Source organism: Microcaecilia unicolor, chromosome 1 (assembly GCF_901765095.1).
Source record: "Microcaecilia unicolor chromosome 1, aMicUni1.1, whole genome shotgun sequence".
Taxonomy (NCBI): domain Eukaryota; kingdom Metazoa; phylum Chordata; class Amphibia; order Gymnophiona; family Siphonopidae; genus Microcaecilia; species Microcaecilia unicolor.
The window spans coordinates 721,903,840-722,024,645 of NC_044031.1; the positions used below are offsets into that span (position 1 = coordinate 721,903,840).

Here is a 120,806-nt window from a genome sequence, read left to right on the forward strand (position 1 = left end):
GGGCATTCCAAGCATCCACCACTCTCTTTGTGAAAAAATACTTCCTGACATTTTTCTTGAGTCTGCCCCCCCTTCAATCTCATTTCATGTCCTCTCGTTCTACCGCCTTCCCATCTACGGAAAAGGTTCGTTTGCGGATTTATACCTTTCTAATATTTGAACGTCTGTATCATAACAACATCTGTATCATATCACCCCTGTTTCTTCTCTCCTCCAGGGTATACATGTTCATGCGCGCAAGTCTCTCCTCATACGTCTTGTAACGCAAATCCCATACCATTTTCGTAGCTTTTCTTTGCACTGCTTCAATTCTTTTTACATCCTTAGCAAGATACGGCCTCCAAAACTGAACACAATACTCCAGGTGTGGCCTCACCAACGACTTGTACAGGGGCATCAACACCTCTTTTCTTCTGCTGGTCACACCTCTCTCTATACATCCTAGCAACCTTCTAGCTACGGCCACCGCCTTGTCACACTGTTTTGTCGCCTTCAGATCCTCAGCTACTATCACCCCAAGATCCCTCTCCCCGTCCGTACATATCAGATTCTCCCCGCTTAACACATACGTCTCCCATGGATTTCTACACCCTAAATGCATCACTTTGCATTTCTTCGCATTGAATTTTAATTAAATTTAATTGAATTTTAATTAAATCTGCGGATGACTCAAAACTATTCAAAGTTGTCAAAATGCATGCAGATTGTGAAGAACTGTAGGAAGACCTTAGGAAACTGGAAGACTAGGCATCCAAATGGCAGATGAAATTTTTAACATAGGCAAATGCAAAGTGATGCACATTGCTAAGGTCCACTTTAGAAGTCAGCACTCAAGAAAAAGACCTAGATTGTAATTTGAGCAGGGACTGTCTTTTCTTCATGTTCAATTGTGAAGCGCTGCGTACGACTGGTAGCGCTGTAGAAATGATTTGTAGTAGTAGGTGTCATTGTAGAGAATACGCTGAAATATTCTGTCCAGTGTGCGGTGCTGGAGGCCAAAAAAGCAAACAGGATGCTAGGAATTATTAGGAGAGGGATGCAAAATAAGACCAAAAATATTATAATGCCTCTGTATCGCTTCCTGGTGCAACTTCACCTTGAGTATTGTGTTAAATTCTAATCACCGTATCTCAAAAAAGGTATAGCAGAATTAGAAAAAGTTCAAAGAAGAGCGACCAAAATGATAGAAGGGATGGAACCAGGGGCGTATCTGAACTGCGGTGGTAGGGAGGCCAGGGCCAGAGTGAGGGGGCACATTATAGCCCCCCCCCCCGCCGCCGCCATTGCCGATCCTCCTCCCCCCAGCCGACAACGTGCAGCGACGTCAGACTCAGAAGAAACTTTCGGCGCCAGCTTTAGTGGAAGAAATGAAAGAACCTTGGCTTGGCTGGCGGGGGTTGGGGGTCCCCCGCCAGCTGATGGAATTCTTTTAAAGGCAGCCGGCAGCGGCAGGAGGTCGCGGACCTCGGCTGGCGGGGGTTGGGGTCCCCCGCCAGCTAAGGTAGGCGACAGCAACGGAGGGGGAGGGTTGGCAGCGGTAGGGGGGGTCCAGGGCGAAATCTGCGGGGGCCCAGGCACCTGAGGCCCCACGCAGATACGCCCCTGGATGGAACTGCTCCCATATGAGGAAAGGCTAAAGAGGTTAGGGCTCTTCAGCTTGGAAAAGAGATGGCTAAGGGGGGATAGGATTCAGGTCTACAAAATCCTGAGTAGAGTGGAACAGGTGGGTGGAGTGGAACAGGTGGAGGTGAACTGTTTTTTCTCTCATTCAAAATGTACAAAGACCAGGGGACACTCAGTGAAATTGCACAGAGATACTTTTAAAACAAATAGGAGGAAATATTCTTTCACTCAAAAATAGTTAAACTCTGGAACTCATTGACACAGGATGTGGTAATGGAGGTTAGTTAAAAGGTTTGGACGAGTTCTTGGAGGAAAAGTCCATAGCCTGCTATTGACATGGACATGGGGGAAGCCACTGCTTGCCCTGGGATTGGTAGCATAGAATGGAGCTACTAATCGTGTTTCTGCCAAGTACTTTTGACCTGGATTGGCCACTGCTGGAAGCAGGATACTGGGCTGGATGGACCACTGGTCTGACCCAGTATGGCTGTTCTTATGTTCTTATCAAGGGAATGGCCTAAACATTGCTGTGAACGGCTGAGAGTGCAGTTCCAGAATCCTTGGACCTTCTTGCACCTGGAAAAGGACTGTCCATTAAAGGCAACAGAGCCACAGCCCAGCCTCCTACCCAAAGGAAATTTCTCCCAAACTGAAGGTCATGACTTGCCAGGCCCAGGATGAGCTTACACTTTCAGCTGGTCCTCTGGTAGCTACTGAGGCATCACATTGCCCAGACCCTTCACCAGCATCTACAAGTCTTCCGCGAAGAAAAGGCATCCCCGAAAGGTAAATTTACTGAGATGCACCTGAGAGGCTGCACCCCCTCCCCAAAGTTACAAAGGCACAGCCATCACCAATGCAACTGACCTAATGAACCCCTATTCCACACTGGCCAAGCCTCCGCAGGGACCTTCGACAGCTAGTCAAGCAAGCTGGGCCTGTGGACTGAAGTAAGGGGTGGGAGACTGAGAAGTCCTGGCTCTGCTGGGATAAAGACTTTGGTCCGAACCTCAAGGAGCAAAAGGCCCACATACCATCCCCAGAGATGCAGGCCGTGAACTGCCTCCCAGGGGGTCAGGCCTACCTCACCATCTGCTGGAGGTAAAGAAATACTAAAGGATTCCAGCAAGCACCAGCTCTCATACTGGTGATGTCACTTGAAAAGTTCAGATTCTCTACCTCCATCTGCTAGTCAGGAAGGGACAAGACCCATTTGTGCGGATCAGTCTAACCAGATGATAAGACATACTTGTTTACAAAACATTTTGCCTAGATTTATTAAATAAATGCATAACTATTCCATTTTTTTTAAATTGTTTTTCTTTATTGAGTTTATATTACATTCAGTCATACAACTTAAATGTCAGGAAGAAGGAAACGAAAACAACCATTAGGTTGTTTAACAAAGGAAATAATTCAAAATATTTTTAGACCACAATAAAAGTTGTGGCAAGACACAAGGAATAAGTTTTAAAGAACATGGAAATACATTTTTAGTCTAAGAGCAGCAACATGCGCACTACTCACAGCCGAATATCAGCGATTAACTATTGAACTTTCAGGTTTGATCTCCTCTATTTTCTCTAGCGCTAATAAAGACTTTCATTTTTTGAGGTTCAAGAAACATATAAGTCACTGATTCCAAAGATACAATGCATCGACATGGAAATTTTAACATAACTATTCCATTTTTAAAGACTTTGCCCAGGGCCGTGCCTAGGGTCTCCGGCGCCCCCCTGCAGTTGGCCCCGCCGGCACGCCCACCCCCCCCCGAAAATGATAGCTACACTACCCGCCCTCTTCTCCCCAGATCCTTTTCCTTTTTGTTTAAATTTACCTCTCCGGCGCGCGGCAGCGTAGCGTTAGTGAGAAGGAGGCGGCGCTCCCCCGCCCCGACGTGTCTTCTTCCCTTCGCTCAGTGTCCCGCCTTCTTCTGACATCATTTCTGACGTCAGAAAAAGGCGGAACCGAGCGAAGGGAAGAGACTGACATGTCGGGGCGGGGGAGCGCCGCTTCCTCACTAACGCTACGCTGCCACGCGCCGGAGAGGTAAATTTAAACAAAAAAAAAAGGACAAGGATCTAGGGAGAAGAGGGCGAGGTAAGCATGGTGCGGCGGGGCACCCCCAGAGGATGGCACCCTCCTGCCATGCTTACCTCGCTTACCGTGTCGGCACTGCCCTGACTTTGCCCAGTTTACCATGACACTTCACCCGGGCACCTTTTAATACAGTCATGGAGTACCTCTCTCATCAAGAAGGGAGGAATATCCTGTATAGATACAGATAACTTTTACTGGCCTAATGTGTGTTGCCAATACATGTGGGAAGTAATTTTACAACAAAGGGTTAATTAGAAAAAGAAAAATCGACCCACACTTGTATTTTATAAAGACAAGTGAAGCATTTAACTGCTTTTAACCAAAAGGCTCCTACAATAATCCCCAATAGTAGACAAATGCTCTGAAAGTTCAAGGAAAGTGCAATTATGTGCATGAACTCTAAATGTGGGTACACACCTATTTTTTTTTTTTTAATACAATAGCTCCACCTCAGAACACAGGCAAACCTCTTAAAAGTATACAGTGGTGGAAATAAGTATTTGATCCCTTGCTGATTTTGTAAGTTTGCCCACTGACAAAGACATGAGCAGCCCATAATTGAAGGGTAGGTTATTGGTAACAGTGAGAGATAGCACATCACAAATTAAATCCGGAAAATCACATTGTGGAAAGTATATGAATTTATTTGCATTCTGCAGAGGGAAATAAGTATTTAATCCCTCTGGCAAACAAGACCTAATACTTGGTGGCAAAACCCTTGTTGGCAAGCACAGCGGTCAGACGTCTTCTGTAGTTGATGATGAGGTTTGCACACATGTCAGGAGGAATTTTGGTCCACTCCTCTTTGCAGATCATCTCTAAATCATTAAGAGTTCTGGGCTGTCGCTTGGCAACTCGCAGCTTCAGCTCCCTCCATAAGTTTTCAATGGGATTAAGGTCTGGTGACTGGCTAGGCCACTCCATGACCCTAATGTGCTTCTTCCTGAGCCACTCCTTTGTTGCCTTGGCTGTATGTTTGGGTCATTGTCGTGCTGGAAGACCCAGCCACGACCCATTTTTAAGGCCCTGGCGGAGGGAAGGAGGTTGTCACTCAGAATTGTACGGTACATGGCCCCATCCATTCTCCCATTGATGCGGTGAAGTAGTCCTGTGCCCTTAGCAGAGAAACACCCCCAAAACATAACATTTCCACCTCCATGCTTGACAGTGGGGACGGTGTTCTTTGGGTCATAGGCAGCATTTCTCTTCCTCCAAACACGGCGAGTTGAGTTCATGCCAAAGAGCTCAATTTTTGTCTCATCTGACCACAGCACCTTCTCCCAATCACTCTCGGCATCATCCAGGTGTTCACTGGCAAACTTCAGACGGGCCGTCACATGTGCCTTCCGGAGCAGGGGGACCTTGCGGGCACTGCAGGATTGCAATCCGTTATGTCGTAATGTGTTACCAATGGTTTTCGTGGTGACAGTGGTCCCAGCTGCCTTGAGATCATTGACAAGTTCCCCCCTTGTAGTTGTAGGCTGATTTCTAACCTTCCTCATGATCAAGGATACCCCACGAGGTGAGATTTTGCGTGGAGCCCCAGATCTTTGTCAATTGACAGTCATTTTGTACTTCTTCCATTTTCTTACTATGGCACCAACAGTTGTCTCCTTCTCGCCCAGCGTCTTACTGATGGTTTTGTAGCCCATTCCAGCCTTGTGCAGGTGTATGATCTTGTCCCTGACATCCTTAGACAGCTCCTTGCTCTTGGCCATTTTGTAGAGGTTAGAGTCTGACTGATTCACTGAGTCTGTGGACAGGTGTCTTTCATACAGGTGACCATTGCCGACAGCTGTCTGTCATGCAGGTAACGAGTTGATTTGGAGCATCTACCTGGTCTGTAGGGGCCAGATCTCTTACTGGTTGGTGGGGGATCAAATACTTATTTCCCTCTGCAGAATGCAAATAAATTCATATACTTTCCACAATGTGATTTTCCGGATTTAATTTGTGATGTGCTATCTCTCACTGTTACCAATAACCTACCCTTCAATTATGGGCTGCTCATGTCTTTGTCAGTGGGCAAACTTACAAAATCAGCAAGGGATCAAATACTTATTTCCACCACTGTACATGTACCAATATTCCCTCTAAGGACTGAGATGACATTAGCAAAAAGTTTTCTCTGCAAGCAAAGGACTGAGTTGAGGTGAGTAAAACTTTTCCATTACATTCCCTTGTGAGCACTTCTTACGTATACACACACACACACACACATACATACATAAACACTCACAGGGAAGTTGGAAAGAATTTTGTGAGCCATGCTCTCTGTAAGCTTTCTCTACTTGTTTGTCTATAGTTTAACTGTGTTTGTAGCTAATCTGTATTTTACTTAGCTACTGGATGTTTAGCACAGCTTAAAAGGAGCATCACAAAAAAAAAAAAAAAAAACCCTCCCAAAAAAAGGCCAGTAGGGGCACTTTGAACACAGCAGGGAAGGACCCCTCCACTGGCTACCAGTTGCCTCCCCCAGCACCTTTATTACTGATGGCATTATGCACAATATAGTCACTCCAGGGAACTATGTACCAAAAAAAGAAAAAAAAAATCTAAACTATGCACAGCAAAATACAACATATTAAACAGAACAGTATTTGCAGTATTCTGGAAATATACGCAGGTACTTTAACACGTGGCTCTCAGTCAGCACTAAATCCCCAGTCCAGCATCTTCCTGTTGGCCATGAGAACAGTGGTTTTCAGCAGCACTGTAACAAAAATCCTGAGATCACTTGCATCCATAAAAAAAGAATATATTGGGACAGATGAGGTCCATGTTACCTATCAATGTTTTTGGTAGGCTGCCAAAGGGACACCAGTTTTCACCTTCACTAGCCTTTAGTTTGCTGTTGAGTTACCAAACATTAGATACAGCTAATATGTACCGAGTGGTTAGAGCAGCAGGCTGAGATTCAGGGAAGCCAGAATTTCTTACCCCTCTGCTGCTTTGAGATCTTTGATAAGTCACCGAATCCTCCGTTGCCTCAGGTATAAAACAAACTGTAAACCCTCCAGGGGATAGGAAAATATCTACTGTACCTAAATGTAACTTGCTTTGAGCCATTACTGAGAAAGGTGGGATCTTAATCCAAATCCAAAATCTAATACTAGGCATGATGTGAAGTACCAAGAAAACAAGTAGACAAATGGTCTTCAAAATCCAAACTGGACAACAAAACAGCAGATTGATGAAAATCAATGTCCAACTTTATTCCCCACATAAAATCATAAATAAATATTTAAAAGCCTGAAGTTGCTCCCCCTTCCTTCCAGCATCTGTCCCTTCTCTCTGACCTTTCCTTCCAGCATCTGAGCTTACCCCCACCACTGCTACTGCTCCAGACCATTTTGTATGCATTTGCAGGAGCGATATGATTCAGAAATTAGGACCTCTTCCCTGAGGAAGACATCAAAACTTGGCCATGTTGGCAGAAGTTCTCCTGTGATTTAAAATGTGTGCCATTTCTAAACGATAAGTGCTGCTTTTATGGCTCTATAAGCAGTTATAGTAGTTAAAGTTATGAAAGGTTTTTTACAAAATGAGTATGAAAAAGCTAAAAATGGGGTAAAAAAAATTTACAATCTTATATAATAATTCTCACCTCCAACGTTCTAATCTTGCTGCCTGTGTCCGTGGCTCCTTCGGAGTTGCTGAGCTAGGATCCAAAGTCAGGCTGACGTCACCGTTGCCATTATGCTGTGAACTTCAGAACCCCCGAAAAAAAGAAAAAAAAACCCCAAAACATTCCATGCCTCACAGCTGATCCATGTCCAGTGACCCTCCTCTCTCCCCTGCCCCCCTGCAGCCACCCATGTCCAGCGACCCTCCTCTCCCCCTGCCCCCCATGCAGCCACCCATGTTCAGCGACCCTCCTGTCCCCCTGCCCCCCCCTTCAGTCACCCATGTCCAACAACCCTGCTCTCTCACCTGCCTTCCCCTCCAGCCATCCAGGTTGTGTAGCGAATTCTTCGGGGCAGGCAGGAAAGATCCCCGGTCCTGCCTGCCTGCTGCTGGTGCTGACCCTCCCCCGCTGCCGGATCGCTGTTCAAAATGGCCGCCGAGACTTTCAAGGGCAGCCTCCAAGATTACAACAGAAGTCTCGCGAGTCTGTCATTGGAACTCGGCGGCCATTTTGAACAGCGATCCGGCAGCGGGGGAGGGTCAGCAACAGCGCCAGGCAGGCAAGATCTGGGGATCTTTCCTGCCTGCCCCAAAGAATTCGCTACACAACCTGGGTGGCTGGAGGGGAGGCAGGTGAGAGAGCAGGGTCATTGGACATGGGTGGCTGGAGGTGGGCAGGGGAGAGGGTCGCTGGACATGGGTGGCTGCAGGGGAGAGGAGGGTCGCTGGAGGGGGAGCGAGGGAGGGGGTGAGGGGGGTCCTGAGACCAGAGAGGTGGGGGTGGAAGCACACACTGTCTCTCACATACACTCTCTGTCTATCACACTCTCTCTGTCACACACACACAGTCTCACACATACAGACACTCTGTCTCTCACACAAACACACACACTGTCTCTCTCTCTCATTCTCTCTCTAACACACACACTCCATCTCTCATACATACACTCCAAGGAAAACCTTGCTAGCGCTCGTTTCATTTCTGACAGAAACTGGCCTTTTTTACTAGTCTTAAATAATATAATTGGGTTGATCAATGAGGATTTGCGCCTCAACCATAATGTTGAATGAACATTGAAAAATATGTTTGTGTGGTGAGAGCAGCATGGATATCTGATGATCCCCATTATATGAAAGCTACGCATCAAGGTGATTTTTTAATAAAGTGAGCTTATCCACAAGTTTGTGAAAGATTGATTGAGACTTCATGGAACTTTAACAGATTGATTAGAAAAAATATATATAGTTGTTTGGGACAATATATATTCGGACCAAACTCCAGACCAGCAGCAGCAAAACAAAGGACAGAGGCTGCAGGCTGCACTGTGCAGATCTGCAGCTGCCAGCTCTGCTCCGGAGCAGGAAGCAATGTCAGAGGGGCAGAGACCAGCAGCCGTGAATATGCACAGTATGGCCCTATCATGACTGCCTTTGTTTTACTGCTGGCCTGTAGCAGCGGCAGCAGCAGCATCCAGAGTGGCAGCAGGAGAGAGATGGGGCAGGTTCCAGTGCAAATGCTGTGCAGCAAGCCAGGGCTGGTACACAGCTTCTACAGAGAAGGTGTAAGATTGCGCAGCTTAGAAAAAGCACTAATGTGTACTTATGCATACATCAACATAGTAACATACATAGTAGATGACGGCAGAAAAAGACCTGCACGGTCCATCCAGTCTGCCCAGCAAGATGAACTCATGTGTATACCGTACCTTGATTTGTACCTGTCTTTTTCAGGGCACAGACCATATAAGTCTGCCCAGCACTATCTTCGCCTCCCAACCACCAACCCCTCTTCCCCCCACCGGCTCCGCCACCCAATTTCGGCTAAGCTTCTGAGGATCCATTCCTTCTGCACAGGATTCCTTTATGTATATCCCACGCATGTTTGAATTCCGTTACCGTTTTCATCTCCACCACCTCCCGCGGGAGGGCATTCCAAGCATCCACCACTCTCTCTGTGAAAAAATACTTCCTGACATCTTTTTTGAGTCTGCCCCCCTTCAATCTCATTTCATGTCCTCTCGTTCTACCGCCTTCCCATCTCCGGAAAAGGTTCGTTTGCGGATTAATACCTTTCAAATATTTGAACCATAGGCGTAGTTTGACTGTTTCATTTGGGGGGGCAAAGGATGGGGCGGAGCATATTAGCATATTCATTTGCATATATACATATGCAAATGAATATGCTAATATGGAGGAAGGAAGGAAGGGAAAAAAAGCTGCCTTTTTTTGGGAATAACCATAATGAATATGTATGAGATATCAAGCCAGCTCTTTCTCCCTTCCTTCCTTCCTTCTTCCACTCCAGTAGTATTTCCCCACCCCTTTTCCCATACCATGCCAGTGTTGACCTTAGAAATGCATAAGCTCTATATGTAGATCCTTCAAGAGGTAGTGTGTCATGATTTAGGCTCTACACCCTTTCTGATGTTTTGGTGCCACCTCAGTAAAGCCAACACACAATCTCTCCACTGCAACACACTATACACAAACTTGTGCAAAAACACACTCATAACCTTACTAAACCATAACAGCACTAATTCCAAGGACAGGACGAGCTGCAACCTTATGCGTGAAAAGGCAGAACTGTAATTACACCAGGCTCTAAAACACCAATACACTACCTCGTGAAAAACACATGACACAACAGACATGACACAAGGAACTAGAAAGCAAAAAATATGAAGGCAAAATACTGAACTGGAAAGTTAACTCGATGTCAGACTCAGCATGCAGCAATACCAGAAAAATTGAAACTTACATGCAAAATTTCACAGAAAGCTGACATATTCCAATTAATAAATTCTGAATAAAATACTTTTTTCTACCTTTGTTGTCTGATCATTTAGTTTTTCTATTCGCTTTGGTCCCAGTGTCTTCTGTTTTATGCAGTGTCTTCTTTCCATTTGATATTCCATTTAATAGATTCAAAATAAAATAATTTTTTGTACCTTTGTTGTCTGGACATTTTACTGTTCAATCATGCTGGTTCCAGTTTCCTCTTTTCCTGTCTTTCTGCTAATTCTCCTTCAACTGCTTGCTGTCCATTTGTCTTTTCTCTTCTCTCCTGTCTTATTCCATTCCTTCACTACACCTACCTTTGACACATTATTTCTTTTTTAGCTGTTTCCTCTGTTTTTGTTTTCTTTGCTGCCTCTCTGTTCACTTAAATTTCACCCTCATCCTCATCCTTCTCCTTTTTAGTTTTCAGCTATCAAATTCCATTTCCTTCTCTCACCCACTAGCTGCCCCATTCCTCTTCTCAGTCCTTCCTCCAACCTTCCATTTCCTTTCATCTTTAATCAACTCTCCATTACCACATTTCTGCCCCCCCCCCCCCATCACTATCATCCTCTCATTTGTTTCCTTCCCACCTCCCCTTTGGCCTCTCCCAAATAGTTCCACCATTTGCAGCATCTTCCTCCCTCCAACCTTCTAGCCCAGCACGCCTGCTCCCTTTCTCCCCTTGTAGCCTAATATCTCCCTGTCCCTTCCACACACACATCCACACCCCAGTATCTTCCAGCCCCCCCTCCCTGTGGTCCAGCATTTCTTCCTCTCTCTCTCCCCTCCCTCCAATTGTCCAGCATTTCTCCCTCACTCCCTTCTGTCCCTGGATCCACAATCTCCCTCTTTTTCTCTTTCCCCTCTAATGTATATCTATCCCTCCCTCTCATCCATCCCCATGTACAACCTCTCTTCCCTCCTTCTTCTCTCCCACTGCCCACATCACTCTCAGTATCTCCCTTCCTTGCACCCTGGGCCCAACATCTATCTCTTTCGTTCTCTTCCTTCCCCTTTTAGCATCTCTCCCATCCCCATACAGCATCTCTCTCTGTCTCCCTCCCTCCCACTTCCATGTTCCAACATTTCCCCTTTTCTCTTGCTGTCCCTCCCTCCTCCTCCACATCCAGTATTATTTCTCCCTCTCTCTCCCCCATGCATCTCCCCCCACCAACATTCCCCACCTCTCTCGCTCACCTCTACCTAGCATTACCCCATCACCTCAACAGTGCTCCTGTGACTGTCTCTCCCTGCCACCAGCCAGCATGCTGCCTCGCTCTTCCTCGCCGGCGCTGCCTCAGTCCCTGACTCCCTGCAGCATTTTTGTCCATCGCCGTCAGCGCTGCCATTCATTCTCACAGGCAGCCTCGTTCCCGCTCCCCTTTGCCGCTTCCACTCCTCCGACCGGCTCTCTCTGATGCACTTCCTGTTAAACAGGAAGTGCATCAGAGAGAGCCGGAGGACGCGGCAAAGGGGAGCAGGAACGAGGCTGCCTGTGAGAATGAATGGCAGCGCTGACGGCGACGGACAAAAGCTGCAGGGAGTCAGAGACCGAGGCAGCGCCGGCGGGGAAGACACAATTAAGCCCCGCCAGTTCGCCGGTGCAACTCGTTTGGGGGGGCAATGCCCCCCCTCGCCCCCCCCCCCCAATCTACGCCCATGATTTGAACGTCTGTATCATATCACCCCTGTTTCTCCTTTCCTCCAGGGTATACATGTTCAGGTCAGCAAGTCTTTGTTCATACGTCTTGGAACGCAAATCCCATACCATTCTCGTAGCTTTTCCTTGCACCACTTCAATTTTTTTTACATCCTTAGCAAGGTACGGCCTCCAAAACTGAACGCAATACTACAGGTGGGGCCTCACCAACGACTTATACAGGGGCATCAACACTTCCTTTCTTCGGCTGGCCACACCTCTCTCTACATATTTTTTATAAAAGTAATTTCCACAAGTAGAATATGACACACAGAAAATGCTTTAAGAAATTACATTCGAAGTGGTTAAATAGGAAAATCCCATTTTCAAAATTGCGGTGACAATAAAATAAAGCTACAGGCCATAGAAAGGTCATGCATTTACATATTCCAACAGACATTCAATTCTGTCCCAAACAACCCGACTTTTATAAAGGTTCACAGTCCAAAAATCACTTATTATTCAGAACTTCATCTTAATTATATTACTTTCTTGCCGGGGATCTTCAGAGTAACTGACAGCATAGACCATTTGGGATCAGCATCTGACATCTATTTAATGAGCACGGGTAGATCGATGACGATGTGTACAGCGCCATAAATGTATGGGACGCTGATCCCAAATGGTCTATGCTGTCAGTTACTCTGAAGATCCCCGGCAAGAAAGTAATATAATTAAGATAAAGTTCTGAATAATAAGTGATTTTTGGACTATGTACCTTTATAAAAGTCGGGTTGTTTGGGACAGAACTGAATGTCTGTTGGGAGCAAGTCCCCACACCAGTACTGTAGGGTCTTTTAAAGTGGATTTACACATTCCAAGGCAGTAAGTGTGAAAATGTACAGTGCATGTGCAAGTCCGTGCATACATGCTTTAACAAGTGCAATACAGGAGTCTAGGAGATGCCCTTTACTGGACACACACAAACCCTGCAGCTCGGGAAGAGACAGGAGTTCTCTCCTTAGAGATATTCAAGGATGGGTCCTATGCTTTTCCTCCAGGCGGCTCCCAGACAACCCCAACACAGGGATTCAAGGAGGTTAAAGCCAGTCCCAGGTATCCATGTCTCCTAGGCCCCCCCCCCCCCCCCATGCTCAAAACTAATGACAGCATTAAAGAGCTGTTAGCACCTGATTTTCACACACATTATTGTGTGCAAAATGATCAAAGAGCTCAAGCACCTGTGTTAACATGTACACTAAACATCACTGCAAATACATTTAAATGGATGCAAATGAGGTCAGTCAATATTTCTTCCCAATGCACCAAAGGAAATAATGACCAATAATGCTGAAAATTTACTGCCAGGTCAGGGGCAGTGTGAAGATTTTCAGAAGAAGATTTCTTGTTGAGTTTTCATCTTCTTGCCAATGCAAGTTCGAGCACTGCTAATGAGAATCAAGTGTGTGCACAAGCCCAAATCAAAACCAAAAGTGAAAACACACAACGGTGCCTGTTTTTCTGCGCTTAAATATGAGCCCTTCAAAAATTTTAAGTACAATTTTTGAAAGGCTTGCTTAAAAGCGCAGACTAACAGCACCTGCTATGTGTGCTTGCATTTCCAGGTTTGTCTAGGCATGCACATAAGAGCCACACACAGCAAGCCCTTTGCTCACATGAGTTAGGCACAATCCTCTCCTTGCTTTTGGTTTATTACTGCCAATTAACTGCACATATCATTTATATAAGATTTCTCTTCTGCATCACTTAGCTATTTTTCTGCAGTGCTGTACTATGTGCTTTTACACTGCAGGATTTAATACTCGGCTTTGAGCATCGGCCTGCTAGTGCAGCAAGAAGCAAACCAGAAGCAGCAGACACTCAACAACTCACATGCCACACCCTCCCACTCTGTCCTTATTTGGTATCTCTCCCTCTCTTATCTCAAACTCAACCCCCAGCCCAAATACAGCATTTCTCCCTCTCCCCTCCCTCCAAATAGCGAGCTGTGAAGGGATAGAAGTTTCACCCATCCCCACAAGTAATCTCCTCCATCCCCACCTGTACCCATAACCTTCAGAAATAGTTATGTCATTTAATTATGTTACTGAAGTATGTATTCTACCCAATTTGATAAAAGCAGATCACATAAAAACCACTGGGTCGGAGCATGGTGAGAAGTGGAAAAAGTGGTTTGATTTTTTACTATTAGGGGTAGACCCTGTTACCCACCCCTTTTAGTTTTTTTTTACCCCTGACGCAGCCAGAGGGCGAAACGTGGCCACATCGGGTAAATGTTTTAATAAACCACTTCTCATTTTTTATTCTACCCAATTAGTATTTCCCAATAAGCAAAGGCACTTTACTAATTTGGAAATATTAATTGGGAAGAATACATACTTCGTAAAGGAGTCTCTGGCAGAGCCTCTAATGTATTCTAATTCTCCCTGAAGAATAATGTTTGCATTACTTTGAGCCACATATTAAATTTGGGCTCGCTCTAATTGACTGCATTTTTCACTACAGCAAAATATAGAAGTCTATAGACAAGCAAGGCAGATTATATATAAAAAGAAAAAAAAAACATAAAAGAGAAAAGTGAAAAGTGAAAGAAAATGTAAATCATTACCTAGTACAATGCTTAAGGAGAATATACCAGAATGAACCAACAGAAAACTAAGGGGGAATTCATCAAGAAGTGTTATAGCCTTAACGTGCATTAAGGGAACAGCTCCTACCACCAGGATAAAACTATAACCTGAGCAGGAACATTAACTACCGTCAACAGAACCTCTCTCTTTATAAATTAATTTTACTATTACTATTATCCTATATAATAAAATGCACCTCCAACATTCTGAAGCTGACTGCATGGCTGAGGCATTCCTGCTCTCTGTATCCATCTCCTGAATTGACATCACGTACTTCCGGGTTCGTCACAAGCAGAAGTGACCAACCACATGAGGTTTCTCGGCTTCAGAATGTTGGAGGTGCATTCTATTAAATAGGATTGGTCAGTTCCTTGAAGCACAGCCAGAGCTCAGCGTCCTGCACAGTAACGCTCAGACACCAGAGAGAGAGGGGGGGGGCTGGCACCAGAGGGAGAGAGGGAGGGGGGCCTGACAACAGAGATGGGGGGTGGTATCTGGGTCACACACACACAGACACACACACTCTCTCTCTCTCACAGTCAATGTCTTTCTCTCTCTCACTCTCACACACTCTATATCTCACACTGTATTTATGTGTCACACAGGCACTCACACACTCTCTTGGTCTCATACACTCAGTCTCACAGAGAGTCTACTACTACTACTACTACTATTTAGCATTTCTATAGCGCTACAAGGCATACGCAGCGCTGCAGTCTGTGTCTCACACACACTCTCTCTCTCGCACACACTGTATCTGTGTGAAACACACTCTCTCTCTCTCACACACACTGAGGCATATTTTCAAAGCACTTAGACTTCCAAAGTTCCATAGAAACCTATGGAACTTTGGAAGGCTAAGTGCTTTGAAAATATGCCTCACTGTGTCTCACATACGCACTTGCACACACTCTCATTCTCACACCAGGGGCGTAACACCCAGGCCCACCCAGTTTTGTTTCAGGCCCACCCAGCAGTGGAGGCAGCGGAGCGGAGGGAGCAGGCTGAGCTCCGATCCCGCATCTGCCTCCCCAGCCCGCCACTGCCCCGCCGCCGCACCTTTAAATATTACAGTTTTGCTGGAGTCGCGGGCAGCCGGCATTGAAGACATCGGCAGGCTTACGCCGGTTCCAGCAGCCTTCCCTTCCCTCGTTGCAAGTCGGATGATGGCTCCGCCCTCTTCTGACGTATTTCCTGTTTCTACGAGGGCGGAGCCATCATCCGACTTGCAACGAGGGAAGGGAAGGCTGCTGGAACCGGCGTAAGCCTGCCGATGTCTTCAATGGCTGCTGCCCGCGATTCCAGCAAAACTATAATATTTAAAGGTACGGTGGGGGGGGGGGGCAGGAAGGAAACAGGGCAGACGGGAGAGGAGAGGAGGGTTGCTGCACATGGTGGAAGAAGGGGAGAGGAGGGTTGCTGGATGGAGGGAAGGGGAGAGGAGGGTTGCTGGACATGGTGGAAGAAGGGGAGAGGAGGGTTGCTGGATGGAGGGAAGGGGAGAGGAGGGTTGCTGGACATGGTGGAAGAAGGGGAGAGGAGGGTTGCTGCACATGGTGGAAGAAGGGGAGAAGAGGGTTGCTGGATGGAGGGAAGGGGAGAGGAGAGTTGCTGGACATGGTGGAAGAAGGGGAGAGGAGGGTTGCTGGATGGAGGGAAGGGGAGAGGAGGGTTGCTGGACATGGTGGAAGAAGGGGAGAGGAGGGTTGCTGGATGGAGGGAAGGGGAGAGGATGGTTGCTGGACATGGTGGAAGAAGGGGAGAGGAGGGTTGCTGCACATGGTGGAAGGGGAGAGGAGGGTTGCTGGATGGAGGGAAGGGGAGAGGAGGGTTGCTGGACATGGTGGAAGAAGGGGAGAGGAGGGTTGCTGGATGGAGGGAAGGGGAGAGGAGGGTTGCTGGACATGGATGGATGAGAGGGAAGGGAGAGAGAAGAAATGCTGGACATGGATGGAGGGGATGGAAGAATGAGGAAGGAGATGAGATGAGGGAAAAGGAAGAGAGGAGAAAAACTGCACATGGATGAAGAAAATAGGCAGAAGCTGGATCCACTAGACAGTCAAGTCTGCAGAGGACCCAGCTTTTACTTATGGATATAGAGCAAGAAATGAAGAAGAAAGGAGGAAAGTAAAGAAATAAATGGAAAGGAAGCCCTGGAAACGGAGTTAAGAGGACAGATAGCAGCAGAATCGGATACTGGGCCAGCATGATCAGAAAAACAGTCACCAGACAACAAAGGTAGAAAAAAATCATTTTATTTTCATTATAGTGTTTGGAATATGTCCACTTTGAGAATCAGGTGCTCAACATTAAAAGTTTATATTTATTTACTTATTTATGGCATTTTATCCCACATTAAACATGAATTAAATTGGAACCTGGGATCATTTAATTTTTTTTCCCTGGAGACAGTAATGCATTGCCCCCCCCCCCCCCCCCAGGCTCTCTCCACGGCTATAGCCAGCTCTGCAATTTTGAGGGGAGGTGGATGGGGGGGGGGGGAGGTGGACCGGCGCAGAGGTGGACCGGGGAGAGAGCCTGTTGTTAAACATTTACCAGCACACCACTGTCTAGTGCCCACCCATCCAACCTGTTGGCCCACCCAAAAATTGACTTCTGGCTACGCCACTGTCTCACACACACACTCTCTCTCACACAGACACACTCGCACCCAGACTCACTCTCTGTCACACACACACACTCGCACATTCACTCTATCTCTCACACACAGTCACTCTCACATACACTCTCTCAAACATACACACTCCGAGGAAAACCTTGCTAGCGCCCGTTTCATTTGTGTCAGAAACGGGCCTTTTTTTACTAGTCATTTTATAAGTTATTTCTTTCTGCACCACTTTATACTCATATTCAGTGGTTCCATTCATTTAAAGCGCTACACTCATTTTATACATGGATAAAGTGGTGGAATTGCCTTTTAGTCTATTTAAAGCATGGAAACAGATGTTTAAAAACAAAAATAATAAAGCGATACTTTGTTTTTAAATCAAACAATCCATATAAGTAACTTTGTCACCATTCATGCACATAAATTAGTTGGCTTAAATTATATTCAAAGCAGCTTAATTTCATGATGTATAACCTATGCTGGTCCCTAGTCTGCCCTTAACTACCATCAGCGCAAATTAAATAAGTAATTAATTAATTCCCGGTGCACTAACACTTACGACTTTGGTGGCACACTGCACCACGCAACAAGTTTTCCCAACCCTCGCTTCAGCCGCACTTGCGTTCTCTGCCTAAGATCATGCAAGAACTAACGACCGCGGCGCCCGTACATATTGGGCACGTGGACATCGCTACACGCATGCGTCAGCAGATCAGATGCTCTCTGGCACGTGGATCATGTGTCAGTGTGCCCTTGGTCATAAATCTCCTTAGCAGTGTTGCCAGGTGGGCGGTTTTCCGCGACCCGCCGCGGGAAATTTTTGCCTGTGGCGGGTTGCGGTTTTTTGGGCTGCTTTTTGGTCTTTTGGGCGGTTTTTTGGGCGGTTTTCGGCCGTGGGGGGCGGGGTTAGTGATGTTGTGGGCGGGGCCGATGACAGGGGCGGGGCTGATGACAGGGGAGGCGGGGCCGATGACGGCGGGGTTGATGACGGCGGGGGCGGGGTTGATGACAGCGGGGGTGTCAGGGGCGGGGTTTGAGTTTGGGCGGGTTTTGGGCTGGTTTGGGTGGGAAAAAAAATTTCCACCTGGCAACCCTGCTTAGTATAAGCAGTGTTGCCAGGTGGGCGGTTTTACCGCCCAATTGGGCGGTTTTCCGCGACCCGCCGCGGGAAATTTTTGCCCGCGGCGGGTTGCGGTTTTTTGGGCGGTTTTTTAGGCTTCCGGGCGGCTTTTTGGGCGGCTTTTTGATTTTTTTCGGCCGCGGGGGGCGGGGTTAGTGACGTTTTTGGCCGGGGTTAGTGACGTTTTGGGCGGGGCCGATGACGTGGGAGGCGGGGCCGATGACGTGGGAGGCGGGGCCGATGACGGGGAGGCGGGGCTGATGACGGGGAGGCGGGCCCGATGACGTGGGAGGCGGGGCTGATGACGGGGAGGCGGGCCCGATGACGTGGGAGGCGGGGCCGGTGACGGCGGGGGCGGGGCCGGTGACGCGGGGGGTGGGGGTTTGTCAGGGGCGGGGTTTGTGTTTGGGCGGGTTTTGGGCTGGTTTCTGGCCCGGATTGGGCTGGAAAAAAAAATTCTACCTGGCAACCCTGAGTATAAGCTTTCCTGTATCAGCCCTGGCATAAAGCAAGTGTGGTTGTGCAAAATATATCACAAGGAACAAGCTCTTAATTGTACAGCGCTGCGTAACCCTAGTAGCGCTCTAGAAATGTTAAATAGTAGTAGTAGTAGTTTTTGATTACAATCACATCAGCACCCTGTATTAATGAGTTTCAAGCGCAGGTACGCTATGAGAATACACTCAAATTTTGCATAAGATAGTCTGACCACACCCACAATTTCTTCTTAAGGTGGTTTTCTCCATTTTATTTAAATGAGTCCATAATTCTTCCAATAGTCTGTCCACCTGTCCATACTGATGCTAACCAGCCTCGACTGCATACTCCAGATTGTGCGCGAGGCGAGCACTTACCATTTAACTCACATAACATGCCCCGGCCGCCCATCCCTGTTATTTCTTGTACGGGAGCGGCATCTGCCTCAACCGGTCACAAAACGTACTTTGTCGCAACTCGCAATGGATAGCGGTTTCTAAACTTTCTATCTTTTTTTCTATTATGAAAATGCAGATTTCGGACATGCTACTACGCTCTCTTTTCAGATAACTTCCTGTTTCCGGCGAGGCGGGATGTAGAGGGAGGGAGTTAAAAAAACTTAGTTGTGCGATGTGTATAGTAGTGTATCATAGGGGACGGGGAACCGGAGAAGGAAAAGGCTGTGTGATTGTTAGTGGGCGACCTCAGGTATGAGCTTGATGATGGGGAAGGGGAGGGAGAGGTGCTGTATCGTGGATAAGGAGGAGAGTGGGAGAGATGGCAGATCATGGGGAGGGGAGACTGGATCCCCGATCCCGTGTGGGGAGGGGTGCTCGGAGTGTGAGTACAATCGAATGCGTGTGACTTGGTATCTTTGGGGTAGTGTTAACAAATGATTTAATGTAGTGCATAAAGTGACAGGAAGGAGCCTCACCCTGTTCCACGATACACTGGAGATTATTTCAGGCTCTCGAATGCACTGCTAAATGTTCCAGTCCTTGGGGCTGATTCCTGCAAGACAGCTCTGCTTCATCTGTTTATAGGGGAATGGGGTACCTGTGTGGGACGGTGTAAAAGCCAGATCTGCGGGATCCTCGGGATCCCCCAGTGTTCCCCGAGCTTCTTAATTGTTGAAATACTGTTGCAATATGCAACATAACATTGCTCGGGCCAGGGCCCTCATGGCTGGCACACCCTATTCTATTATATATGCGGGTTTGTTTGTTTAGTTTTGTTTTTTTTCTTTCTTCTTCATCTTTTCTTTCAAGTGTACAGCGCTGCGTACGTTGTCTAGTAGCGCTATAGAAATGATAACTAGTAGTAGTTCTTTGCCAGTGTCTCACTGCCTGTAGGACTTAAATGTGGCTATCGTGTATTAACGGGGTCTCCTGTGGGATTGCTCCGTGTTGTCCAGCAGCAACTCCCCGCTCAGGTTAATACCTTATACCCATTTTCCAACCCATTCCACTGCGTAATTACACCAGAAAAACCACAGGGCTAGCCTAACAGTTATGCGAATTAGGCAGTCATCCAAGGCAGCAATGAGCAGCTGCAGTCAAAGCAAGAAATATTCTGACAATTGCACAAACTCAGTGAATCCTCGGTAAAGTATGAACCCTTTAGCCATATCCTTCTTGTAAGGGTATAATGCTGAAGTGATCATAAATTGTTGAGGGGGTTTGAATGGGAACTTTAGACTTGGGGAGGAGCTAGCAGAGACGTGGACCGGAGGGAACAGACCTTGGGTGGAGACTTAGGAGGGCAGGGATTAGAACCCCACAACCAGTTGGATTTTCAGGATACCCACAATGACTACGCATGAGAAAAAATGCACATGATAGAAGCTGTGCATGATAGTTATTGTAGGTAATGTATTCTGAAACCCTGACTGGCTGTGGGGTCCCCCAGACAGGTATATGACACTCTGGATTAGGGACCTGGGTGAAGGCCAGTGAGGAAACTGGTAAAAAAGAGAAATAGGCCAATATAAATGATCAGGCAACAAAGGTAGAAAAAAAAAAGCATTTTATCTTCATTTTAGTGTTAAAAGTATGTAAACTTTGGACAATTGTTTTTATGTTGCAAAACACAAAAGGAAATGTTATCCCTGAGATATATTTTCTTTAAAAATGTTAGTCTGTGCACATATTCTAAAATTATGCACACGTGGAAGACAGTTATTTTAACAGTGCCCCTATATTTAGCCTCCTGTTCTATAAATGAATAGAATACTAACCTAACAGGTGTACTTTGAAGAGACCCAGAATAGCACTTTTCAATAGTTGGTCCCAAAGAATGGACTCAGCTCCCATCACATATCTGCACTGACTGACACAGCCTACCTTTAAAATGTACCTGACAGCTTATTTATTTTTGTCAGCATATGGACTTCCATAACACTGTTTTTAGGTACATGCAAGGCTGATCAGGAATTTTGGAGATAGGCGCAGGATATATTCAGTTAAGTCCTGCAGGTGATTTTTCTTGTAGCAGGATACTGAATTCTGATTTGGCAGTGCTGTTTGTTACTGGAAATGGGATCAATAATTATTTGCTCACCCATGTCTTATTTTGATGGTATTATACAGTGTTGATTCTGTTTGGTAACTTTGTAATTCTAGGTGCTTTGCAAATACACCTCCACATATGTTATATTTTGTAATCCACCTTGACCATAAAGCAAAACAACACTGCATCACTCACTTGTCCAACATTGTCCTCAGCATAATGTTTCTACTTATCCACTGTTATAAACTATACCAAAAAGGACTTACAAAATCAGATTGGCGAAGCAAGTCTTAATTAATTTATTGTCAAAAATAAGAAATACACTCTTGCAAGAATGGGTGTCTCTGAAAGCAAGTAGGCACACCCAGTCCTTAATGTTTACAGGTTATATACCCTTTATTTCTCTGGTTACATTAGATGTCTGCCCCTGATATTGATCACATTTACCCCGTCACTGCATCATTGCTAATTATCATATAACAATTAACAATCCCTTTTAAAAATTTTCCATTGACCAAGCCTGAGCCTCTATCCATTGTTAGCTCTTCTGCTCAGTTTGCATTTTCTTATCTTCAGACCTTGAGAGCTCTGCCTTAGCAATTTCGCACATGGCATGGTCTTCCCCCAACTCCCCCTTACTTCTTTTTCCTTTGTCTATAGTTCTTGCAGATGGTCAATGAGGAGGAGGTGTTTTTAAGACCCAGCATTAAAACTGCTTAGTTATTTAATTTCAAGACAAAAATTCTTGATTTAGGGCTCCTTTTACAAAATGTTGCTACTGATTAGTTGCACTGCGTGTGAAGAAGCTCATGGGAATTGAATGGGTTTCTTCATATTTAATGTAGGCTAATCTGTGAAAGGAGCCCTTAGGTTGTTGAGCAACTGAGGTCTTTTCCTCCTACCTCTTAGCATATATCATTTCAGACTCATTATTAAAGTCTAGCACTTTCACAGTGAGTAAGTGATTAGTTCTACACGTAAGTGGGTAGCCAGATTTTGGAATTAGTTTTGAACCTAGGAACAGGCCACATACTGACGCCTCCCCCTCAGACACCCCTTCTGCTATTTATGTTGCCCCCCCCCTCCGAAGCCTCCTACCCACCAACTTTCCCATCCGAAATAGAACAACAGCTTCTCCTCTCCCAAACTGCCTTCAATCGCAGTATTAAACATTATAACATCCCGCGGCCTATGTACCGGAGTGTATCAGGACATGTTGAACCGTTGACAATGCCGCATGACTTTGTAAACGGGGGGGGAGATATCACATGATCACACTAAGAGTGAATTCTGTACTTCGTATTTTTAAAAAGCACTATTCCGTGAGCCACACTTAATGTTAGATGCAGTTATAGAATAGCGCTTACGCCCAGGATTCGCGCCTAACTTTAGGCACAGCCATTTGCACCAACTGAAACGTGGTGCAAACGTATGTGTCTACATTAGGCACATTTCCCCATTATTCTATAAGAACACGTGTAAATGTAGAGGAATGCCCTATCCCACCCACGATCCTCCTATTTCTGTGCCCCTTTTTTCTACTCACATGTAAAATTTAGGCACAGACCCCCATGACTAAATTTGCCAATGCAAGTTCCAATTAAATCTAATTAGTGCCAATAGCTTGTTTAAAAAGCCAATTATTGGCACATGCAATTTTTGGCAACTTTTACATGCTAATATGTATGTATTGGAACAGATTCAGCACAAAGTCCCTGAAGAGGCCTTAAAGGTGAGTAGCAGCAAGCTACGTGTTCTGGGAAGACATTGTTTTCAAAAAGGGGATAGTGCTGGGCATACTTATAGGGTCTGTGCCAGAGCCGGAGGTGGGAGGCGGGGATAGTGCTGGGCAGACTTATACGGTCTGTGCCCTGAAAAAGACAGGAACAAATCAAGGTAAGGTATACACAAAAAGTAGCACATATGAGTTTATTTTGTTGGGCAGACTGGATGGACCGTGCAGGTCTTTTTCTGCCATCATCTACTATGTTACTATGTTCTTAACAAACAAAAGTGTCCTTAGCCAGAGGCTTCTTGAAGTGGCAGCCTTGGTTTCATTCAGTCCTGCAACAGAGAATAAGCCGGCACTGGTGCTTTATTGTGCTTAGTGAGCCTAACTAGACTACGGTTAACTAGCACATAGTATGCGCAGGCCAAAAGCCCATGAGTTCAAAACAAGAAGAAAAAAAAAATCCAGCCACAGTCTGGCTCACATTATGCAAGTAAGGCATGTGATGTTGTCCAGTCTTACATAAGTATTGCCATACTAGAAAAGACCAAAGGTCCATCAAGCCCAGCATCCTGTTTCCAACAGTGGCCAATCCAGGTCACAGATACCCGGCAAGATCGCAAACTCTGTTCCATGGCACACCGGGGCACTGCAGCAAAATCTCAGGGGTGTTGTGGTATATTTTCTCCACCTCCCTCCCACTGCCACCCAAGCTGCTCCTACTACTTCTCTAGATGAGCAGCAGCAATGGCAAAACAAGCAGCAGCCACCACGGGGCTTTTGCAGCAGACTTTGATCCTGGGGAACTGGGTTCGATTCCCATTGTAGCTCCTTGTGACTGTGGGCAAGTCACTTAACCCTCCATTGCCCCAGGTACAAAATAAGTACCTTTATATATGTAAACTGCTTTGAATGTAGTTGCAAAATACCACAGAAAGGTGGTATATCAAGTCCCAATTCCCTTTCCCTTTCCCCCTTTCGTGTGGCTGATGGTCCTGCTCCCTCGGATGCCACTTCTGTTCCAGGGCACAGCTGGCAGCCGCATGAATGAAGAATCCTGCCTCACGGTGGCTGTAGCTTGCTTTGCTGCTGTTGGTCTAGAGAAGCAGCAGCAGGGATGGGGTTGTGTGGGGGGGGGGAGGAGGAGGCAGACACTGAATTGGGGAGAAACAGAGCAGGGGCTTAGGCTGAATGGAAGGGGGAGAGAGGGCAGAAGTTGGGTAGAGGGGGCAGAGGGGATGGAAGTGGGGAGAGAGGAAGGGGAGATGGTTGATGGAAAGAGGAGAAGAGAAGAAGGGCAGATGCTTGAAGGAAAGGGAGGAGAGAAGAAGGGCAGATGCTTGAAGGAAAGGGAGGAGAGAAGAAGGGCAGATGCTTGAAGGAAAGGGAGGAGAGAAGAAGGGCAGATGCTTGATGGAAAGGGGGGCGAGAAGGAGGGCAAACTCTTGATGGAAAGGGGCAGAGAAGGAGGGCAGACGCCGGATGGAAAGGGGGCAGACGCTTGATGGAAAGGGACAGAGAAGGAGTGCAGACGCTTGATGGAAAGGGGAGAGAAGGAGGGCAGATGCGGGATGGAAAGGGAGGAGAGAAGGAGGGCAGACGCGGGATGGAAAGGGGGGAGAGAATGAGGGCAGACGCCGGATGGAAAGGGGGGCAGAGAAGGATGGCAGACGTGTGATGGAAAGGGACAGAGAAGGAGGGCAAACTCTTGATGGAAAGGGGGCAGAGAAGGATGGCAGACGTGTGATGGAAAGGGGCAGAGAAGGAGGGCAGATGCTTGATGGAAAGGGGGCAGAGAAGGATGGCAGACGTGTGATGGAAAGGGACAGAGAAGGAGGGCAGACGCTTGATGGAAAGGGGGCAGAGAAGGATGGCAGACGTGTGATGGAAAGGGGCAGAGAAGGAGGGCAAACTCTTGATGGAAAGGGGGCAGAGAAGGAGGGCAGATGCTTGATGGAAAGGGGGGGAGAGAAGGAGGGCAGATGCTTGATGGAAAGGGGGGGAGAGAAGGAGGGCAGGCGCGTGATGGAAAGAAGGAGGGCAGACGCTTGATGGAAGGGGGCAGAGAAGGAGGGCAGATGCTTGATGGAAAGGGGGGGAGAGAAGGAGGGCAGATGCTTGATGGAAAGGGGGGGAGAGAAGGAGGGCAGGCGCGTGATGGAAAGAAGGAGGGCAGACGCTTGATGGAAGGGGGCAGAGAAGGAGGGCAGATGCTTGATGGAAAGGGGGCAGAGAAGGAGGGCAGATGCTTGATGGAAAGGGGGGGGAGAGAAGGAGGGCAGGCGCGTGATGGAAAGAAGGAGGGCAGACGCTTGATGGAAAGGGGCAGAGAAGGAGGGCAGACGCCGGATGGAAAGGGGGCAGACGCTTGATGGAAGGGGGCAGAGAAGAAGGGCAGACGCTTGATGGAAAGGGGGCAGAGAAGGAGGGCAGATGCTGGATGGAAACGGGGGCAGAGAAGGGCAGACGCTGGATGGAAATGGGGGCAGAGAAGGAGGGCAGATGCTTGATGGAAAGGGGGGGAGAGAAGGAGGGCAGATGCTTGATGGAAAGGGGGGGGAGAGAAGGAGGGCAGATGCTTGATGGAAAGGGGGGGAGAGAAGGAGGGCAGGCGCGTGATGGAAAGAAGGAGGGCAGACGCTTGATGGAAAGGGGCAGAGAAGGAGGGCAGACGCCGGATGGAAAGGGGGCAGACGCTTGATGGAAAGGGGGGCAGAGAAGAAGGGCAGACGCTTGATGGAAAGAAGGATGGCAGACGTGTGATGGAAAGGGGCAGAGAAGGAGGGCAAACTCTTGATGGAAAGGGGGCAGAGAAGGAGGGCAGATGCTTGATGGAAAGGGGGGGAGAGAAGGAGGGCAGGCGCGTGATGGAAAGAAGGAGGGCAGACGCTTGATGGAAAGGGGCAGAGAAGGAGGGCAGACGCCGGATGGAAAGGGGGCAGACGCTTGATGGAAAGGGGGCAGAGAAGAAGGGCAGACGCTTGATGGAAAGAAGGATGGCAGACGCTTGATGGAAGGGGGCAGAGAAGGAGGGCAGATGCTTGATGGAAAGGGGGCAGAGAAGGAGGGCAGATGCTTGATGGAAAGGGGGGGAGAGAAGGAGGGCAGGCGCGTGATGGAAAGAAGGAGGGCAGACGCTTGATGGAAAGGGGCAGAGAAGGAGGGCAGACGCCGGATGGAAAGGGGGCAGACGCTTGATGGAAAGGGGGCAGAGAAGAAGGGCAGACGCTTGATGGAAAGGGGGCAGAGAAGGAGGGCAGATGCTGGATGGAAACGGGGGCAGAGAAGGGCAGACGCTGGATGGAAATGGGGGCAGAGAAGGAGGGCAGACGCTGGATGGAAAGGGGAGAGAAGGAGGGCAGATGCTTGATGGAAAGGGGGAGAGAAGGAGGGCAAACTTGATGGAAAGGGGAGAGAAGGAGGGCAGATGCGGGATGGAAAGGGAGGAGAGAAGGAGGGCAGACGCGGGATGGAAAGGGGGGAGAGAATGAGGGCAGACGCCGGATGGAAAGGGGGCAGAGAAGGATGGCAGACGTGTGATGGAAAGGGGGCAGAGAAGAAGGGCAGATGCTTGATGGAAAGGGGGGGAGAGAAGGAGGGCAGGCGCGTGATGGAAAGAAGGAGGGCAGATGCTTGATGGAAAGGGGCAGAGAAGGAGGGCAGACGCCGGATGGAAAGGGGGCAGACGCTTGATGGAAAGGGGGCAGAGAAGAAGGGCAGACGCTTGATGGAAAGGGGGCAGAGAAGGAGGGCAGATGCTGGATGGAAACGGGGGCAGAGAAGGGCAGACGCTGGATGGAAACGGGGGCAGAGAAGGGCAGACGCTGGATGGAAATGGGGGCAGAGAAGGAGGGCAGACGCTGGATGGAAAGGGGAGAGAAGGAGGGCAGATGCTTGATGGAAAGGGGGAGAGAAGGAGGGCAAACTTGATGGAAAGGGGAGAGAAGGAGGGCAGATGCGGGATGGAAAGGGAGGAGAGAAGGAGGGCAGATGCGGGATGGAAAGGGGGGAGAGAATGAGGGCAGACGCCGGATGGAAAGGGGGCAGAGAAGGATGGCAGACGTGTGATGGAAAGGGACAGAGAAGGAGTGCAGACGCTTGATGGAAAGGGGGCAGAGAAGGATGGCAGACGTGTGATGGAAAGGGACAGAGAAGGAGGGCAAACTCTTGATGGAAAGGGGGCAGAGAAGGATGGCAGACGTGTGATGGAAAGGGGCAGAGAAGGAGGGCAAACTCTTGATGGAAAGGGGGCAGAGAAGGAGGGCAGGCGCGTGATGGAAAGAAGGAGGGCAGACGCTTGATGGAAAGGGGCAGAGAAGGAGGGCAGACGCCGGATGGAAAGGGGGCAGACGCTTGATGGAAAGGGGGCAGAGAAGAAGGGCAGACGCTTGATGGAAAGGGGGCAGAGAAGGAGGGCAGATGCTGGATGGAAACGGGGGCAGAGAAGGGCAGACGCTGGATGGAAATGGGGGCAGAGAAGGAGGGCAGACGCTGGATGGAAAGGGGAGAGAAGGAGGGCAGATGCTTGATGGAAAGGGGGAGAGAAGGAGGGCAAACTTGATGGAAAGGGGAGAGAAGGAGGGCAGATGCGGGATGGAAAGGGAGGAGAGAAGGAGGGCAGACGCGGGATGGAAAGGGGGGAGAGAATGAGGGCAGACGCGGGATGGAAAGGGGGCAGAGAAGGATGGCAGACGTGTGATGGAAAGGGGGCAGAGAAGAAGGGCAGATGCTTGATGGAAAGGGGGGGAGAGAAGGAGGGCAGGCGCGTGATGGAAAGAAGGAGGGCAGACGCTTGATGGAAAGGGGCAGAGAAGGAGGGCAAACTCTTGATGGAAAGGGGGCAGAGAAGGAGGGCAGATGCTTGATGGAAAGGGGGGGAGAGAAGGAGGGCAGATGCTTGATGGAAAGGGGGGGAGAGAAGGAGGGCAGGCGCGTGATGGAAAGAAGGAGGGCAGACGCTTGATGGAAGGGGGCAGAGAAGGAGGGCAGATGCTTGATGGAAAGGGGGGGAGAGAAGGAGGGCAGGCGCGTGATGGAAAGAAGGAGGGCAGACGCTTGATGGAAAGGGGCAGAGAAGGAGGGCAGACGCCGGATGGAAAGGGGGCAGACGCTTGATGGAAAGGGGGCAGAGAAGGAGGGCAGACGCCGGATGGAAAGGGGGCAGACGCTTGATGGAAAGGGGGCAGAGAAGAAGGGCAGACGCTTGATGGAAAGGGGGCAGAGAAGGAGGGCAGATGCTGGATGGAAACGGGGGCAGAGAAGGGCAGACGCTGGATGGAAATGGGGGCAGAGAAGGAGGGCAGACGCTGGATGGAAAGGGGAGAGAAGGAGGGCAGATGCTTGATGGAAAGGGGGAGAGAAGGAGGGCAAACTTGATGGAAAGGGGAGAGAAGGAGGGCAGATGCGGGATGGAAAGGGAGGAGAGAAGGAGGGCAGACGCGGGATGGAAAGGGGGGAGAGAATGAGGGCAGACGCCGGATGGAAAGGGGGCAGAGAAGGATGGCAGACGTGTGATGGAAAGGGGGCAGAGAAGAAGGGCAGATGCTTGATGGAAAGGGGGGGAGAGAAGGAGGGCAGGCGCGTGATGGAAAGAAGGAGGGCAGACGCTTGATGGAAAGGGGCAGAGAAGGAGGGCAAACTCTTGATGGAAAGGGGGCAGAGAAGGAGGGCAGATGCTTGATGGAAAGGGGGGGGAGAGAAGGAGGGCAGATGCTTGATGGAAAGGGGGGGAGAGAAGGAGGGCAGGTGCTTGATGGAAAGGGGGCAGAGAAGGAGGGCAGATGCTTGATGGAAAGGGGGGGAGAGAAGGAGGGCAGATGCTTGATGGAAAGGGGGGGAGAGAAGGAGGGCAGGCGCGTGATGGAAAGAAGGAGGGCAGACGCTTGATGGAAGGGGGCAGAGAAGGAGGGCAGATGCTTGATGGAAAGGGGGCAGAGAAGGAGGGCAGATGCTTGATGGAAAGGGGGGGAGAGAAGGAGGGCAGGCGCGTGATGGAAAGAAGGAGGGCAGACGCTTGATGGAAAGGGGCAGAGAAGGAGGGCAGACGCCGGATGGAAAGGGGGCAGACGCTTGATGGAAAGGGGGCAGAGAAGAAGGGCAGACGCTTGATGGAAAGGGGGCAGAGAAGGAGGGCAGATGCTGGATGGAAACGGGGGCAGAGAAGGGCAGACGCTGGATGGAAATGGGGGCAGAGAAGGAGGGCAGACGCTGGATGGAAAGGGGAGAGAAGGAGGGCAGATGCTTGATGGAAAGGGGGAGAGAAGGAGGGCAAACTTGATGGAAAGGGGAGAGAAGGAGGGCAGATGCGGGATGGAAAGGGAGGAGAGAAGGAGGGCAGACGCGGGATGGAAAGGGGGGAGAGAAGGAGGGCAGACGCCGGATGGAAAGGGGGCAGAGAAGGATGGCAGACGTGTGATGGAAAGGGGGCAGAGAAGAAGGGCAGATGCTTGATGGAAAGGGGGGGAGAGAAGGAGGGCAGGCGCGTGATGGAAAGAAGGAGGGCAGACGCTTGATGGAAAGGGGCAGAGAAGGAGGGCAGACGCCGGATGGAAAGGGGGCAGACGCTTGATGGAAAGGGGGCAGAGAAGGAGGGCAGACGCTTGATGGAAAGGGGGCAGAGAAGGAGGGCAGATGCTGGATGGAAACGGGGGCAGAGAAGGGCAGACGCTGGATGGAAACGGGGGCAGAGAAGGGCAGACGCTGGATGGAAATGGGGGCAGAGAAGGAGGGCAGACGCTGGATGGAAAGGGGAGAGAAGGAGGGCAGATGCTTGATGGAAAGGGGGAGAGAAGGAGGGCAAACTTGATGGAAAGGGGAGAGAAGGAGGGCAGATGCGGGATGGAAAGGGAGGAGAGAAGGAGGGCAGACGCGGGATGGAAAGGGGGGAGAGAATGAGGGCAGACGCCGGATGGAAAGGGGGCAGAGAAGGATGGCAGACGTGTGATGGAAAGGGACAGAGAAGGAGGGCAAACTCTTGATGGAAAGGGGCAGAGAAGGAGGGCAGACGCTTGATGGAAAGGGGGCAGAGAAGGATGGCAGACGTGTGATGGAAAGGGACAGAGAAGGAGGGCAAACTCTTGATGGAAAGGGGGCAGAGAAGGATGGCAGACGTGTGATGGAAAGGGACAGAGAAGGAGGGCAAACTCTTGATGGAAAGGGGCAGAGAAGGAGGGCAGACGCCGGATGGAAAGGGGGCAGACGCTTGATGGAAAGGGGGCAGAGAAGGATGGCAGACGTGTGATGGAAAGGGACAGAGAAGGAGGGCAAACTCTTGATGGAAAGGGGGCAGAGAAGGATGGCAGACGTGTGATGGAAAGGGGCAGAGAAGGAGGGCAGATGCTTGATGGAAAGGGGGGAGAGAAGGAGGGCAGGCGCGTGATGGAAAGAAGGAGGGCAGACGCTTGATGGAAAGGGGCAGAGAAGGAGGGCAGACGCCGGATGGAAAGGGGGCAGACGCTTGATGGAAAGGGGGCAGAGAAGAAGGGCAGACGCTTGATGGAAAGGGGGCAGAGAAGGAGGGCAGATGCTTGATGGAAAGGGGGGAGAGAAGGAGGGCAGGCGCGTGATGGAAAGAAGGAGGGCAGACGCTTGATGGAAAGGGGCAGAGAAGGAGGGCAGACGCCGGATGGAAAGGGGGCAGACGCTTGATGGAAAGGGGGCAGAGAAGAAGGGCAGACGCTTGATGGAAAGGGGGCAGAGAAGAAGGGCAGATGCTTGATGGAAAGGGGGGAGAGAAGGAGGGCAGGCGCGTGATGGAAAGAAGGAGGGCAGATGCTTGATGGAAAGGGGCAGAGAAGGAGGGCAGACGCCGGATGGAAAGGGGGCAGACGCTTGATGGAAAGGGGGCAGAGAAGGAGGGCAGACGCTTGATGGAAAGGGGGCAGAGAAGGAGGGCAGATGCTGGATGGAAACGGGGGCAGAGAAGGGCAGACGCTGGATGGAAATGGGGGCAGAGAAGGAGGGCAGACGCTGGATGGAAAGGGGAGAGAAGGAGGGCAGATGCTTGATGGAAAGGGGGAGAGAAGGAGGGCAAACTTGATGGAAAGGGGAGAGAAGGAGGGCAGATGCGGGATGGAAAGGGAGGAGAGAAGGAGGGCAGGCGCGTGATGGAAAGAAGGAGGGCAGACGCTTGATGGAAAGGGGCAGAGAAGGAGGGCAGATGCTGGATGGAAACGGGGGCAGAGAAGAAGGGCAGACGCTTGATGGAAAGGGGGCAGAGAAGGAGGGCAGATGCGGGATGGAAAGGGAGGAGAGAAGGAGGGCAGACGCGGGATGGAAAGGGGGGAGAGAATGAGGGCAGACGCCGGATGGAAAGGGGGCAGAGAAGGATGGCAGACGTGTGATGGAAAGGGACAGAGAAGGAGGGCAAACTCTTGATGGAAAGGGGGCAGAGAAGGAGGGCAGATGCTTGATGGAAAGGGGGGGAGAGAAGGAGGGCAGGCGCGTGATGGAAAGAAGGAGGGCAGACGCTTGATGGAAAGGGGCAGAGAAGGAGGGCAGACGCCGGATGGAAACGGGGGCAGAGAAGGGCAGACGCTGGATGGAAATGGGGGCAGAGAAGGAGGGCAGACGCTGGATGGAAAGGGGAGAGAAGGAGGGCAGATGCTTGATGGAAAGGGGGAGAGAAGGAGGGCAAACTTGATGGAAAGGGGAGAGAAGGAGGGCAGATGCTTGATGGAAAGGGGGGGAGAGAAGGAGGGCAGGCGCGTGATGGAAAGAAAGGGGGCAGACGCTTGATGGAAAGGGGGCAGAGAAGGATGGCAGACGTGTGATGGAAAGGGACAGAGAAGGAGGGCAGATGCTTGATGGAAAGGGGGGAGAGAAGGAGGGCAGGCGCGTGATGGAAAGGGGGCAGAGAAGGAGGGCAGATGCTGGATGGAAACGGGGGCAGAGAAGGGCAGACGCTGGATGGAAATGGGGGCAGAGAAGGAGGGCAGACGCTGGATGGAAAGGGGAGAGAAGGAGGGCAGATGCTTGATGGAAAGGGGGAGAGAAGGAGGGCAAACTTGATGGAAAGGGGAGAGAAGGAGGGCAGATGCGGGATGGAAAGGGAGGAGAGAAGGAGGGCAGACGCGGGATGGAAAGGGGGGAGAGAATGAGGGCAGACGCCGGATGGAAAGGGGGCAGAGAAGGATGGCAGACGTGTGATGGAAAGGGACAGAGAAGGAGGGCAGACGCTTGATGGAAAGGGGGCAGAGAAGGAGGGCAGATGCTGGATGGAAACGGGGGCAGAGAAGGGCAGACGCTGGATGGAAATGGGGGCAGAGAAGGAGGGCAGACGCTGGATGGAAAGGGGAGAGAAGGAGGGCAGATGCTTGATGGAAAGGGGGAGAGAAGGAGGGCAAACTTGATGGAAAGGGGAGAGAAGGAGGGCAGATGCGGGATGGAAAGGGAGGAGAGAAGGAGGGCAGATGCTGGATGGAAACGGGGGCAGAGAAGGGCAGACGCTGGATGGAAATGGGGGCAGAGAAGGAGGGCAGACGCTGGATGGAAAGGGGAGAGAAGGAGGGCAGATGCTTGATGGAAAGGGGGAGAGAAGGAGGGCAAACTTGATGGAAAGGGGAGAGAAGGAGGGCAGATGCGGGATGGAAAGGGAGGAGAGAAGGAGGGCAGACGCGGGATGGAAAGGGGGGAGAGAAGGAGGGCAGACGCCGGATGGAAAGGGGGCAGAGAAGGATGGCAGACGTGTGATGGAAAGGGACAGAGAAGGAGTGCAGACGTGTGATGGAAAGGGGGAGAGAAGGAGGGCAAACTTGATGGAAAGGGGAGAGAAGGAGGGCAGATGCGGGATGGAAAGGGAGGAGAGAAGGAGGGCAGATGCGGGATGGAAAGGGGGGAGAGAATGAGGGCAGACGCCGGATGGAAAGGGGGCAGAGAAGGATGGCAGACGTGTGATGGAAAGGGGGCAGAGAAGGATGGCAGACGTGTGATGGAAAGGGACAGAGAAGGAGGGCAGATGCTGGATGGAAACGGGGGCAGAGAAGAAGGGCAGACGCTTGATGGAAAGGGGGCAGAGAAGGAGGGCAGATGCTGGATGGAAACGGGGGCAGAGAAGGGCAGACGCTGGATGGAAATGGGGGCAGAGAAGGAGGGCAGACGCTGGATGGAAAGGGGAGAGAAGGAGGGCAGATGCTTGATGGAAAGGGGGAGAGAAGGAGGGCAAACTTGATGGAAAGGGGAGAGAAGGAGGGCAGATGCGGGATGGAAAGGGAGGAGAGAAGGAGGGCAGACGCGGGATGGAAAGGGGGGAGAGAATGAGGGCAGACGCCGGATGGAAAGGGGGCAGAGAAGGATGGCAGACGTGTGATGGAAAGGGGCAGAGAAGGAGGGCAAACTCTTGATGGAAAGGGGGCAGAGAAGGAGGGCAGATGCTTGATGGAAAGGGGGGGAGAGAAGGAGGGTAGATGCTTGATGGAAAGGGGGGGAGAGAAGGAGGGCAGGCGCGTGATGGAAAGAAGGAGGGCAGACGCTTGATGGAAAGGGGCAGAGAAGGAGGGCAGACGCCGGATGGAAAGGGGGCAGACGCTTGATGGAAAGGGGGCAGAGAAGAAGGGCAGACGCTTGATGGAAAGAAGGATGGCAGACGCCGGATGGAAAGGGGGGGGAGAGAAGGAGGGCAGGCGCGTGATGGAAAGAAGGAGGGCAGACGCTTGATGGAAAGGGGCAGAGAAGGAGGGCAGACGCCGGATGGAAAGGGGGCAGACGCTTGATGGAAAGGGGGCAGAGAAGAAGGGCAGACGCTTGATGGAAAGAAGGATGGCAGACGTGTGATGGAAAGGGGCAGAGAAGGAGGGCAAACTCTTGATGGAAAGGGGGCAGAGAAGGAGGGCAGATGCTTGATGGAAAGGGGGGGAGAGAAGGAGGGCAGGCGCGTGATGGAAAGAAGGAGGGCAGACGCTTGATGGAAGGGGGCAGAGAAGGAGGGCAGATGCTTGATGGAAAGGGGGCAGAGAAGGAGGGCAGATGCTTGATGGAAAGGGGGGGAGAGAAGGAGGGCAGGCGCGTGATGGAAAGAAGGAGGGCAGACGCTTGATGGAAAGGGGCAGAGAAGGAGGGCAGACGCCGGATGGAAAGGGGGCAGACGCTTGATGGAAAGGGGGCAGAGAAGGAGGGCAGACGCCGGATGGAAAGGGGGCAGACGCTTGATGGAAAGGGGGCAGAGAAGAAGGGCAGATGCTGGATGGAAACGGGGGCAGAGAAGGGCAGACGCTGGATGGAAATGGGGGCAGAGAAGGAGGGCAGACGCTGGATGGAAAGGGGAGAGAAGGAGGGCAGATGCTTGATGGAAAGGGGGAGAGAAGGAGGGCAAACTTGATGGAAAGGGGAGAGAAGGAGGGCAGATGCGGGATGGAAAGGGAGGAGAGAAGGAGGGCAGACGCGGGATGGAAAGGGGGGAGAGAATGAGGGCAGACGCCGGATGGAAAGGGGGCAGAGAAGGATGGCAGACGTGTGATGGAAAGGGGGCAGAGAAGAAGGGCAGATGCTTGATGGAAAGGGGGGGAGAGAAGGAGGGCAGGCGCGTGATGGAAAGAAGGAGGGCAGACGCTTGATGGAAAGGGGCAGAGAAGGAGGGCAGACGCCGGATGGAAAGGGGGCAGACGCTTGATGGAAAGGGGGCAGAGAAGAAGGGCAGACGCTTGATGGAAAGGGGGCAGAGAAGGAGGGCAGATGCTGGATGGAAACGGGGGCAGAGAAGGGCAGACGCTGGATGGAAACGGGGGCAGAGAAGGGCAGACGCTGGATGGAAATGGGGGCAGAGAAGGAGGGCAGACGCTGGATGGAAAGGGGAGAGAAGGAGGGCAGATGCTTGATGGAAAGGGGGAGAGAAGGAGGGCAAACTTGATGGAAAGGGGAGAGAAGGAGGGCAGATGCGGGATGGAAAGGGAGGAGAGAAGGAGGGCAGACGCGGGATGGAAAGGGGGGAGAGAATGAGGGCAGACGCCGGATGGAAAGGGGGCAGAGAAGGATGGCAGACGTGTGATGGAAAGGGACAGAGAAGGAGGGCAAACTCTTGATGGAAAGGGGCAGAGAAGGAGGGCAGACGCTTGATGGAAAGGGGGCAGAGAAGGATGGCAGACGTGTGATGGAAAGGGACAGAGAAGGAGGGCAAACTCTTGATGGAAAGGGGGCAGAGAAGGATGGCAGACGTGTGATGGAAAGGGACAGAGAAGGAGGGCAAACTCTTGATGGAAAGGGGCAGAGAAGGAGGGCAGACGCCGGATGGAAAGGGGGCAGACGCTTGATGGAAAGGGGGCAGAGAAGGATGGCAGACGTGTGATGGAAAGGGACAGAGAAGGAGGGCAAACTCTTGATGGAAAGGGGGCAGAGAAGGATGGCAGACGTGTGATGGAAAGGGGCAGAGAAGGAGGGCAGATGCTTGATGGAAAGGGGGGAGAGAAGGAGGGCAGGCGCGTGATGGAAAGAAGGAGGGCAGACGCTTGATGGAAAGGGGCAGAGAAGGAGGGCAGACGCCGGATGGAAAGGGGGCAGACGCTTGATGGAAAGGGGGCAGAGAAGAAGGGCAGACGCTTGATGGAAAGGGGGCAGAGAAGGAGGGCAGATGCTTGATGGAAAGGGGGGAGAGAAGGAGGGCAGGCGCGTGATGGAAAGAAGGAGGGCAGACGCTTGATGGAAAGGGGCAGAGAAGGAGGGCAGACGCCGGATGGAAAGGGGGCAGACGCTTGATGGAAAGGGGGCAGAGAAGAAGGGCAGACGCTTGATGGAAAGGGGGCAGAGAAGAAGGGCAGATGCTTGATGGAAAGGGGGGAGAGAAGGAGGGCAGGCGCGTGATGGAAAGAAGGAGGGCAGATGCTTGATGGAAAGGGGCAGAGAAGGAGGGCAGACGCCGGATGGAAAGGGGGCAGACGCTTGATGGAAAGGGGGCAGAGAAGAAGGGCAGACGCTTGATGGAAAGGGGGCAGAGAAGGAGGGCAGATGCTGGATGGAAACGGGGGCAGAGAAGGGCAGACGCTGGATGGAAATGGGGGCAGAGAAGGAGGGCAGACGCTGGATGGAAAGGGGAGAGAAGGAGGGCAGATGCTTGATGGAAAGGGGGAGAGAAGGAGGGCAAACTTGATGGAAAGGGGAGAGAAGGAGGGCAGATGCGGGATGGAAAGGGAGGAGAGAAGGAGGGCAGGCGCGTGATGGAAAGAAGGAGGGCAGACGCTTGATGGAAAGGGGCAGAGAAGGAGGGCAGATGCTGGATGGAAACGGGGGCAGAGAAGAAGGGCAGACGCTTGATGGAAAGGGGGCAGAGAAGGAGGGCAGATGCGGGATGGAAAGGGAGGAGAGAAGGAGGGCAGACGCGGGATGGAAAGGGGGGAGAGAATGAGGGCAGACGCCGGATGGAAAGGGGGCAGAGAAGGATGGCAGACGTGTGATGGAAAGGGACAGAGAAGGAGGGCAAACTCTTGATGGAAAGGGGGCAGAGAAGGAGGGCAGATGCTTGATGGAAAGGGGGGGAGAGAAGGAGGGCAGGCGCGTGATGGAAAGAAGGAGGGCAGACGCTTGATGGAAAGGGGCAGAGAAGGAGGGCAGACGCCGGATGGAAACGGGGGGCAGAGAAGGGCAGACGCTGGATGGAAATGGGGGCAGAGAAGGAGGGCAGACGCTGGATGGAAAGGGGAGAGAAGGAGGGCAGATGCTTGATGGAAAGGGGGAGAGAAGGAGGGCAAACTTGATGGAAAGGGGAGAGAAGGAGGGCAGATGCTTGATGGAAAGGGGGGGAGAGAAGGAGGGCAGGCGCGTGATGGAAAGAAAGGGGGCAGACGCTTGATGGAAAGGGGGCAGAGAAGGATGGCAGACGTGTGATGGAAAGGGACAGAGAAGGAGGGCAGATGCTTGATGGAAAGGGGGGAGAGAAGGAGGGCAGACGCGTGATGGAAAGGGGGCAGAGAAGGAGGGCAGATGCTGGATGGAAACGGGGGCAGAGAAGGGCAGACGCTGGATGGAAATGGGGGCAGAGAAGGAGGGCAGACGCTGGATGGAAAGGGGAGAGAAGGAGGGCAGATGCTTGATGGAAAGGGGGAGAGAAGGAGGGCAAACTTGATGGAAAGGGGAGAGAAGGAGGGCAGATGCGGGATGGAAAGGGAGGAGAGAAGGAGGGCAGACGCGGGATGGAAAGGGGGGAGAGAATGAGGGCAGACGCCGGATGGAAAGGGGGCAGAGAAGGATGGCAGACGTGTGATGGAAAGGGACAGAGAAGGAGTGCAGACGCTTGATGGAAAGGGGGCAGAGAAGGAGGGCAGATGCTGGATGGAAACGGGGGCAGAGAAGGGCAGACGCTGGATGGAAATGGGGGCAGAGAAGGAGGGCAGACGCTGGATGGAAAGGGGAGAGAAGGAGGGCAGATGCTTGATGGAAAGGGGGAGAGAAGGAGGGCAAACTTGATGGAAAGGGGAGAGAAGGAGGGCAGATGCGGGATGGAAAGGAGGAGAGAAGGAGGGCAGATGCTGGATGGAAACGGGGGCAGAGAAGGGCAGACGCTGGATGGAAATGGGGGCAGAGAAGGAGGGCAGACGCTGGATGGAAAGGGGAGAGAAGGAGGGCAGATGCTTGATGGAAAGGGGGAGAGAAGGAGGGCAAACTTGATGGAAAGGGGAGAGAAGGAGGGCAGATGCGGGATGGAAAGGGAGGAGAGAAGGAGGGCAGACGCGGGATGGAAAGGGGGGAGAGAAGGAGGGCAGACGCCGGATGGAAAGGGGGCAGAGAAGGATGGCAGACGTGTGATGGAAAGGGACAGAGAAGGAGTGCAGACGTGTGATGGAAAGGGGGAGAGAAGGAGGGCAAACTTGATGGAAAGGGGAGAGAAGGAGGGCAGATGCGGGATGGAAAGGGAGGAGAGAAGGAGGGCAGATGCGGGATGGAAAGGGGGGAGAGAATGAGGGCAGACGCCGGATGGAAAGGGGGCAGAGAAGGATGGCAGACGTGTGATGGAAAGGGGGCAGAGAAGGATGGCAGACGTGTGATGGAAAGGGACAGAGAAGGAGGGCAGATGCTGGATGGAAACGGGGGCAGAGAAGAAGGGCAGACGCTTGATGGAAAGGGGGCAGAGAAGGAGGGCAGATGCTGGATGGAAACGGGGGCAGAGAAGGGCAGACGCTGGATGGAAATGGGGGCAGAGAAGGAGGGCAGACGCTGGATGGAAAGGGGAGAGAAGGAGGGCAGATGCTTGATGGAAAGGGGGAGAGAAGGAGGGCAAACTTGATGGAAAGGGGAGAGAAGGAGGGCAGATGCGGGATGGAAAGGGAGGAGAGAAGGAGGGCAGACGCGGGATGGAAAGGGGGGAGAGAATGAGGGCAGACGCCGGATGGAAAGGGGGCAGAGAAGGATGGCAGACGTGTGATGGAAAGGGACAGAGAAGGAGGGCAAACTCTTGATGGAAAGGGGGCAGAGAAGGATGGCAGACGTGTGATGGAAAGGGGCAGAGAAGGAGGGCAGATGCTTGATGGAAAGGGGGGAGAGAAGGAGGGCAGGCGCGTGATGGAAAGAAGGAGGGCAGACGCTTGATGGAAAGGGGCAGAGAAGGAGGGCAGACGCCGGATGGAAACGGGGGCAGAGAAGGGCAGACGCTGGATGGAAATGGGGGCAGAGAAGGAGGGCAGACGCTGGATGGAAAGGGGAGAGAAGGAGGGCAGATGCTTGATGGAAAGGGGGAGAGAAGGAGGGCAAACTTGATGGAAAGGGGAGAGAAGGAGGGCAGATGCTTGATGGAAAGGGGGGGAGAGAAGGAGGGCAGGCGCGTGATGGAAAGAAGGAGGGCAGACGCTTGATGGAAAGGGGGCAGACGCTTGATGGAAAGGGGGCAGAGAAGGATGGCAGACGTGTGATGGAAAGGGACAGAGAAGGAGGGCAGATGCTTGATGGAAAGGGGGGAGAGAAGGAGGGCAGGCGCGTGATGGAAAGGGGGCAGAGAAGGAGGGCAGATGCTGGATGGAAACGGGGGCAGAGAAGGGCAGACGCTGGATGGAAATGGGGGCAGAGAAGGAGGGCAGACGCTGGATGGAAAGGGGAGAGAAGGAGGGCAGATGCTTGATGGAAAGGGGGAGAGAAGGAGGGCAAACTTGATGGAAAGGGGAGAGAAGGAGGGCAGATGCGGGATGGAAAGGGAGGAGAGAAGGAGGGCAGACGCGGGATGGAAAGGGGGCAGAGAAGGATGGCAGACGTGTGATGGAAAGGGGGCAGAGAAGGATGGCAGACGTGTGATGGAAAGGGACAGAGAAGGAGGGCAGATGCTTGATGGAAAGGGGGGAGAGAAGGAGGGCAGGCGCGTGATGGAAAGGGGGCAGAGAAGGAGGGCAGATGCTGGATGGAAACGGGGGCAGAGAAGGGCAGACGCTGGATGGAAATGGGGGCAGAGAAGGAGGGCAGACGCTGGATGGAAAGGGGAGAGAAGGAGGGCAGATGCTTGATGGAAAGGGGGAGAGAAGGAGGGCAAACTTGATGGAAAGGGGAGAGAAGGAGGGCAGATGCGGGATGGAAAGGGAGGAGAGAAGGAGGGCAGACGCGGGATGGAAAGGGGGGAGAGAATGAGGGCAGACGCCGGATGGAAAGGGGGCAGAGAAGGATGGCAGACGTGTGATGGAAAGGGACAGAGAAGGAGGGCAGACGCTTGATGGAAAGGGGGCAGAGAAGGAGGGCAGATGCTGGATGGAAACGGGGGCAGAGAAGGGCAGACGCTGGATGGAAATGGGGGCAGAGAAGGAGGGCAGACGCTGGATGGAAAGGGGAGAGAAGGAGGGCAGATGCTTGATGGAAAGGGGGAGAGAAGGAGGGCAAACTTGATGGAAAGGGGAGAGAAGGAGGGCAGATGCGGGATGGAAAGGGAGGAGAGAAGGAGGGCAGATGCTGGATGGAAACGGGGGCAGAGAAGGGCAGACGCTGGATGGAAATGGGGGCAGAGAAGGAGGGCAGACGCTGGATGGAAAGGGGGAGAGAAGGAGGGCAGATGCTTGATGGAAAGGGGGAGAGAAGGAGGGCAAACTTGATGGAAAGGGGAGAGAAGGAGGGCAGATGCGGGATGGAAAGGGAGGAGAGAAGGAGGGCAGACGCGGGATGGAAAGGGGGGAGAGAATGAGGGCAGACGCCGGATGGAAAGGGGGCAGAGAAGGATGGCAGACGTGTGATGGAAAGGGACAGAGAAGGAGTGCAGACGTGTGATGGAAAGGGGGAGAGAAGGAGGGCAAACTTGATGGAAAGGGGAGAGAAGGAGGGCAGATGCGGGATGGAAAGGGAGGAGAGAAGGAGGGCAGATGCGGGATGGAAAGGGGGGAGAGAATGAGGGCAGACGCCGGATGGAAAGGGGGCAGAGAAGGATGGCAGACGTGTGATGGAAAGGGGGCAGAGAAGGATGGCAGACGTGTGATGGAAAGGGACAGAGAAGGAGGGCAGATGCTTGATGGAAAGGGGGGAGAGAAGGAGGGCAGGCGCGTGATGGAAAGGGGGCAGAGAAGGATGGCAGACGTGTGATGGAAAGGGACAGAGAAGGAGGGCAGATGCTTGATGGAAAGGGGGGAGAGAAGGAGGGCAGGCGCGTGATGGAAAGGGGGCAGAGAAGGAGGGCAGATGCTGGATGGAAACGGGGGCAGAGAAGGGCAGACGCTGGATGGAAATGGGGGCAGAGAAGGAGGGCAGACGCTGGATGGAAAGGGGAGAGAAGGAGGGCAGATGCTTGATGGAAAGGGGGAGAGAAGGAGGGCAAACTTGATGGAAAGGGGAGAGAAGGAGGGCAGATGCGGGATGGAAAGGGAGGAGAGAAGGAGGGCAGACGCGGGATGGAAAGGGGGGAGAGAAGGAGGGCAGACGCCGGATGGAAAGGGAGGCGAGAAGGAGGGCAGACGCCAGATGGAAAGAGGGGAGAGAAGGAGGGCAGATGCTTGATGAAAGGGGGGAGAGAAGGAGGGCAGACGCCGGATGGAAAGGGGGGAGAGAAGGAGGGCAGACCCCAGATTGAAACGGGGGAGAGAAAGGGGGCAGATGCTGGATTGAAACGGGGAAGAGAAAGAGGGCAGATGCTGGATGGAATGGGGGGAAAGAAGGAGGGCAGACGCCAGGTAGAAAGGGGGAAAGAGAAGGAGGGCAGATGCCCAATGGAAAGGGGGAAGAGAAGGAGGGCATGCAAGGGAATGTAAGCGTCAGTGGCTGAAGCATGCCACGAATTTGCTGACTCTGCAAACAGCATGGAGCTCAGGAAATGGACCTCTTCAGCTGGCATGGCTTGGGCATTCCCGCCAGCAAAGGTGGAACACAATGTTGTTGGGCGGGGGAGACCTGAGAGGAAATGTGTAGCCTAGGGGTGCCGTGACCCGAGAAAGTTTGGGAACCACTGTAGTAAATGCTTAGCCGTAAACTGTATCCCAGCGCATACATTGATATTGAAGATTGTAATCCTCTGAGAGCAATAGGCTCCACACTTGGTGAGGTCCTCATCGCCTTCTGATCTGGAGCCATTAAGAATCAGAAATCTACAACAATTATGAAGTGTCTTCCATTTGTCACTGAAAATAGGATGTATCTCCTCTACCAGGGAACTCCTAATAACTATGTCCAGTAGCCTTACACTACTAAACATCTGCCAGGCAGTGAAACCTCATTCTGGCACCAAAGTGCTCACTTTGTAATCCACTGGGTTGAAGAAGTGTGACTTGCCATAAAGTTCCAGAATTCCACAGAACTAAGATTCAATGTCCTTTTCAAGGTACAAGAGTATCCGACATCAGTGCTGCCCTTCACTGTGCCACCTTGGCGGAAATCTCATCATTAATGTATCCAAAATTATGAGATCCAAAGTGCTAGAATGGCCTTTAAGAGCTGATTGTCAATGTCCACAGCTTTTTCCCTGCGACTCCCTAGGAGTGAACTGTTGTAAAAATATTTGTGCCGTCACCACAGTCTCATAAGTCTGTGTTGTACCCATATACATGATTCACAAATATGCAGGGTGCAATAGGGTGATGAATCTTCTGCTCAGAGTTTAGTGCCGATTGGTGCAAAACCCCTTCTTTGTGCTGCCACCTTTGCAGAAAATTCTTGGGAAGCAAAGAGCCTTTCCTATTCTCCTATGTTAGTGCCTTCCTGCCCCACAGGTCCTTCATTATGGCAGTCTTATGAGCAAAGTTTAAATATGACCATATGAGGCCGTGTGGCTTGTTGTTTTGTGCACACCTGGTGGGCTTTTTCCACTTTCAAGGGGCCTAAACATTTTGGGAGCTGGAGGGATTGAGCCAACCAGGTCTTGAAGAAGGCCCACAGCTCCCCATCTCCCAGCAATTCCAAAAGGCCGACTAACCTCAAATTGTTTCTTCTGGACCTGTTTTCTAGGTCCTCAAGCTTGTCTTCAATATTCTGCCAGCTTCTTTTGGAACCGAGCCTGTAAGTTCTCCATTAAGGTCATACGGACTTCCAACTCACTTGTGTACTATTGAAATTGCTGCAAAGTCTTGGCTGAGTTCATCTAATTTCCCCTGGATTCACTCAAATTTAGTATCTGGCAGGTACAGCCTCTTTCCAGGATGGCTTCCTTCGCTGTTATTACCTCCATAGTGACGTCTGCCACCCAAGCCGAGCTGATCGTCGAGCCTGCAGTGCTTGAAGGCGCTGCCATCTTGCCTGCCTTTTTCCCTCTCCTTTTTCTGAATTTTCGCTGCCATCACTCCTGTTATCTTTTTTATTTCTCATTCATATTATTACTATTTTTAAATTATTTTTCTATTATTAATATTTTTACTTGTCTTTTATATTTTCCATATTTCTCATACATATGACGTTTGTTATATACCATTGACAGATCCTTGAGGAAGGCTAGCTGCCGAATCATGGCCCGTGTTGGGTCAAGATTGTCCACGCATTTGGTTTGTTGTTGGAGAATAAAATGTTTTTTGAAGCATTGGACTTCTGGACTTTTTTATGGTTGCCATCTTGGAACACCGTTGGTTGGCTCCTCCACCTCTTTTCTATTTACCTTTGCGGACATCACAATTTTGCATGTGTTGCCAAAGTAATTCCTTTAGAGGTGCCTTGCTGGATCCCAGGGAGGGGAAGGGATGAATATGGGAGGTAGGCTGAGAGAAGGCAGGGAAAGGTCAGAAGATGTATGAGCGAATTTAACAGGCTAGGGTGAGGAGAAAAGGTGGCAGTACCATATACAGAGATGCATAATGTCTTGTGTGCAAGGACGGTGAGCCCTTAGGTCCTGTAAGGCCCCGAGGGACCTTAAAGAACAGCCGTGCAATCCCAAGTCTTCACCCGCGGCGACCGCCGTTCACCAAGGGTTGAGCCCCCAGCTGCAGGCGGTCAACGGGACTTCAGGAACCGCGGGGTGCCGAGCTGACCCGGACAGGGACCAGGAGAGCAGAGGGCAGATGGAGAACAAGAACATCCAATAACAGTCAAAGTTCAGGGCAGGCAGCAGACAACGAAGTCAAGATCCGGCAAGAGGTCGAGGCAGGCAGCGAGCAGGGAAAAAACCAGGAACAGTCCAGAGGTCAAAACCAGAAGAACACGGAACACACAGGAACAAAATGGAAACGGGCCTCGGGAACAGAACCTGAAGCAAAGTTCTAACTCAGTTCTCTTCCTTAAGTACTGTTCAGCATCAGCCGCCCCGCCCCCGCAGGTATAGCCGACCAACCCGAACCTGGCTATTGACAGAGCCCTTCTGATTGGCTCTGTCTGCCCAATCCAGCACCTCAGAGGCGGAGCTCCGGACCCCCGCGCCCGGGAGAGACGAGGATGCCGGCCATCACGCCTCGGCACCGCCTCCTCCTGCAGCGCAAACACCACCCCCACAGCCGGCGACCGCGAGACTGGCGGCCGCAATCGCCGGCCTCTGGCCTCGGCACCGGATTGGGCGGCCATCACCGCGGCGGGCCCCGGCTCCCCGCTGCGGCTTCTGGATCGTCGACCCTCGCTGAAGTGGACGCCGGCTCCCGCCCCCCGCGGCGGAGGAGCCGGAGGGAGCTGCGGACGCGACACATAAATTGAGGAAAGAACCAAAAAGAAAAAATAAACCCTGATGAAATGAGTATAAAAAGGGAAAACAATTTTTTTAAAGAATGCAGAGGGAGAGAGAGACATTAAGAGAAGATATGGAAAACGACTTCATTTTGTTGAGGATTCCCTGTCTTTTTCCTCCTATGCTAGAGAGATCCTCTAAGGCCGGCAGTAAGGGAAATGGTGGGGATCTGTCAGCTTTGTTCTTATTGTAAATAAAGTATCTCCTGTAGCCAGGAGGGGGGCATATGCTGTAAGATCTCCCACCATCAAAAATTGCTCATCCTGGACAACCCTGCAACTGACAGTACTTTTTCTGAAAGAAGTTGCAGTTATAGAAAAAAAATCACTTACCATTTACATTTTTGCCCTCCAAAAGATTACTGCAGTGTAAGTAAGGGTTTCTATAGGGCAGTAGTCTATGTTACAGAATTTGTGGTATGCAGTGGTTCCCAGCTGGTGCCACACCTGTTTGGCTGGGTGTTCAGAGATATGAAAGAATTGCATGCACTACCTCCACTGTATATAAAGCTATGCGTTACATATAGGACAGATTGAGCCAGTCTGGGTTTTACTTCCATTGCTTTCAGTGGAAGCATGACCTGGCCTGGATCAATGTGTCGTCCTTTTATGGAGCCATATGGTAATCCTACATATTCATTATGAATATCCTGAAAACTAGCCTGGTTTGCAGCCTATGATGATCAGAAATGCCCAGTGACCATTGTAAGATTGTGTCTTAGAAATCTTTTATTGACCCCGGGCAGTTCTAACAAGGTCTAATGATCTTGAGGTACAGTCTGCATACTGAAGTTTCAGTTGTCCTGGCTGATTCTGAGTAGCTCTTTAGAGTGCAATAACCAGGGCATGCAGGAAAGGATGTCAACACACTTCCTCCAAGATGGGCCTCAAACACTTGCAGTACATATTCTGTGACAGTGTTATATCGCCTTCAGATCGTCTTGAGCAATCCCAGCTGGCTATTACGTTACATTTATGTAGGAAGCCATCAAATTCTAAGTACAGATTATTGTATCCATTTAGCTCCACAGAAATAACTTTGTGTCAGCTGCTGTATGTACATCTTGTTAGTTTTAGAGCCTACAATGTTTCCAGAAGTCTGGAAATAAAACGGTCCCTCAGGGCCTCATTCAGTTCTTTCACACTTTTAATCACATTTAGAAGGTACACCACCATCCTTGGAACTCTTAAAAGGCACACTGTGCCCCGGTGCTAATTTTCACCCTCTAAATGATTATAAAGCTTCAGCTACTATTTTTTTGAAACTATGCTTTGCATTTTTAATACATCATTTAAGACAAAATTGGTCCAAATTAAACTCTAGTGCTGAGCAGTCTGCTGTAATTTGGTTGCTGCAGTGCATTGTCAGATGAGAATCAAAAATGCACTTCTTTTGCAAGACAGGAAAATGAGCTAAAGAGCCCCTCGCTGGCTGCACCTTCTGTGAACGTCTCGACATGTACAATTCTCTCCATCGGTGTGGTTTACCTGTTTACTTCAGAGGGGCAAAGAGTAAGGAAGCCTTATTAACAGTGTGGGGAGGGGGAGGGGAATAGACCAATTCAGCATTAGTATCTAAAACATTTGGGGGTGGGGCACCAGCCCCATATACACCCACAGTTCACCCTATGTCAATCCCAGAATACTATTCATCTGCTTTTTTCTGTTGTGCCCACGTTCACCCTGTCTGGGTGAACTGCTGTCTAATAATTCTATGTGGAGGGGACAGTGACATCTAGTGACAGATTAGGTCATTAATTAGCAACAAGTCGCCTCCTTGGAATGATGAGGGAGAAAGGAAGAATGAACATTTAGATGTTGTCTTAGTATTTTCCCTAGAAACACACCACCAGTGTGGAAAGTTGCAGATAGTTCATACTGTAGTGTTCGTTTAACCAGTACAAAGTGAAAACTTTGCCAAAGCATCTTTCATGTTCTAAGCAGGAAATGAAAATGGAGCCTCTTCGTGGTCCCAGTCAAAACACAGTCATCTAAAATTTCTTAACCTCTCTGTGCCATGGACCCCTTCTCAGAAAATTGTATTTATGTAGATTATATTGCACAGGAAACCACTTATGCTGAAATACAGTTATTGAAATATTAAAAATAACACATATGTGTTGAACATTATCAGTTACATGCTTTCAGATAAAAAGGTACTTTACACAACCAATTGAATCTGGAGACCATAAATTAGTTTGCTTACATTCATTATTGAATGAAAAGCTAAATTTCAGTTAGAGTCGAGTGAAAATAAATTTGTAATTTTTTACCACCTAAGTTCACAGACCTCTTGAAATCTATCCATAGACCCCTTGGGGAGGGTGGGGGGAGGGTGTCCCAACAGACCAGGTTTTCGGGATATCTCTAATGAATATGCATGTGAGAGATTTTCATGCCTACTAACCCCGTTATGGTAAATCTATGGAATGCATATTCATTAGGGAGATCTGGAAAACCTGACCTGTTAGCCCTTGAGGACTGGGAGTGAAGATCAGTCTACTATCCTATTAAATGTGATGATGTCATCCATATGCAAAAGGTGCCAGGCTCATTCATTTGGCAGGAAATAGGGTAACATAGTAACATAGTAGATGATGGCAGAAAAAGACCTGCATGGTCCATCCAGTCTGCCCAACAAGATATACTTTTATGTGCTACTTTTTGTGTATACCTTACCTTGATTTGTACCCATCCTCTTCAGGGCACAGACCGTGTGTAAGTCTGCCCAGCACTATCCCCGCCTCTAAACCACCAGTCCCGCCTCCCACCACCGGCTCTGGCACCCAATCTCGGCTAAGCTCCTGAGGATCCATTCCTTCTGAACAGGATTCCTTTATGTTTATCCCACGCATGTTTGAATTCCGTTACCGTTTTCATTTCCACCACCTCCCGTGGGAGGGCATTCCAAGCATCCAAAACAAACAAACTAGCTAAATGTCAGGATGGAAGTAGAAGGTTTCCTTGTGTCCTGATTACTGATTTCTGGGAAAACATCTCAGCTAACGGTCTCAGGTGCTGAAGGCTGTTCTAATCTAAATATAATCTAAATTGACGTTTATAACCCACTTATTCCCTATAAATAGTTCAAAGCAGTGTACAATTAATTTGTAAATACTGAAATAAACCGATAATCTTTATGAAATAAACAATTCATAATAAAGTACTCATACATTAAAAAAAATCAGTTCAGGCTAATTCAGCTCATAGGCTTCTCAAATAAATAGGTTTTTAAATGTTTTCAAAATAAGACGATTGATTCCTTAAACACAATGGCAAATTATTCCAAATCAGAACAGCCTGATGAAAAAAGGAATTCTCCAATAATTTTTAAAATCTAATTCCCTTCAATGGTGGACAAACCAGGTCCATTCAATTATAGAGTATAGCTAGAACCTGATCTGGATGAAAATGTAACTAAATGAACAACCTGTAGGGAGGTTAAACTGTGAAAGATCTTAAAAATATGCAACAGGATTTAAAAATAATACGGGCTTACAGTGGAAGCCAATGCAGTTTCTTCAGTAATGGGGAAACATGATCAAACTTGCTCAGCTTAAAATCATATGGGCCACTGTATTTTTGCAGCAATCTCACCATAATTCAAGTCCTAAATGAACCTGCCTAGCTATGTGGGCCCAGCCTGGCACTAAATATTGGCCGGGACCCACATAACTTCTTAAATGTTTTAGAGCTCCCCCAATCCATCCTTCCCAGCCTCCAAATAGCTCCTTCTCCCTCTGACCCCCACCCTTCCTCTCCCCCCCCCCCCCAGAACATCACCTCCCACCCCACCCCACCCCTGCCATGGTCCAAGTAGGCCCCCTGGGCCTACCTTTACTCCCTGGTGGTCCTAGTTGGGGTATTGAGGGCAGGAGCAAAGCCTCCTTCCGGCGGGGCTCCTAAAATAGCTGCCTTGACCTCTTGCAGCAGCTTATGGTGAGGTCATGGCAGTCATAGTAGGAGCCCAGCTGCAAGGGGCAGGAGCAAGGGAGCTTTGCTCCCTCCCCCAACATCCTACTAGGACCATCGGGAAATAAAGCTCCCTCACTCCTGTCCTTTGCGGTTGGGCTCCTAAAATGGCTGCTGCGACCTCACCGCAAGCTGCAATGAGAGGTCGCAGATCCATTTTAGGAGCCCAGCTGCAAGTGGCAGGAGCAAGAGGGCTTTGCTCCTGCCCCCAATGCCCCTCTAGGACCACCAGGTAGTAAAGGTAGGTCTAGGCGGGCCTACCTGGACCACAGCGGGGTTGGGGGTGGGAGTCAATATTTGGGGAGGGGAGGGGCTTGCATTTTCACAGGCTGGGAGGAGGGGGGGGGGGGGCTATTTGGAGGCTGGGAGGAGGATCGAGGGCTCTACAAACATTTATTTATTAGGATTTATTTACCTCTGTTTTGAAAGAATTCACTCAAGGTGGTGTACAGTAAGAATAAGTCAAACATAAGCAATAGACAATTACAGCAGTAACAATATTCAAACAACAATACAAAGTATAGTGTATGCTATATTACAATAACACAATGCACAAAAAATTGTTTTAATAGACAGTATAGGGTGTAAGCAAAGTTGCAACATATAGACAGAGTAATGGGAGTAATAAAATAAAGTACTAATTTAAAGAAATTTACAAATGAGGTCAGAAAGGTGCTTGAATATTATCTTAGCTAGGGTAAGAGTGGATAAACACGTCCTGCTTGTTACAAATAGCCCCCAGATAACCTGAGAACCTATACAAAAATAGGACTCATAAAATCAGATTGATGGATCGAAGCTTAATTAAGCAATTTATTATTCAAATCATTCTTGCGAGGGTGTGGGTGGATGTTCCTGCATACTTGGAGCTTGCGCACACACACACACACTTCTACATGGTTCCACAGATTTTATAGTTACATTTAAGTGTCTGCCCCTAAATTTTCTCATTGGCTGGTGGTCGTCTGTCTACTAAAGTTCTGTGTAGCAACAGCTCTAAACTTCTCACCCTCTTTCTCTCTGTAGTGTAGTCTCTTTGTTGTGTTTCAGTTACCTCAAAGATGTGGCCTTGGCTAGTAAGCCTGTCTGTGTGTGTGTGTGTGGGGGGGGGGTCTTATTCATCCTTTCCTCTCTCCCTGTCTCAGCATTTTATCACTTTGCACACATTACTTTAAACTAGCAGTTTCCTTTGTTAATGTTTTTAAAAAGCTATAATATGGTAGTTTCTGTTAGGCCGGGCCTACAGAAGTATACTTATACTTCCATCACTAAAGAGTTCCTTTCTACCAGGGCATAAGTTATTTTCACAGTTATGTTAAATGCAAAAGCAATATCTATATATATATAACTTACCCTCAACGTTCTATTTGCACTGACGTCACTGAAGCCAGGTTCGTAAGTTCGAAGCTCTGAAGCCACACAAAATAACAGTCTGTGGGCCCCGCCCTCGCGTCAAACGTTATGACGTTGAGGGCGGAGCACATTCTCAGCTCCAACGTTGTACTGCACTGTAGCTCTGCTCCGCCCTCGCGTCAAAACGCGATGACGTCAAGGGCGGAGCACGCGTTACTTCGGCAGGTCAGTGGGGTGGGGGGGGCCTTCGGAGAGGGGGGAGCGCTGGCAGCGACGACATCGGTGGGGGTGGAAGGGGGTGCATTGGCAACACACACATCGGGGGGAACGGAACGGTCACGGACGCTGGGGAGCGTGCCAAAAGGGCCAGGGTCACAGCACATTCGCACGGAGGCTGCAGGGGGGCCGGCGACACACGGAGACACAAAGGGACGGAGGGGATCCTTGCTAGCGCCCGTTTCATTGCGATTTGAAACGGGCCTTCGTTACTAGTATTTACATATTTCTCACATGCTGTAGTATGTGCAGCTGTTTTTAATCCTTGTGTATGTGACTAGCAAGTTAGTTAATCCATTAAAGGCCTGGTTGAAAAGCCAAGCTTTTACCAGCTTTCAGATATACGAAGTCGTATGCATTTAGGGTGTGATGCACGCATTTGGCCCTGGACTTCAGCTCGCATGCCAAAGCTCCATTCTGACACACATTCGCAGAGCACTCCTTCCTTCCTTCAGTGCTGCCCTCCTTCAGTATTCCAAGCTGCCGGCAGCAGTCAATGAGGTAAGCAGACTGTCTTCGGCAGCCCCAGAATCTTTCCCTTTTCTGCAACTTCCTGTCCCACCTATGCAAGGACAGGAAGTTGTAGCAGAGGGGAAAACTTTCGGGCCTCCGAAGGCAGTCTGCTTACCTCACTGACACTGATGCTGCCAGCGGCCCAGAACATTGAAGAGGGGCAGCGCTGCAGGGTGGAAGGGGTGCTACTGCATACCACATCCCATGAGTAGAGGGTGCAGGAAGTGAAATGCACCTGTAGATTGGGAGGGGAGAAAGGAGAAAAAGCCACCACATTATCACTGAGGGAGGAGGGAAGAGAGTGAGACCTGCCAGATCATGGGAGGGAGAGGGAAGAAGAGAGTTGCCAGGCCATGGGAAAGAGGAGGAAGGGAAGAAGGGAGTGAGACCTCCCATACCACGAGAGAGGGGAGAACTAGAGAATGCAGGAGATGCAGGGAAAGGGAAGGAAATACAAAAAAGGGGGTAGAAGAGAGAGAGAGAAGGAAATGAAATTTGGCTGGGATCTGCGAGGGAAGAAGAGAAATAGGCAGTGAACCTATGAGAAGTGAGGCCAGGGGCAGGAAAGAGAGGGTTTGTTCCTGAATTCCTGGGAAGGAATGCATAACGAAGGTGGGAGAGATGCTGGGTAGGTGGGCAGGATAGGGACACAGAGGGATGATGACAAATGAGGGGGGATGGCGACACAGAAGGGTGATCCTGGATAGGGGAGGAGTAGAGACAGAGGGATGATGCTGGATAGGTGAGGGGATAGGGACACGAAGGAATGATGACACATGAGGGGGAATGGGGACCCAGAAGGTTGATACTGGATAGGGCAAGAATACAGACACAGAAGAGGATTACTTAACATGGTGGGAGGATAGGAGCAGGGACACAGGAAATATTAAACAGAGTGATAGCTACGTGCTGGGCAGACTTCTATGGTCTGTGCCCTGAGAACGGCAAGGACAAATCAAACGGGTATACGTATAAAGTATCACATACCATGTACAATGAGTTTATCTTATTGGGCAGACTGGATGGACCATACAGGTCTTTATCTGCCGTCATTTACTATGTTACTACACAGAGGGAAGATGGATAGTAGACCTAGAAAGAAAGGAAATGCCAAATGGACCATGAGGCCCTGGCAAGAAAGTTAAGAGAAGACAGAGGAAAGCAGAAACCAGATACTGGGACCAGCATGAAGAGGAAAATTAAATGACCATACAACAAAAGTAGAGAAATAATTTTATTTTCTATGTATTGATTGGACTATGTCAGTGTTTGGAAAATGCATGATCTGCCAGATCTAGTTTTGGACATGGCTGGGGCCCATGAGAAAAATCTCACTCATTTGGCCTTCAGTCTCCAGCGTTGTGGTGGTAAATCTCTGGCTCTGGGATGGGCATCCTTGGCAACTCTATGCTTTCTGAAGTAGAGATAGTCTAGTGTTAAGCAAAGCCTTTCAGGGCGTGCATTTCAGAATGTGGGGGCTGCTCTGGAGAAGGCTCGCTTGCAGATATCACATTGTGTGATGCCCTTTGTAGAGGGCAGGGCCACTGAGAGAGGGGGGTGGGGGTGGGTGGGGGTGGGGCCAGCTTTCCTGGGCCCGGCCTCCAAGGGGGGCCCAGTGCTGTGCAACAGCCCGGCAAGCCTCTTCCTGCTAGTGCCTGCCTGGCCTGCCTCCTGTTTCCAGGTCTGACTCTGTCTCTCTCCTGCTCCTGCAGTGCATGCTAGGACCCGGATGATTGCATTAACGCGATATCGCATTAATGCAGCCATCTGGGTCGTGGTACACAGAAGCAGGAGATGACAGATCAAAGAGGTTGGATGAAGCCTCCTTACGACAGACTGAGGGAGGAGGAGGAGCAGTCAGACTGAGACACAGCCGGTAAGGGGGCGGGCGGGTGTATGTGCCCAGAGGGTGGAGGGGGGTTGCGAGGACAGAGATGCGAATGTGTGTGTGTGTGGGGGGGGGGGGGGCGCGACCCAGGTGGGGGAGGAGCAGTCCTGCTCCGGGCCCGGCTGTGTGTCTCAGCGGCCCTGGGAGAGGGTGTGGTTAGTCATACCACTTGGAAGGACCTTAGTGACCTTGGAGGAGTGTAGAGGGAGATCTGTTCTTCAAGTACTCTGGGCTATTTCCTTTAAGGGCTTTGAAGATCAAACAGAGAGTTTTAAATTTGGCCCTGTGTTGTTCTGGTAGCCAGTGAAGTTTTTGCAAAACCGGTGTGACACAGTCACGTTATTTACAACCTTCTATTAGTCTTCTATTCAGCCGGGACCTGCATAATTGTCCTATGCGGGCCCCGGATGAATATTAGCTAGGACCTGCAAAGACTGGCAGCCAGCCCACCCACCCACATATAGCGCCCAGTATTCAGTCCTGGTGTCCAGACATGGCACAGCAGTGAATACTGGAGGTTATTCTAGCCAGCGATAGTAAGCATTTTTTAAAAATGATATGATACAGACGTTCAAATATTTGAAAGGTATTAATCCGCAAACGAACCTTTTCCGGAGATGGGAAGATGGTAGAACGAGAGGACATGAAATGAGATTGAAGGGGGGCAGACTCAAGAAAAATGTCAGGAAGTATTTTTTCACGGAGAGAGTAGTGGATGCTTGGAATGCCCTCCCGCGGGAGGTGGTGGAAATGAAAACGGTAACGGAATTCAAACATGCGTGGGATAAGCATAAAGGAATCCTGTGCTGAAGGAATGGATCCTCAGGAGCTTAGTCAAGATCGGGAGGCGGGGCTGGTGGTTGGGAGGCGGGGATAGTGCTGGGCAGACTTGTACGCTCTGCGCCAGAGCCGGTGGTGGGAAGCGGGGCTGGTGGTTGGGAGACGGGGATAGTGCTGGGCAGACTTATACGGTCTGTGCCCTGAAGAGGACAGGTACAAATCAAGGTAGGGTATACACAAAAAGCAGCAAATATGAGTTATCTTGTTGGGCAGACTGGATGGACCGTGCAGGTCTTTTTCTGCCGCCATCTACTATGTTACTATGCCACCGGCTGAATATCAGCCCGCAATTTTTCAGCTGTTCAGCAGAACCAAAAAATCTTGAGTAGAAGAGCAAACACACTTCAAACATAGAAACTGTTCTTCCATAAGGATTTATGGTAAAAACTCTGATAATTCAACAAACTATTTGTCTGTGGGCTTCCTACATGTGGTGTGACCTTGAGCCTTTCTTAAAAATATACAAATATAGAAATTAAATTTCTGCAGGTACCGCATGCTAATGAACAGTGCATGACCTGCAAATAACAAAGAGGAAAAAGCCCTAAAAAGATGCTGCAGTAAATATGGGTTTAGTGTGCAGTAGAATCCCGCGTTACCATGTGCAAAGCCCAGATTTTACTGCACTTTAGTCTTCAGTCAATAATATCATCCTGCCACAAGGGGGTGCATTCACACAGAACATATAATTACTTTTAACCCGTTAGTGCCCAATTTTCCATAAGCCATATGGGAACAAATTGATTTGTAGTGGGCACTAATGGGTTAAAGATCAAGGTCCCATTCATTAGACATAAAGAGAACCAAACTCAAAATTATTATATGCAATTTTAATTTAGCAAATATAAAAACAATTTTTGCCTTATGCACTGGCCCTGCCTGTTTCTGCAGCTGTGTGGAATCTTTAGGTTATATTTATTTATTTAAAAAGTGTATAACCTGCACTATCCAAAGCACTAGGCAGGTAACAATAAAACACACATATATAATTTAACAAAACATTTCAAACATAAAATTCACCAAATAGTGACAAATGTCATATCAATAATCAAATTATACACATTCCCCTGGATTCAAATTTGGGCATGCTCCCGGGATGCGCATGTAACTTAGCACCCTGTTTACTAAGCCACATTATAGGCACGTTAGCATTTTTAACGTGCTTAACCATGTATGTGCATTAATTGTGTAAGCTCCTAGGAGGAAATATTTTTTTCAGTTAACGCTTAGTTAAGCTCTGGAACTCTTTGCCAGAGGATGTGGTAGCAGAGGTTAGCGTATCTGGGTTAAAAAAAAACGTTTGGACAAGTTCCTGGAGGAAAAATCCATGGTCTGCTATTTAGATAGACATGGAAAAGCCACTGCTTGCCCCGAGATTGGTACCATAGAATGTTGCTACTATTTGGGGTTCCAGAATCTTGTTATTGTTTGAGATTCCGGAATGTTGCTACTATTTGGGTTTCTGCCAGATACTTGTGACCTGGATTGGCTACTGTGCTAGATGGATGATTGGTCTGACCTAGTATGGCATGTTCTTATGTTGTGTTCATATATTCACCTAAATGCCATAAGTAGAGCACCCGCATTTACATAAGGTTTCAGTTGGCAGAAATACTGTTGCTGAAGTTTGGGCACGGGAATCTGCTCTAAGCGCTATTCTATAAAGGGGAAAGGGAAATGGGACTTGATATACCGCCTTTCTGTGGTTTTTGCAACTACATTCAAAGCGGTTTACATAGTATATACAGGTACTTATTTGTACCTGTGGCAGTGGAGGGTTAAGTGACTTGCCCAGAGTCACAAGGAGCGGCAGTGGGAATTGAACTCGGTTCCCCAGGATCAAAGTCCACTGTACTAACCACTAGGCTACTCCTCCACTCATCCTGGAGAACCCTTCATAGAATAGTGCTTAGCACTGATTTTTGAGCACCATTTATAGAATACTCCCCGAAGTGTCCTAAACAGTAATTCATGATAAACCTGCCATAGGGGGTCTAATGAAAAGTGTCACAGAGAGAATTTAGCAAGATGGACTTTTGAGGGCAGAATAAATACCAGTATGCCAGTGTAAATTCATGAGACTATGACGTATCCAGAAACTGTAGAGATAAATGGGCCATTACCATTCAGAATAATGGATGAGCTGATTTTAAAAAGATGTAAAAGTGAGAGTCGGCTCTCAGCGGGTAAATTTCTATGTGTGTGCAAGAAGTGAGTTTACAGTAGGCAACTGCCAGTGTATGAGTTGCATGTTTTGAATCAGCAACTGAAGCCTTGGCTTATCTCAACAAGTCACAAAGGAAAAGAGAAATGGGACTTGATATACTGCTTTTCTGAGGTTTTTGCAACTACATTCAAAGCGGTTTACATATATTCAGGTACTTATTTTGTACCAGGGCCAATGGAGGGTTAAGTGACTTGCCCAGAGTCACAAGGAGCTGCAGTGGGAATTGAACTCAGTTCCCCAAGATCAAAGTCCACTGCACTAACCACTAGGCTACTCCTCCACTCCTAGTGATGAAGGGACACTTGGCTGCCCACATACTTCTGGGGACCAGCAAACATAAATCCGCCACTGTGCATGTGTAAAACGTAACCATAGGTCTCCTCTGTGGAGCTGGAGATGTGGACAGGCCATGTGTGTCTGCTGTGGGTCTGTGTGCTCACAGCACACCCTCTTACTCTGGAGCTGCGGCACTTCCAGGAATCAATCTCCAGGTCCCTAGACTAGTGTCAGCAGACTAGAAGAAGATTTCATTTCCGAGTATCCCTCAGCTGCTCATGCTCTCTCTTCTCTCTTTTTCTCAACAGATTTCCACCGAGTGACAATGACGAGTCTTGGGGTCATGCCATTGGCTTCTTGTGTCCGTCAGTGTACACGCTCGCCAGGGGCTCAGCTTGGCAGCTACTGCAGGCTGCACACAAGCAGCATCTCTTGTACAAAGGACTACTACGATGTGGTGGTGGTAGGAGGTGGCTCAGCTGGAATTACAATGGGCGCTCGCATGAAGAGGAAAGTGGGAGCTGAAAATGTGGCTATTGTTGAACCCAGCGAGGTAATGGTCAACAGTCCACACAGCAGAGCTGACCTGAGGAAAGAATGGGTCATCTCCTTCCGGTGCTACTAGTGTCTTCCGTTTGCAGGTGGAGGGTCATGGTTTCTGTGCCCGCGTGAGACGGGACATGCCAAGAAGATGTCGGCAAGGTCTCTGTGGAACAAGTTCCATAATTCACTGTCATATTCATCCGGATGAAGTAATAGTTTTCTTCACTGCGTGACTTCTGTATTTGGCATGAGGTCAGAGTACCTGGAGATGTGCACCAGAAATTTCTCTGACAGAGCTTGCCAATTTTTTTTTTGTTATGTAGACTTGAGGAGGACAATTTCTATCTATATTACACCAGAGGGTATAAAAACAATTTAAATCAGGGGTGGGCAACCACAGTCCTCGAAGGCCACAACCCAATCGGGTTTTCAAGATTTCCACAATGAATATGCATTAGATTGATTTGCATGTACTGCTTCCATTGTATGTAAACCTCCTTTCATGCATATTCATTGTGGATATCCTGAAACCTGACAGGCAAGGGGTACTCCAGGATTGGACTTGGGGAAACTCTGAGCTAGGCTGAATTATTCCTCATGACTCACACTGAAATATAAACTCTTTATTTAAAGATGCAAAGCAAGGCTGTAGAGGATATCTGATCCTGCAAGCTATAAGAGAGGAGGGAGGGTTGTATGCTGGCCTCAGCAGGAGAGGAAGAAGGTCTCTGTAAGGCTTCTGACTTCAACCACTAGGTGGCAAGAAAAAGTGCTTATCAGAAAGTCCTTGACTCTTAAAGCTGTGGAATGCTACTTTGTAAGACTAGCAGAGGGCATTGCCACTTGAAAGCAAAGGCTGTTCTGAGTCTGGTAGAAATTTAAGAAAAGTAACCCATCAGCTGAGGATGTTTAGCTAAAAATTTGTAATTCATATGTGGATTTTTTCCTGGTATTTTTCAGACCTTTCGTTTCAAACTATTTTTGTTAATAAACATTTTAATATGCTGAAATCAACTTTATGCACATTAATTCATAGGTTTACGCAGGTTAAATCAATTTTGCATGCACTAATTGTTTACTACTACTTATCATTTCTAAAGCGCTACTAGATGTACGCAGCGCTGTACACTTGAACATGAAGTCCCTGCTTGACAGAGCTTACAATCTAATTAGGACAGACAAACGGGACAAACAAGAAGAGATAAGCGAATATTAAAGTGAGGATGATAAAATAAGGGTTCTGAACAAGTTAATAAGGGTTAGGAGTTAAAAGCAGCTTCAAAAAGGCGAGCTTTTAGCTTAGATTTGAAGACAGCCAGAGATGGAGCTTGATGTACCGGCTGAGGAAGTCTATTCCAGGCATATGGTGCAGCAAGATAAAAGTACATAAGTAATGCCACACTGGGAAAAGACCAAAGGTCCATCGAGCCCAGCATCCTGTCCACGACAGCGGCCAATCCAGGCCAAGGGCACCTGGCAAGCTTCCCCACGTACAAACATTCTATACATGTTATTTCTGGAATTGCGGAGTTAGCAGTGGAGGAGAAGGGTGCAGATATGAGAGATTTACCCAGTGAACGGAGTTCCCGAGGAGAAATGTAGGGGGAGATGAGAGTGGAGAGGTACTGAGGAGCTGCAGTGTGAATGCACTTATAGGTCAATAAGAGGAGTTTGAACTGTATGCGGAAACGGATAGGAAGCCAGTGAAGTGACTTGAGGAGAGGGCTAATATGAGCATAACCACACTGGCGGAATATTAGTCATGCAGCAGAATTTTGAACAGATTGAAGAGGAGAGAGATGGCTAAGTGGGAGACCTGTGAGAAGCAAGTTGCAATAATCTAAGCGAGAGGTGATGAGGGTTCTGGTACACTAGGAATACAAGTCCATGCTTTTAACTTGCATGAAAATGGAAGCCAATAGTACAGAGACCTGAAGGTCCTGCAGTAACTCCCTGCCAATCAAATATAACAATCCAAAAAAATCCCAGCTTGTGGATGTGATTTTTCATTATCAACACTGCATAGATAGTTGAAGCGCTGTTGCGCTACTGTGGAAGTAATTTTCCAGCTTGAAATTTAATATAAGGGAAACGGAGGAATTGAACAGTTAAGACGTCAAGTTTCCCAAATACAGGAAAATATTGAACAACGACGGGGGCATCCACCAAGCATATCAGGATAAGTGCCCTGTGATTTATTATGTATATATATATTGAGGATAAAGGTACAATGCATGGGATTGATTAAATTGGACACTTTATAGATTAGCATGATATGATTTGAGATCACTTATTATTTGATAATAGCATAGGAGTGCAGCTAGCCTAAAAAAACATGGAGGAACTCTATGATTGAGAAACGTATCCACCCTTAGAGACATAAGTCACCTGCGTGTTGTTTCACTTGGGTGAGTCTTTGCTCTGAGAGTTCTCCATTAACACACAAAAAATGTATTTGTTATTTTGATTAGGATTTCAGTGTCTGATATCTCTCCCATACATTAGTTAACCTTGGATAAGCTCTGGTTATTACATATTTAGTAACTCCCTGCCAGGCATAAATCAGGGCATTAAAGAGCAGCTTCATCTTGAAACAAGTCCCAGATCAGTGGCTAAACAGCATATCATTCAGTATTATACATCTCAAACTGGCTGTCAGAATAGCTTTTGCTTTACTGTTTTCTTTCTATTTCTTATAGAAACACTATTACCAGCCCCTCTGGACTCTGGTCGGAGCTGGGGCCAAACGGCTTCCGACATCTGTACGTTCAACAGCCAGCGTGATCCCTTCTGGAGTAAAGTGGATTAAATCTGCAGTTCAGGGCTTTGAGCCTGACAAGAATTGCATCCGCATCAGTGATAATAAAAAGGTAGTGTAATAAAGATCCTGATCCAGTCCCACTGGTGCAAGGCTCAAAGTTAGAAGCATAAATCCTTGGACTATTAAGCCCTGTATTAATTAACATATTTTACATAGCTTGTAAGCTTGATCTGTATGAGGGCCTCAGGTTTTAGAACCTTTGCCTTGGACAATATCCTGCAGAATTTAGTAGCCTGAAGGTTTACAATTATAAACATATTTAGATAAATATGCAAAAGCACATGTGGTCAGTGGCATGGCCAATCGCATAGGTGCTTCTGAAAAAAATACAGGCCGCTTGAATGAATAATTTTGGATAGTTAAATCTTTATACAGCTAAAACGACCTGTTCAAAAAAAGTGGGATTTAGGATGCTCCAAGGGTGGTGCCACTTAAATATCTAATTTATACATCTAAACTGTGATATTTGACTGTAAACATATGTTAGATGGTCAAGTGAGCTACACAAGTGGCAGGTATAGCCTGAAAGGTCTAACTTAGAAGCTTCAAGTTATGAGTATGTTTAGTGACACTACTGAACAGAGCTAGCGGTTTCAAATTATAGGTCCGTATTCTGTAATCCAGTGAACATTAGTGTGTCTCTGGTCAATGGCTTTGCTTTGTCTTTTTTTTTAGTGAATAGAGCCACATCCCTCTTGTCACTGACTGGTATACCAGAAAAGTAAAAGAGTTCTTTATTATTTATGTATTATCCTTACAAATGGAAAATATGTGAATGATGATTGAATAACTTGCTGAGAAAATCGCAGGAATCTGTTGTCTTTCTGAGGCTGAAATAATGGTGGTGGTTTTTTTTCCCCCCTCTAGATTTCTTACAAGTATTTGATAATAGCCCTTGGCATCAAGCTGCAGTATGAAAAGGTATGTGGCTACGGTCTGGCTCTGCCATGCTGGCAAAGGTCTTGGCATGTTCCAAAGCATGGGGGACACTGAGGCACTTCTCCTTCCTCTAATGCTGGGATTTCTAACCAGTGATGCCCGCACCCCCATTGATATGGGAAGAGGTCAGAAGGGGTGAGGAAAAGGGTCTTGAAATCTGAGGCAATTTAGCGAAACTTTCTAGACAGAGTGAAGGCAGTTGTTAGGACAGTTCTTGGTAGTATAACTGTGTACTATGTAATTTTAGTGACATAAGCAGTTGGCACTGTTAGGGTGAAATTCAGTAAACGGCACCCAAACATAGGTATCGGGATGATCCCTGCTAAGCTAATATTCTATAAAGGGTGTTCTGTACAGGTTTAGGAAGACGTTCTGAAGGTTTCATTGCTCAGTTAAGTGGGTGCAGAAACCAAAGCAAGGTTAAGAACCATGCTCTACTGCATTCTGTGGTTATCTGTGCAGAACTGAAAAATCAACCCTGGCTCCCTGTCCCTGAAGGACTATTATTCGAGGGGTGAGCACAACATTCCTGGCTGACCTGGGGAGTGGAAGACCTGACTAGGGAATCGTAATGCTGCTGCTGAGATACCATGTCTGCTCCTTTTCCTCCAATTCCTAATGGGCTCTGAGCTGTGTACCCTGTCAGTCAGCAGTCCTTGAGTTGTCCTCGGGGGGGGGGGGGGGGGGGCACTGCAGCCACAATTCATAAATGATGGAAGAATAGATCCTTTCTGAGGGTGTATTAATTAGCCCACTTCTGAGCAGAGTGTAACTTTAACTGTTTCCTTGTTCGTTTTGGTAGGGTGCTTTTATACGATCCAAACAGTGTAAAAGCCCTCCATAGTGCTGGTTCATTTACGGTACCGAACCGGTAATTATAGCCAAATTAAGTGCTGAGACAGGGTGTTGTCTCCAACTCCCCCTCCCTTTTCTTGCTCCCCTGTCTTTCTGCTCTCCCCTCCCCCCTTGTTTCTTTTGAAGTAGCACCTCTCTAGATCCTCTGTCCTGCCTCCGTTTTTCTGGGTCCCAGGCCAGCAGCAGCAGAGCTGGGAAAGGTCTCTGCCAGCTGCATCCTTGTTGGTCCTGCTCCATGAATTGGTCTTGTTCCTTTCTGAGCTTCAGTTTAGCTCCACCTTCACAATAAATGTTTGAGCACAGATCACCTGAGGGCGGCTTCTACAGGACAGAACCCTCTGTCTACCTCCCAGTACCATCTCCCAGAGCTGTGTGGGTTCAGATTAACAGCCAGATAAAAGGTCTTTGCCCTCCACAGGACCTTTCCTATCCTTCCCCTTTAGCTGTACACAGAACAATTCGGGGAGCACATGACAGTATTGTTCTAACAAGGGAGAGACAGAGCACTGGCCTTTCTGTTAAGACGAACTGATATTTTTTTGTGGTCCAACTGCATTGTACCCCCTTCTTTAGCATTAGCACCATAATTGGATATTCTAGAACCAAAGTAGGTAAGCATATTATGGAAGAGTAGCCTAATGGTTAGTGCAGTGGGCTGAGAACCCGGGGAACTGGTCCCACTGTGACTCCTTTTGACCCTGGGCAAGTCACTTAACCCTCTAATGACCCAGGTACACAGATTGGGAGTCCACTAGGGACAGAGAAAGTACCTGCATATAATGTAAACTGCTTTGGTTGTACCACAGAAAGGCAGTATATGAAATCCATCACCCTTTACCTTCTTCCCATCCTAACCCACACTTGACTCTTCCACTCTCTTTTCTTTGATGATAGGAGAGCAGCACTCCTCCCTTCCTGGCTCTTCATCCACTGCTACCCCACGCTTCACTTTCAGTCCTCCTTCCCCCCCCCCCCCACAAGCCTTTATGCCCTGGACAGCTGACCCTATCACCCACTCCTAGTTAACAGCCCTGCCACCCATCATAAAATCATTAGATTGCCAGTTCAAAAGGTTATGAAACCTGAATTTTAATAAAAAAAACAAAAGCAATGAACGAAAATGCAGCTGAATTAATCTCCACGTTCAGGTCCTTCTGGCAATGGGTATCTGTCCAATGAGATAAGTTGCTGACTGCTTATCTGCAACCCAGCATGCATGATGGAGCTTTTGCCAGAAGGCCACTGTAAGGGAGGGAACAGAAATACATCAAATTATCTTTCAGTGGTGGGGTAATGAGCACACAGCCAGATGCCGGTGTGTACAGGACACAGCAAATGCTTAGCAACCTCTTATGTAATGTCTCTAGCTCCATCATAACTACCTTGTAATTTGAAAAGAAACAGTGTCAGGAGAAATCTGGAGGAGTAGCCAATGGTTAGTGCAGTGGCCTGAGAAACAAGAGAACAATTCTCACTGCAGCCCCTTCTGACCCTGGGCAAGTCACTTAACCCTTCATTGCCTCATGTACAAAATAAGTACCTGTATGTGATATGTAAACTGCTTTGATTATTCTGTTCTCCCCTGCCTTTTTCTCTCATCCCCTCAGTTCACTGTCTTGAAATATGTATTTTACAAGATTATTATGCCCCCCCCCTTTCATTTTTTGGTTTTATCATAGATTAAAGGTTTGCCGGAAGGTTTTAAATACCCTAAAATAGGCTCCAATTATTCAGTTCATACTGTAGAAAAGACATGGAAGGCGATGCAGGACTTCAAGAGAGGCAATGCCATCTTCACATTCCCCAACACGCCAGTGAAGTGCGCTGGAGCGCCTCAGAAAATTATGTACCTGTCCGAGGCCTACTTCCAAAAGGTACTGGGCAAGAGCGATGACTTCAACCTTATGGATTATGGGGCTAATTCAGTACAGGTCATCTAAAGTTAGGTGCTGGGATGCTGCACGCTAACCATGAATTCTGTATTGGCAATTATGCACATAATTGTCCTTATAAAATACTAGGGTGTTTTAAGCATTAACATTTAGATGCAGCACTTACACCATTGGTGTAAATATCCACAAGTAAATGTTGCAGTTATGTGCATAACTGACAGTGTTCTATAACCTTAGTGTGTAAGTGCTAGGCATACCCGTGACCTGCCTATGCCCCTCTCATGTCCACCCCCCCTTGCAGTTATACTCTGAAGGATTTCTGTGCTAAGGTTATAGAGTTACAACTAATGATCCAATTCTCAAAACCTAAAGCCGGCGCTAGAAGCGATTAGCGCTGGTCTAACACCAGCATTAGTGAGCACACAATGCACAGAGGGCTCTAGCACTGGAGACCTTGTGCACACCAAAGATTAGTGCAAATAGCATGCAGATGTAATCCATTGGATGTTAATGAGGTCATTTCCTATTCCCTGCAATGCTCAGAGAACAGCGCACTAAACAAAGCTACCCTTACCGCTAAAAACCTAAAGCCAGCTCAGAGCACACATTAGGTGTTTGAAGAGAGGATTTCCCATGATTTTTTTTTTTTTACAAGCTGCCATTTGTTATTTAATTTGAAAGCAGAAGGAAGCTTGTACAAGCCTCTAAGCGCTGGTAGTGAGAGACGAATGTATGCGAGTCAGAGCAAACTGGAAAGTGAAAGCACACATTGGCGCCTGTTTTCTGAGCTTAAGTATCAGCTTCCGGGTTTGCCTGGCACATGTGTAGAAGAACTGTGCTTATCGCAAAACTGAAGTGCGCATTCACCAGGCATGTTCCTCCCACTTGCTTTCAGTCAAACAGCGTGCATCTCGTTTGTATTTCTTACGGTTGAGCATTGGGGAGCTATTTTTCTGCGCTGTTTCTGCAGTATTGATAGGGCGCTGTTCCTGATAGCTCCAGAGTTCTGAGCATTGGCCCATAAGTGCAGTTGCACACAACTGCAAATTAGTGCCAATTAATTCCAATTATAGCCAATTGGTAGTGCTGATTAGCACCTAATTTATCAATTAAATTACGTGCATAACTAGCACTATTCTATAAACTGTGCACCAGGGGCGTAATTACGTGGGGCCACAGGGGCATGGACCGCCGCCACCGCCATCAGGTACCTGTGCTGGAGGGGGTCCCCAACCCCCGCCAGCCGAAGTTCTCTTCAGCGCCAGTCTCCGGGCTGGTGCGTTGCTGCAGTTGATCTGGATGGAAGGATTCTGTTTCTGTGTGAGTCTTCCTGACGTCCTGCACGTTCCTATGTGAACGTAGGGATGTCTGGACGACTCACACAGAAACAGAATTGGCTGGTGGGGGTTGGGGACCCCCGCCAGCTCAGGTACCTGATGGCGGGGGGGGGAAGGGGGGATCAAAAGGGGAGGGGCACCGGGGGAGAGGGTAAAAAGTGGCAGGGGGGTTGGCGGCGCCAGGGGGGGCTAAAATGTGTCCCCTCACCTCAGGCTCTGGACCCCCCTCCCGCCAAAGTCTGGCTACGCCCCTGCTATGCACTCAAGTTTGTGTGCTAAGTGCAAAAATGTGTGCACAAGATTACAGAATGAGGGGGTGTACTGGCTTTGCCAATGTCCAAACTGATCTTGTTGTACTCCACCTTGGTGAATTTCTTCAAAAAAGTGGCAAATAGATCCTAATAAATATGTCAGGAATAGTATTTATCATTTTGGTCTCTCAGTTTCTAAGAGAAAAATCTAACGTTTCTTTTTCTTTTCAGACAGGAAAGCGAGCAGAGGCCAATATCATTTTCAATACTTCCCTGGGAGTAATCTTTGGTGTGAAGAAGTATGCGGATGCTCTTCTGGAGATCATCAAAAACAGAAACATCAGTGTCAATTATCGGCAGAATCTCATTGAGGTCCGAGCAGACAAACAGGAAGCTGTGTTTGAGAACTTGGACAACCCTGGGGAAACCAAAGTGTTTCAGGTTGGTAAGCTGTTTGGAAGATTTCAAGTAGTGGCCTTCAAACTGTTCCATGGGCATTCTCTGACCAGTCAGGTTTTCAGTTTATACACCGTATGTGTGAGAGATTTGTGTATACTGCCTCCGATGTGTGCAAAAGCGAATGCTACATACCTGTAGAAGGTATTCTCCGAGGACAGCAGGCTGATTGTTCTCACTGATGGGCCGACGTCCCCGGCAGCCCCCTCCATCGGAAAGTTTACTAGCAAAGGCCTTTGCTAGTCCTCGCGCGCCCATGCGCACTGCGCATGCGCGGCCGTCTTCCCGCCCGAAACCGGCTCGAGCCGGCCAGTCCAGTATGTAGCAAGACAATACACTTCAAGGGAAGACTCAACTCCAAAGGGGAGGCGGGCGGGTTTTGTGAGAACAATCAGCCTGCTGTCCTCGGAGAATACCTTCTACAGGTATGTAGCATTCGCTTTCTCCGAGGACAAGCAGGCTGCTTGTTCTCACTGATGGGGTATCCCTAGCCCCCAGGCTCACTCAAAACAACAACCATGGTCAATTGGGCCTCGCAACGGCGAGGACATTAAAGAGATTGACCTAAAAAATTTACCAACTAACTGAGAGTGCAGCCTGGAACAGAACAAACAGGGCCCTCGGGGGGGTGGAGTTGGATCCTAAAGCCCAAACAGGTTCTGAAGAACTGACTGCCCGAACCGACTGTCGCGTCGGGTATCCTGCTGCAGGCAGTAATGAGATGTGAATGTGTGGACAGATGACCACGTCGCAGCTTTGCAAATTTCTTCAATGGAGGCTGACTTCAAGTGGGCTACCGACGCAGCCATGGCTCTGACATTATGAGCCGTGACATGACCCTCAAGAGCCAGCCCCGCCTGGGCGTAAGTGAAGGAAATGCAATCTGCTAGCCAATTGGATATGGTGCGTTTCCCTACAGCCACTCCCCTCCTATTGGGGTCAAAAGAAATAAACAATTGGGCGGACTGTCTGTTGGGCTGTGTCCGCTCCAGGTAGAAGGCCAATGCTCTCTTGCAGTCCAATGTGTGCAGCTGACGTTCAGCAGGGCAGGAATGAGGACGGGGGAAAAATGTTGGCAAGACAATTGACTGGTTCAGATGGAACTCCGACACAACCTTTGGCAGGAACTTAGGGTGAGTGCGGAGGACTACTCTGTTATGATGAAATTTGGTGTACGGGGCCTGGGCTACCAGGGCCTGAAGCTCACTGACTCTATGAGCTGAAGTAACTGCCACCAAGAAAATGACCTTCCAGGTCAAGTACTTCAGATGGCAGGAATTCAGTGGCTCAAAAGGAGGTTTCATCAGCTGGGTGAGAACGACATTGAGATCCCATGACACTGTAGGAGGCTTGACAGGGGGCTTTGACAAAAGCAAACCTCTCATGAAGCGAACAACTAAAGGCTGTCCTGAGATCGGCTTACCTTCCACACGGTAATGGTATGCACTGATTGCACTAAGGTGAACCCTTACAGAGTTGGTCTTGAGACCAGACTCAGACAAGTGCAGAAGGTATTCAAGCAGGGTCTGTGTAGGACAAGAGCGAGGATCTAGGGCCTTGCTGTCACACCAGACGGCAAACCTCCTCCAATGGAAGAAGTAACTTCTCTTAGTGGAGTCTTTCCTGGAAGCAAGCAAGATGCGGGAGACACCCTCTGACAGACCCAAAGAGGCAAAGTCTACGCCCTCAACATCCAGGCCGTGAGAGCCAGAGACTGGAGGTTGGGATGCAGAAGCGCCCCCTCGTCCTGTGTGATGAGGGTCGGAAAACACTCCAATCTCCACGGTTCTTCGGAGGATAACTCCAGAAGAAGGGGGAACCAGATCTGACGCGGCCAAAAAGGAGCAATCAGAATCATGGTGTCTCGGTCTTGCTTGAGTTTCAACAAAGTCCTCCCCACCAGAGGGATGGGAGGATAAGCATACAGCAGGCCCTCCCCCCAATCCAGGAGGAAGGCATCCGATGCCAGTCTGCCGGGGGCCTGAAGCCTGGAACAGAACTGAGGGACTTTGTGGTTCACTCGAGATGCGAAGAGATCCACCAAGGGGGTGCCCCACGCTTGGAAGATCTGGCGCACCACTCTGGAGTTGAGCGACCACTCGTGAGGTTGCATAATCCGGCTCAGTCTGTCGGCCAGACTGTTGTTTACGCCTGCCAGATATGTGGCTTGGAGCACCATGCCGAGACGGCGAGCCCAGAGCCACATGCTGACGGCTTCCTGACACAGGGGGCGAGATCCGGTGCCCCCCTGCTTGTTGACATAGTACATGGCAACCTGGTTGTCTGTCTGAATTTGGATAATTTGGTGGGACAGCCGATCTCTGAAAGCCTTCAGAGCGTTCCAGATCGCTCGCAACTCCAGAAGATTGATCTGTAGATCGCGTTCTTGGAGGGACCAACTTCCTTGGGTGTGAAGCCCATCGACATGAGCTCCCCATCCCAGGAGAGACGCATCCGTGGTCAGCACTTTTTGTGGCTGAGGAATTTGGAAGGGACGTCCCAGAGTCAAATTGGAGCAAATCGTCCACCAATACAGGGATTTGAGAAAACTCGTGGACAGGTGGATCACGTCCTCTAGACCCCCAGCGGCCTGATACCACTGGGAGGCTAGGGTCCATTGAGCAGATCTCATGTGAAGGCGGGCCATGGGAGTCACATGAACTGTGGAGGCCATGTGGCCCAGCAATCTCAACATCTGCCGAGCTGTGATCTGCTGGGACGCACGCACCCGCGAGACGAGGGACAACAAGTTGTTGGCTCTCGCCTCTGGGAGATAGGCGCGAGCCGTCCGAGAATCCAGCAGGGCTCCTATGAATTCGAGTTTCTGCACTGGGAGAAGATGGGACTTTGGGTAATTTATCACAAACCCCAGTAGCTCCAGGAGGCGAATAGTCATCTGCATGGACTGCAGGGCTCCTGCCTCGGATGTGTTCTTCACCAGCCAATCGTCGAGATATGGGAACACGTGCACCCCCAGCCTGCGAAGTGCCGCTGCTACCACAGCTAGGCACTTTGTGAACACCCTGGGCGCAGAGGCGAGCCCAAAGGGTAGCACACAGTACTGGAAGTGGCGTGTGCCCAACTGAAATCGCAGATACTGTCTGTGAGCTGGCAGTATCGGGATGTGTGTGTAGGCATCCTTCAAGTCCAGAGAGCATAGCCAATCGTTTTGCTGAATCATGGGGAGAAGGGTGCCCAGGGAAAGCATCCTGAACTTTTCTTTTACGAGATATTTGTTCAGGGCCCTTAGGTCTAGGATGGGACGCATCCCCCCTGTTTTCTTTTCCACAAGGAAGTACCTGGAATAGAATCCCAGCCCTTCTTGCCCGGATGGCACGGGCTCGACCGCATTGGCGCTGAGAAGGGCGGAGAGTTCCTCTGCAAGTACCTGCTTGTGCTGGAAGCTGTAAGACTGAGCTCCCGGTGGACAATTTGGAGGTTTTGAGGCCAAATTGAGGGTGTATCCTTGCCGGACTATTTGCAAAACCCACTGATCGGAGGTTATGAGAGGCCACCTTTGGTGAAAAGCTTTCAACCTCCCCCCGACCGGCAGGTCGCCCGGCACTGACACTTGGATGTCGGCTATGCTCTGCTGGAGCCAGTCAAAAGCTCGTCCCTTGCTTTTGCTGGGGAGCCGCGGGGCCTTGCTGAGGCGCACGCTGCTGACGAGAGCGAGCGCGCTGGGGCTTAGCCTGGGCCGCAGGCTGTCGGGAAGGAGGATTGTACCTACGCTTACCAGAAGCATAGGGACCAGTCTTCCTTCCCCCGAAAAATCTTCTACCTGTAGAGGTAGAGGCTGAAGGCTGCCGGCGGGAGAACTTGTCGAATGCGGTGTCCCGCTGGTGGAGAGACTCTACCACCTGCTCGACTTTTTCTCCAAAAATGTTATCCGCACGGCAAGGCGAGTCCGCAATCCGCTGCTGGAGTCTATTCTCCAGGTCGGCGGCACGCAGCCATGAGAGCCTGCGCATCACCACACCTTGAGCAGCGGCCCTGGACGCAACATCAAAAGTGTCATAAACTCCTCTGGCCAGGAATTTTCTGCACGCCTTCAGCTGCCTGACCACCTCCTGAAAAGGCTTGGCTTGCTCAGGGGGAAGAGCATCAACCAAGCCCGCCAACTGCCGCACATTGTTCCGCATGTGTATGCTCGTGTAGAGCTGGTAAGACTGAATTTTGGCCACGAGCATAGAAGAATGGTAGGCCTTCCTCCCAAAGGAGTCTAAGGTTCTAGGGTCTTTGCCCGGGGGCGCCGAAGCATGCTCCCTAGAACTCTTAGCCTTCTTTAGGGCCAGATCCACAACTCCAGAGTCATGAGGCAACTGAGTGCGCATCAGCTCTGGGTCCCCATGGATCCGGTACTGGGACTCAATCTTCTTGGGAATGTGGGGATTACTTAGTGGCTTGGTCCAGTTCGCAAGCAATGTCTTTTTCAGGACATGGTGCAAGGGAACAGTGGACGCTTCCTTAGGTGGAGAAGGATAGTCCAGGAGCTCAAACATTTCAGCCCTGGGCTCGTCCTCCACAACCACCGGGAAGGGGATGGCCGTAGACATCTCCCGGACAAAGGAAGCAAAAGACAGACTCTCGGGAGGAGAAAGCTGTCTCTCAGGAGAGGGAGTGGGATCAGAAGGAAGACCCTCAGACTCCCCGTCAGAGAAATATCTGGGGTCCTCCTCTTCCTCCCACGAAGCCTCACCCTCGGTGTCAGACACAAGTTCACGAACCTGTGTCTGCAACCTCGCCCTGCTCGACTCGGTGGAACCCCGTCCACGGTGGGGGCGTCGAGAGGTAGACTCCCTCGCCCGCATCGGCGAAGCTCCCTCCGCCGACGTAGTCGGGGAGCCTTCCTGGGAGGTGGCCGCGGTCGGCACCGCAAGCGGTACCGACGTCGGGGACCTCAACCTGGGCGATGGGCCAGCCGGCGCCACGCTCGACGGTACCGGAGGCGCAAGCACCGCCGGTACCGGAGGGGTAGGGCGCAACAGCTCTCCCAGAATCTCTGGGAGAACGGCCCGGAGGCTCTCGTTTAGAGCGGCTGCAGAGAAAGGCTGAGAGGCCGATGCAGGCGTCGACGTCAGAACCTGTTCCGGGCGAGGAGGCTGTTCCGGGCTGTCCAGAGTGGAGCGCATCGACACCTCCTGAACAGAGGGTGAGCGGTCCTCTCGGTGCCGATGCCTGCTGGGTGCCGAATCCCTCGGCGACCCAGAGCTCTCGGTGCCGACATGGGGAGGAGACCGGTGTCGATGCTTCTTCGATTTCTTCCGAAGCATGTCACCGGAGCTCCCCGGCACCGACGAGGAGGACGTAGAATCCATCCGTCGCTTCCTCGGGGCCGAGACCGAAGAGGGTCGATCCCGGGGGGGCTGTACCGCAGGAGCCCTCAGGGTAGGAGGAGACCCACCCGAAGGCTCACCGCCACCAGCAGGGGAATGGACAGCCCTCACCTGCACTCCTGACGATGCACCTCCGTCCGACGACATCAGCAGACGAAGTCTCGGTACCACCGACGTCGATGCAGTCGCCCGATGCCTCGGCGCCGATGCAGAGGTCCGATGCCTCGATGCAGTCGATGGAGCGGCAGCCAAGGAAGATGGTCCGGACGCTGACGACGTCGATGCACTCGATGCCTCCGGTGCCGATGCCGACGAAGAGCCCGAGAACAAAACGTTCCACTGGGCTAATCTCGCTACCTGAGTCCGCCTTTGTAACAGGGAACACAGACTGCAGTTCTGAGGGCGGTGCTGGGCCCCTAGACACTGAAGACACGCAGAGTGCCTATCAGTGAGCGAGATTACCCGGGCGCACTGGGTGCACTTCTTGAAGCCGCTGGAAGGCTTCGATGTCATGGGCGGAAAAATCACGCCGGCGAAATCAAAAGCCGAAATGGCGAAAATTGAAGCACCAAAATTTAGAGGGAGAAAAATCTCGACCGAGGCCAAAAGAGGCCTACCCCGACAACGAAGAAAACTTACGGAGCAAAAACTGAGAAATACGGGAAGGGCAGAAAACCCGAAAGGGTCTTCCGGAACACTACCGGAGCTCTTCCCGAACTTTTTCCAAGGAAAAAACAGCAAAAAACACGTCGAAAAGGACGCGCGAGGTCGACTCTCTGGGGCACGAACGGCGTAACACGACCGTACCGAGCGCGGACGAAAGAAGACTGGCCAGCTCGAGCCGGTTTCGGGCGGGAAGACGGCCGCGCATGCGCAGTGCGCGCGAGGACTAGCAAAGGCCTTTGCTAGTAAACTTTCCGATGGAGGGGGCTGCCGGGGACGTCGGCCCATCAGTGAGAACAAGCAGCCTGCTTGTCCTCGGAGAATATATCTCGCACTTATTACCTGTGGGATGATCTGAAATCTGATGAGTTGGGGGATCCCCAGGGGACTAGGCTGAGGACCACTGATTTAGAACATACTGTCTTAATCAAGTAAATAAAGTAGTTGAGCAGCCTGTCATAGAATGACAGCTATTTACCCCTACATTATACTCAGTGGTAGAATTGGCTAAGGTCATTATTTTCCCTGTATTTTCTTTTTTTTCTATGTGGTTTTATTATAATTTTTTCAGGCAGGATGCATTCTTACCATTTTACATAGTAACATAGTAGATGACGGCAGAAAAAGACCTGCACGGTCCAACCAGTCTGCCCAACAAGATAAACTCTCATGTGCTACTTTTTGTGTATACCCTACTTTGATTTGTACCTGTCCTCTTCAGGGCACAGACCGTATAAGTCTGCCCAGCACTATCCCCGCCTCCCAACCACCAGCCCCGCCTCCCACCACCGGCTCTGGCACAGACCTTATAAGTCTGCCCAGCACTATCCCCGCCTCCCAACCACCAGTCCCGCCTCCCACCACCGGCTCTGGCACAGACCGTATAAGTCTGCCCAGCACTATCCCCGCCTCCCAACCACCAGCCCCGCCTCCCACCACCGGCTCTGGCACAGACCTTATAAGTCTGCCCAGCACTATCCCCGCCTCCCAACCACCAGTCCCGCCTCCCACCACCGGCTCTGGCACAGACCGTATAAGTCTGCCCAGCACTATCCCCGTCTCCCAACCACCAGCCCCGCCTCCCACCACCGGCTCTGGCACAGACCTTATAAGTCTGCCCAGCACTATCCCCGCCTCCCAACCACCAGTCCCGCCTCCCACCACCGGCTCTGGCACAGACCGTATAAGTCTGCCCAGCACTATCCCCGTCTCCCAACCACCAGCCCCGCCTCCCACCACCGGCTCTGGCACAGACCTTATAAGTCTGCCCAGCACTATCCCCGCCTCCCAACCACCAGTCCCGCCTCCCACCACTGGCTCTGGCACAGACCGTATAAATCTGCTCAGCACTATCCCTGTCTCCCAACCACCAGCCCCACCTCCCACCACCGGCTCTGGCACAGGCCGTATAAGTCTGCCCAGCACTATCCCTGTCTCCCAACCACCAGCCCCACCTCCCACCACTGGCTCTGGCACAGGCCGTATAAGTCTGCCCAGCACTATCCCCACCTCCCAACCACCAGTCCCGCCTCCCGTGTGTGCTACCGGGGCTTTCAGAATATCCATAATGAATATGCATAAGATACTGTAAGTGTGTGTAAACTGGGTCTCTAATGTATGCAGACTTATCTCATGTATATTCATTATGGATAGCCTAAAAATCTGGATATCTGAAGAGAACAGGTTTGGAGAGCCCTGGCGTTGATACTGGGTCAGGTTATATACTGTACTTAGCAGATTTATGGACAGAAATATTGCTTGATTTCTGTCCTAAAATGGTTCTTGGGCTTGTCCTTTTAGATAATGGGACAATTTTGGTCCACTTTTTGTTTTCTCTGTACAATTAGAAAAATTTAGGCTTTCTAACTATGGTAGATAGATATTGTAGGCTGCAGATTAATAACATAGAGTTGCAAATTGTGAGGGTTTGGCTCTGTGTTATAAATCCTGTGAACAACCTGCAGCCCTAGCACTGTGGGCTTTGCTCCTGAGGGGTGGGTGGACTCATCAGTGTTTGGAGGGCAGTTGTAGGAAGTGGTGTTGGTTGGGTTCTAGGGGGAACTACTTCCCTCTGCTTCTGTACTGAAGCAGTAACCCATACATCCTGCAGGGGGAGCTAGCATCACTGGCATTTTCTGTGCTGTCACATTTGCGCAGTGTCATACTTGATAACGTTAATGTGCTTACCTACAAAGTATTCAGAACACATGGTCTGGCATCCAGTGAGATGACACAGAATCTGTTAAAGCTTTATTGTTAATAGCAAAGAGTCAGCGTAACTTAAAACATTCTGTATAGAATCAAAACTCAAGATGACAAAAATAGAGGGGTCAATATTCGGCTGGTGGTGGTGAGCATTTTATTTTATTTTTTTGTAAATGCTGACGGTCACTGGCAAAGCTAGACCTGGATATTCAGTGCCAGTCCATGTCCAGGCACCAGCACTGAATAATTGGTTTGGCCGCAACACCTGGAAGATATGTGAATAAGGCCGATATTCAGTGCCATATCCACATAGCTAACTGGGCAAAGTTAGCAGTGGTCCTGCTTCCCCGGTTAGCTGTGTGGGAACTGGCACTGAATATTGCCACATAACTTCCAGAACTGTTCTGGCTCCACCCCCAGACCGCCCCTCAATTGTCCGGTTTCACTACAGCCTGTTAGAGCTGATATTCAGCGACACTGCCCAGTTAGGTGCTGCTGAATATCAGATGACGGCCAGCTCAGCAGGGTTTAACAGGCTTGGAAACCTCTCATGATAATATTTAGGAATAAAGGCTTTCTAGTATAAAGCTCTGTATATTTAGTACAAAAAACTTGCTGGACTGTATCCTCATTAAATTCTGGTCTGACAAGATTATTTGTGAGACAAAGGTATATCTTGTTCTGCAGGTTAAAAGGAAATTTTTAAAATATATTATGGGAAATACAAATTCTACTACCGTATCTATAAATTCATGAATTTATTTTCGCTTTAAATCTCAACTTCCTGCATAGAACTAAGCGTATTTTGATGTGCTGGATCTGAATGGTTTGTCCAAGCACAAGCTGGTCCCAATTGACTATTAGGTGTGAGTTCTGCACAGGCTTTCTTGTACTTGTGTCATTTTGGACAGTTGCGTGCATGTTTGTCCCGTTTTGTATTCCTCACCTTTTTGCGCACCTGTCTTCTCTGCAGTATGAGATGCTTCATGTCACACCTCCCATGGGTCCACCAGATGTGCTGGTGAATAGTCCGGTGGCAGACGCTGCAGGTTGGGTGGATGTCGACAGGGAAACTCTGCAGCACACCAAGTACCCCAATGTTTTCGGCATTGGAGATTGCACCAATCTCCCTACATCCAAAACAGTCGCAGCTGTAGGTAAAAGGACCTGACTTTTTCTAGCTTTACTTGGTAATGACTTGTTATAAGTGGTAGTGCTGAAACCCCAGAAGTTGCACTGTGCAGGTTAGGAATGTTGGTTTATTCTGTTCCCATGGTCTGAGGTGTAACAATTCAGACCTCAAAATAAAGTACAATGAATTACAAAAGAAGAAACCCAGATAATAGTATAAAAAATTAATGTGTATATATAGAGCACAAAAGTGCTTTACAACTATAGCTGCTCATAACTTGCTGCATTCAGTATGTGCATATGAGGAGTTAGTTTTGATGACTGATTTAGCTGAGAGTTTTCAAAGGTAAGACTGGACAGCCACCCCCTCCTCCCCCCCCCCCCAAAAAAAAAAAAACCAAACAAACCTATGTCTGTCCTTATCAGTTACAGAGGGATAAACAGAGGCAGGAGCATTACCATAATCTGGGGCATTCAGACTTATTAAAAATAAACAAAGGGTCTAATCTCCCCAGGAACGATATTACTGGGTTATCACGCCAAAGAAGCTTACTCCTGAAGAAAAGATTGTATGAGTTGAGATCAACAGTGTAAGGGGTGCCTTGTAAAGTGTGAAGCACACTGTGAGTATGCCCTGAACGTGAAGCATGCAGTCTTTCTCAACCTATTTATATTTTTTTCTTTATTTATGCTTTACAAGTTACACAAATTTCACTTGCAAAATTGAAACACAGAGAGGAAAAAGTATCAAATGAATATCAATACAACAAAATTTTTACATCTCTTGATTAGAACCATAAATCTAAGGGAGAAACATAGGGAGCGTATTCCAAAAAGGTTAAGGAGAACCTATCACAAATAACTAATTATCAGAAACTGGCCTGACCGTTTAATTCTCTCATTTTATATTTTCCAACTTCTCTCACTTCTTGGGTCCACTGGGTATACTTTTTGAATCTAAGAAAGCTTTAAGTTGTTCTGGCTCCCAAAAAATATATTTATTGTCCAGATATCTTATTATACATATACATTTACAGGGAAATGTTAGTAGAAACTTCGCTCCTATCAAATTTGTTTCTTCTCGAAGAGCCAGAAATTTTCTCCTTCTGTCCTGAGTAGATTTTATGACATCTGGATAGATCCAAATTCTGTGTCCACAAAAAGTTTTAGTACAGTTTTTAAAGTACAACTTTAATACAGAATTTAAGTCCTGCTCAAATACACAGGAAGCCATTAATGTTCGTCTCAGAGTAACTTAATTTAACGAATCTTCTAGCAAGGCAGAGATATCATTTAAAGTCTGATCATCTTGTTGAGTTTGTATCATATGCCCGGGGGTCCCCTGTTCTTCTCGATTTCGCTTAGGTAAAGGCAAGTAGTAAATTTTATTCAAAGGGGGAACTGCTGCCTCAGGAAAACGTAATATCTCCATTAAATATTTTTTAAAGAGCTCCATCGGGTTAAGACTAGGAACCATCGGGAAATTTAAAATTCTAAGATTTAAACGGCAATTGTAATTTTCAATTTGCTCCAACCTTCTACGAATCAATGTCACATCTGATATGATAGCATTGGTAGAGGAATTTAAAGTCTTTACCTCAAATTGTATTTGTGCCACTTGCTGCGTTGTTTCCTTTTTTATTTCGTCTATTGAAGCCGTCAAAATATCTACCTTGTTAACCAGTTGGGTCATATCTTGAGCAGTAGAAGTAGTCACAGTAGTTAAACGTTGCAAAGCTCCCCAAATGGACTCCAAAGTGATCACTACGGGAGCAATCTTTGCTTCCATTTTCTTCTCCTCCGCGTTTGGATTAGAGGCCCTGCCAGCGGAAGCTAAAACAGCATCGACATCCGAATCTGTTATGTTTCCCGCCTCGCGGTTCTGTCCGATGGCAGTCGAACTTTCACCAGCCCCTTTCTTTTAGTATGTGGCATTAGGAAAACGATAAAGAAACACCAGCAGCTAAAATTGGACCGTTAGCAAACACTCACGGCCGCCATTTTGACACGCCCCCCGCCCAGTCTTTCTCAACCTGAAGTCATCCTGAAGCAGGCCCATCCTTATTCTATGATGTCACCAAATGTCCAACACGTGAAAGACTGTGCACCAAGCTTTGGGTTATTGTGTCATCCCTGCACAGCATCTGTAAACAAAGAGGAAACTACTGAATTAAGCAAATCAGAAATGTGGATCCTGGGGGTCACCACCAGTTTTTTTAAATGACAAGTTGCATTGGCCAGGGACACTTTCAGATTCTTCATGGTATTATGTCCCATCCTTTGGATGGCTCTCTTGCATGCTGCCCCTTCTAACAGTATATTTCTGCCATCAGCTACATCTTTCACTGCTCTGTAAAGAGTAAACACACAAACAGATTTATGTTCTTACAGAAAAAATGTGTCACAAGACGTGTCTTCATATAAAGTACAATTTGTACAGATTATAACTGGGTGAAAAATATATTGGCTTTATCTTTTTGCAAACTGGCAGTGCCATTGGATAAGAGCCAGGCTGGCTCATATTACGGAATGTGTAATCTCCCAGTACCAGGGTTGAGGATGTTTAGCATTTCCTTGGAACTAATTCTGCATTCGCTTCACCACTCTAATTCAATACAGAGCAAGGTGGGTCTCGGGTTATCTTGTGTGTAAAACTGCCGAGCTTTCTGAAGATGATTATTTGGGACCTCATTCCTTGAGCTGAATCTCATAGTATAGCAGGATGCGTTCAGACTAGTTAGACAGATGATTGGGGGATCACAACAAGGCTTTTTTTTTTTTTTTTAATAACTCTTTTTTTTCTCCTGGTTATTTTCTGGGACTTTTTCACAATTTCTCCCCCTTCGCCCTTTCCAAATGTATTAAGAGCCCAAGGTTTTCAGGGTGCAGGAGGACAGAAGGTTAAAAAAAATAACAAAGATTTAACCCTATTAACAGAACTATATCAGGCCTAACAATTCTTGTGACTAATGTTTTGAATATCACGAAGACACCAAACACACAGTGAAGGTGCTCAACTAACCTGAGCTTCCGATGCCCTGCAGCTCAAGCTTGCAGTTGGGGGCGTTACAGAAGGAAAGCAGAGATCTCGTTAGAGGAATCTGTGTTTCTACTGAGCTTCTGCAAGCCAGAAAAATTAAATTAGTGGGCCAGGTTTTGGCCCACAGGCTGTGGGTTGGATAAGACTGTACTAGAGCATCCTTTCTTGGTTCACCCTTTCAAAGACTCCAGTTCAGTTCTGTCCAGGACCAACACAGCTAGCTACTAGTTCGTTTGTTTTTTAAACTATGAAAAAAAATCCATTTCCATAAAGCTGAAACAAACAAATTTTTATTACTGGTTGGTTACTGCAGTGTAAAGTCTTTGAATAATTGTGAAAAATAGTTATTGTGGTGAGCTGTCCAAATTAAAAAGCAAGATTTTATGTCCCAGGGAAGCCATGCTCTCTCTACTTCATTCTGAGTGCCACTGTAGTGCAGTTACTATAGAATAGCGCTTATCAATCTTTTTTGATCCACGTTCCTGCCAAGGTGCATTGTAATGAGATGCCTATGTCTTCCAAGCTGGTTCATGACCCACAGTTTGGAAACCCTGTTGTAGAATATGACATATTTCTAGCTGTGGTCAAGGTTATTCAGAAAAGCCATGGATGGGTGAGGGAAGGATGAGGAATAGGAAGTCTGCCCTTGAGGTCATTTGAAGTCACTCTTGCATTTGCTTGCTAAAAGCTTTGTTGAGGATGTTGCAGATGTGTTGTTTGCTGCAATCCAATGAGCACTGAGCATAGTTTTTGCAGCTTGTTCCACTGGGCTGATTTTCTGTGTTACAAGTAAATCTCGATGTCTTAACTCTGTTCTGTTGCTTAAAACAGACCTAATGAATCAGCTTGAATTGTGAAAGGTCAGAGTGCCCTACAGCATCAATTGTGGATCCGCTGTGGATTGGATGGTACCTCTGCTAAGACACTCGCACGTTTGATATTAGTGGAAGTGGTGTCTGGAGGAGGGGATGGGGGGGAGAAATTTCTCACTGTCCAGTGCACATTTGATTACATTTCCAGCCCTTTAAATGACACCAACAAATCATGGTTTAAATTTCATTGCTTCTTTTTTTTCTCCCATGATCAATTTAAAATGTATAGTTGTTGTTTTTTTTTAGTTATTTTAGTTACATTTGTACCCCGCGCTTTCCCACTCATAGCAGGTTCAATGCGGCTTACATATTGTATACAGGTACTTATTTGTACCTGGGACAATGGAGGGTTAAGTGACTTGCCCAGAGTCACAAGGAGCTGCCTGTGCCTGTATAGAGTATGCCAACCCCATAAGTACATAAGTAATGCCATACTGGGAAAAGACCAAAGGCCCATCAAGCCCAGCATCCTGTCCCTGACAGCGGCCAATCCAGGTCAAGGGCACCTGGCAAGCTTCCCAAACGTACAAACATTCTATGCATGTTATTCCTGAAATTGTGGATTTTTCCCAAGTCCATTTAGTAGCGGTTTATGGACTTGTCCTTTAGGAAACCGTCTAACCCCCTTTTAAACTCTGCCAAGCTAACCGCCTTCACCATGTTCTCCGGCAATGAATTCCAGAGTTTAATTACGCGTTGGGTGAAGAAACATTTTCTCCGATTTGTTTTAAATTTACTACACTGTAGTTTCATCGCATGCCCCCTAGTCCTACTTTTTTTGGAAAGCGTGAACAGACGCTTCACATCCACCCGTTCCACTCCACTCATTATTTTATATACCTCTATCATGTCTCCCCTCAGCCGTCTCTTCCCCTCTCCCCTTTCCCAGAGTGCTGGATGACTATTGATACAGTGGCCTTACTTTTGATTGAGACCTGTCTCATTTCAAGCCACAGAAATATCCTGGGTTAATTTCAAGATCACTAGCAAAGAGGAGGCATGGCATTAAATATTTTTAAACTGGAAAAAGCCAAAGTAACCCCTTTGCAAAACTAATGAGGAAAAAACAAAAAGGGAATGACCAAAGAAGTGCCAACCAAGAGGTATTTATTAAAAATGTCACAACTAAGTCCATAGGGGTCTATAAAAATGATAGCAAGACTCAAAGCAGACCTGCGTTTCAGCACGCAGTGCACCTGCCTCAGGAGTCTCAACTTCAGCTAAATCTCTTATACTGTTAAAGACAGATATAAACACAACACCATCAAACAGTCCCCCACTCTGTTGGGCTGTGACTGCAAAATGAAACCAGCTGCTAAAAGTAGCGTTGTGATACCTTGCGATCTGTTTTGACTGTGTTCATACTCAGATCTTTAGTGCTGTCGGTCCCTCTCTATAGAGTTCTCTCCCCCTACACCTTTGGCAGTTTACTCTCAGAGATCACTCATTCGAAGCTGTGAAAATCTGTATGCCTTTCTTGCTAGTGGAGTAAGCATTATATATGGGGTGTTGATGTCAATCTAGTTGACAATGGAAAATTGTTAGTCAGTGAAGATCATTTATGTGTCTCCTTATACTGTCTATTTTGACACACAAACAATCTCATTTCTTGATTATTTCACACCTTTGATAATTTTGACGGTGTTACAGCTTTGTTATAGTGTGACTTATTGGCTAAGATCCCTGTACTGCCATTCACTGGCTAACAATCTTTGTGACATTTTTAATAAACATCCCTTGGTTGGTACTTCTTTGGTCATTCCTCTTTTGTTTTGTTTTTCCTCATTAAATATATTTATATATTATTAGGTTCTTGATACACCTCCTTTCTGTGGTACAGCCAAAATGGTTTATGTATTACAAGCAGATACTTTCTCTGGCCCTAGTGAGTTCATAATGTAACTTTTATACCTGGGGCAATGGAGGGTTCCTTGATCTTCTCTGCCCCCCCCCCCCCCTCTCCCCTGGTTCTCAGCCCACTGCATTAACCATTAGGCTACTCTTCCACTCCTAAATTGTTCATCTAGGACAATGATGGGCAACCTTTTGAGCTTGGTGTGTCAAAATTCGCCAAAAAACCGAGCATAACTCGGGTGGTGTGTCACTTCGAGAAAAATCACTGCTACTAGGACCGCCCCCGGGCCCCCCCTACCCGAGATTGCTGCCCACCCGAGGTCGCTGGGCCCCCCTCCACCTGCTACCGGGCCCAGAACTAACCTTAAAGCCTCCTTTCACGTCGCAGCAAGCAGCAGCAGGGCAGACCTCTCCTCCTTCCTTCTGTGCTCTGCCCTCGCGGACGTTACGTCAGGCGAGGGTGGGACACGGAAGGAAGGAGTGGCCTGCCCTGCTGCTGCTTGCTGCGACGTGAAAGGAGGCTTTAAGGTTAGTTTCCGGGAGCGAGGAGAGAGGGCGGACCACACTGTGGCGGCGCCACGTGTCATCGAAAATGGCTACGCATGTCAGTGCTGACACGCGTGTCATAGGTTCACCATCAGGGATCTAGGAGATACATAGGAAGACTGTGGAGATAAGAGACCAAAGGGCACAATTCTAAAGCTTGGTGCTACAATGGGGTGCGCTAAGTGCCAATTCTATAATAACATCTGTGCGCACAGATGTCCTTATAGAATTCTAGTATAAGCCCCAAATTGTGCACACAGCATTAAGCGCACACATTCACGCCAGGTCAGTAATAGGAGGGTGCCTAAACACAACCCATCACATGCATAATTCATAGTATTCTGTAAATTACGCATGTAACTGAGCCACACCCATGCCCCTCCCATGCACTGTCGACATGTATGTCCCCTTACAGTTATGCACTAAACTAATTCACTCATATGACATTTTATAGACTGGTGCCTAGGGCACTTATGTACATTTACCAATTAACTCGGCAGCTATGCATGTATGGTGCATGAACACGTGCCGTTATAAACTTGCCCCTTTCAAATCAGTTCTATGAGAGTGTACACATGTAAATAGCACACACACAGTTTTTAGCTGTGTGCATGTCTAAACATTTTTGAGAAAGAAAAGTATGTACATGTTTCTGTTTTGAAAATTACCCCATGGAATTTCTGAGCTTAATTTACGCCTGCCTTTTATCACATACATTTCCCAGGTTAATTTATGCAATATCTGCATATTTTATGTTATAGTGTGACTTATTGGCTGAGATCCCTGTACTGCCATTCACTGGCTAACAATCTTTTGTTTTTTAATAAACATACCCTACACAGGTACATGCTCTGTTCATGTTTATTTACTCTCATTTTTGGTGGGAAACTTCATAAAAGCTTATTTACGCAGAAACATGTTCTGAAAATTAGCCACAAAATGCCCTCGTATCTTTCTTTTTTGTAAAGAATGGGGGGCAATTTATCTTGTTTAAATCCTCCTAAATCCAGGAACTTCACATGAAACTGATTCATAACTGTGAATATATCATAGTACTTTAAGCACCAGGAGTTTAAACTGATACACTATAAACCTTGAGGTTTTTTTTATTTTCTCTTATGCAGCGGCACAGTCTGGAGTTCTTGACAAAACCATATCGTTGGTCATGAAGAACCAAAAACCTACCAAAAGGGTATGCCAGAATTTTTTTAAAATTTTGTCTTACAGCATCCTTCTCTTAAAAATCCTTTCAAATTCACGTTCTGTTTGCATTGGTCTACTATTGCCTAATAATGAGTACAGTGCACTTCCAGCAAGAGGAATGCTCTGACAATGTTTTGTGGCAGTTGCTGATTGAGTGTAGTCTAACTTGCTCTTTGGGGTGTGACTACATTCTTATCTATGTTGACCAAGATGTCATTTTTTTATGCTGCTTTTACTTGTACTTGGAGTTCTGAGGAAAGGTACAATGAAAATAAAGGGGGCATGTCCATTTAGATTACCTGAGAGCATGCGGTAGGAGCCTATTCTGTAAAGGGACAAAGATGTCTATGTTCTGTTCTAGAATACTAGCATAACCTGGTATCATCTCACCTAAAATTAAGGTACCCACACTTAGGCTAGTCATAGAGCTGGCATAAGTGCAGGCACCTAAATGCGGTAGGGGTGAGTGTAACTTACGGTATTGCGTAAGTGGAAGTGCTGTAACCGCAAAACTAACTAGAAACGGGGGGAAGGCCGACAGTCGCTCAAAAGCGCATGGTTCGGGATAAGGTATCTTTCAAAGGTATCACCACAACAGGGAAGATAGGGTATCCTGATAGTGAGGTTGCAAAAAGAGACCATAGTAGATCAGGTGTCAAATAAAAATAAAAATCAGACAAAAGATTGCAAATTAATACTGTCAAGTACTGAGCATGATGTAAATAGGAACAACAAACATAGTTTGAAACGTCTATATGTGAATGCCAGGAGCCTAAGAAATAAGATGGGAGAGTTAGAATATATTGCACTAAATGAAAAATTAGATATAATAGGCATCTCTGAGACCTGGTGGAAGGAGGATAACCCCCAGTGGGACACTGTCATACCGGGGTACAAATTATATTGTAGTGATAGGGTGGATCGAATTGGTGGAGGGGTAGCATTTGTATATCAATGACAGCCTTGAATCAAATAGATTGAAAATTCTGCAGGAAACAAAACACTTCTTTGAATCACTGTGGATTGAAATTCCTTGTGTAAAGGGGAAAAGGATAGTGATAGGAGTGTACTACCGTCCGCCTGGCCAGGATGAACAGACGGATGCAGAAATGATAAAGGAAATTAGGGACGCAAACAAACTGGGCAACACAATAATAATGGGTGATTTCAATTACCAAAAATTCACTCTAAATAATTCTACTATAGTATACACGAGTATTGGAGGTGTACTACTGCCAACACATATGAAAAAAGTGGAGAAAAAAGACTTCAGAAATTCTAACGAGTGCTCTTCATGTGGAAAACCACCTTTCAAATTTCTAGCACTCTAGTTCTTCAATCACCAGTCTTCACAAAAAAACTCCACTCTTCTAATTCATATAATGCATGCCTACACACCTTTTCACAATACTCGATGTTGAAGGCTCAAATCATAGTGAACAAACGGTGAAACTAATTTCAACTTAACTGAAATATTCTGTCATCGCATATAATGTTCCCAAAGCTTTGGGCCTTCAACATCGAGTATTGTGAAAAGGTGTGTAGGCATGCATTATATGAATTAGAAGAATGGAGTTTTTTTGTGAAGACTGGTGATTGAAGAACTAGAGTGCTAGAAATTTGAAAGGTGGTTTTCCACATGAAGAGCACTCGTTAGAATTTCTGAAGTCTTTTTTCTCCACTTTTTTCATATGTGTTGGCAGTAGTACACCTCCAATACTCGTGTATACTATAGTAGAATTATTTAGAGTGAATTTTTGATTATTATTCTACTATCCCTTTGGGTATTATCAGTGATTTCAATTACCCCAATATTGAGTGGGTAAATGTAACATCGGGGCATGCTAGGGAGGTAAAATTCCTTGATGAAATCAAGGACAGCTTTATGGAGCAGCTGGTACAGGAGCTGACGAGAGAAGGAAAAATTCTAGACCTAGTCTTTAGTGGAGTGTATGATCTGGTGCGGGAGGTAATGGTGCTGGGGCCGCTTGATAACAGTGATCATAATATGATTAGCTTTGAAGTAAGTATACATAGGAAATCAAATACGTTAGTGTTTAACTTTAAAAAAGGAGACTGTGATAAAATGAGAAGAACGGTGAAAACAAAATTAGAGGAGCGGCTGCGAGGGTCAAAAACTTAAATCAGGCATAGATGCTGTTCAAAAATACCATCCTGGAAGCCCAGGCCAAATATATTACGCATATTTAAAAAGGAGGACGGAAGACCAAACGACAGCCGGCATGGTTAAAAAGTGAGGTGAAGGAAGCTATTAGAGCTAAAAGAAATTCCTTCAGAAAATGGAAGAAGGAACCGACTGAAAATAATAAGAAACAGCATAAGGAATGTCAAGTCAAATGTAAAGCGCTGATAAGGAAGGCTAAGAGGAACTTCGAAAAAAGATTGTGTTGGAGGCCAAAACGCATAGTAAAATTTTTTTTAGGTATAATAAAAGCAGGAAGCCAGCAAAAGAATTGGTTGGACCACTAGATGACCGAGGAGTAAAAGGGGTGATCAGGGAAGACAAAGCCGTAGCGGAGAGATTAAATGAATTCTTGGTTTCTGTCTTCACCGAGGAAGATTTGGGTGAGATACCGGTGCCGGAAATGGTATTCGAAGCTGACGAGTCGGAGGAACTTAATGAATTCTCTGTAAACCTGGAGGATATAATGGGGCAGTTCTACAAACTGAAGAGTAGCAAATCTCCTGGACCGGATGGTATTCATCCCAGAGTACTGATAGAGCTGAAAAATGAACTTGCGTATTTATTGTTAGTAGTATATATTTATCCTTAAAATCGAGTGTGGTACCAGAAGACTGGAGGGTGGCCAATGTGAATGCCGATTTTTAAAAAAAGGTTCCAGAGAAGATCCGGGAAATTATAGACCAGTGAGTCTGACGTCGGTGCCGGGCAAAATGGTAGAGACTATTATAAAGAACAAAATTACAGAGCATATTCAAAAGCATGGATTAATGAGACAAAGTCAACATGGATTTAGTGAAGGGAAATCTTGCCTCACCAATCTACTACATTTCTTTGAAGGGGTGAACAAATGTGTGGATAAAGATGAGCCAGTTGATATTGTGTATCTGGATTTTCAGAAGGCGTTTGACAAAGTACCTCATGAAAGACTCCAGAGGAAATTGGAGAGTCATGGGATAGGAGGTAGTGTTCGATTGTGGATTAAAAACTGGTTAAAAGATAGAAAACCAGTTCTAGGTTAAATGGTCAGAATTCTCAATGGAGAAAGGTAGTTAGTGGGGTTTCCCAGGGTTCTGTGCTGGGACCGCTGCTTTTTAACATATTTATAAATGACCTAGAGATGGGAGTAACTAGTGAGGTAATTAAATTTGCTGATGACACCAAGTTATTCAAAGTCATTAAATCGCGGGAGGATTGTGAAAAATTACAAGAAGACCTTACGAGACTGGGGTTCTAAAATGGCAGAAGACGTTTAATGTGGGCAAGTGCAGAGTGATGCATGTGGGAAAGAGGGACCCGACTTATAGCTTCATCATGCAAGGTTCCACATTAGGAGTCACAGACCAAGAAAGGGATCTAGGTGTCCTCGTTCATGATACGTTGAAACCTTCTGCTCAGTGTGCTGCTGCGGCTAAGAAAGCATGTAGAATGTTAGGTATTATTAGGAAAGGAATGGAAAACAAAAATGAGGATGTTATAATGCCTTTGTATCTCTCCGTGGTGCGACCGCACCTCAAATATTGTGTTTAATTCTGGTCGCCGTATCTCAAAAAAGATATAGTGGAATTAGAAAAGGTGCAAAGAAATGCGACGAAAATGATAAAGGGAATGGGACAACTTCCCTATGAGGAAAGGCTAAAGCGGCTAGGGCTCTTCAGCTTGGAGAAAAGGCGGCCGAGGGGAGATATGATAGAGGTCTATAAAATAATGAGTGGAACGGGTAGATGTGAAGCGTCTGTGTACACTTTCCAAAAATACTAGGACTAGGGGGCATGCGTTTAAGCTACAATGTAGTAAATTTAAAATGAATCTTAGAACATTTTTCTTCACTCAACGTGTAATTCAACTCTGGAATTTGTTGCCAGAGAATGTGGTAAAGGCAGTTAACTTAGCGGAGTTTAAAAAAGGTTTCGCCGATGGCTGGAATATCTGGAAAATCAGTCTAAGAGACTTAACTTGAGGCTAATAAATTTTCCTAGTTCGCCTCTTATTACCCCTGTACAAATGGTAAAAAAATACCTTGTGGAAATATTGGGTATGTCAGAAAATTCACTACCACCAATAACTAGAGCGTTTTATTTGCCAACTGATTCTAGAGTGGAGTCAGAAAACCTTCCTCAAGGTGGTGCAGTGATGAATCTGACTACCTTTTTGGAGTCATCTTTAGAAGTTGTAATGAAAAGAGCAACATTAGTCTCATTTGCCTTAGAAATGGATCGGGATGCAGTACTGAGACTTTCTCTAAGACATCTGGATTCAGTTTTTTTGGGGTCAAAAATAAGAATATATCCAGACTTATCAAGAGAGACTCAGAAGAGGCGTAAAGCTTTTTTGGCTTTGCGCACAAGAACTGTGGCAATAGGAGCTACCTTCCTATTGAAATTTCCTTGTGTATGTAGAATTATGTTTCAATCTAAACAGTTTCAATTTTTGACCCAAAATAGCTAGAGGAATTTCTAATTAGTAGGGAAGAGGTTAATGTAGTGGTTTAATCCCATATGTACACTGTTTAAGAGCCTTGGAGTGAATCACTCAGGACGTGACGCTTCATTAATATAATTTACAATGTATGATTATTTCCTTTAGATTATATGATTAATCTTACATCCTGGATTGATTTCTTATTCTTGTGGTTGATAATTTTATGAAACTTAAATAGTATTTGCTTGTTTATATAATTTTTCATTTCCAAATTGTGTATTATCATTCATAAATGTGAAATTATGTTTGTTAAAAAGCTTAATAAAAAAAAAAAAAGGTTTCGACGGCTTCCTGAAGAAAAAGTCCATAGACCATTATTAAATGGACTTGGGGGAAAACCACTATTGCTGGGATAAGCAGTATAGAATGTTTTATACTTTTTTGGGGATCTTGCCAGGTATTTGTGACCTGGATTGGCCACTGTTGGAAACAGGATGCTGGGCTTGATGGACCTTTGGTCTTTCCCAGTATGACAATATTTAAAATAAATAATAAAAATGTGGTAAGTGGTCCCATGCTAACTGTATGTTAGCACACAGTAAGTGCAGCATATTAAATGTTTCAACTTCTCCACCCATGTCCCACCTACTTATGTGCCTTAGCAAGAAATACAATTAATGTGTGGTATAGTATGCACAGTAATGGCAAAAATACCACAAAAGGGGTTATCACATTTGTACGTTGGCTGTTGCCACATGCTAAAGTGCGCATTAACAGCCTAGAAACATGTAAACGTATAAAATATAATTACCAAAAGCACAATATATATAATTACATAAAAATATAAAATGTAAAATGGTAAAATATGAACAGGAACTGACACTATTGTGCAATGATAATAAATATGTAAAGGAAATTAGGAAAGGCAAAAAATAAAAAAACGTGAATGTAACTGTAGAATAATAAGTCATAACAAACAATATTACCAGAAAGCGATTGTAGTGTAAATTAGGTGATGTTGAACCAGCTCTCTATGAAAAGTCTGCAAATTATTCTGAAACATTTCTTAAAAACTCTCTTAAAAAATATATATATGTCTAATATACCAATCATCAACGTTAACGTTTTTGGAGTACACTGCTCAGAGAAAATAGGACAGATAGGGCTATGAAGACTAATGTACCCAGTCTATAAAAAGTAGACCAAAATGAGGCATAAAAACATCGCAGTTTATGTTTAAATCTTTTATTAAAGCCACAAAATAACAACAACAATATAACATCAGCAATAGCAAATTCATACACAGCTATGACATACAACAGTGAAGACCCAAGAGGCAAATTTATTCAGTTTTACCCCCTTCCCCCACAAAACCATCTAGTACAATAACACACAGCTTTCCAAATCTAAGTCGCTCATGTGGTTTCTTCATGGTGACCTTATCACTACACAGGATGAAAAGAAGACATCTGATCTTCCCTCCCAAAACCCCACCTCCCATCCCCTTGGTAGAGATGTGCGCTTGCTTACAAATTTAACAAATAGCTATGGGCACAATGTGGCAAACTAGCCCAAAACACTGACCAAATTTACTGAAAATGCCTCCAAGCTCTAGGAGATCCCCACTTTGCATCTAAATGCTCCATTTTCAGGAGGTAAGAGTTCGTTTTCCCAAGCTGTCAATGATGGCGCCTCAGGGCTCCTCCATTGAAGTAAGATACATTTTCTGGCCAAAAAAAAAAAAACCGTATGGAGAAATAAATTCAGGCCTTTCACAGTCCCGTGAGATAAAGTTAGAAAAGAACAAGTAACTCTAAAGGGTAAGTGGACTAAAAAAAAAAATTCACATTCTCCCAAAAGGCTCTAATAAGTCTACAAGTACAAAACATGTATTATGACACAAAGGAAACCCAACATTTAGGACAGGCAGCAGAGTCCGCTATTTTAGCTAGGCAAGCTTGGTGTGGGGAAATATAAAGTCTCAAAAGAAATTTATATTGCAGTTCTTTTAACACCATGGAGCGAGTAAGCTTTTTAAGTTTTTCATCAGTGAACCTAATCCAGCCCCCGTATGTTGCTCGTCAGGTAACAGTTTTATTTTCCAAAGAGAAGCTAAATTCTCATAGTCCCATTTGGGGGCAAGATCCCGCAAACTGACCTGATAAAAACGATATAAAAGTGACTGCACTGTCCGCTCATGGACTTTTACATTCAATGCTACCCTGGCAGCCTGCAGTCTTTCTCTATTGACTAGAGTAGGAGTTGAGAGCCACGGTCGTTTACATCTGTCAACCTACTTCTCCAAATACAACAGTTCCCTGACCTGGTGTTTTCTTTTAGTAACCACATAGGCTATCCTTTCTCCCCTTAAAACAGTTTTAGCAGTCTCCCAAAATAAGATGGGGTTCAAAACATGTTGGGGTGTTAGTTTCCATTTTTTAACTATAGAGTCCCTATAGTGTGGATCCTCATAAAGATAAGCAGGAAACCACCAAGTCCTCCTCCTCTCTCCCCCAATATACCCTGCACATCCAACCAGATCATCGCATGATCTGACAAACAGGGAAGGTCAATAGTCACATCCTGAATAGACTGAAAGGCAGCCGAGGTCACAAACATGTAGTCCAACTGAGACATGGTTGGAATAAGCACGGGACATTTTTTTTTTGTTACATTTGTACCCTGTACTTTCCCACTCATGGCAGGCTCAATGCAGCTTACATGGGGCAATGGAGGGTTAAGTGACTTGCCCAGAGTCACAAGGAGCTGCCTGTGCCTGAGGTGGGAATCAAACTCAGTTCCTCAGTTCCCCAGGACCAAAGTCTACCACCCTAGCCACTAGGCCACTCCCATATGCGTAAAATCTTTATCCAAGGGGAACGAAATTCTCCAGGGATCTACCAAATCCAATACTTTACAAAACTGTTGAAGTCCATGACTCTCTTGAATGTCAGCTGGATTAGGTCTTCCCCCATTCTATCCACTAAGGGATCTAAGACCACATTAAAATCCCCCACAACCAAGAGTGGTAAATGTAAATAAGGGCTGCAGACCTTAGTTCATTGTTGAAAAAAAGGTAAACTAAAGATATTGGGGGCATACAAATTAAGGATGACTGGTTATTTATTCTGAATTATCAGCTGGAGCAAGACATATCTGCCTTCATTATCTTTTAATACCCAATGCACCTGGATAGTAACTAATTTGCTTAGCAATATGGCCACTCCTGCTCTATAGGTAGTCCCCGAGGAGTACAGCACTTCACCCACCCAGCTACACGTTAATTTCTGATGCTCTGAATCTGTAAGATGTATTTCTAAGAAGGCTACACATACACCTTTCTTTTTGAGTTTTTGCAGAATTTTTGCTCTTTTTATAGGTCAGTTGACCCCTGACACATTCCAAGGAGGGTCCCATACAGTTTCTAGCAATGCACTAACAAACCAAATATTACCAGTTACAAAAGGAACCCAACGCCCAGCCTCCATTGGATCCAGAAACCTGACAGCTTTAAAGAACAGTTTCCATTTACCACTCACTCACTCTCCATTCCAACCAATCAACTCAAGTGCCTATCCCATCTCTACTCTCTTCCCCATCCAAAGTCCTGAAAACATTGCAGTGTAGCAGCAAGTCCTTAAATCTTTAAGAGGCCCTTTTAACAAAGCAGCAGTAGGTGTACTGTGGCAACGGTGCTCGACAAATCGACCCTACCGTGCACCATTTCCGGCACTCAAGGAATAATTTAGTTTCTATAGCACTGGTGTCTTACCCAGTGGTAACTGAGCAGTGCCACGCACTACCCAGTTACATATGGGTTAGCGTGGAGCCCTTACTGCGCTCCTAAATAGGAGGCGGTAAGGGATCGCCAAGAAAAATGGCCATGTGGCAAATGCTTAACTTACCGCACAGTACAAAAGGAGTAGAGGCTGACCACAGACTAAACCAACTCAGGAGATGATGTTGATGAAAACACTATATTGATTATTCAAGGGACCCAACACGGTCCATGTTTCGACGCACAAGGTTGTCTGCTGCAGGTGTCACAAAGGATGTTCACAGAGTACACACATTAAGCAGAATTATAACCAAAGGTGAACTCTATGAAATTCAAACCAAGTTTCCTCCACATACTAACTCCGACCATACTACTGCAAAACTCGTGTGCACTGCACTCACACCGCTTGCTCCCACTCTCTCCACCTCTGCCGAGGAACAATAGCACAGCCATTTCCATTTTTTTTAAAGTCCTTTTATCCACTACAGTAAAATGGGGCCTTGGTGTGCAGCAAACCCACACACCAACACCACCATAGAGGTCCTTTTACCACAGCTTGGTAAAAGGACCCCTAAATCAAGTTTAAAAAAAAAAGACATCTCTAGACATATTCCCTTATTTTGTTTAAACTCTTGTACTTGGACTTAAGTAAAGAGTTTAAACAAAATAAGGGAATATATCTAGAGATGTCTTTTTTTTTTTTTTTTTTTTTAATACATGCAATGGGTATGTTATCGATCAGTCTCTGACTATAGCATTAACTAACATTTTTTAAAGCAGTTAACTGCAAGCAGTGCTGTCGGTACATGATGTTTCCTATGCCATTTTAAATATCTCTATATATAAAAGGCACCACCAACGTTCTAAATGAAGCCTCCAGCCAGAAGTGTGAAGTGGCAGAGATATCCGTTTTCCCCATGAGTGTCTGCCCCGCCCTCTCTAACACAAACAGTGAAAGAAAACACAGCACAGCACCAAATCGCTCTCTCTGTAACAGTGAAGGGGGGAGGGGAGAGAGGGCAAACGGCCCTCACTCTCTCTGTATCACAAACACAGCACTGAAGGACTCGACTGGGAGGGGGGAGGGGACAGACAGCACAGGGGAAGGGAGAGAGGGCAGAGGGCAGGGACACACACACTCCCACATGCACACTCTGAAGAAAACCTTGCTAGCCCCCGTTTCATTTGCATCAGAAACGGGGCTTTTTTACTAGTTGTAAATAAAACAAATTTTGCCATTTGACCACAAATATCTGTAAAACTGTCACAGCGCTGAAAGCGAGCAACAATCTGCTCTGCAAACGGTATTTACTTAAAAGGGACTCGTCCCTTGCCAGGGAGTATTGTCTGAGAATTCTTTTCTTTAAAAGACTTGATATAACAGTTATTTATACTGATATTCCTTTTCTGTAAAAACCCATGGGATTGGAGGGAATGTTCTGTTATGGATTAGGAAGTGGTTGATGAATAGAAAATGGAAGGTAGGGTTAAATGGCCAATTCTCTCAGTGGAGGAGGGTGAATACTGGAGTGCCCCAGAGATCTGTCCTGGGATTGGTGCTATTTAACACATTTATTAATGATCTGGAAATGGGAATGATGAGTGAGGTGATTAAGGACCCTGTTTACTAAGGTGCACTAGTGTTTTTAGCACACGCTAAAACCACTAGTGCACCTATAGCGCAGCTTAGTAAACAGGGCCCTAAATTTGCAGATGACACACTCTTTTGAAAGTTGTTAAAACACATGTGGACAGGACCGCCAAGAGACAGAACCGGGCCCGGGGCAGGGCCCCCCCCCCCCCCCACAATCATCATCTACTGCTGCCCCCCCACACACACACACAATCGTCGCTGCTGCCGTCCCCCCTGGATCACTGCCGCAATTGAAATTCCTTGGCTTGCGGGGTGCTAGCAGAAGACGTCTTCCTCCAGTGCTGACTCTTCACTCTGCCGATTGGCTGTCCCTGCTGCTGCTTTTTCTCTCAGGGCATACTCTGTTTCAAAACTGAGCATGCATGCCTGAGAGGAAAAGCAGCCACTCAACAAGCAATGGGCAGAAGAGCAGTGCTGGAGGAAGCCCTGCAGTGTCTGCTCCTCCAGGTCCTCCCCAGCGTCCAAGGGGAGCCCGGTGCCGGAGTTTTCTGTCTCTTGCACCTGTTGGGATGCGATCACTTGGGTCCCTTCAGGAGCAGGAGAGAGAGAGACCCTGGCGCCGGGCCCCTATTGGAGGCCCGGGCCTGGGGAATTTTGCCCACCCTCCCCCCCTCTTGGCGACCCTGCATGCAGATTATGAAAAATTGCAGGAAGACCTTAGGAAGTTGGAAAACTGGGCATCTAAATGGCAGGTAAGATTTTGTATAGACAAGTGCAAAGTAATGCACATTGGAAAAAATAATCCAAATCATAGTTATTTGATGCTAGGTTCCATCCTAGGAGTCAGCACCCAAGAAAAAGATCTAGATGTCATTGTGGACAATACACTGAAAGTTTCTGCCTAGTGTGTTGCAGCGGCCAAAAAAGCAAGTAGAATGCTAGGAATTATTAGGAAAGAGAGAGAAAATAATAAGAATAATATAATGCCTCTGTATTGCTTTATGGTGCGACCACACCTTGAGTACTGTGTGCTGTTCTTGTTGCTGTTTCTTAAAAATTAGAAAAGGTTCAAAGAAGGACAATCAAAATGATTAAGGGGATAGAACTCCTCTCACATAAAGAAATGCTTAAAAGGTTAGGACTCTTCAGCCTGGAAAAGAGACGGCTGGGAGTGGGATATGATAAGAGGTCTACAAAATACTCAGTGGTGTAGAATGGGTAAACGTAAAATCAAAATTTTTTTTTTTTACTCTTTCAAAAAGTACAAAGACTAAGGGACACTCAAGGAAGTTACATGGTACTACTTATTGTAACTGAATAGATATGGATGGGCTGGAGTGTAAATTTTAAGGGGCTTTGATGTTAGCTTCAGAACGTTTAGTGCAAGACAAGTGCTGGGCAGACTTTTACAGTCTGTGCCATGAGAATGGCAAGAACAAATCAAACTTGGGTATACATATAAAGTATCACATACTATGTAAATGAGTTTATCTTTTTGGGCAGAATGGATGGACCGTAAGATCATTATCTGCCGTCATTTACTATGTTACTATCCAGCTTATTTTCGAAAGTGATAGCCGGCCATCTTCCGACACAAATTGGGAGGTGGCCGGCCATCTTCTAAAAGCGGCCAAATTGGTATAATCGAAAGCCAATTTTTGGCCGTGTTTAACTGAACTCCGTCGCGGAGCCGGCCAAAATTGACGAGGCCATGTCGGAGGCGTGGTGAAGGCGGGACTGGGGCGTGATTATGGGCTGAACAAAAAATGGCCGGCTTTCATCGATAATCGAAAAAAATTAGCCGTGTTTAGCGAACATTTAGGTCACTTTCTTTGGACCTTTTTTTTTCACGACCAAGTCCCAAAAAAGTGCCCTAAATGACCAGATGACCACCGGAGGGAATCGGGGATCACCTGCCCATACTCCCCCTGTGGTCACCAATCCCCTCCCATACTAAAAATATAAAAACATAAACCTTTTTTGCCAGCCTGTATGCCAGCCTCAAATGTCATACCCACCTCCATGAGAGCAGAATGTGTTGTATGGGCTTTTGGTGAGGGTTTGGGGGGGGGGGGGGGGTCAGTTCCCAAAGTAAAGGAGCTATGCACATGGGAGCTTTCTGAAGGCCACTGCAGTGACCCCTAGGGTGGCCGGTTGCTGTCCTGGCATGTCAGGGGGGGCCATTGCACTGAAAATACTAGCTCCTCCCACGGCCAAATGCCTTGAATTTGGCCGGCTTTGAGATGGCTGACATAACTTTCCATTATCGCTAAAAAACGAAGCTGGCCATCTCAAACCCCGGCCAAATCCAATGCATTTGGCTGGCCGGAACCGTATTATCGAAACAAAAGATGGCTGGCCATCTTTTTTGAAAATACGGGTCTGGCCAGCTGTTTGCGGCGCCGCCAAAATACATCGCCGGCCATGTATTTCGCCGGTGCCATTCGATTATTCCCCTCCATATTACTCTTTGGGGTTCTACATGGAATGTTGCTACTGATTGGGATTCCAGAATCTTGTAACTCTCTTTAGGAGTCCAGAATCTTCAGAACTTTTAGTACAAGAACAGTGCTGGGCAGACTTTTACGGTCTGTGTCCTGAGAATGGCAAGGACAAATCAAACTCTGGTATAAAGTATCACATACCATGTAAAATGGGTTTATCTTGTTGGGCAGACTGGATGGACCGTAAGGTCTTTATCTGCTGTCATTTACTATGTTACTTTTTAAATGAACAGGAGGAAATATTTTTTTTTCTCTCGACGAATAGTCAAGCTCTAGAACTCGTTGCCAGAGGATGTGGTATCAGCAGTTAATGTATCTTGCTTAAAAAAGTTTGGACAAGGTCCTGGAGGAATAGTCCATAGTCTAACATTGACATAGACATAGGGAAAACCACTGCTTGTCCCTGGGATCAGTAGTACGAATCTTGTTACTATTTGGGGCTCTGTCAGGTACTTACAGCCTGAATTGGCCACTGTTGGAAGTAGGATACTGGACTAGATGGATCATTGGTGTGATCCAGTATGGCTATTTTTATGTTCTTAGGTTTATATATTAAAAAGCTCACAGTATATAGCACATGAGTAAAAATATATATGTAAAATACCTTGAAAGAATTTAAATCTGCAAAGGTCTAAATAAAAGCATGCAACCAGAAAAGAGAGATCTGGAAAAAGTCCAGATAAAGAGGGGAAAAACAACCTTTAAAATTGGCACTAAAAGTAGTGTCTACTGAACACTGAGACAAGTGAACTGTATTGTGAATGGTTTCCTTAAAAGGAAAGGTTCCATTTGTGGAATTTAAAATTGGTAATTCTGCTATAGATTACTGTTTGGTCTTTCTGGTTCCTGTATTCTGCTGCTCCCAGGAGGGTTTCTTTTCTTATATAAGTAGAGGAGTGTGGTAGCCGTGTTAGTCCACTCTTAAGGTTATCAATAGAAATCAAACAAAATAAAACATGGAAAAGAAAATAAGATGATACCTTTTTTATTGGACATAACTTAATACATTTCTTGATTAGCTTTCGAAGGTTGCCCTTCTTCGTCAGATCGGAAATAAGCAAATGCTTATTGAAGGGCGACCTTCGAAAGCTAATCAAGAAATGTATTAAATTATGTCCAATAAAAAAGGTATCATCTTATTTTCTTTTCCATGTTTTATTTTGTTTGATTTCTATTGATTTTCTTATATAAGAATTCTGGGTGTAGCTAGCATCAGATATTCCCTTCAGATCTGCATGTTTTGATGGCTCTGTGAAAGGTTAGCCAAAATAAAGGCACTGAAATAAATCAGGAGTTCAGTAGTTAAGACCCTGCTTCAAGAACAGTTTTCCCCCATATGAGCAGAGTAAAGGGGTAAAAGAGTTAGGCTGTTATAGAAAACAACATTACATAGTAAATGTTGACAGGGAAAGATCAGTTGGCCCATACAATTTGTCCCGTTGTCTTTCTCATCAGTTCTCTATAACTTTTTGGTGCATATAAATTCCCATAAATGAGCTAGGGGTGATGAGGAAAGGAGAGATGCTGCATGAGGGAGGAGAGGAGCATATTTGTTGGGGTGGAGGGGGAGGGAGAGATGCAGCAAAGGGGTGGTGAGGGGTGAGAAAGGGAAAAAATCTTGTATATGGGGGGGGGAGAGAGATGATGCATGGAGAGGGAGAAATGTTGGACATATAGGGGTGGAGGAGAGGGAGAGAGAGTCCATGGGGGGGGGGGTGGAGAGGGAGAAATGATGGTGGAGGGGAAGAAGGGAGAGATGCTGTACGAGACGTTGGACCTGGGGCACAAGGGAGGGAGAGAGAGAAAGGTTGGTCAATAGAAGGAGGGTAGACGCTGGATGGAGGGGGGAGAGAAGGAGGGTAGATGCTAGATGGGGGGGGGGAGTGAAGGAAGGTAGACATTGGATGGAGGGGAAGCGAAGGAGGGCAGACGCTGGATAGAAAGGATGAAGAAAAAGAAAAGGAAGGCTTGTGTGGGAATGCCAGCATCAGTGTCTGAAGCATGCCATTGATTTCCTCTGGAGCTCAGGCCTCGGGCAGTGGACCTCTTCAGCTGGCAGGGCTTAGGCATCCCCACCAGCAAAGGTAGGACTCAATACCATTGGCAGTGGGGGTGGGGAGACCTGAAAGGAAATGTGTAGCCTAGGGGTGCTGTGACCCGAGAAAGTTTAGGAACTCTTTCTCTGTACCCATCATTGTCATCTAAAAATATTTCAGTTATGCTCGTCAGTCTTAGGGTTATAAACATGGTGATCTGCCATCTTGATAGAACTGTTGCTTGTTGGGGTTGTAATATTGGCAGCTCCATGCCAGTTATCCAAGTCTTTCCACTGCTGTTAGGGCCCCTTTTACAAAGGTTCTCTAGCATTTTTAGCGCACGCCAAATGCTAAGATATTTTATTCCTGTGGGTGTCTTTAGTGCATACTAATTTTTAGCACATGCTAAAAACACCAGTGCACCTTTGTAAAAGACCCCTTAGTGTTGTAATGGCTGCTCCATAGATTTCCTAGCCTTTTTGGAAGCCTGATGTAGATATCAAAAGATTACTATTCCAGAGTCTAAGAAAGATGTAGGAGTTATGGTCCATCATTAGTGTTTCATGTGTAAATGTGGTGGTGTAATTACACCACCAAAATTTTAGGAAGAGAAAAGCCCCCCCCCCCCCCCCAAACATTTGCTTGTTTCAAGCTGAGGAAATGAGGAATGGTAAAGAAGCGATGCCAAGCAATAGTGATTGATAGAGGAGCAATGGCAACTGTATTCACTTACTTTTTTGACTCACTAATCATCATTGCTAAGGCTCACTCCTTATCTTTTTTGCATGCATTTTATTAATGTCTGTATAATCTGATTTACATTTGTTTATTGTTTGTAGTATGATGGATATACTTCCTGTCCACTTGTTACTAACTACAATAAAGTGATACTAGCAGAATTTGACTACAATGCTCAGCCACTGGAAACATTCCCCATTGATCAAAGCAAAGAAAGGTGGACCATGTACCATATGAAAGCTGATATGATGCCATTCCTTTACTGGTATGGATTGCTAAAGTAAGTATCGAAATGCCAATTTACACATTGTATTTATTAAGTATAAAATAATTGTGATGTCTTGCTGCAGTTCATTTTTCTATATTCATCAAGAACTGTTAGCCAAGTCATTATGTCAACAGAACACTAACACTGATATAATTTAAAAAGTAATTATTGGTTAAGGGCCTTGTTTACTAAGACGCACTAGTGTTTTTAGTGCACGCTAATGCTAGAGACACCCATATATTCCTAATATGTACAGGGATGAGCAAAACCAATGTACTCTGCAGGGATGTAAATCAGGGGCGTAGCCAGACTTCGGCGGTAGGGGGGTCCAGAGCGGAGGTGAGAGGGCACATTTTTTACCCTCCCCCCCCCCCCCGGCACCAACCCTTTCGATCCCCTCTTCCCGCCGCCGCCGTTGGGTACATTTTCCAGCAGGGGTCTCCAACCCCTGCCAGCCGAAGTCCTCTTATCGGGCGCGGCCACGTTGCTGATCTGCAAGGGCAGGCTTCTGTTTCTGTGAGTCTGACATCCTGCGGAGTTATTGTTAGTAATATGTAATATATCCTTAAAATCGAGCTTGGTACCGGAACATTGGAGGGTGGCCAATGTAACACCGATTTTTTTTAAAAAGATTCCAGAGGAGATCCGGGAAATTATAGACCGGTGAGTCTGACGTTGGTGCCGGGCAAAATGGTAGAGACTATTATAAAGAACAAAATTACAGAGCATATTCAAAAGCATGGATTAATGAGACAGTCAACATGGATTTAGGGGGGAAAGGGAATGAGACTTATAATACCGCCTTTCTGTAGTTTTTCCAACTACATTCAAAGCGGTTTACATATTATATACAGGTACTTATTTGTACCTGGGACAATGGAGGGTTAAGTGACTTGCCCAGAGTCACATGGAGCTGCAGTGGGAATCGAACCCAGTTCCCCAGGATCAGAGTCCACTGCACTAACCACTAGGCTAGTGCCTCACCAATCTACTACATTTCTTTGAAGGGATGAACAAACATGTGGATAAAGGTGAGCCGGTTGATATTGTGTATCTGGATTTTCAGAAGGTGTTTGACAAAGTACCTCATGAAAGACTCCAGAGGAAATTGGACAGTCATGGGATAGGAGGTAGTGTTCTATTGTGGGTTAAAAATTGGTTAAAAGATAAAAAAACAGAGAGTAGGGTTAAATGATCAGTATTCTCAATGGGGAAGGGTAGTTAGTGGGGTTCCCCAGGGGTCTGTGCTGGGACCGCTGATTTTTAACATAATTGTAAATGACCTAGAGATGGGAGTAACTAGTGAGGTAATTAAATTTGCTGATGACACCAAGTTATTCAAAGTCATTAAATCACAGGAGGATTGTGAAAAATTACAAGAGGACCTTACGAGACTGGGAGACTGGGCGTCTAAATGGCAGATGACATTTAATGTGAGCAAGTGGAAAGTGATGCATGTGGGAAAGAGGAACCTGAATTATAGCTACGTCATGCAAGGTTCCACGTTAGGAGTCACAGACCAAGAAAGGGATCTAGGTGTCGTCGTTGATGATACGTTGAAACCTTCTGCTCAGTGTGCTGCTATGGCTAAGAAAGCAAATAGAATGTTAGGTATTATTAGGAAAGGAATGGAAAACAAAAATTAGGATGTTATAATGCCTTTGTATCGCTCCATGGTGCGACCGCACCTCGAATAGTGTGTTCAATTCTGGTAGTCGTATTTCAAAAAAGATATAGTGGAAGTAGAAAAGGTGCAGAGAAGGGCAACGAAAATGATAAAGGGGATGGGACGACTTCCCTATGAGGAAAGGCTAAAGCGGCTAGGGTTCTTCAGCTTGGAGAAAAGGCGGCCGAGGAGAGATATGATAGAGGCCTATAAAATAATGAGTGGAACGGGTAGATGTGAGGCGTCTGTTTACGCTTTCCAAAAATATTAGGACTAGGGGGCATGCAATGAAGCTACAATGTAGTAAATTTAAAACGAATCGGAGAAAAGGTTTCTTCACTCAACGTGTAATTAAACTCTGGAATTCATTGCCAGAGAATGTGGTAAAGGCGGATAGCTTAGTGGAGTTTAAAAAAGGTTTGGACAGCTTCCTAAAGAAAAAGTCCATAGACCATTATTAAATGGACTTGGGGAAAATCCACTATTTCTGGGATAAGCAGTATATAATGTTTTGTACTCTTTTGGGATATTGCCAGATATTTGTGACCTGGATTGGCCACTGTTGGAAACAGGATGCTGGGCTTGATGGACCTTTGGTCTTTCCCAGTATGGCAATACTTATGTACGTATTCCATACTACTAATCCCAGGGCAAGCAGTGGCATCCCTATGTCTGTGTCAATAGTAGGCTATGGACTTTTCCTCCAGGAAATGCCCCTCCCTCTTTTCTCCTCCCATGTGATCCAGTCCCCTACACCAACAACTGAATCCGCCCCCACATGATGTTCCTCCTGATTCTGCTCCCCCTTCTTCATATCCTCTCAAAGGTCCCCTGAATCTGATCACCATTCCCTTAGGCCAAGGCTTTTAACCCCCCAAATGGCCCTCCAAGGGCCTTCGTTTAACATCCATGGTGATCTAGGGGTTGTCAGGGCAAGAACAATCCCCTCCCCCACTGTTACTCATCATGGCTTCATAAGCAAAATGTCTGCAGTGATCCCTAAGATCATGAGACTGCCAATAGAAATCATGACAGCCATTTTGCCTATGGAGCTGCGACGGGCTGGAGCAAGGGGAGATTGCTGTAGGTAGGATCAGGAGGTTGATGGCACTACTTATGTACTTATGACCTAGGGGAGGGGGATTGGATTTCAGGGGAGGACCTTTGACTTGAGGGGAAGTGGTTTAGGGTTGAGACTCTGTTTTTTAAGAGGGGGATCAGATTCAGGGTAACCTGACCGTGGATCCCAGCTGATATTCAAGCGGGACCTATATAAATATCTTATGCAGGTCCAAGCTAAATATTTGACAGGACCTGCATAAATGTCACTGTAGGATATCAAGTCCAGAATCTTTTTTTTTTTTTTTTTAAGGATCCATGTTTTTCGTTTGGTTCATTCAGTACACAGCTCCGTATGATGGGATTTAGACCATGGTTCTTACATCCTCAAAGACAGCTAAAATTATAGCACATATACTTTTAGTCACATTAAAAGAAGAACTTTGTGGGCAGTTTTAGGTCAGGGGAGGAAAACAGGCTAAGTACATTTGATTTTCAAATGTGTGTCTGTGTGTGCTATTTTAACTGCTGCCTGCACAAGTGCAAAATACACACATACTTTTTCACTTGTTTTACACTTGTGATTTTCAAAAAGAAATAATGGGAATAATTTGTCTTGGAAAATGTTTGCATAGAGTATGTACAATGAAACTGACAGCATAATTTGCAACTGTGTGTACTATTTACAAATTGCCCACAGAATAAATTGCAGTTTTACTACTGCGCCCCATATCATTATTCTTGGTTCACTCTGCACATCCTGTCTCCTTAACTCAGTAGGTACGATCCTGTTCTTGTATGTTCATGTAGAACAGAGTTGCCTAATGAATGGCACATAGCTTTCAAAAACTACTTGCAAATCTATTATGTTAGTCCAATGAAAGGATTTTGTCTACAGTTTGATCGTTGAACTTTTCTTGCAAATACTTAAGTGAACCAACAAAGCAATAAATGATTTAATCTAGTTGTGATCTGAAGACTAGCATGCCTGCCTATGAAAAGCACTAGGAGATATTTACTTCTATACAGTAAAAAGGATGTTTAATGAAACTGTTTTCAAATTCTCTTCTAGTGGACTCTGGGGAGGACCAGCTCCCATAAGGAAGTTGCTGCATCTTGGCCTGAAGTAACAATGACAGCTATTTGATAATTGACATCTGTAAAGTGTTTGATATGCTGTTTCCCTTTTCTGCTTTCATAATCAAATTGTTAACATAACATGAATACATGAATAATTTGAATATGATCACATATTAACTTTAAGTGTGTACTTTTGTATAATTATAAATGGTAAAATCACTGAGCAATGGATTTTAACTATCACTGAAAGTCCCCAATATGTTTTTTTTAACTCAAGTATATTTTGAATATCCATCAATTATGATTTTCAAAATTAAGTTCTAAGCATGTGTGGGCAGGATAAGGAGATGTAGGCACTTGAAGTGAGTTTTTTTTTAAATGTAATTTTTGGCTACAAAAATGGTGTTTGATGCTGTATATCTTGTTTTGAAAATGGCATTTATCCTAGTATGTATTTTGAGTGCACATGGCAAAATTCATAAAAGAAGTTTACTTCAGTGATCATGGTCTATTTCCAGGCATAAATGGAAGCCAAACTAAAATTCTGGGCTTCTTTTACAAAGCCATGCTAACGATTCCCACGCAGTAAATGAGAAGAAGCCCATAGGAATTGAACGGTCTTCCTCTCATTTGCCACACCGAGAATCGGCAGAGCAGCTTTGTAAAAGAGGCCCTCTGTTTAATTGGAGAATGTTTTGAGCCTTTTGTTTTTCCATCTGATATGGACCTTAGAGAAAACATATATGATGACAATAATTATTTTCTTTAGAAGTATCCATTTATAACTCTTGTTTTGGTTCTTCAGCAATCCTTGATTGAAATAAGACAGATTCTTTTTTGGGGCCATGCTGTGAAATTAAGATGGAAATAATCTGAAACATTCAGACAAATATTTTGACAAGTTCCCTCAGAAAAGCACATCTTATTTTACTTGCCATATGGAACTTTAGGATTAAAAAAAAAGCAGTAAGTGATTGAGCAGAAGTATATGCAGTGATCTGGAACAGGCCTCTCCTTTCAGGCAATTCTCTTGTGGCAAAATCATAGGTCTGAGGAGTGCGCTTCGATCATCCTGGGGCTTCGATTGAGAATCTGCTTATCTTTTTGGGGTAAACGAAATGGAAGAGGCTTGTCAGCCCTCACCTGGTGAAGACTTTTTAATAAATTATGGTTTTGCTTGCTGCTTGAACTAGACTGGCTATTTCTGAACCTGCAGAGCCAAACAAAACTCTATTGGATGAGATTGGTTCTGATAGAAAATGTCAAGATCAAATAGAATGCAAAGGGAATTTCATAATAAATGTTGTTTATGTATATTGCATACCCCAATGTAATTACTTTTTAAAAAGTTTTTAAAGCCATCTATGTAGTCACTTCAAGCTGAGAGGATTTACCAATAAAATACTAGTGCCTCTATTTAAGAAGCTTCCAAAATGCAGAAAAAAACAAGAGCATTTATCTTGTATACATTTCAGTTATGTGAACTGTCACTTAGTATCTCAATGCTTCACCTCCACAAGCATAGTACACTTACTTCTAAGTTCAGGTCTGTATTGGTCTCCCCTTCATTTTCATAACTTGGCCTGCTACAGGTGAGTAACTATGCTTTCTCTGAGGACAAGTAGGCCATTTTATTCTCACAGCAGAGAATCCTTAGATACCAGGCTCACCGAAAACAATGCTAGGACAACAGGGACTCGAAATGTCAAGGCCTGTAATTCAAAGAACCTGAAACAATTTGTATACTAGCTCTGGAGGTGCAGCCTGGAACAGAACAATAATGGGCCTAGAGGAGTTGGATTCTAGACACCAAATTCTCTAGACACCAAATAAATTCTGCAGGACTGCTTGTCTAAACCAGCTGTCATGTTGGGTATCCTGCTCAAGGCAGTAATGAGATGTGAATGTGTGCAGTTTACCACATCACAGCTTTGCAAATCTTTATGGAATATGACCAAAATGGGCAACCAATGTAGCCATGGGCCTGACATTAAGTAATGAGCCTTGACATCGACCTTCTAGAATCAGCCCAGCCTGGGCATAAATAAAGGAGATGCAGTCTGCTACCTAATTGGAAATTGTGTGTTTTCTGATAGCTACCCCATCTGGCTTGGGTCAAAAGAAACAAAAATGCTAGGTAAGACTGTCTATGGGCTTTAGTCTGCTCCAGCTAGAAGGCTAAGGCTGACTTGCAATCTAAGATATTTAGTACACTCTCGCCAGGATGGGCATATGGCTTTGGGAAAAATGTTGGCAGAACGATTGACTGGTTAAGATGGAACTCCAACACTACTGCAATCTGCTTCTTGCTGGCCTCCCACTTAGTTACCTCTCCCCTCTCCAATTGGTTCAAAACTCTGCTGCCCGTCTCGTCTTCTGCCAGGGTCGCTTTACTGGCTCCCTATCCATTTTCGCATCCTGTTCAAACTTCTTCTACTAACCTATAAATGTACTCACTCTGCTGCTCCCCAGTATCTCTCCACACTCGTCCTTCCCTACACCCCTTCCTGTGCACTCTGCTCCATGGATAAATCCTTCTTATCTGTTCCTTTCTCCACTACTGCCAACTCCAGACTTCGCACCTTCTGTCTTGCTGCACCCTACGCCTGGAATAAACTTCCTGAGCCCATACGTCTTGCCCCATCCTTGGCCACCTTTAAATCTAGACTGAAAGCCCACCTCTTTAACATTGCTTTTGACTCATAACCACTCGCCTCCACCTACCCTCCTCTCCTCCTTCCTGTACACATTAATTGATTTGATTTGCTTACTTTATTTTTTGTCTATTAGATTGTAAGCTCTTTGAGCAGGGACGGTCTTTCTTCTATGTTTGTGCAGCGCTGCGTACGCCTTGTAGCGCTATAGAAATGCTAAATAGTAGTAGTAGAACTTAGGATGCATGAGGAGAACTACACTATTGTGGTGAATCTTAGTGTAAGGTGAATCAACCTCTAGGGCCTGAGGGTCACTGCCACTGTGAGCTGAAGTGACCGTCACCAGAAACACAACTTTCCAGGTCAAATATGTCAGATGACAAGAATTAAGCAGCTCAAAAGGAGCTTTCATTAGCTGGGTGAGGACAACATTAAGATTCCATGACACAGTTGGAGGTTTGAGAGAGGGCTTTGTCAACAACAAACCTTGCATGGAGTGAACAGTTAGAGGGTGCACAAAGATGGGCTTGCCTCCTACATGGTGATGATAAGCACTAATTGTACTTAAATGAACCCTCACAAAAATGGTTTTCAAACCAGACTCAGAGAGGTGCATGAAGTATTGTCAGACTCGTGAGTCCTTATGCTAAGTAGCACCTGGAGAAGTACTGGTCCTGGCTCAGCAGTCAGGCAACCCTGAAACTTCACCTGTGGTCACTGCTGTTCCCCAGAGGTTGAGCACCTAGGTGCGGGCAGCCGACAGAACTTCAGAGAGCAGGGATTGAGAGGAATAGGAGCCGAGAGGCAGAGAAGAACTGGGTTCTGGATCCGACAGGGGCTAGAGGGCAAGTGGCAGGCAGCCGGCAGAGCGTAGTCAGGAACGCACTGGTCAAAGGCAGGCAGCAGGCACAGAGAGTAGTCGGGACGCGCTGGGTCAAAAAGGCAGGCAGCAGGCACAGACAGTAGTCGGGAACACGCTGGGTTGAAAGGCAGGCAGCAGGCACATACAGTGGAGTATGCAAGACCTACCAGAATAGAAGCCAAAGCATGGAGGCCAGGAGGAGATCAGCTGATAAAGTGCTGGCGTCTGACATCAGCAGGGTGAAGGAGCACAGCCATAGGATAGAGAGCAGGAGCAGGGAAGAAACCGGGAGACCAATAGGAGAGAAGCAAGGGAAGACAAAAGGAAAGGAAGATACTGATAGGCCAGGTGAGGAGAAATGAGGACGAGTCAAGGAAATGGACAGCCAGGGTGTCCAATCCCCTGTGGGACAGGAGGTGGGGCAGAGAATCCCAGAGTGAGCCAGGGCTCAGGCAACACGAGAGAGACTGGCGTAAAAGTGCCGAATAAGCGAAAGCCCGAGGAAAACCAGCAGCACGCACTGTGCCAGTCAAGAGTGCGCATCGACGGGAACCCGCACTGCCCGAGGACGCCACGTGCATTGAGGTAGGGGCCATACTACTACTACTACTTATATCATTTATAAAGCGCTACTAGACGTACGTAGCGCTGTACACTTGAACATGAAGAGACAGTCCCTGCTTGACAGAGCTTACAATCTAATTAGGACAAACAGGACAAACAAGAGATAAGTGAGGATGATAAAATAAGGGTTCTGAACAAGTGAATAAGGGTTAGGAGTTAAAAGCAGCATCGAAAAGGTGGGCTTTTAGCTTAGATTTGAAGACGGCCAGAGCTGGAGCTTGACATACCGGCTCAGGAAGTCTATTCCAGGCATATGGTGAAGCAAGATAAAAGGAACAGAGTCTGGAGTTAGCAGTGGAGGAGAAGGGAGCAGATAAGTGAGATTTACCCAGTGAACGGAGTTCCCGGGGAGGAATGTAGGGAGAGATGAGGAGCTGCAGAGTGAATGCACTAATAGGTCAATAAGAGGAGTTTGAAATGTATGCGGAAACAGATAGGAAGCCAGTGAAGTGACTTGAGGAGAGGGCTAATATGAGCATAACAACCCTGGCGGAATATTAGTCATGCAGCAGAATTTTGAACAGATTGAAGAGGAGATAGAGGGCTAAGTGGGAGGCCTGTGAGAAGCAAGTTGCAATAGTCTAAGCGAGAGGTGGTAAGAGTATGGATGAGGGTTCTGGTAGTGTGCTCAGAAAGGAAAGGGCGAATTTTGGTGATATAGAGATAGAAACGACAGGTTTTAGCAGTCTGCTGAATATGTGCAGAGAAGGAGAGGGAGGAGTCGAAGATGACCCCAAGGTTATGAGCTGATGAGACAGGAAGGATGAGAGTGTTATCCACAGGAATAGAGAATGGGGGAGGAGGAGAGGTTGGTTTAGGGGGTAAGATGAGAAGCTCAGTCTTGGTCATGTTTAGTTTCAGATGGTGCTGAGACATCCAGGCAGCAATGTCAGACAGGCAAGCTGATACTTTGGCCTGGATTTCGGCTGAGATTTTTGGTGTAGAGAGGTAGAGCTGGGAGTCATCAGCGTAAAGATGATACTGAAAACCATGGGATGAGATCAGAGTACCAAGGGAAGAAGTATAGATGGAGAAAAGAAGAGGTCCCAGGACAGATCCCTGAGGTACACCAACTGACAGTGGGATAGAAGTAGAGGAGGATCCACTAGAGTATACACTAAAAGTACGCTGGGAGAGATAAGAAGAAAACCAGGAAAGAACAGAGCCCTGAAATCCAAGTGAGGACAGCGTATCAAGGAGTAGGCTGTGATCAACAGTGTCAAAAGCAGCAGATAGATCAAGAAGGATGAGGATAGAATAGAATAGAGACCTTTGGATCTGGCCAGGAACAGATCATTGGAGACTTTAGCAAGCACTGTTTCAGTTGAATGAAGGGAGCGAAAGCCAGATTGAAGTGGATCAAGAATAGCTTGAGATGAAAGTCAAGGCAACGGCGGTGAATAAGCACGTTCAAGTATCTTGGATAGAAAAGGGAGGAGGGAGTTGGGGCGATAGTTGGAAGGACAGGTAGGGTCCAATGAAGGTTTTATAAGGAGTGGTGTGACTACAGCATGTTTGAAGGCATGTTTGACAGGTATTCAATCAGATCTCCTCACCTGTCCTTCACAAAAACTAAGCCTTTGTCCTCACACCAGACAGAAAAACCTCTTCTACTTACATGAGTAACATCTCTTACTGGAGTCTATCCTGGAAGCTACCAAGCTGTGGGCAACACCCTCTGGCAAATCTAAGGTTTCCAATTCTATGCCCTCAACATCCAAGCAGTGAGAGACCACTTGTGCAGTTGCAAAACTCTGCTCAGCCTGTCCGTTAGCCAGTTGTCTTTTCCTGGTAGGTATGTGGCTCAGAGGTCCATCCTGTGAAGGAAGGCCCACTGCCACATCCCTACTGCTTCCTGAAACTAGGGGTAGGATACCATACCTCCATGCTTGTTTATGATAAAACATTACAACCTGGTTGTCCATTTGAATGAGAATAATTTGATCTGCAGCCAATCTCTGAAAGCCTTTTTAGAGCATTCCAAATTGCCCCAAGATCGATATGGAGATCTGTTTCCTGAGCAGACCAAGCTACCCATCCCAGGTTGGAGCATCCACTGTTATCACCTTCTGAGGAGGTGGTATTTGGATTGGAAGTCCCACTGTCAAATTGGTTCAAATTGTCCACCAGAGAAAGGCATGAGTTAAATCTGAAGGAAGCTGGATGCCATCCGCTAGACTTCCATCAGCCTGAGACTACTGGGAACCTAGGGACCACTGGACATCTCTCAAATGGAGACATGCCAAGGGAGTGACATGCACTGTGAAGTCATGTGGCCCATTAATCTCAACATTTGCTGAGCTGTGACCTGCTTGTTGGTCTCTGCCCTCACATGTGGAAGAAAAACCCAAGGCTGCAATGTATCTAGCAGGGCTCCTACGTATTCCAATTGCTGGATTGGGAGAAGGTGGGACTTGGGATACTTTAAAATGAACCCTAGTAACTCCAACACCTGCATAGTTAGGTGCATTGACTCTGATGCTCCCTTCTGTGATGTGCTCTTGACCAACCAATCTTCTAAACAGGGAAACACGTATGATCCCAGTCTGCATAAATATGCCACTACTACTGCTAGACATTTGATGAATACTCTGGGAGCTGATGCAAGGCCAAATGGGAGCACATGGTACTGATAGTGGCATTTCCCTATTCGAAGTCTGAGATACTTCCTGTGACTGGGAAGTACTGAAATGTGTAGGTATAGGAATCCTTTAAGTCCAGCGATCATATCTGATCATTTTCCTGCACCGGGGGAGAAGGATGCCTAGGGAAGTTATCCTTGACTTTTCTTTGACCAGGAATTTGTTCAGGGCACTTAGGTGTAGGATGGGCAAATCACCCCCCCCCCCCCCCCCCCCCAGTTTTCTTAGGCACAAGGAAATACCTGGAATGGAACAGAATCCTTTCCCTTCTTCTCCTGGTGGTACATGTTCAACCACATTGGCCTGGAGAAGGGTGGAGATTTCCTCTACAAGTACCTGCTTGTGCCGATGAATTACACTCTTGGTGGGGAGTTTGATGGTCTTTGACACCAATGTAACAAGAGATGGACTATTTGAAGAACCCACTGGTCGGAGGTTACAAGGGGTCACCTGTGTTGGGAAAAAAAGGGTAGCCAGGATGGTTACTTTGAGTGCGGCTATGCTCTCTTGGAGCCAGTCAAAAGCTTGTCCCCTGCTTTGACTAGTGTGCCAGCTGGGACTTCTGAGGAGGGGGTTGGTGAGGCTGAGAACATTGGGACTGGGGAACGTCCAACCTCTCTTGAACCACTGGTTCTAGGTCAGAGACATGCAGCCATGAGAGTCTGCAAATACCCCACACCCATAGCAGTCTAGATGCTATGTCAAAAGAATCGTATGTGCCCCTGGCCAGAAAAATGAAGACTGAGAGACCTGTGTTTGCACGTCAGGTGGAAAGGTACCAGTAAGATGCTACTAGAAAAGTTCATAGTCTTGCTAGTCAGCATCCACATCAGGCTCCATCTGTTGGATGATGTCACCCAGCTGTGAGAATACAACGGCCTGCTTGTCCTCAGAGAAAGTGTTCCACTGCCTTTGGAGCAGATCAGCTGCTACTGACTTGTAGGATAGCTGTTTTGAATGGGACATCCTTTTCAACTCTATGTATAGGAGTGTGGTAGCCGTGTTAGTCCACTCTTAAGGTTATCAATAGAAATCAAACAAAATAAAACATGGAAAAGAAAATAAGATGATACCTTTTTTATTGGACATAACTTAATACATTTCTTGATTAGCTTTCGAAGGTTGCCCTTCTTCCTCAGATCGGAAATAAGCAAATGTGCTAGCTGACAGTGTATATAAGTGAAAACATTCAAGCATTACTATGACAGTCTGACTTCCTACCCACCCCCCTCCTCCCACCCTGTCAGACTGTCATAGTAATGCTTGAATGTTTTCACTTATATACCCTGTCAGCTAGCACATTTGCTTATTTCCGATCTGAGGAAGAAGGGCAACCTTCGAAAGCTAATCAAGAAATGTATTAAGTTATGTCCAATAAAAAAGGTATCATCTTATTTTCTTTTCCATGTTTTATTTTGTTTGATTTCTATTGACAACTCTATGTATAGAATCTGTCTTCTTGGTGACAGGCTGTATAGGGGGATGGTCTTTCAGCTGTACCTTATTAAGTACATTTTGAACAGGTACTCTCATGTCTGTCTTGGGGTGGGGTGGGGGAGAGGAGGGGAGAAATTGACATATATCTAGCTCTTGTGCCCTGGGCTCTACCTCCTCCTCAAAAATGGAATGATTCTGATCAAGATTTTTCTTGCAAAATTGTATTAAATTGCTTAAAAATAAAATTTAAAAAATGGAATGATCTCTGCTCTTTATCAACATTTGTGAAGAAAACGTCCTCTGGCAGCAACATTCTTCTTTCTTGTGGAGGAGAGGGACCTTGGGGGGGGGGGGGGGGCCTCTTGACTCTTCCTCAAGCCTACTCCTCAGATCCACAAGTATAACCCCAAGACAACTCACTGTCTGATTTAGATAAATACTCTTGTTGAAGAGGACTAAGTATATATATATATGGTTCGCAGGCTAGCAGAGAAGCTCTCTGTGTTCTTAACTGTTGGGAGCTAAGATTCTGATGCAATCCAATTTTCCAATGATACTTTCTCCCTGGATGAGCTGTATATTTCAGAAATCACAACTGTTGGCAATGCCCTTTGAAGCCATGCCTGCAGGACTGGCAAAATCCCCCTTAGCAACAGTGTGTTGATCCTTGCTAAATGGTGGCTGAGCATCTCCTGGACTTTCCTGTCAAGCTCCTTATCAAGGACTGCAGATGCCAATATGTGGGGTGTAGAAGGAGATGATATCCTTTTGGATCTCTTGAGGTGTATTGGTGGATGGACCTCAGACGCTTTAAGGCTGTTGTGATCCCCCAGATCTGTTTGAGGAAGGGGGACAGGGTGAGATGGTCTCTGCCCAAACATTCCAGCCTCATCTACTGATAAGGACCAAGACTTATACTTCTTCACCTGTGGTTGGCATTAGAATTGCTGACAGTTCCAATGTAACAGCACTCTGCATATATCTGACTTTGATGACCATTATCTCTGGTGTTATTTGACCTTGAAGGAGACCAATGTTTCTTCTATGTTGATGCATCCCCCACATTCTGTACAAGGTTCTTATGGTCAATGCTGATAAATGGATTTTAACAAACCAAAATAACATCTCCATGTGTTACTGCTGGCCTTGAAGATGTTTCAGTTTCATCTTTTGATAAGTGGCACAGCAAGAAGTATCAAGTTTGGTCCCCAAGCACAACAGACACAAGTCATGGGTGTCTGTTTCTGATGTTGCTCCCTCACATATCTTGAAGCTGATGAGGTCTTCTGTTTCTAGGATATTGGCTATTTATTTCTTTCAATGTGAAATCAACTTGATGGTAAAAAAAAAATGATGCTGCTTGAAACATTGGTGCTTATGCAGTCTGCAGCCCTGCAAAGCATTAAGGAAATTTTAATTGCTCAAAAGACCCTAACTATGGTAATGTTAAGAACAGGAAACGCGAAACTGAAGTAATACAACACATACACAAATAAAAGGGACTACTTAAAACTTGACCTAAAATTGCAGATACAAAAATCACATCCAGTAACCTCCATGGGAAAACTAGGATGGCACTTCTTTATAGTGCTGATATGGGAATCCTGAATATTCTCAGTGCACAGCTCTAAAGCTTTGTTTACATTTCTAATCTAGTTTCTGTGAGATGTTACCTACTTCTTATTTATGAATTTTAATTTTACATTCACATACTAAACATAAATGTATTAGCAATATCAGCACTAAGTAATAAAGAAAACAAATATACTAACGGAGATCTCTCCATCAATTTTGTCCACAAATATTTGATCCAGATACTAAGAAAATAAAAGTAAAGATAATAGGAAAACACGTCTTAATCAGTGGAGCAGTAAGGAGCAAACAAACACCTGCAGCCAAAATACAGCATTACTTAACTAGTGGATGCAACTAAGGGGACCTCACTTACTCTCTCCTTAGAATTAATAAATTCCTGCACTTTCTTTGGGTCAAAAAAAAACCATAATTAATTAGGTTTTGGGACACTATACATCTACAGGGAAATTTTAACAGAAATACACCACCTAAGTTGAGAACTCTACTACTACTACTATTTAGCATTTTTATAGCGCTACAAGGCGCACGCAGCGCTGTACAAACATAGAAGAAAGACAGTCCCTGCTCAAAGAGCTTACAATCTAATAGACAAAAAATAAAGTAAGCAAATCAAATCAATTAATGTGTACAGGAAGGAGGAGAGGAGGGTAGGTGGAGGCGAGTGGTTACGAGTGGTTACGAGTCAAAAGCAATGTTAAAGAGGTGGGCTTTCAGTCTAGATTTAAAGGTGGCCAAGGATGGGGCAAGACGTATGGGCTCAGGAAATTTATTCCAGGCGTAGGGTGCAGCGAGACAGAAGGCGCGAAGTCTGGAGTTGACAGTAGTGGAGAAGGGAACAGATAAGAAGGATTTATCCATGGAGCGGAGTGCACGGGAAGGGGTGTAGGGAAGGACAAGTGTGGAGAGATACTGGGGAGCAGCAGAGTGAGTACATTTATAGGTTAGTAGTAGAAGTTTGAACAGGATACGAAAACGGATAGGGAGCCAGGGAAGCGACTTGAGGAGAGGGGTAGTATGAGTAATGTGACCCTGGCGGAAGACGAGACGGGCAGCAGAGTTTTGAACCGATTGGAGAGGTGACTAAGTGGGAGGCCAGCAAGAAGCAGATTGCAGTAGTCTAAACGAGAGGTGACAAGGGTGTGGATGAGGGTTTTGGTAGAGTGCTCGGAAAGAAAGGGGCGGATTTTACGGATGTTGTAAAGAAAGAAATGACAGGTCTTGGCGATCTGCTGGATATGATCAGAGAAGGAGAGAGAAGAGTCAAAGATGACCCCAAGGTTTCGAACTGAGGAGACAGGGAGAATGAGAGAGCCATCAACAGAAATAGAAAACGGGGGGAGTGGGGAGGTGGGTTTGGGGGGGGGAAAAATGAGAAGCTCGGTTTTGGTCATGTTTAATTTCAGGTGGCGTTGAGACATCCAAACAGCAATGTCAGACAAGCACGCTGAAACTTTGGTTTGGATGCAAGGTGAGATAGGGGTAGAAAGGTAGATTTGGGAGTCATCAGCATAGAGATGGTAGGAAAAGCCGTGGGATGAGATTAATGAACCAAGGGAAGAAGTGTAGATAGAAAAGAGGAGGGGACCAAGAACAGAACCCTGAGGTACGCCGACAGGCAGAGGGATAGAAGTAGAAGAGGAGCCACCAGAGTGAACACTGAAGGTGTGGAGGGAGAGGTAGGAAGAGAACCAGGAAAGGACAGAGCCCTGGAATCCAAGTGAGGACAGGGTATCGAGGAGTATGCTGTGATCGACAAAAACTCTTGGTTTTAAGGCCAAGAATTCTCTCCTTTTTTTTGTATGTCCCTAGCTAGATCAGGAAAAACTTGAATTTTCGATCCCAAAAAAATAGCATTTATAGAGTCACGTGACACCACGTTCAGGAGCGGTTGCTGAAAACCCTGCTCCTGCTTGCTTGCCACTAAATCACTTGATTTAAGCTGTTAAAGACCTGCTGCGCTCGGACTTATTTAAAGCTGCAAACATAATACGAAGAGTACGCTGTGACCAGATACTGCCGTATCCTGCCTCATGGCTGCAAAAGGAGTACGTAGAGAGAAAGAGAAAGCGCGAGCTGGGGACGACAGCAGCCCCAGCGAGCCTGGCTGCTTCCTCAATTAGCTTGGCCTGGGTGGCAGAAGTGGCAGCCGAAGTCACTGGAGCCATGGAGCTTTTGTTTGACAAGAGACTCAGCCCGATCGACAATAAGCTGGAGCAATTACAGGAGCACCTGGGTCAACTTACCAAGGACGTTGCGGAGTTCCAATAGAGGCATGGAGCCATGGAGGATAGAGTTTCCAACATGGAGGAGGAGAACGCCTGCCTGAAAAATCTGGTGGAGGGGTATGAAGAGAAACTTGAAGACCTCGAGAACCGATCCCGCAGGAATAACCTATGCTTTGTGGGCTTACCAGAGGCATTGGGGAACAGTGACCTGCGAGGGTTTTTAGAGTCCTGGCTGAAGAAACAGCTAAAATTTCCAGCCGCCCTGGGGGACCTGCAAGTGGAGCAAGCGCATCGAGTAGGCCCCCGACACCAGAATGCAACGAGACCGAGAGTGGTGATATGTCGTGTATAAACTTTGCACACAAGTCGGCTGACTTACAAGCTTTGAGGGGTGGTCAGGAGTTGCGGTATGAAAACACGAAAATTTTATGTTTTCAAGACTATTCTGCAGCAATAGTGCTACAGCGCAAGAGGTTCTCGCCTGTGTGCTCGAGTCTATTTGATCTCAAAATCCGATTTGCCCTCCAGTACCCAGCCAAATTAAGGGTCATTCGTCAATCTGAAACAAAGATATATACCTCAGTTGAACAAGCACAAGAGTTCCTGCAATCTTTAGAACCCCGATGACTTAGGGGTAGACGTGTTGTGCTTATATTTCAGTGGAATCGCACATGGTGGGTGAAGTTAACGAGTTTAAGGGCAGATATATGATTGCTGCAGCAGTGGTGGGTCTGCAATATAGACTATTGTTTAGAGTTGTTTGACTTTGTTTCTTCGAGTTGGATTTATCATTGTTTTTGACATTGGAGGTGATGCGCCCCAGGATGATGGCTAAGCGGGGTGATGAAGATCAGCCCTGGAACGTCCTAAGAATCTTTGGGGAATATAGGGTTGGTTCCTACTTATTCATAGGATTACAAAAGACGACGCTGGAGGCAATCCTATGTAAGAAGACTCCATGTGAGCTCAACAAGGGTTCTGCTTTGGATTGTGGCGTGAAGACTCATATCAGGGTGGGACACGGAGCCGAGGATGGAGTCTTTTGGAGGAATTTGACATGTAGGAAGCACACACAGTCTAGGTGTTGATATTGCTTTAAATGACTCTCTTCACAATTCTTTTTTTTTTTTAACATTTTGAATATTACCAGCTGAGGGCGCGGGCACCGTGTAGACTATTACTATGTCTGGAAACCTAAATGTGAACTTGGGTGATTGGGTGTTAGTGTTTCCATTGGGGGATCTGCTCCACGGGTACACTATTACTTCCTTGGGTGGGGGAGGGAGAGATCATTGAGGGAAGGTATTGTCTGTTTGATATACATGTCGCCAGCATTGTCACTTGTGTATAACAGTTATCTTGGTAAGCAAACAAAATAATTTTTTTATATATACATCTGCTTATAACTGTATAGCTGGTCTTTTAGTGTGTACTATACTAAGTCTGTTTGGGGGCAGGTCATGATATCCACAAGTCCAAACTAGAGGGAGGAGGTGCAGGGGTGAGTGGTGTTGTGCATGATAGTCTCAATTAGGAGACCACAATAGATAGTAGGGGGGGGAGGAGGGATTAGGAGGGGGGAAGGAAGGGGTTGGGGGGGATAGGGGGCTAGGAACTAGAGGGGGCTTCGAATTTGGTAAAAGGGGGAGACTAGTGGTGGTATTTTTACTTTCAAGGTTCATAGGAGGCAAAGGGAGGAGGTGTAGGCTGGGACACTTCCTTCTTGTTTTTTGGCTTAGAAGATCTGGGAAAGGAGAGGCTTATTTGGGGGAGGTGCCTTGAAAATTGTAACTTGGAATGTAGGGGGCATTAACTCCCCAATTAAAAGGTCTAAGATCTTACAACACCTTCAATGCCACCAGGTGGATATTGCCTTATTACAGGAGACCCATCTTACGGCTTCAGAACATGCCAAACTCAAGATATGGTGGGTGGAGGACTGTGTATCTGCAGCCGCCCAGGGGAATAAGAGGGGGGGGGGGGGGGGTTGCCATTTTGTTTCGGAAAGGGGTGGCGGACCAAATATGTCCTCGCTTTATTGATCCGAGAGGCAGATTTCTCCTCTGCGAGGCAAGCATAGCACGTCGGAAGATTTTGATTGGGAATGTCTATGCCCCAAATCAGTATGTTCGTCAATATTACAAAATGCTTACTACTTAGTTATTAGCTTGTGAGCCATTGCCCACAGTGGTAGGGGGTGATTTTAATATGCTTATGGATCCCATGACAGACAGGTCGGGCCCAATGAGGTCGGCGGCTCAATATGAGGGGAGGGGGCTGCCCAATCTCTGTCAACAGTTAGACCTAATTGATGTTTGGAGGGTGATGCACCCACAGAAACAGGATTTTACCCACTTGTCTCGCGCTCATTCAATACAAGCCCGCATTGTCTATCTGTTGATCTTGGGACAGCTGTTTGGTACTGTAGTTAAGAGAGCTTTGGGTGCCTACATGATCTCAGATCATGCCTGGGTGGACATGGAGTATTCCCCGGTGGGTTCACGGTGCAAAGACGGAGGTGGGCATTTCCCATGGAGCTATATAGAGATCAGACCTTTAAGGCCACTATCCTTAATTGTTGGAAGGAATATAAAGCCCATAATGAGGGCCAAGAGACAGATCGAGTTTTGTATTGGGAGGCAGCCAAGGCCGTGATGAGGGGCGAAATCATTAGCTATATGTATCACAAAAGGAAAGCCAGAGACAGGGAGATTCTGCACTTAAGTCAGCAACTTTGTGTAGCTCGGAGATGGTTTGGCAAGCTGCATTCAGCTGAAGCTAAGTCGAAGGTACTGGGCCTTCAGACGGCGCTAAACGAGCTTCTTCATCAAAAGGCCCTCAAAATTGAAGATCTACTATAAATACCAGCTTTATAGAAATGGGAACAAGGGCAGTCGTCTTATGTCCCGGCTTATAGTTGCTAAGAAGGGACACTCCAGGATTTTGTCCATGAGAACGAGACGGGGGATCCAGGTTCATACTGACCATGAGATCAGCAAGATATTCTATTCTTATTACCAACGGCTTTATGATGCACCAGAAGACGGGGGTCTTCCCTGTGATCTGTACCTGAATATTACAGTACCGAGCCTGAGCCAGGTAGACGTGGAGATGCTTAACCAACCTGTGACGGCGGAGGAGGTTCTTATGGTGATACAACAGAGTTCCCTAGCTACGGCCCCTGGCGTGGAAAGGTACAGAGCGGAATTTTATAAACTCATGGGTGAGGAGATAGTTTTACCTCAGTGTTTTAGTGGAGAAGGAACAACTGCCCTTGCATCTCAACACTGCTCGCATTATAGTAATTCCAAAATCAGGGAGGGACCCAGAATTATTGGAATCGTATCTGCCTCTCTATTGAACTTCAAAGTCAAATTATTGGCTAAAATAATGGCAAATTGTTTGGCACGGGTTTTCCTGAAACTGGTACAGGATACTCAAGTGTGTTTTGTGCGAGGACGGATGATGGCAAAAAATATTCGGAAAATTTTTGCTTCTCTAGAATATCGACGTATGAAAAACAGAGTCGCTGCTGGTTAGCTTTGACGCTAAAAAAGCTTTCAATCGGGTATACTGGAGCTTTCTTTATGCTATTTTAGCGAAATATGGATTCTTGGGCGGTTTCCTTCAGCGGTGAAAGCCTCATACTCATCCCACAGGGTGCGAGTTTCTGTTAATGAGGCGGAGACAGACGACTTTCAGATTTTTCGGGGGAACTAGACAGGGATGCCCTCTCTCGCCTCTCCTCTTTGTTTTAACGCTCGACCCATTGTTGAGAGACATTGTGGAAACCCCGTCGGTGGCTGGAGTTGAGATTGGAGAATGGACCTTTAAAGTGGCGGCCTTCACGGATGACATTCTTGTCCACCTGACATAGCCGCAAGAATCGTTTCAAGCCCTCTTGGAGATCTTTTCAGAGTATGGGGACTACGCTGACTTGCGTTTAAATTTGGGAAAGTCAGAGGCCTTGGCCTCCTCAGAGCAAGTGTTGGTGGGTTAGGGTGAGGGGTTTCCTTTGCGCAAGGTAGGAAACTCTTTCCGATACCTTGGTATATTATTACCCATGGATGTAGGGCAGTTGTACCGACTAAACTTTTCATGGTTACTAGATGAGACCCGCAAGGTGCTTCAGGGTTGGCATGACCTCCCTCTGTCGTTGTTAGGGAGAGTGAATTTAGTAAAAATGGCAGTGTTTCTTAAATGGTTGTATGTTTTGCAAACCATGCCTCTCTGGTTGCTTCGGAAGGATCTGAAAGTCCTTTACAGATTAATCTCTCGGTTTTTCTGGGTGGGCAAGAAATCCAAGGTTAGGTTTTCGTACTTAATTGTGAGTTGGAGTCGGGGGGGGGGGAGGGGTTGGGGGTACCAGACATGAAATTATATAACCAAGCCTGTCAATTATGGCACCTAGGGGATTGGTGTTTGCACCATCAGATTTACACCCCAGTAGACCTTGAGGAAGCTTATTATGCCCCCTACCAGTTGTTATTGCTGCTACATCATAGCCCAAAGCAGCTCCCTTTGGAGTTTCAGAAGAGTGCGTTGTTGATGCTGCTGAGGGCTGTGTGGAAAGTGATTATATGGCATTTAGGAGGAGACCCCGGTGTCACAGATCAGCTTATGCTGCGGGGTAACTGTGCCTTTCAACCAGGGCTTGCAAGCAAAATTTTTGTGGATTGGGCCGTCTAGGGGATCACTCGCCATGAGCACCTGGTGACGGAGGAGGGGCAGCCTATTTCAGCTGAGGAACTAGTTGCTCGAGTAGGAGACTTTTGGGGCTATAGATTTGCATTAGGGCAAACGCAGCATTACATCTCTACGTTACCGCGGGGCTCCCTGAGTGGACAAATGGGGAACAAGCTTAAAGATTTTTTAAATTCTCTTAGAGAAGGGGAGATCTCCATATTAATTCATAGAGCTTTGAATAAATGGCAATCCCCCCCCCCCCCCCGGGACCATATGGCACTGAAAAACAGGTGGGAACAAGAAGTTGGGTCCTCATTAGCGCACCGGGATATATCTAAATCTGTGGCTTGTATACCTCTTTTAGTTACAGATGCACGTTTATTTATTTATTTATTTATGGATTGATTGTATTTGTATCCCACATTTTCCCACCTATTTGCAGGCTCAATGTGGCTTACAGAGGTCTGTTATGGCATTGCCATTTCAGGGTGTCTGATACAAATTGTTGATGCAAAGAGATTATGGATGGAAAGAAGTACTAATAGAAAGATGACCTTCGGATTGGGGTGGATTGGTGAGATTGTATAGTTAAGCTATGGGTCCTCTTTGTAGGCTTTATTGAAGAGATACATATTCAGGGATTTACAAAAGTTGGATATTTCGTCGATTGTTTTCAGATCAGCTGGTAGTGCGTTCCACAACTGCGTTTATGTTTCAACAGTTTTTATTGATGACAATAAACATTATAAACATGGTTCATAAATTCAAACAGCTCATTATCCTAAGAACAGGTCACTGTTGCATACATACATCATAACTGCTTCATCAATATTTTCCATCATCATTTTCTCCACAACTGCGTTTAAAAGAATGCGCATATCGCTTTATTTATAGAGGGTATATTGCTCCCTCCCAGCTATTCCATAGGGGTGGTCTTTCGGATTCGTCTTGCTCAAAGTGTGGGGGGAATCAGGGATCTTTGTTTCACATGTTTTGGAGTTGCCCAACCTTGAAAGTGTTTTGGGGATGTATTCAGCAATTCTTGGACCTAGAGTTAGGGATTCTTATTCTGGGGACGTTAGATCTGATGTTCTTAGATGTCCCAGGAGCATTTAGGGGTGGGAATAGATTTGAAACAATGTTTCTCCGTAAGATGTGTCTGGTTGCACGTAAATGCATTTTGCAGTACTGGACGTCGTCTGAACCCCTGGCCTATTGGCATTGGAGGAACCAACTGCACCTTTTAGTGTCTTGGGAAGCGAGAGACTCTCGGCTATTGCCGAAAAGGAGGAAAAGCTTTCTAGCAGTTTGGGGCCCATATTTGCAGATTCTAAGCCCTCGAGGACATAGTCTGCTTCTTAACAAAGGTTGATCATATATAATTTAGTAAGCCGGCGAAACTCCTAGTTCCTAGGAAGGGGGGGTATGGGGACGAGGGAATTGGGAAATTTTAGGGTGGGTGGAGGGGAAGGATTGGTTTCTTGGAATGGGGAGGGAGGGGAGGGTACAAGGGTTTTATACAGCTTCTGGTTCAATGATTATTGTTTGTCCGTTGATCGGGGATGGGGAGCACTCATTTTGGGGAAGTGGGCCATATGTTAATCTCTGATGATGTTGGGGAAGGCTCGCATTGTATATGGTTGTGTTTATGAAGTGTATTGACTCCAGGCATCAATAAAAATTATTGAACAAAAATAATAGCATTTATATGACGAAAATAGGAACAAAATATGTTGTTTCTGTCTGGTCTAAGGCAAAAGTCACCAGAAGAGTAGTCCATTCTGTTACTTCTTCTAAAGAACTTTCCAAGAATTCAGTCAAATTTAAATCAGGTTGAGGTTGCTCTGATGGTAATCTTGAAATTCCCGTTATATATTGGGCTCTAACTATAGGCGGATAGCCTTCAGCCGGAATACCCAATATTTCACAAAAGTATTTTTTAACATATCCAATGCTGGAATAAGTGGTGATTTAGGAAAGTTTAGGAATCTCAAATTATTCCTTCCGCCCTGATTTTCCAAATATTCAAGCTTGCGAGCCTGAATATTTTTCTCCTTAATGACTGTTAAAGCAAAGTTCTGTAGTTGATTAACTTCATTTTCTAGTGAATCAGTCTTATTTGCTTGAACTTCAATCTTACCAGACAGGAGCTGATACGTTTGTTTTAACCCCAAAACCTCTCCCCTAAAAGAGTTCGAAATCTGCAGAAGGGAAGAGTTCAAACCTTGTATTGAATCCCATAAAGACTCCATTGTTACCACAGCTGGTCTTATCAAACCTCCATTCCCTCTGGGAGCAGGGCCCTGGGTAAACGAAGAAGGCTGAATAGCCTGTCTATCTTCCGATGTTGTAACTCCTGGGGACAACATGGCGACGGGTCCTCGGCCAGCAAAGGAAGTGTGTCCCACCTCGGGTGTCTCAGCATGCTGCCTATCTGTTGTCTCGAAACTGCTTCCGGGTCATGGGGGAGCTGTGCTTGAGGGAGGACTAAGTGTAACTCCCTCGATGCTGCGGTCCGTGTCTACAACTGCGGAACCCCCTGAAGCGGGTGTCAGCGCTCAAACTCCAAAGTTCTATAGAGTAGCCTGGCTTATGGTAGGGATTGCAACCAGGCTCGAGGAGGTAAGAGCTTTGGTTTTCCCTTTTCTTTTCCCCATTACCAACACGAGGAAAGTTCCAAATGCTTGGCTTTCTCATGGAGCATTCAGGAGCTCAAAAAACGCACATCTGCCCCAATTGCCATCTTGGATCCCAGCACCGCAAGTGAGTACCAGATGTTACCTACTTCTAAGGACAAAGTTTTTCTGTTTGTTCTCAGAGAACTCCATCCACACAAATGGCTATCCTGAATATAACCATAGACACAAATTTCAGTAGTTTATACCACCATCAAGTATCTGTCCATACTTTTATTTGCTGATAGTACATAAGGGGTACCTGACACCTACTTTCTTACAATAACATAACTGCTAAAAAAATATTATCCTGCTCCTTGTGAGTTCTACATTAAGTTTGATTCATCATCTTTTCCTGTAGACAGAATAGGATATGAAGAAGATGCACGCTTCATGATGGCATGTTCTCAGAAGCAAAATTAATAAATCTTCAGTCCTCAATATTGTTCTTACTCCAGTGTGGGTATTTTCTAGGAACTATCAGTATATTTATGCACCTTTTAAATGTTTCACAAGTTGTAGACGCTGTTGGAAGTGGCATATTCCTGATTTCTTTGTTACGTTTGTACCCTGCGCTTTCCCACTCATGGCAGGCTCAATGCGGCAGGCAATGGAGGGTTAAGTGACTTGCCCAGAGTCACAAGGAGCTGCCTATGCCGGGAATCGAACTCAGTTCCTCAGTTCCCCAGGACCAAAGTCCACCACCCTAACCACTAGGCCACTACTCCACTGATTTCTTTTGTTCAGGCCACAAGAAGTACTATTAAAATGAGCTGTAAATTCAGTCTGGTATTTTTATGACTTCAATAATGGGAATACAATGCTTTATGCTTAAAATAATAAACTGGTGCCTGGCTTTGCACTACAGATAAATGT

General features: G+C 47.0%; 1 protein-coding gene across 2 annotated transcripts; it reads left to right on the plus strand.

The window, feature by feature from the left end:
- The first annotated feature begins 19,272 nt into the window (after window positions 1–19,272).
- On the plus strand, window positions 19,273–101,850 carry SQOR (sulfide quinone oxidoreductase). Of its 2 annotated transcripts, XM_030189582.1 has the most exons (10): window positions 19,273–19,355; window positions 55,547–55,791; window positions 58,481–58,651; window positions 59,470–59,523; window positions 62,076–62,270; window positions 64,108–64,317; window positions 73,510–73,693; window positions 81,104–81,171; window positions 96,558–96,736; window positions 100,522–101,850. In XM_030189582.1, the coding sequence occupies exons 2-10, from the start codon at window positions 55,564–55,566 to the stop codon at window positions 100,577–100,579; spliced, it is 1,347 nt and encodes a 448-aa protein (XP_030045442.1). In that variant the 5' UTR covers window positions 19,273–19,355; window positions 55,547–55,563; the 3' UTR covers window positions 100,580–101,850. The 2 variants fall into 2 exon arrangements, with proteins under 2 accessions (XP_030045442.1, XP_030045443.1); XM_030189583.1 differs by lacking the exon at window positions 100,522–101,850 and having other exon boundaries at window positions 73,510–73,689; window positions 96,558–96,646.
- The last annotated feature ends 18,956 nt before the right edge of the window (window positions 101,851–120,806 follow it).

Coding starts and splice junctions, on each gene's coding strand:
- SQOR (XM_030189582.1), top strand. CDS start 55,564: ATGACGAGTCTTGGGGTCATGCCATTGGCTTCTTGTGTCCGTCAGTGT. Junction 62,271..64,107: donor CCGAGGCCTACTTCCAAAAG/GTACTGGGCAAG, acceptor TTTTCTTTTCAG/ACAGGAAAGCGAGCAGAGGC. Junction 73,694..81,103: donor CAAAACAGTCGCAGCTGTAG/GTAAAAGGACCT, acceptor TCTCTTATGCAG/CGGCACAGTCTGGAGTTCTT.